At 45.3% G+C, this 143,727-nt stretch overlaps 3 protein-coding genes across 8 annotated transcripts in view; 1 reads left to right on the forward strand and 2 right to left on the reverse strand.

Moving 5' to 3' along the window:
• Window positions 1–23,405, reverse strand: part of Lrrc28 (leucine rich repeat containing 28) — a 78,434-nt gene extending 55,029 nt beyond the window's left edge. The window contains exons 1-5 of one of the 2 annotated variants that reach the window (XM_070043160.1): window positions 23,320–23,405; window positions 20,734–20,961; window positions 9,783–9,823; window positions 6,083–6,120; window positions 5,165–5,302 (exon numbers count right to left, since the gene is read on the reverse strand). In XM_070043160.1, coding sequence (XP_069899261.1) covers window positions 5,165–5,302; window positions 6,083–6,120; window positions 9,783–9,823; window positions 20,734–20,901 — 385 coding nt within the window. In that variant the 5' untranslated portion in view covers window positions 20,902–20,961; window positions 23,320–23,405. Of the gene's footprint in view, window positions 1–5,164; window positions 5,303–6,082; window positions 6,121–9,782; window positions 9,824–20,733; window positions 20,962–23,068; window positions 23,139–23,319 lie in introns of those variants that run through there. The other variant, XM_070043161.1, reaches the window with a different exon arrangement.
• A 2,009-nt stretch (window positions 23,406–25,414) lies between these two features.
• Ttc23 (tetratricopeptide repeat domain 23) lies at window positions 25,415–73,174 on the forward strand. 4 transcript variants are annotated; one of them, XM_070043163.1, is made up of 13 exons: window positions 25,415–25,872; window positions 31,664–31,863; window positions 32,813–32,936; window positions 34,090–34,240; window positions 34,433–34,558; window positions 41,850–42,027; window positions 50,394–50,499; window positions 54,305–54,432; window positions 57,158–57,307; window positions 61,446–61,529; window positions 64,748–64,870; window positions 71,536–71,618; window positions 72,354–73,174. In XM_070043163.1, exons 1-13 carry the CDS (start codon window positions 25,857–25,859, stop codon window positions 72,466–72,468), a joined length of 1,584 nt encoding a protein of 527 aa, XP_069899264.1. In that variant the 5' UTR covers window positions 25,415–25,856; the 3' UTR covers window positions 72,469–73,174. The 4 variants fall into 4 exon arrangements, with proteins under 4 accessions (XP_069899264.1, XP_069899263.1, XP_069899265.1 ...); XM_070043162.1 differs by lacking the exon at window positions 25,415–25,872 and adding an exon at window positions 27,944–28,175; XM_070043164.1 differs by lacking the exons at window positions 25,415–25,872; window positions 64,748–64,870 and adding an exon at window positions 27,944–28,175.
• A 4,782-nt stretch (window positions 73,175–77,956) lies between these two features.
• Window positions 77,957–95,723, reverse strand: Synm (synemin). Of its 2 annotated transcripts, XM_070043167.1 has the most exons (5): window positions 94,803–95,723; window positions 89,926–90,050; window positions 82,794–82,864; window positions 79,634–82,062; window positions 77,957–78,787 (listed from the first exon to the last, which is right to left on the reverse strand). In XM_070043167.1, exons 1-5 carry the CDS (start codon window positions 95,613–95,615, stop codon window positions 78,482–78,484), a joined length of 3,744 nt encoding a protein of 1,247 aa, XP_069899268.1. In that variant the 5' UTR covers window positions 95,616–95,723; the 3' UTR covers window positions 77,957–78,481. The 2 variants fall into 2 exon arrangements, with proteins under 2 accessions (XP_069899268.1, XP_069899267.1); XM_070043166.1 differs by having other exon boundaries at window positions 77,957–82,062.
• Between the last annotated feature and the right edge of the window lie 48,004 nt (window positions 95,724–143,727).

Consider the following 143,727-nt stretch of genomic DNA (forward strand, 5'->3'; position numbering starts at 1 on the left):
AAGGAGAGGAGATGGAAGTGTACTACTGTCAGGTTCTTATTTATATGAAGCGGTACAGGTTTTGAAGTGTAATGTATTACAGGTGCATATTGTGAGCCCTGGAACAAAGCCAACAAAGGAAATGAAACGGAACACTAAGACAAATTCAACCCAGGAGGAGACAGAAAGGAGGCACGGGAGAACCACAAGCTAACTGTGGCAGGCAGTTGGGGGAAGCGGAAATTAATGCCAATTTAAAGTTAGAAAATCCAAAAGAGATCTCACTGCAACACAGGCTGGATAAACTACACACTCACAGTCCTTAAAACCTGTCATAGAGATGAGGACACATACAGGAGAGCTAAACCAAGTCCAAAGAGTGATAGGCCCATTTTAAAAGGCAAGAGACCTACGCTGTTGACTGAAATAGAGGACAAGGAATCTGCCACAGCAAGGTTTAAAGAGAAGCCAATGCAACCTGAAAGAGCTCAATGAGGACAGGCAGAGCAGGGTAGAACTCAGAGGACCCGCAGATGCAGGTAATCCTCTCTAACACACACACACACACACACACACACACACACACACACACACACACACACACACACACACACACACACACACACACACACACACACACACACACACACACACACACACACACACACACACACCTTCCAAAATGAGAGCAAGACAACAAGACACTGAGATGTCTTCACTGTACTACAGGCTTTCAGCTTGGGAAGGCTTAGGGGACAAAGGCCACACAGTGGGAGCTGTATAGAGGAGCAGCATGGTGGGAGAAAGCAAGGGGCAGAACTGTAAAAGGCAATGTGAATTCCTCAGCCACCAAAAAGTGGCAGCTGGTCCGTATAACAGGGAGGTTCCTCTGAGGATTCAAGACTATTTGCAATATCCTGTAAACATATGAGAAGCTACTGATGGCCACTAGTCAACACAAATTAAATTAAATGCTAATTAAAAGATCATTGCAAGGGCCAAAGGTATGACTTAGCAGTGTCACATCAGCCTAGTGAGTGCAAGGCCCTGAGTTCTAAAAACTCCAGTAGTTCCCTCTCCCCAAAGAGCAATACTCATTAAGATTGCTAAATACAAAAAATATATATGAACAGAAAGTAACAAATGCTGGAAAGGATCTCTTACATATGGTTTAGAGGAGTGTAACTAGTACAACCATGCTAAAAACTGCTGGACAATTTCTTCTAAAGGATTAAGTACATACCTACTCTATGAAGCAATATTCCTCACTGGGATATTTATTCAAAAGAAATAACATATGTCCACCAAAAGCCTTGCACAAGAATGTTATATTAGCTTTACTCATATGAACACAAGTCTAGAAAAAATCTCAACAGGAAAATACACATTGCAAATTCATTGTTGAATAGTATACTGCAACAAAAAAGAATTAACTATGTTATGAGCAACAGCATGGCTGCACCTCAGATCAGTAATTTTCAGTGAAAGAAAGTAGACACAGAGAAGATACTAAGTGACTCCATTTATATTCAGTTCAACAAGTCATGTGAATCCCCAATGGTAGAAGTGTCTTGCCAATGTTCTTCACGTTTCTCCTTGTCTCTGTGCCTCATTCAGGATAGCACTAGCACTCAAAAGGGAAAATGCACATCTAATGGACAGGCAGCAAGCATATTACAAAAAGGCCAAAAACTGGTGACAAAGTAAAATGAATCCAGAGACATCCTGCCATTCCTGGCAGTACTCGTGAACTCAGGACCTAACAGTTACAGTAGAGTTTACTGTGCCATACATACAACAGTCAAGAAAATAGCGAAGTTCAGTACACAACCGATGCTACACCGTAACCCAGTTGTTTCAAGCTTTGGAGGTGGCTGGCATTTTCAGTTCCTGGAAGCCAAGTAGTATAGCTTAAGCACAGGGACCTTAAGATCAGCACTGAACTGGCATGTAAGGAAAGTTTCAAAGTCCTCTTCCCCTTCTCCCTGCTTCATCTTTCTTTCTTTTTCCATTTCTTAATCCACATAGCTATTTATCAGCCCTTTGCACAGTACTGCGCAGTAGTCCAGAGAGAAAGACAAATTCATTTTGCCCCTTTTTTCCCCCTGCTTTCCTGCTCCTTCCCTTCTCTCCCATGGGTGTTTGCTTGGGTCAGGCATTTACCTATGCCTGGGCAGTCAGATGAGCAGAAAAAGCAATGGTACATAGCACACAATGGTAGTGCCGGACAAGGCAACAGGACAGGGGAGAGGGAACGTCTGAGAAAAGCTAGAACTAGATAGCAGCCCACATATCAGGACCTCATTCTGTGATCGTGTGTGTGTGTGTGTGTGTGTTTGTGTGTGTGTGTGCAGATTCTAGGGCTTGAATATGGGATCTGGATGCTGTCCCTGAGCTTTTTTGCTCAAGGATGGCACTCTACCACTTAAGCCACAGCCCCACTTCTGGCTTTTTTAGGTGTTTAATTGGAGATAAGGGTTTCCTGGACTTTTCTGCCTGGGCTGGCTTTGAACCACACTCCTCATATCCCAGCCTCCTGAGTAATAGACAGTTATAGACATGAACCACTGGCATGCAGCCCTGTGATCTATGCTTTTATCTGATTTTAAAACTCTGTATCTATCTAGACTTTTCAATTTTTTAGTAGTTGATATCAAATTAAAGGTTTAAATAAACATGCTAAATGGTACCTTTTTCAGGGAATGTAGGAAGAAGTATACGTAACAGTACAAACTGTGGAGAAGGGGCTGTCAGTTGGGTATCAGCTGGTGTCTCCAGCATGACAATTCCTCAGATTTCTTTTCTACAGTTACAATACTTCTCCAGGGCATGTCTCCAAACACAGGCAATCATCTGGGAACTGTACTCTGTCCTTTGCCCATTCAAACTAAAGCAGTTCTAATTACAGCACAAGGAGAAGAGGTAAGCAGGAGGCTCACCAGGCCATTCATAAAGCCTACTTAGTTCAGCTCAAAGCTCCTATTCCATAGAGTTGTTCCAGAATTAGTCTCAAAACAAGCAAACAGAAGCACAGACAGCAGTAAAACTAGAAAAACAAAATTTTGAGTAAGCCCCAACTCTACTGGGTAACAGGTCAGATATAAACAAAAAATGATGTGAAAATAATCAGGAAATACATAACCTGTCCTCAGTTATTGGGAAGCAGTGTTACTAGAAGTACATCACTAACCTCAGAGAATAGTGGAAGGAAATGACCAAACTCTACAACACATTGTTCTTTTTTTTTTTTTTTTTGTCAGTCATGGGGTTTGAACTCTGGGCCTGGTCGTTGTCCCTCAGCTCTTCAGCTGAAGGATAGCACTCTACCACTTGAGCCACAGCACCACTTCTAGTTTTCTGAGTGGTTTATTGGAGGTAAGAGTCTCATGGACTTTCCTGCCTGGGCTGGCTTTGAACCGTGATCCTCAGATCTCAGCCTCCTGAGTAGCTAGGATTACTGGCATGAGCCACTGGCACCCGGCAACACATTGTTCTTATATAGAATGATAAAACACATGGGACAGAATTCTAGGTTTACATCTTATTTTATGTATATAAAAAGAGCTCACAAATAAAGTATTATATCCATGTACTTTGGCTCTCTAGCCTGTTTACGTGTCATATACAAAAACTTACGAGCATTATGTTTGTTGATACATTTCCTAGGTAACCCTCAAAAGGGAACCTAACTTTCTGGTATCTGAGGATATAAACTTGCAGAAGGCTAGAATGAGTACACACTGCTGAGCCTGCTCAGATACAATAAGCCCTAAAGCAATGATTTGATTCTAATCTGACTAAAAATTTTCACAGTAAACATAGTTAGAAATGAGACATTTGCAATGTAAGGTTAAAATCTTATTTTTAAAGTGAAGTCACTGCTAGATGGATGTAAGTTGTATAAATGGCATCGAATCTATTAAGGCAAATGTATAAAGTCTAAAAATTAGTTACTACACTTTCTCTTGGAAATATCTATGTTTGGAAGAAATTCTGGAGAAAGTTTTTCATTTACTTATTTTCCCATGGTACTGAAAACTGGACCTAGGGCCTCATGCATGCTAGGTAAGTACTTTACCACTTGAGCTACACCCTTGGCCCCAAAGAAAGGAAGTTTTTCATTTATGGATTTCACAGGCATAGATTTAACATTCTCATGCCCTGCCCCCCCAAATTCTTTTTTGTTAAATTTTATTTTATTTTATTTGTGAACATACTGTACAGAGGGGTTACAATTACATGGGCATGATAATGCGTACATTTCTTACCAAGCATTGCAGCCTCCTCCTTTGTTTACCCTTCTCATCCCTTCCCAGCCTCCCCCCTGATGTTTTCTTTTTAACTGTTTTTTTTTTTTTTTTTTGGTCTTTTCTTTTTTGGTACTGGGGATCGAACCCAGGACGTTGCACTTGCTAGGCAAACACTTTGCCACTAGGCTACATCCCAGACCGCCCCCCCCCCCAAATTCTATGACAGGTAGGAAACTGTAATTTTGAGTCACACACTTCACTTCAATATAATGAAAGACATTGATATCCCTAAAAGAATTTGAGTAAACAACAAACCCAGCCTTTGTGATACCTGTATCTGTCTCTGCTCCCTCCATAATTACCTAGTAACATTCCCATGATACCCAACATATACTACGTTTATTCACACGCTCTCTATATTTACATAGGGAATGCTATCTGACTGTGGAGATCATAAATGTGTGGAGTCACAGCAGAGGGTACCTGATACCCTCTCAAAAATGCAAAATGTTTAATGGTGGGTAAAGCATGTGTAGAACTCACAGTTATATGACTCAATTCAAATTGTACTACTAAATTCTAGCATGATTCCTTAGTAAAGTAAATTTGATGGACACCAGTTACTTACCGAGATGTGGGTACTAGGACAATTCTATCACAAAGTTCACCTTAGTCTCTTATGCGAATTGAGAACTGAAGTAGTTCTTTATAGAGGTATCAATAGCCCCATTTAAGATATAAATGTGCCCCTTATGCTGACATCAGAAGAAAACTCTAAGTCCTATTTTACCTACATTCCTTTCTCTCATCTTCAAACAATCAAATACTTGCAAGTTACTTATGTCCACAACCCACTCCCTAAGCATACAGTGAGCAAGCAACAGGGGTAATTTAGGATAGACAACAAACTACTGTATGCTGTAGACTAAGATTACCTGGAGGTAGGAATTGCAGCTGGTTATTAGCTAATCGAAGATGACGTAAAGCTTTCAGACGACCAATTTCTGGGCAAACAATTTCTAAGGCATTGTCACTAAGATCCAGACACTGGAGTTTTACAAGAGACCCAATAGCTTCAAAGAGAAGAGAAGGGGGAAAGGTGAAATTAGTCTGACTTGAGAGTGACATCGAGTTCAAGTTGAAACATTTTAATTCTTTACATTCCCATATTGGTTGTTCTCAAAACACTAAAAACACAGGTCACACCGAGTTCTACAAATCTGACAACTATTTCTTACCTTGAAATAAGATAAACTAACTTTTAAAAAGAAACAAAGACAATGTAAAAGTTGTTTGACTAAATAAGAAATTCGAGAAGTAGCCATGTGGTACATGAACGTAATCACAGGGCTAAGGAGGATAAGGCAGGGAGGACTCAAGTTGGAGGCCACCCTGGGAGGCCACTTAAATTGGAGGCTATCCTTGTATAGGAGACCCTACCCCAAACAAACAAAAACAGATACACAAAAAATGTTCTGGATTTATTAAATGAAAAACTTGCTTTGTTATTTACCTAATATTAATTTACCTAATAAATTACCTGACCATTAGAGCCAATTTAGATTTAGTCAAAATGCTTGTGTGTGTGTAACACATTGTGTGGTTACTTGATATTTATAAATTAGTTCTAACTTCCACATGAGAGAAAACATGTGTCCTTTGTCTCTCCAGGACTGTATTGAGTCAAAATTCTTAACAGAACTTAGTGAAAGTAGTTTTGAAGCATGTACATTTGCTTTATAATTAAAATTCCCTAATACACCAACTAAAATAGGGTTAAGGAGATGAGCTGTTCTATTCAGAAAGCAAAGCTTTACTTATGTTGTCTTCTAAAAAAATGTAAGTATGCTTACCTTCTGGAACCACAACTATGTTATTTGAATGGAGGTACCTGCAGGGAAAGGGAAGATAAAAGTGATTATCTAGTATCTCTGCCAGATAATCAGTTACAAATGCGGAGTGCGAATTTCATCAAGAATAAATGAGACAAAACTTGCTTGCACACCCTGCTTTTAAACATCAACACAAAGTAAGTCATCACAGCTAACTCATGGTCCTTTGCAAGAAATGTTTTATGCTAAGATCATAAATATTTAATCTATTGATATTGTTGTATTTTCCAACACCATAAAAAATTATTAGTTTTTTCAGTCATGTAAGTTATTCAGATTTTTGTAAATTCCCCCATTGTATATTAAAAAAAACCAATACCAGTTGTATAAAACCAGATACAACTTTTCATTTCTAAAGGATAAATTCGGATAATAAAGGTATTGTTGGCTGGCTTACTGAGAACCAGGAAATAAAAGATTAAACATTCACCACATAAGTAAGAATAGAGACCTGGGGTATGGCTCAGTGACAGTGTTTCCTCCCAGCACGGCACTAAATAAGTACTAAATATGTACTTATGTATGAACATTCATATATACATACATACATTCCTAATCTGCAGTAATATACAGTTGTCAAGGCACAGAATTTATTTCACAGCAAAAGAACTTCACAAACAAGCTATTAAATTGTTCCCTTTTAAAAAATGAAACACACACACACACACACACACACACACACACACACACACACACACACACACACACACACACACACACACACACACACACTCACTCACTCACTCACTCACTCACTCACTGCCAAGGCTGGCAAGTCTAGGCAAGTCTGCAGTCGCTGTTTCCAGAAGTGTCTTTAGCACACTCTGGTGGACGTCCACTTCATCGGTAACCAGCCTTTCAGAGAAAACTACATAGTGACTGTCAGAGATCATATGGAAAGTTGAGAAAATAAGTTTGTATCACTCATTTTTGGACAAAAGAACTAGGTTTTAATAAATTTTACTTTCAACCCTATCAGTAAGGCCTCATGAAGTATTTTTTATGTCTAAAACCTGATGCTATTGTCAATGAACAGAATGAAAGAAAATTTCATGAAGTCTAGGACAGATTAAATCAATATTGTAGATGATTTTAATGTCATGGGCACTGAAATCAGCCAAGCTTAGATATAGCTGGACAGTAATACCTGAAGTGTTTCCCCAGGAAAAGCCTCCAGGTCTTTTACTGATAATTTTTATGGTTTGCACAAGCTTTTCAAGAGTGGACATGCTTATTATCCCCACACAGCACTCCCCAGGGAAGAAAAGCAATCATCCCTTCGTGCCACTAAACCAGGAGCTTTTTGCTTCTGGAGGAAGAAGCAGGTTTAAGCTATGGCTCCTGGCCTCCTTGCAAGTTGGCTCTGCAATAATGCCTTTTTTTTTTTTTTTTTTTTTTTTTTTTTTTTGCTAAAGCCCAAATCCACAGTTATGGATTGCATGCATATTGGCAGTGAGCCCTTACTGGCAACAGCTGAACAAAACAGAGTCAAGTACCTGATTCTCTGATAGAGGCTATTCCTTGCTTTGTGTACATAAATTGACTGATTTAAAATACTGACATTTAAAAATCAATATTTTGTTTTTGTTTTTGTCAGTCATAGGGCCTGAACTCTGGGCCTGGGTGCTTTCCCTCAGCTCTCCAGCTCAAGTGGTAGAGCACTAGCTCCACTTCTGGCCTTTTCAGCTTATGTGGTGTGGAGGAATCGAACCCAGGGCCTCATGCATGCAAGGCAAGCACTCTACCACTGAGCCACCTTCCCAGCAAAAATCAATATTTTTGAAGATTTAATTGTACAAAGGAATAGCTAATTACCAGGTGATCTTATAATTCTTTGAGCTAAAAGACTATAAATGACTATATGTTAGGCACACACCATAAAAATGGCAAATCTGTATTTGTTACACAAAAGCTAGAGTGCCACCACATAAAAACTAAACAGAATTGACTTAAAACATTATTTTGTCCAGGCACACTGGTTTCTACCCAGCTACTTGTGCAGCAAAGATAAGAAGGATCACAGTTCAAAGCCAGCCTGGATAAAATGTTAGTGAGACCCCACTGAAACAATATAAGCCAGGTCTGGTGAACACAAAGCAAGGTTAAAAAACAAAAACCCACAAAAAAAAACTAAAGCAAGAAGGGCTGGAGGCATAGCTCAAGTGGCCAGCACTGGCCTAGCAAGTGTTAAACCATGAATCCAAACCCCAGTACTGAAAATAAATAAAATTATTTGCCTCAGCTCAAGTTCTACATATAGAAAGAACTTCAAAACACCCAAATAAGAATAATTCACTAAAGTACTCCCTATTATGGTTGAAATTTAAAAGGGACTTTTTAACATACTAAATTTAAGTTACACTGACAATGCAGAGACTGAATGAGGTAAGGGGCTTCAAGACCTTGGTGCCCAAAGCCATCATAAACTAAGGAAAAGTCCACTGTGCAGATGACTGAGGATCATGCTGGCACTTGGCTGAGCCCTGCACCAGGCTGCTGTATCTGCACAACCATGTGGCCACAGGAAATTACTGCTCTCTCTCGCCCTCATTAAGGAGAGCCCTGCACCAGCATGGGAGGATGGGGGAGAAAAGGAAGACTATCAGAAGGAGCCAGGGGAGGGAACCCAATTCTATGTACAGACTCTGTTTAAATCAGTGACCAGACTCAGAATCATGCATACCATGATACTACAGCTAAGGATGAAAGAACTAGACCAAGACTTCAGTCGCTTTTGTTTCAGTCATACAAGGTGAAGTACTTGCGAAAACAAAAAGTATTAGTTTGACAGAATAGATTCCAGTTTCTAAAATGCAACATTCCCAACTTCTAGGACATAATCTAAAATTAAAATTACTCAACATGTGAAAACTCAAGAGAATGTGATCTATTATCAACACCAACAAAGATAAACAGCATATTAACCTAGCATAACTCAGATGTTGGAACTGGAAAAGATGTAAAGACACAGTTACTATAATCTAATTTAGATCATTGAAGTGATCTAAAATAAAATACCCTAATATTTTAATTTAGGATCTTTACAAGAGAATACTTTTCAAGATTGGGAGAGACAGGTGGAAATAAGGATTGTGTTATTTACAGGTCGGGGGGAGCAGCACCTAGTTCAGCTGGAGGTCATATATGAAGACCAGGGAGTGCAAGCAGGAAGAGATGGGGGCCTGTGGGAACGTCTTTATTGCGCTCCTTGACATTACCCCACAGATTTCTCACAAGGAGCTTCACTGATGCAAATATTAGCGTTATAGAGGTGACCAACAGAAGAACTAAAACCAGTGAATTAAAACCTGGTTTTAATGCAGGGAAACCTCCACATGTATCTGAAACACTGTATGCCACTTAACTGTTTATATCAATATCTCACATAGAAATAAGAGAAACAGATTTTCCAATATACAGATTATCAAGAAGGATTCTGACAAAGCAATGGACCTATAACATCCTTGTTATATGAACTGAGGCATTTAAAACAAACTTGAAAGTACTTTGAAATACTAAGGAGTTTGACACAGCCACAGGTTGACCTGATGCCCCAAAGTAACAAATCAAACACATTAAAATGATATATTCTATTATTTCAAATAACCTTTAAGTCATTCCGGAACATTCTTGTTTAAAAAAAAAGAATAAACAGACTCACAGTTCCACAAGGTTTGGAAGCTTCTGAGCAAGGTTTTCTGGCTGAAAATTAAAAACTCAGAATTAAATTTTATCTTTGGGGGGAAAAAACATATAAACATTTCTAATTAGCTTAAACTCAGAGTACTATCTTCCTGAGGGGTGGAAAATGTTAGGAAAGTATGAGAGGTTTGGGGTTTATGCTTACATAGACCATAATACAATTTACTAACTCGAACAGTTAATATCATTGTCCCTTAGAGCAATCTGAGGCTTATATTGCATGGTCATGGAAGAAATGAAAATGTGTTTAAGAGACACAGACAGAAGACAAACACCATGAGACAACCGGGCCAGAGATCGAAGCCACACAGCTGTGCAGAGGGGTGCCCAAGAATGCTAGTGAGAAAGCCATGAAAGAGATTCTCCCCAAGGGCCCCCCAAAAGAACCAATTCTGGTGACGCACTAACTGCGGGCTGTGGCCTCCAAAACTGTGAGAAAATAAACGTCTGTTATTTAAGCCACTCATTTCATGGTGTTTAGTTATGGAGGCTCAAGAAAGTAACAAACCGGGCTGGGAAGGTGGCTCAGTGGTATAGCGCTTGCCTTGCAAGCCTGAGGCCCTGGGTTCGATTCCTCAGCACCACATAAGCAAAAAGAAAAAAGCAAAGTGGTGCTGTGGCTCAAATGGTAGAGCGCTAGCCTTGAGCTGAAGAGCTGAGGGACAGTGCCCAGGCCCAGAGTTCAGGCCCCACGACTGGACCCCCCCCCCCAAAAAAATGAAAGTAACAAACTTCTGATACCCAAGTGATGTGCCAGAAGGGAAAAGTCCAGAAAATCCTGAGGGCTTCCAGGCACTAAGAATGAACAGAGATGGGGCTCAAATGATCCAAGGGAGGGTCAGACCTGACCAAAGGTCCTGAGGTCAGTGAATCGAGGTGACAGAGAGGGAAATGATTAAGAGAAGTGACTTTCCTGGCAAAGAATCCTAGAACAATTCTACTCACAGGCTGAAAGCTACAAGAGGCCCTGTAGACAGTTGAAAACAACCTGCACATACAAATAATCACACACACACACATGCTCACACACACACACACAAACACACACACATACATACACAGATAAAGAGTACAAATTTACAGTCACAGTTAAAGTAGAACAGAGTGAGGAAATATTTCTCATTGTATATTCGTATATACTATCAGGTGAGCTAGTTATCAGTGACAAAGAATCGCAAATGGCTTTTTAGAAAACACTGGGTCTGACTTGAGTTCTGAAAATCAAATGTAAGTTCTAAGAGGTAGGCAAGAGGTGGAGAAAAAGAGTCTGGCCAGCCTCCCAAGTATAGGAGGTACCTGAAGGCCAAAGAGAAGGTATGCTTAGGAAGATGAAAAGTGTACCTTTCTAGATGTAATGGCTTAATGAAGTCTAGTGTTGGAGATTAGAAATCTTTAATTGCAATAACAAAGTAAGTTTTATATACAGAGAGAAAATTTTTAGTGATTACCATCAGGGAAAGTACCAGGAATGCCACTCTTTACCTTCTTGTGTCATTTCGATTTTTAGCAATAAAATGTCTTTTGTAATTGGAAAATGAAGAACTTTAAATTTGGTAGCATAGTAGAAACTGCCACATTACTGATTGACCAATCAATCAATCAATCAATCATTTTGAGAAACAAACACTGAACAGGACCAAGGCTCTTATTTTGTTATGTCTAGGCCTTCATATTTAAAAGATAGACAGTGACTCTGAAGGGTGTTAAAAAGGACATCATTACAGTCATATCTTATGCTATGGAATTACTTTCTTAAAAATCCTTTACAGGGTGCTGGGCTGGTGAAAAGATAGACTGTGGTTAAAATTGGTTACTTGCAACTATGAAAACAAAAACTATGAAAAAACAAAAATCTGTGAAAACAAAACAGGGAATCTTTTGGGGGATGATATTTTGTGGGGGGAAAAGGAGAGTGATGGGGGTGATATACTGATTTGGAATGGAGTGTAAACCATGTGTGGAAATATAACAATGAAATTCTCTCCATATAACTAAGCTAATGAAAGTATTTTTTTTAATTCTACATGTAATAGAAATCCAGTGAACCTAGAACAAATCATGGTAAGTGAGGTAAGCCAAGCAAAGAGTGACAAATGGTGCACGTTTTCTCTCATATGTGGAAGCTGATCTAGAATATAACTGGACATGATTACTTACAGAGGACTCTAAGCATTCACATGGACTGAAGGAAGATTCTCTTAGGGGAGGAACACAAAAATGTAAATTCTCTGTACATTTAAAATACTATCTATTGAAACAAACTCCAGGAAATGAAAATATGTTGTTGTTATTGTTATTATTGGTTGTGGTGGTGTTTGTTTTTGCTTTGAGAGGCTACAGAAAGGGAGGGAGGAAGGGTGAACAATTATAATCATGATATTTAGTATATACTATGTAGAAAATGACCTATGTAACTTGTGGACAAGGATGGAAGGGGGAGAAAATGGGGGGAAGTAAAGGGAGACACTGTCCAAAAAAAGAAATGTACTCATTACCTGACAGCTTAATAATAACAATAAAATTATTTTTTAATCCTATAAACAGTAGAAATTCAGTGGTTTTAGACAAATGACACTGTAAATTTCATATTGACATACTTAAATATTTAGCATCACTATCCCAAGCTGGCCTATTATGTGTGTTCTTGCTTTTTTAAATAACCAAATATCACTGAATATGGTTATTATTTGGGGATGAGTAAGGCATTTATTGAGTACCTACATTTAACAGAACTACTTGCATTTAGTTTTAAGATGACGGAAGCAATGATTCTTTTTCTCCATGTTCTGATTATTATATATGTGATGAAGTCCTTTAAAAGTCCCTCACAAGGGCTGAGAAGGTGGCTCAGTGGTAGAGTGCTTGCCTTGCATGCATGAGGCCCTGGGTTTGATTCTTCAGCATGACATAAGCAGAAAAAAAAGCCAAAGTGTCACTGTGGCTCAAGTGGTAGAACTCTAACCTTGAGCTGAAGAGCTGAGGAATAGCGCCCAGGGGCAGAGTTCAAACCCCACAACTGACAAAAACAAAACAAAACAAAGCAAAACAAAACAAAACAAAACAAAACTCCCTCATAAGCCAAGTCCAATGGTTCATGCCCGTAATCTTAGCTACTCAGGAGGTTGAGATCTTAGAATCACAGTTCAAAGCCAGCAGGACAGTCCTTGAGACTCTTATTTCCAACTAACTACCAAAAAGCCAGAAGTAGAGCACTAGCCTTGAGCACAAAAGCTCTGGGATAGCACCCGGGTCCTGGGTTCAAGCCCAAGATCAATACCCACACACACACACAAAAAATAGTCCTCACAAGGAGGTCTATCCAAATCTTTGCCATGTTTCTTGTAGCACTGGTATTTTTCCTACTGAGAAGATCATGGACTTCCACTTATGGATATACATACCAAGCACTCTGGGAAAACCAGAGAACTATAAGGCACAAGTACAAAAAGGAAAGCTGTGAGCAGGAAGGATGCTGTAGATGCTTACCTCCATCTGCTACAGTATCAGGACTATACCTGGCTAGTGCACATGACCTCCCTTTTGCATACTTACTAGGCCCCATTGGATGGAGTTCTACTATTTCAATGGCAGACTAATTCCTTTGAGTTATAGCTTCAGATATAATTTGGCTCATAAAAAAAAAAAACTCCTGCTGGCAATACAGAAAATCACTATGCCTTTATTAATAGGTAAGTACACTGTGTTTTTATTTTTAAATCGGCACAATGACCTTGAGAAAACTGTAGTTCATTGGAATACTGTCTTTTAAATTCACAAATTAAGCTACTTATGAAGAATGCTCAGGCAGCCTTATGATAGGCAGTGTGATGGAGAGGCCGTGGCTGACACCTACTGGTGTTCTGTAGTATCTTTTTCTGCTTCCCACCATCACGTTTTCAGCAATATAGTTCTGTCATGTATGGGAACCACTGTACATCTTCATTTTCACACATCTGTGATTCAGGTGTAGTGCTATGAGACTGCAGCTAAAAGTTAATGTCAGATGGTGGAAGCTTTGCTAAGTGCATCCTTGATAAGGACACCACAAACATAAATCCCTGTGCAACTTGAGACCGCAGTGCAGGTGCACTAGAAGCGGCCAGCGCCCAGGGTTCAGCACTGCTCTGCCCCGACCTCTAAAAACACTTTTCAAAGAGGTCACATAGTAAATGCATTTTGGTTCTTATAGCAGTTATGAAACAGAATCAACTAGAATGAATTTGGACCCTTACTGCTTCACACCATATAAAGAAATATAATGGGTCAAGCAAGACCTTAACATTTATGAGCTAAAATCATAAGTCATAGAAATAAATCTCCTTAACCTTTGAACTGACGATGGATTCATAGATACTACACCAAAAGTATGAGTGACAATAGAAAAAAAATAGGTAAGTTGGACCTTACCAAAATTTATACATTAAAGGACATAACAAGTAAAAAGACAACCTGTAGAATGGGAGAAACCCTTACAAATGATTTATCTGGATAAGAGTCTAATATCCAAAAAATAAAAAGAACTTTTACAACTCAACAACAAAAAAAAGGCAAATAACTAAAAATGAAGGGCAAAGAAGACCTGTTATAGCATGGTTCTTGACTGTCCCCCAAGGCACATGGGTTAAGGAGAACAAGTACCTGAAAAGATATCAATATCTGCTGGAATTGCGATCCTAGCCACCTAGCAAAGACTGGAGGAAGACCAGGCCAAATAAAAAAAGAGTTCCCAAGACTCCACCCTGTGTAGTACGATAGTACTGAGTACAATAGTAGATACCTGTCATCCCACCAACACAGGAAGCACAAACCAGGGATCACAGACCAGGATGGCCTAGGCATAAAGTGAGACCATATCTCAAAAATAACCAATACAGGGGCTGGGAAGATAGCCCAGTGGTAGAGTGCTTGCCTTGTATGCATGAGTCCCTGGGTACGATTCCTTAGCACCACATAAGCAGAAAAAGCTGGACATGGCGTTGTGGCTCAAGTGGTAGAGCACTTGCTTTGAGCTGAAGAGCTGAGGGACAGCACCCAGGCCCAGAGTTCAGGCCCCATGACTGGCAAAAAAAATAAAATAAACAATACAAAAAAGGGCTTGAAGATTGGCTTAATTAGCAAGTATGAGGCCTTGAGTTCAAATCCCAATACTGCCTCCAAAAAGATGCTCGGCATCAGTTTTAATTTAATACAAATAGAAATGAATTACCTATTTTAATAGGTACCTATTAGGATAGCTATAACAATAAAGAAAAAAGAAAGAAACTATCAAGTGTTGGTAGGAACTGGAGAAACTAGAATGCTTGTTTATTATTAACGGTAATATAAAATGGCTCAGCCACAATAGAAACCATTCAGCAGTTCCTCAGGAAGCTAAACATAGAATTGCCATACAGTCTTCAAATCCTCCCTACATATATTACAAAAGAATTACAAATGGGTCTTCAAACATGTGCATGAACATTCCTGTTGAGAGCAAGACTATCTGCAATAGCCAAAGGATAGAAACAGCCCAACTGTCCATCAATGGATGAATGGATATACAAATGGATGGCACAGCCATACAATGGAATCTTAGAAAAATAAAAATAAAAATGTATTAAGTACAAAGTGTAATTTGGATGAACCTTGAAAACACTCTGATACATGAAGGAAGCCAGATACAAAAGGTCGCATGGTGTTGACCCCACTTATATAAACTATCTGGAATAGATAAATCCCTAGCAAGACACTGGTGGTTGCCAGAACTTGGAGTGGGGGCTGGGGAGAAGAGAATCTGGAGACAATGATGAATAGGCCAATGTCCTGCTTCAGATTAATGAAGTAGCCAGAGGTCCTGCCACGTCAACTGTGAATGTACAAAATGTTGCTCAACTCTTGACCAAAAAAATGATTAACTTTTCTGTTATACCAGTTTCACCCCAATAAATTAATTTTTTTCAATTAAAAAGAAGTTGATGAAGTTTGAGTACTGAAGGAAAAAGTACCTCACCACAACTCCCTCCACAAGCTTCCTAGTTGAGTCAGTGATCTGAAGTCATTGCTTCTAGGCCAGCGGACATCATGAGCTAATACCACATGTCTATATGAAAACAACTGAAGCTGGACACTGGTGACTCACACTTGGAATCCTGGCTACTCAGGAGGCTGAGATCTGAGGATCACAGTTTGAAGCCAGCTGGGGCAGGAAAATCCGAGAAATTTCAATCTCCAATTAACCACCAGAAAACTGGAAGTGGAGCTGTGGCTCAAATTGGTTGAGTGCTATCCTTGAGCAAAAAAGCTTAGGGACAGTACCCAGGCCCCGAGTTCAAGGCCCATGACTGACAGAACAAACAAACAAACAAAACAAACAAACAAAAAACCACATGCTGGACTTCTTTCCTACCAACACCGATTGTCCCTTTCCCTCTGTAATACCCTCCATTTTTACATAGTTTACAGAGGAACCTGAACCCCTAGTAGGCTGGAGCCAGTAGAGGGATAATGAGCACAACCTTTCTTCTACTGTAGCTTAAATATTCTCCAGTCTCCTCACTATTTGTAATCCTTTGACATTTTATGCCTTTGCTCATGATCCGCTTCCTCAAAATACCTCCTTTTTGGGGCTGGGAAGATGGCTCAGTGGTAGAGCACTTGCCTTGCATGCATGAGGCCCTGGGTTCGACTCCTCAGCACCACATAAGCAAAAAGAAAAAAGCCAGAAGTGGCGCTGTGGCTCAAGTGGCAGAGTGCTAGCCCTGAGCTGAAGAGCTGAAGGGACAGCACCCAGGCCCAGAGTTCAGGCCCCACGACTGGACCCCCCCCAAACACACACACACACAAAAAAAAAAAAAAAAAAAACCACCTCGTTTTCTTTTCCTCCATTTCTCTCTACCATGATGCAGACATTGTCCCTCCTATCCAACACAGCAGCTACCAGCTATGTGTAGCTACTAAGTAATTAAAATCTGGTTCTGTGGAGCCAGGCATGTGTCACATGCCTATATTTATTAAGGACTGGAGGCATGGCTCAGCAGTAGAGAACCTGCCTAGCAAGTACCATCAATTTTAGAAAAAAGATAGAAATTTAAGAATTTGGAGCTAGCCTGAGCTGGTGGCTCAGGAGTCTGAGACCTAAGTGCCACAGTTTGAAGCCAGTCTGGGCAGAAATATCTGAGAGACTCTTATCTCTAACCAGCAAAAAGCAGGGCTGGAGGTGTGGCTCAAATGGTAGAGCACCAGCTATGAGTAAGCTAGCTGAGTAAACAAGAGGTCTGGAGTGCAAGCTCCAGTACTGGCAAAACAAAATCTACCCCAAAAGCATCAAAAGAATATAAATGATATAACAATTCAGTCCCATTTGTACTACATATACTTAATGCTCTGTATCCTCAGGATCCTCCCTCTGCCCTCACACCTTCCACTCCTCCACAGTTATAATCACAATTAAATTTGCTGTAAACTTTTTGTTTGTTGCCTTACTTTATCCATACAACAGGGACAATACGAGTACCTTCCTCAAAAAGGTTGTCTTGAGAATTTAGTAACACATGTAAACTGCTCAAAACAACATCTGGCAGCTGTCTACAGGTAAATATCTTGGTAAAGACTCAAATGATGTTCACCATTACCAGACTTTAATTCATCCACACTGATGGAGACTGAGGCTGCAGCAATGATGAACATCTGTTCTCCTTTTTTGCCCTTTTTGCAAGCATTCTCAGTAAAAAGTTCCTAGGTAAGGTCCAGTCAACTAGCACAGTCAATTTCCACTCCGAGAATATGTGACATAATCATCTTAAAGTCTCCCAACACTGAGTAGTAATAATTCCTATAACCAAGCATTAATCTTCATCTTCGACTATCTGACAGGCAAAAATGAGCAGTGGGGTTTTTTTAAAATCACTTGTCCCGTGCTTTTGTCATCTGTATTCTTACATTATTTGCCTGTTCAATTCCATGTACAAAGTCAGGGACGTTTTCTCCTCTGCCAATGGAAAAGAAAACACCTGTGTCTCACTCCCCGGCCCAATTCACAAACGTGATTGAGCGATCTCCAATTCCCTCTGATCTCAGCAGAAAATAATTTTTAATTTAAATTCTCCCTTGATGCAAAGATTAACTGCTTAATCAGAAGCCAAGCTCCCTTGTAACATTAAAATGTAGGTGCCTCTTCTGTTTTAATCCACTCATAAGTATAAATAAAGTGAGAGCTCTATAGCAAGTCACTCATTCCCAAGAAAACCAGCAGCACCCATTAAAGATCCAACAGACTTGTGATTCAGCTTCCCGCTGGTGGACTTTCATTCTGCAATGAGGGAAATGAGGTGTAACAGGCTAAGCACACAAAATCCAGGTCTATTACCTCAGTCCTAACAAACCCCTTCCTGGTACTTCAGTCTTCTGTTTCTTCCATGGCTAATTCCTTCCCTCAGTGAGCTTCAGAGCTAAGACCACATGGACAGTGACTATAATCCCAAGATGTGCTGCTCCTCCTGCTCACAAACACCCAGCTGGGAGCAATAAAAAATATGAAGGTAACAACCTTCATACCTTGGACAGTTGCATGCAGCAGAGAATGTTCTAGGGACAAGCAAATCTTTCTATCTGAGCTTAGCTACCAAATGCCCACTCAACAATGAATGCCTAGCAGCTCTACCACCTTTCTCTAGCCTAACTGCCACTGAAAGTGGTCCCCTGAAACCTGCGCTCTGCACAGATCAAGTGAGATCTAGAAAGCAGTTAGAAAAAATGTCGTTGATGATATAGTCATTGCTGGTGCCCTGAAAAAGGCTGGGTTACTGATTTACAGTAAGCAATCAATGAATCCATGTTGAAGGGCTTCACGATTCTTATCCTCTAAGTCAGTCTTTAGCGTCATGTAGATGGGATCTATTTTAAAAGTCTTCCATAATCCTGCTCCACAAAATTAAATTACGTGCCCCAACACATTAGAGGATAGGCCAAATAGGGACACATACATACTCAAGACAACTTCTGTCCATGAGCACTCTCAGTCTTTGCGCAACTCTACTTGACATCACTTATTTACTTGTTCCACAACTGCAAATACCTGTCACCTCTATCACATGATTGTGAATACCTAGCTTCCTATTTGTACTTCCCTTCATTACTGAGATGACAGGCATGTGCACCATGCCTAACCATGGTGCTTCCCCCATACCTTGGAATGACAGGCATGCAACACAGTGCTCAGCCACTGATTTGAATTAGGGTCTCTCCAACTCTTACACTTGGGATTGAGATCCCCTTATCACCACCTCCCAAAGAGCTAGGATTTCAGGCTTAAGCCACTACACCTGGCTCCAAAAGTTTACTTTAACTTTTGAAAAAAAAAATAATTTCTTTAAATAAAACCCATTTCATTGGGCTATGATTACTACTCACCATTTTTGGAGACATAAATAAGAAGTATGGAAATCAGTTATTTGCCTTGACAAAAATATTTCTTACACTACTTTTTCCCTAAAAGGACTAAAAGAAACTCTAGGTAAACATACAATTTCATATTATGCAATGATGATTTTGCAAAAAGGGCATATGTATAACTATACAGACTTTTCAAGCATAAGAACTGAAAAGTCTAACTTTAAAAAAAAAATCTAAATAAAGCCAGGCACCAGTGGCTCATCCCTGTAATCATAGCTACTCATCTGAGGATCTCAGTTCAAAGCCAGCACAGGCAGACAAGTTTATGAGACACTTATCTTCAATGAATCACAGAAAAAGCTGGAAGTGGTGCTGTAGCTCAAATGGTAGAGTGCTAACCTTGAGCAAAAGGAGCTTAGGGACAGTACCCAGGCCCTGAGCTTAAGGCCTACGACTAGAAAAAAGTAGATATAAATTGGCATTCGGCATAATATATACACCAATATGCCAAACACTATAAAGATTTGTCCAGGTACAACAAAGATTAACTTTATAGTGCTCTCTGCTATGACATGTATATAAAACCAACATGAGATACTTTTCAGATACTTGGGAAAGTCTGATACAGAAAAATGAATTGAAAAATGGAAGATTTTACAATGAAAAAAACAAAATGTCCTAAATCATTAAAACTGAGTAAAAACTAGAAGTCAAGTACCACATTCACACCAGGCTAAGTGAGAACCAGAAAAAGCAAACTCATTTCAAATGCAGACAAAATTTTATAAGCACAAAAATCTCAACTAGGACATTCTCTTGAAAAAACATTTTAAAGTTTATCTTGTATGAAAAAAAATCTAGGTTATAATGAATACAATGTATTTATTCTTAAACTATAAAAAGGTGAATCAACTGTTGCTTCTGTGGCAAAAATATGATACCCCAATTCAAAGTCATTTTGATTTTTGCAAAGCAATCATAAAGAAGGTTTTATTACCACCCAGAGGTTTCATGATGCTTGTCAGATGCCTCTCTATATACTGTCGACTTTAAATCATTTTCCTTTTAGTGTTAATGACTTAAAGTAATCCTTGTTAGAATTGTTCTTGTCTACTTATTTATATTTTTTGGTAGTACTAGGGTTTAAACTTAGTAGAGCCTTGCATTTGCTATTGGAGCCAGGCCACCAGCTCTTCTTGTTTACTTTTTAACTAGTCTGTTGGGAGCTATGACATTTCAAAATTCACCCATGAAGCTTAACAAAAAAAGCACAAGCTAGGATAGACACACAGGCTAAGTAGAGTGAGGAGAAATCTTTTAAGCAGTACACTGAAGAACACTTTGCTTTTCCTACACAACTCCCCATGTAACATCACCTAACTTCAAGAACTTGGATCACGCAGTGAGAGCCCTTTACAAACATTCCCTGTACATATATAACAAGAGAGTATACATGTTTTAGTCTGAATGTCTGGGGACAAGTACGATATCTGGGTCACAACTACATTTGTAAATTATTGTAAGGCAATGTAATACTGTACCAAGGTTGTAAGGGAGTTTCTTTTCATATAGAGTCTCTCCAAGTACTGCAGTCCTTCATCTTTCAACAACTCCAGTGGGAAATGGTGGAGATTCCTGTAATTTAAGAACAAGTTCTTGTGCTTTTCAAGCCTTGCCACAGAGATCGTCTTACAAAGTTCGGATGCCATGACGGTACATATCCCATGAGGCGAACTGCAGCACTACATCTTGTCAAAATTGGTCCATTTCTACAAAGACAACAATTATAATCATTATGAAACTTCCCACACACATTACTATACCATCATATTAGCACATAAACACAGACATTAGAAGGATAATGATACATCCACCCTGTGCCCTTTTGACAGATGAAATTGTCAGACATACTCAGGAAATTAAAATGAATAACAAACTGATAAAAATATTCAGATTGAGCAATATTTACCACTTATTAGAAATAGGTCTAATAATGACAAGAAAGTAAAACAGTTTGGATGATGGGTAGGTGCCACTGTGAGGGGGGGAGGGCTAATGAAGAGGATGAATGCAGATGAATACGGTTGAGACAGTTTATCTGCATGTGTGAAAACAGAACAATGAAATCTGCTGAGATTGTTTTACAAAGGGGCAGTGGGAATGGGGAAAGTGATGAGGTTCAAATCCTAGTAGGGCCAAGAAAAGAGAAAAAGGAAAATGTACATACAATTACCCTCACTCCTATGTACATATCTTACTAAATACACACTAAATAAAACATTCAGAAAAAAAACAATTTAAAAAACAAACTCCTATCAAGCTTCAGAGTTCTTCACATCAGGCCAACCCATGTCACCAGCCTCCTCTCAAAACGGCCTGGCTTCTCACCAAGTTCCTGAGCTTTTCTCGTCTTTGGAACTACCCAATTCTTCATAGCACCTGCTGTTGCCCTCCTAGCCTGGAAACTAAAATCTCCAGGTTTCAATATAAAAATCACTTTCCTATCTCAAACTAATGTACTCCTGGAGTAGTCTTTCTGAGTGACCCAACTGTTGCAAATGAAGTAGAAATGCTGTTAATAATCAATAAAGCTCCTGGTTTTCCAGGAGGCCCTGAAGCCTTCCACAGGATTTCATAGGACTCTTCACAATTTGTAATCTACGTACTTATTGGTGTACTTGTAGAATCCTGAGGGCAGAGATCAGTTGTTTTCTTCTACCTTGCAAACCTTCACTTAGCATAGGATCTAAACCTGTCTTCAAATAGCTATAAGATAGATAAAACTAGAATGTGTGGAATAATGGTGGCACTTCATCTACTCACCTCAAGACCACTTACTGATTCTACAGGATTGGTAGCTGCCATAAGATAGCTAATCCTCACAACACTGCAACAGACATTACTTAGCCAGCCTACTTTATGGATGAGAACAGAGTTTCTCAGAAGGTACCTTGCCAAAATTGCAATGAAGGTGGTCTGTGCACAACCGTACCATGCCACTTTTTATGTGTTATCATCATTTATATGTTGGACAAAGCTCACACAAATGGGAAGCAAATGGACAGCTAAAATCCACATTCAAGGACATCAGACAGAATTCACTAAAACCTGATGGCTTTCCATCAGGTGCTTGGGTGCTTGGGCTGTAACTGGGTGCTTCAAAAACACTACATCCTTTTAAAATGCATCTTCCTAGGAAAGCAGATTGGGAGATGAAACCAAATATATATTCATATACAAAAATATATTCATATACAAATGAAACCAGAAAGCTGTCAATAATCAGCAATGCTCCCGGCTTTCTAAGAGGAAAGCCACTAGACCTTTTCACAGGCTCGTTTTCTTACTTCTTTCTCTTAACCACTTCCTGTCCATATCGCTAAAGAAAATGTTTAGTATTAACTGCATACAGTTGCACCTCCAACATGAGCTTTCTGACAAAGCACTACTCTTATTAAAACAAAGCAAATAGAAAAAAATGCACCCATTCGATAATGTCTACCCATTTTAAGCAGGCGTATCATAAGAGTCCTTAAGATGGATTGAATCATACTGGATCTGATAGAATATCCCTCCCACCTTTCAAACCCTGGAGATCAGAGGATTACAAACTCAGTATTTACAAACTATTTGTAAACCGGGCGCCGGGTGGCTCACGCCTGTCATCCTAGCTACTCTAGAGGCTGAGATCTGAGGACTGAGCTTCGAAGTCAGCCTATGCAGATCAATCTAGGCGACTTCAATTAACCCCCCAACAGCCACAAGTGGAGCTGTGGCTCCAGGGGTCAGAGCACTACTCTGGGGGGGGGGGGCGGATGGCGGGGAGAGGTGGACAGCGTCCAGGCCCCGAGTTCAAGCCTCAGGACCGGCACCTACCAAACAAGCATTTGTAAAATGATTTCCCAGCTCTAGCAGAAGTCTTAGCCATAACTCGCCAGCTCCTAGCCGAAGTCGTTACGACTGGGCAGCAGGGAGTCAGGGCCACGGTGACCCGAGGCCCGAACCCGCGGTGCCTCCGGCCGAGGCCCAGATGCTCGCGCGGCGCCCGAGTATGGCGCATCCCCTGCCGGGCCCCGGGCAAAGAGGAGGCGCGGAGGAGTCCGGACCCTCCGGACGGCAGCACTCACCCGGGTACCAGGAGAACCGGCGCTGGGCGCGCAGGCGGCGCTGGAAGGCCGGCCGGGCCTGTGAGCGGGGCGGGACGGGGCGGGTAGGGGCGGGGAGGTGGGGCGGGGCCGGGGGGCGGGACGGAACCTGCACTACCGGGAGTCCTGCCGCAGAGAACCTGTGGAGAGCAGAAGCCTCGCGGTAATTCACCCCAGTTCTCGCGGTGAGACGAGAGGCCCGTGTGTCCCCAGCAAGCTGCCTGTTTATTGGCCGAGAGCGCTGTTTCCTCTGGATGGCCCCACCCACTGTTCCGATATTACTTCCGGCTCCGGCTGTGGACTTCCTGTGGACGGAGAGGCCTTTGACTTAGAGACCTATGGCGGGTGGTTTAGGAAGCGTCCGCCCCTGGGATCGATCTGTTATTGACTGTAGTTCACTGAGCGCCTTGACCTGTGCTGGGGTGATCTATATGGGTCTCTGTAGCTCAGGTGTTAGCTCACCTGTCTGAAGGGATTCTGACCACCACCCCTTCTCCCCCCTTAAGGCCGACAAGGTTAGCAAATGGGGCTCACACCCTGGATTTAGGGGCTCACAGCACCGATTAAACCCCGGCCACGTCCCGCAGGTGCCCCTGGCACTTGTGAGGCTCAGAACCGTTTCGTTAAGATATTGTGGTAGTTCCTATCACGACTGGGTAGGCAGAAAATGTTTCTTCAAGACGAAAATTGCATCAAAAAGAAAGAGAGGCAAGGAAGAGTGTTTTAAAAAAAATCTGCCAGGCACCGTGGCTCATTCCTGTAATCCTGGCTACTCAGGAGGCTAAGATCTCGAGGCAAACCAGGCAAGAAAGTTCTTGAGACTCCTACCTCCAATTAACCACCAAAAAGAGCTGGAAGTGGAGCTGTGGCTCAAGTGGTAGAGCACCAACCTTGAGCAAAAAAAAAAAAAAAAAACCTGAAGGGACAGTGCCCAGGTCCTATGTTTAAGCCTCAGACCCGGTGCACGTGGGCGCCAAGCACGTGTGAACACCCTACCAAAAACAACAACAAAAATTACATATATTAATTTGCTAGGGCTTCATTATCAAGCAACCTTAACTTTAAAATGAAGCAGTTGTATTTGGCTTACTCTTTGGAATAATCTAGAGAAAACAATGAAATAGCCTAGAAAACACAATCATAAAATACAGGCTATGACGTAATAAGAATATATAAAATATTGTGGTTACTTATTAAAACTAGTCTTCAGGAGTTACTGAAGTATATGGCAAAGATTTGTCCTGTGATTTTAAGACTTTTTATAGAATTTCCTAGTACCTCAGAATTTTTCCCCTTGGGCTTAAAATAAGGGAAACAGTTTGTGCACAAAGGAAAAAAAATAGGGTATTTAGGATCAACCCAAATGAGATTTGCTGCTAGTACTGGAAGTCACAAAATAGGCTAGCAATAAATTATTGTAGCTTCTTAGTTTTCATCTTTTAAAAAAATAGAAATTGGCATTTTTCATATATTAAACTCTGATACTTGATCATGAAAAACATTAAAATATGATCATAAATATGATCACAAAATAACATATTAATTTTTTTCTGGTCCTGGGGCTTGAACTCAGGAACTGGTCACTGTTCCTGAGCCTCTTGGTGCCCATGGCTAGCACTCTTACTACTTGAGCCACAGCACCACTTCTGGCTTTTTCTGAGTAGTTTGTTGGAGATAAGCGGCTCACGGACTTTCCTGCCTGGGCTGGCTTCGAACTGCAATCCTCAGATGTCAGCCTCCTGCAGAGACCCCACACCGGTGCCCAGCCTAAAATAACTCTTAACCCTTGTCAAGTTGGCACAAAAGTTGCCAGGTAATTATATATGATCATACATATCACCACTTTTAATATTACTATTAAAGTTTTATCAAGTTTTAGAGGGTCAATTTACATATTTTTGCTTCACTTAGAAGAGGGAATTCTCTCATTTAAATTAGTTTTACTGACGTTGACTGACTTTGCAAATCAACAGGCAGTGCATATCACTTTAAGTAAATTCCAAGGAAAAGACAACCCCATTTAAAATTCCCACCTCTAGCTCCCAAGGATTGGGTTACAAAGTTTGACAAAATCCTGTTTCTGCACTTGCGATTGGTGGATGGGATGCTCCATCATTCAGTCTGTCTGGAGTTTTGTGAGGTACCCTCAGCACTTTACAGGAAGATTGTTCTGAAAGCTACTGTACCTTAGACAAATTTATGGTTATCAATCTGTACGAAGAATCACCATACAGATACAGCAGGAACCAAACTGGTACACTCGACTGTCAGGACCACTGTGATTCGCTCGAAAAAGGAATGGCGATGTTCTCAACCAGACCGGGTGAACTGACAAAGGATTCTACCACATTGTTGGACATTTGAGAGACTTTTTTCTGGTGTTCGTTAGTTGGCAAGGAGTGCCAAAAGAAAATCCAGAGAAAACACAGGCACAATTTAAGGATAGCAGGAGGAAGAATTTTCAAGAAGGCATTTTGTTTTTCTCTTTTGAAGTTGGATACCTTTTCCCCAGATTATCAATGGAGTTTTTGAAAGGTAATGCAAACAAGTTAGGATTCATTATAGATTATTCTCTGTTGTAAGAAGCTATGTTTTGTGGTATTGTTGCTTAAATATGTGTTTATATACTTAATAATACTGTAATCTTTAAATGGAATGAGTTTTTGTAGATTATTATACTTGGCATAATAGGTAGTCCATCTGTTATATGAGAAATTGAACATAGCAGTACATGCCTGTAATTCTAGCTACCAAGGAGGCAGATGCAGGAGATTTCAGAAAGTCTTCAAGGCAAGACTGGACAAAGTTAGCAGGACCCTATTTCAACAGCAAAATAAAACCAAAATGTTCAACAGCAAAATAAAACCAAAATGTCTCGAGTCATAGCTCAAGTGACAGAACACTTGGTGAGAATCTGGGTTCAATCCCCATATAGAGAAGAAAAGATAACAGTAGAAATGGCTTTGGGCATTTTATCCAAACACCTATAAATAACATAAACCTTGTTGCATTTCTTTGCATCTTTCAAAAACACTGAGATTTTTTTTTTTTAGTTTAGCACTGCAGTATTAGGTAGGTATGGTGGTGTTGGTAGTGTTGGTAATAATTAGAACACACATGGTAAAAAAACATTTGTCTTTGTGAGTTTGGCTTACTTCATTTAACAATATGCAGTTTATTGCAAATTCTTCTTTGTGGATGAATAAGAATACTCCAACGTGGATAGCTACCTTATTTCCTTAATCCAGCCATTCATTGATGGATATCTAGACTGATCTAGTAAGGTGGCTACTGCGAAGAGTGCAGCAATAAACATGGGTGTGCAGGCGTCTTTGTAACCCACCAGTGGTTCTTAATTAGGTAGAGAAAGAAGGAGGAATCTCTAGGTATGGAAAACAGGAGACAAGTTCTCCTGCCACCATTGGCTGATGTTGTACGTGGCCAGGCTCATCAGATAATATCCTTTTTAGCTCTTTTTGGTAGCCCAGCCCTCTTGATGAGAAAGTAAAGGAAATATGGTCTCATTAAACTGACTTGTCATACTTCTCAGCAATGGCAGTAAAATGCCCATTCACCATTTCTGATCTTTCACTAATTCTGCTCTGAGACCTGTTGGTGTGCAGTTAAGCCTTCATAGCATGGGTTTCTAGGGAATGGGCCTTTCCACCACTCCATATCCCTAAACCTTGCAGACCTGCAACTTGAAGAAGTTAATATTTTCTTTATATAAAGCCCACCCACCCGGTACTACCTACCCCAGACCTGACTACCTTCAACTGTTCACAGGGTTTTCCCTGCAGATTGTTGACATTTCATTTGGGGGCAAAGTCAAGAAACATTCTTTATACTTTAAGGACTCTTAAAAAAAAAAAAACAATAAAATTACCCTTAAAGGTAATAATAACTGTCAGTGTTTCTCCAACTGGATTTTTCTATCAAAATGTATAAATAGTATTTTTAGTGACTGGACAATTTATATGTTTCTAAGAGCAAAGAACTCCAGTGGGAATGAGATGGTGGTAATATCCGAGAGCAGAGATTTCACGTGGAGGACTTGAGGTTACCTTTGTGGCTGTTAATTCCTTGGGACTGGGGGACCTTCTGTGTGGATATCTGTAACATCATTTGTATTGGTGGACCATACAAATTTATCAAACAGGCAGAGAGAGCCCATTCCATTGATATCCCTTCTGGCTCCAGTGTTGGAGCCCTGTAAGGAAACACCTGTAGTATTGCAGCTCAGCCTGCTGGTATTATAACTTTACTGCTGGCTGCTGCCGCTGTCACTCTCAAGTTCTTGTCTGACAAATTCCAGAAATGAAGCGTCTGCATTGAAGGCTGTTGCCACTCTGCTCCTGTGTTCCAGTGGCTGGGTCTAGGCACTTTTTATATCCTGATCTGTGCTCGGATTGGTTGGCCCTATGCAAATAAGGCACAGGACAACCAACCAATCAGTTCAGACTTGTGATGTCATAGTTTGAGTGTGACTTTCCCCCTATTATAATTAGATGCTTAGAAGGTGACATTTTATTGGTTGAGCCTTGTGACATTCTGATTGGTTACTAATTCCAAATCAGCTATGTTCTATGGGTGGGAAGGTATTCAGAACTTGAGGAACCAGAAGGAACTAGAGAAGGGTGCTGGCAAGATGCTTTGTTTCCTGATGGTACTTTTTTTGAAACAGTTTTTAATCTTTTCCCATCTGGTCTCCATTGGCCAAGCGAAGATACTCTCAAGGAACCCTGAGCCCTAATTAGTCTACCCTTTCACAAGTTTTTATGTGAACATGAGTTTTCAGCTCTCCAAGATAGCCGCTCCGAGTCCTAGGAGTGGAAGTGGTAAGTCATACAGTATTCTGCATTTAACATTTGAAGACTATCAAATATTTTCCAAGACAAGCAAAACCACCAGTGTTTTATGATAGTCCCAGTTTCTGTACATTCTCATCTACATTTCTATGGTCTGTCATTATTATTATTATTATTATTATTATTATTATTATTATTATTGTCATTCTGGTAGATGTGAGGTAGTATCTTGTTGCAATTTTGATTTGCATTTTTAATGACTAATAATATTAAGCATTTTTGGCCACACATATATCTTTGTAAAATGTCTATTCAAATATTTTCCCTACTTTTAATTGGGTTTTTGTCATCTTATTATCGAGTTGTAAACATTATGTATTCTGGATAGGAGTACTTCATCAGATATGTGACTTGTACATATTTTATTCTATTCTGTGGGTTGTCATTTAACCTTAGTATTGATAAACTTTGAAAGAACATATTTCTTTTTAATGAAATTCAGTTAATATACCTTTTTCTTTTATTTTTTATCCCTTAGTTCAGTACTTGGGAAATCTTCTCCTAACTCAGGCTCATGAAGATTTTCTCTGACGTATGCTAGTTTTATGCCTTTAATTACTTTACATCTTCATTTGGAGTTAAATTTTATTTATGGTTTGAGGTAGAGGTCCAGCTTTCTTTATTTGAATGTGAAAGGCCCATTTGAGGACTATTTTCTTAGAAGACTAGTCTTCCTCCATTGAATTATCTTGGCACCTTATCCAAAGCATAAGTGATATAAAATGCCTTGGATTTTTATCCCCCACACTGGAAAAAATGGGAAAAAATATTGACTGTATATGTAAGGGTTTTTTCTTGGAGTCTCACCTCTTTCCTGTTGTTCTATATGTTTATTTCCATAATTGTGTCTGAGACCAGCACTGCACTATTTTTTTGTCCTTTGCTCTGTGGACTAATAAATATACACTACTAATAAATATATACTGTCAAATTTATATTCAAGAAATAAAAATGTGCATAGATTGAAGGCACGCAAGATGATATTTTGATGTAACTGTACTTTATGTAATGATTCCCACGATCTGGCTCAGATAATCACCTGACATGATTACCATTGATTACCTGATGAGAACACTTAGGATGTCTTCTATACCAAAGCCAATCACCACAAAGTTTCACTCTTAGTTTTTATAATTTCTAACATTGGGAAGTTTGAGTTCACCAACTTTCTTTTTCCTTTTTTAAAAAATGTTCTATTTTGAGTCTCTTGCACTTTCTATATAAACTTAAGGCTCAGTTTGTCAATTTCTACCTTCCTCCCCTCTCCCCTGAAAAAGCAGTTAGGAGTTGGATAAGGATTGTATTATGCTTATAGATAATTTGAGAAATATTGTTATCTTAGTCGTTTTGAGGCTTCAAATTCATGAATAGAAGATGTCTCTTCATGTATTTAGATGTTTCACTTCTTTGATTTTCAGCATTTATGTCATATATTTCTTTCATTATATTTATACCTAAGTATTTTACTGTTTTTATGCCATTATGAATGGAAATATTTTCTTAATTTTATTTTTAGGTTATATATTTTTAGTGTATAGATACATAAAATTCCAAGCCAGATATGTCAAGTCATGTCTATAATTCTAGCACTCAAGAGTCTGAGAAAGGAGGATTATGAGTGTGATGTTGACCTGTGGTATACAGCAAAGCCTTAATTTGGAAAAGAAGGGAAGAGATTTTTGTTGACTTATTCTGTATCCTATAACCCTCCTGAACTTGTTTAGTAGCTCTAGAAGGACCTTCTTTTATTCACTTTTCCTGGATTCCACCTACACGATCATGTCATCTGATAATGAAGTTTTCTTTCTTCCTTTCTGTTCTGCATGCCTTTCTTTCTTTTTCTTCCCCTGTTACCCTGGCTAGAATATTCTTTATGCTCTTGAATATAGTTTGGTGGGAGAAACTATCCTTGCCTTATTTCCTATCCAGAGACAAGGGCATTCCCACGTTCACAACTTAGTATGATGTTAGCTTTAGGTCTTCTCATGAGATTTTCATCAGGTTGGGAAAGTTTTTCTCATCAGTAGGCATTTAAGTGTCTCAGATATCGTTTCTATACATATCATGATGAACACGTGTTCATTAATCCAGTAGACCCTTGGTATCTGAAGGTAAGTGGTTCCAAAGAGACTAAATGTTTTTAACAACACCTCTTAGACCTGCAAGACTCAAACCCCGTATTCTTCCTCTTCCTCTGATCTGGGGCCTATCATGTGTTTCAACATTCTACTAGGTAGGTCTGGCAGAAGGAACATTAATTGATTGGATAAGTCTGACTGGCAGTTGTGGGTGCAAATTAAGAGAGGCCTGGGAAGCCAACCCAGGGCAGGCAGGAAGAGGATGATGTAGGGAGCCACCCACACTGATTTCTAATGAGATTTTAAACTCTAGCTATGCCTGTTACAAAAAAAAAAAAAGGAAAGTGGTTGATGATAGGCATGTACCTCAAAGTAAATGAACTGAAGAGTAGGCTTTTGTGCTGCATGATGCAACACACATTGATTATTTTTATATCACAAAATTCTTTTTATTAATACATTAACATATGTGTGTTTGTTATATCCTTTGATCATCATCCCTCAGTACTCCCTCTTTCTCCCTATGCTGCTGATCCCTTCCTACACAGTCTGCCTTGATTTTGCTTTTTTTAAAAGCTTGTCTCAATCAATAGAATTATGCATAATTTAAAGAGGAAAAAGTTATTATCTTTAGAAAGATGTTATTCTGAAGTAGTGGAGGCATAACTGAGCTATAGAGTGCCTTCCTAGTTTGCTGTTGTGTGTGTGTGTGTGTGTGTGTGTGTGTGTGTGTGTGTGTGTGTGTGTGTGCGCGCACGCACATGCGTGCATGGTGAGTTTTACTCCATACATCACTCCAACTATTCCATTTAGCCAGAAGTAAAGGGTTAACATTTATTTTCTGACTCTAGATTAGTTGAGGAATTCCGATAGGAATTCATTAGGCTTACTTGGGCTCAGCAAATATAAGTGAGAGATAGATAGATAGATAGATAGATAGATAGATAGATAGATAGATAGATAGATAGATAGATGTTCATTCTTTTAACCAAGACTGTTTGGTTTAGCTAAAACTGAAAATAAGCCAAAACTCTTTTAAAGAAGTCATAGGTACAGCGTTGAAATTTTCCTAGATTCTAACCTCAATTCTAAAGGGAAAAAAAAGTGAATCCTGAAAAGTAGCAGTTGAAACATTTATTTATTGCCAATTCTGGGGCTTGAACTCAGAGAGCCTGGGCACTGTCCCTGAGCTTCTTTTGCTCAAGGCTAGTGGTCTACCACTTGAGCCACAGGGCCCCTTCTGGCTTTTTCTGTTTATGCGGTACTGAGCTATTGAACTCAGGACTTCATGCGTGCTACGTAAGCACTCTACCACTAAGCCACATTCCCAGCCCCAGAAACAATCTTTTAATACCTTTCCCTTCTGTGTTTAACAATCAGAGGACAATGCAAGTGAGAATATGCAGGAATCGCAAGACACCCACGTTTCCAGCCATCTAGATGAAGTAGTGGCTGCTGTCAGCATCACCTCTAGAAAAAAGTCTCCTAACAAGCTGCCCCAGACCGCGCTGTTCCAGCCTCCGAGAGAGAAACTCCACCTGTGTGAGGAGAGGGTGAGGTCCTACTTCAGCAATCACCAGGTAAGGAGTCTTCCCCTTCTAGACCTGTGCCCTGGGAGGCAGGCTCTCAGGTGCAGCCAAGAGAAGGATGGTTTTGAGATTACACTCCTAATCTCAGGAGTGACATAGGAAGAAACATGTGAGTGAAAGAACTTACTATAACCCAAATAAGTGTGGCCCAACCAAGCCATGCCCAGCAGTGGACACACCCACTGTAAGTACAAGTTTGCTGAGGACTAAGGAGGAAAAGGACCAGCATGGAGGAGCTGAGGGAAGGGTCCTCGAGAGAGGGAAGGGTACATGTAATTATAATCTACAAGGTAGGTATGCAGGAGGTGCTATGCTTGAAGTGAAAGAGGGAGCTGTGGGTTAAAATGAAATGTAGTCCGCAAAATGATCAGTTCATTGAGGCCTTGCATGTTGCATGTGAAGTATCCGAGGGCTCTTGAAACTTTCACGTGGTGAAAAGTAGATGTTTTTTAAATATCCACTTTTTTTGCAAGTTTTTATTTTAAAATAGTTTCAGCCTTACAGGAAACTTATTCACCAGTTGGCAACATTTATTTTTATTGCGTGTGTGTGTGTGTGTGTGTGTGTGTGTGTGTGTGTGTGTGTGTGTGTGTGTGTGTGTGTGTGTGTGTGATAGTACTGGGGCTTGAACTCAGGACCTAGCTTTTTTGCTCAAGGCTAGCACTCTACCACTTGAGCCACAGCTCCACTTCTAACTCTTTGCTGGTTCACTGGCGGCAAGAGTCTCATGGACTTCCCTGCTTGGACTGTCTTTAAACTGGGATCCTCAGATCTCAGCCTTCTGAGTAGCTAGGATTCCAAGTGTGAGCCACAATCACCTGGCTAGGACCCTGCATTTAAGAGAATGGACAGATATACAGTTAGATTTTGTTTCATGCTTTGTGATTCTTAAATGTTTTGGCTGTCGGATCATAGGTAACTTCACTTTCTCCTCTGACAGTACAAACAGGCGATCCAGGAGCTTGTACGTTGCCTCGCATTGACCAGAATTTGCTATGGTGACTCACATTGGAAACTAGCAGACGCACACGTTAATCTGGCTGAGGGTTACCTCCAGCTGAAAGGTGAGCTCATCTCAGATCCTGCAAGATCAGCGGGTTGGCTTCGGTTGTTCATCCCCCAAATTTGCTTCACACTCAGCTAGAAGGGTCAGGATGTAGGGTAGTCTTCTTTCCAAATGGTGATAAGCCAGCAAGACACATCACAGAGGAGAGGGAGAAAGAAGAAAGATTGTAGCCTTCTAAGTGTTTGTTTATTGTCTTTTTTAGTTTTTGATTTTTGCCAGTCCTGGGGCTTGAACTCAGGGCCTGGGCTCTGTCCCTGAGCTTCTTTGGCTCAAGGCTAGCACTCTATCACTTGAATCATAGTGCCACTTCTGGCTTTTTCTGTTTATGTGGTACTGAGGAATGGAACCATGGATTCATGCATGCTAGGCAAGCACTCTACCACTAAGCCATGTTCCCAGCCCTGTTTATTACCTTAAAATTAAGATCCTTAGGAGATAGTTCATCTGTGAGCTTATGAAAGGTATTATAAAAGAACCCAAGACAAGGGAGAGCAGCTTAGAATAGAATATCATTCTTGATGAAGAAGAGTTGTTTGACTATAAGTAACAAACAGTCAAGTAAAAAGACTAACACAAGTTAGAAGAACTAAAAACACGTTGGCTCATATTTAAATGTCCAAGGGTTAAACTTGCTTATTCCTTAGCTATGGCTGATATTTCAACAATATGACCAGGTTTCAGTTGCTCGCTTTTCTCATCACTTGGATCTGTTTTCTTGGCTCCATCCTTAGTCAGGCTTTGTACACCTGGCAGCAACAGTGATGCCAGCCGCTCCAGAAATTCCCAGGAGACAAAGAATGCCCTGCTAAACATCCCAGAATTTCAGTACATTCTAAGCAGGCTAACTTGGGTCTAATCCAAATCACCTGGATTAGATGTGCGGTGGGCAAGGATCCCCTGTTTTCCTCAAGAGAAACAAGAAGAGAGATGGTTTCAGGAGGGAGAAAACAGTATCATTTCCTCTCTGGCTAGGCAAACTGGGATGACTGCATTTTGTTGGTTGGTACAATCATGATGCTCTTTCCTGCTGCCCAGATATATCGTGTGTCACCGGACAATAGGTGGGGAGCTTGTCAGATTCCCTGGCCATGAAGAAGATGTTTCTGTCATGCTGAGGTTGGAGAGAAATTGAGACTTCTCTTTCTTTGTAGGATTCTCACTGCAAGCAAAACAACATGCAGAAAAAGCCAAGGAAATCCTGGTCAGCTCCATTGTGTCTCCCTATAAAGACAACACGGACATTTTCAAGTGTTCTGTAGAACTCTTCTGCACCCTGGGGAAAGCCTTACTCTCTCTTCAAAAGTATCCTTTGCCTCTAAACTGCACTATTAGATATACTGCTCACATAATACTTAATATCTAATCTGTAAGGCCAACTAAAAAGTTGCTAGATGACTGGGAGAATGATAGGAAGCGTAAGAGCCAGATGAATTCCATAGTCTCCAAGTCCTAGAAATCTAGAACCGAGTGAAAAGTTTCCTGAACACAATCCAGATATAAGGAAGCCTCAGAGAATCTGACAAAAGCAGACAACATTTCCAAGGAGCTCCTCCAGTGTGGAAAGATTATAAAGGAAGAGTGGACAGAAATCCAAGCACGCATCAAATTTTCATTTGCACAGTAAGTTTCAAGAACTTGGTGTGTGTGTGGTGACTGACTGAGGGTTCTTAGCCAGGGGAATCTGTCTTCAGATAGATGGTTTGTCTTCATGGGGCACTGTCCACAGTTTCTAGTCCAGGAAGGAGAGGAACACAGTTATATCAAAGCAGCACTAGCACCGAGATGAACCCCAGTGGCAAAGGTTGTCCAGAGCCCTCCTATCCAACCTGGGCCCTTTATTTACATTATCCCCTTGACTTTTCTTTTCTACCTGATCTCCCTCCCACCTGCCTTCCCACCATCCTGTCCTTTGTCTCCTCCTCCCTCCCCTCCCTTCACTGCTCCTGTAGAAGATGGAGCTTGAGTAGATAGATTTTTCTGAGGAGGGCCACAAAGAAAAGTCACATCCTGGTCTAGATAAGAAGATTGGCCTTTCTTCCTCATTCGCCACACAGACCCGGCTGAGGGTGATAGCACGTTTCATCATCAGGTGACACCCCGAGGAGGCAACTAGGCCCTGTGACCTGGTCATGACACCTGTCACCCCGTTGCTCCTGGGGGCTGACTCCACTGATCTGCCTGTTCCCCACTCCTGAAGCTGCCTCCCCCTTATAGGAGGACTGTCCTCCAGCCAAGGGCACAGAAGTAGCCGTGCTCCCCGCTGGGACCTCTCCACAGGCTCTTAAGGGAAAGCAACGAGTACCCAGTAGTGTCTACCCTTATCCCACCCAGAGGCCGGTCCTTCCCTGATTCTCCAGAACACTGGGTGGCAGAGTGAGCTCCTTTGAAGGAAAGAAAGTGGGGGAAAGAGGATGGAGAAAGTCTCGTTCTGGAAGAGACCGAGAATCCCATATGACCTCACTTGGCTGTCCCTAGCCAAGCCAGAAGAATCCAGTTTACCTTTGTTAACACACTTTGCCTCCCTCCCGGTACCACCTTGTCCTGTTTTATAAATCACCATGTGTTTTGTACCATAAGAAAGTACAGAGATGAAGAAGACATTTAATATATATTTACATATATAAATATATAATATAAATACTATATAGATGTATAATATATAGATACATAATTATGCATAATTGTATTTATATTACATATATTATATTTATGTATTATATATAACTATTATAATTGTGTATATATCCCAGCTACTTGGGAAATAGAGTCAGGAGGTTTGTGAGTCCACAGACAACCCAGGTAAAATTGCTGAGACTCTTATCTCAAGAATGAATACACTCCACTTATGGGACACACACTTATGGTACATTATTTGCAATAGCCAGGAATTCAAACCAGCTCAAAGGTTCATCCAAAGCAGAATAGATAAGATTGTGGTCCATACATGAAAAGAAAATGGTCAAACCACTTCTTGCTTAAAATCCTTGGGTCGGTGGGTGCTTCTCACAAACCGTGTGTTCAGTGAAAGAAACCAGGCCCCAAAGAATCCAGGGATCCATTCCACTCATATGACTGGGAGAGCAAGAGGGTTGTCGATGATCTGGAGAGTCACACACCTTCCCCATCCAGATCTTCTTACTGCTCAGAAGTAGGCAGGAAACACACAGGTCAGAGGCCCAAAATCTGGTATTTGTTGCATCTGGTAGAGACTTGACAAATGCCTTCATTCTTCATGTTCAGCTATAAAACAGGGATCTGACTTTCCAAACGAGCAGTACTGAATCTCGCCTGCAGATGGCAGCCCTTGAACATGTCTGTACTGAAAACCCAGCTGGCGTTGAAGTCCATCTTAGGAGCTTGTTGTACAAAGTTACTTTTGTGTCTCACAAAGTTGTTTCAGACATTGCCAGTTCTTTTTTTTTTTTTTCCTCCCCATTCTGATTGTTCACCCTGACATCCCAGTGGGACATTCACATTTAAACTAAATGATTTTCATCTGATTACTTTGCCCACTGAAATCTGCCCAAGCTGATCTCCTTTAGAAAGAAGCAAAGCTTAGGTTTTGTACATTACTGTAGTGACACTTTTCTCCAGCCAGGTCTTGGCAGTAGAAGGCCAGGGAAATTTCTCAGACAGCGCTGGTAGGATTTATGTCCTTTTTAGAAGGATGGCTTTTTGTGTACCCACTTTCACCTCCATCAGCTTCTCCTTTTATGGTGCCTATCAAGGCCGGCTGGTGCCTTTCCTCCTGTCCCTCAGACAAGGCTGCAGGGGTGACTCATACTCAGGGATGGGGGGGGAGGGACGGTGCTTCCATCCCCGTGTTAGGCATCTTCCCTCCACATCCTCCCGTCCACCCCAGTGCTCCTGCACTGGCAGGATTTGCTACCTTTGGACTGTGGATTCAAATCATGAGTGCTGGTGTTACATTTTTGTCTATACATCTTTAAATCTGTTAAAAGTTAACCTCAAAAACAGGCAGATGTCCCTCCCCCCGCCCCCCGCCCTCAGTGGCCATAGGTAGATTCTGTTCCAGTTACTGATAGAGATCTCCAGGGACAGAGTTGCCTTAATACATATAGGCATACGCCGTTGCACACGTACACACCACACACACACACACACACACACACACACACACACACACACACACACACACACGACCTTTCTATATGTCATCATGGTGACAGGGTATTGGGAATTGCTGCTCCAGAGCACGTGACTTGTCCCCCAGCTTTCTCTGTGCCTTTGAAGTCTTCCACAACTTCTCCCAGTGAGTACTGGACTGGCACCGCTGTGCTAGACTAGCCCAGAACGAAACAAACACCATTTCCCAGACCATCAACAGACCACCTGGGGAACTTTTCTCACCACTGTGCCGTGGTACAGCCTTGTGGTCTTTGGAATCTAGAAGCCAGGGTTCCAGTCACTATTTCTTCAGACTCACCCAGTGGGACTTGGGCGGGTTCCCTGCTTTCAGTCAGCTTCGCTGTCTTTCCCTGCTAATGTCCAAATAACAGGACCTCAGAGGACTTTTGGGAAGATTAAAGAGACACCAGATAGAACCCTCAGAACAACAGAAAGAGAAGGGAAAGAGAGGGAGAGAATGAGGAATGTGTGGAAAAAATGAGAGAGAGTTGGAGGGAGGGATGTGAAAAGGAAGAAAAGGAAAGGAGGGAGGGAGAAAAGGAAGGAGGGACGGAGGAAGAAAGGGAAGGAAGGAAGAAAAGGAGGGAGGGAGAAAAGGAAGGAGGAAGGGAGGAAGAAAGGGAAGGAAGGAAAGAAGGAGGGAGAGAGGGGAGGTGGGAGGACGGTGGAAGGGAGAAGCTGCCAACTGTTGAACCCCCTCTATGCAGGTTCTTGTCCAGTGCTTTGCCTCCTTTATCCATTTCAGCCCCATTGTCCCTGTGAGGTGGAGAAACCCCTTCCCATTTTCAAATGAAAGAACTGAGGCTGGGAAGAAGGGGCACACGACAGGGAAGTGCAGAGCAGAGCCTTATCTAGCAGTCTCTAGTGTCCGGGCAGCTGCCAACCACCACTGCAGAATGGAATTCTCACAATGCACTCCGCAGCAGAACCTTGCCTTGTATGTAGAGAAACGCACACATACATCTGTTCTCACGTTGACTCTAGAAAGCTCTAAAGCCTCCACGTGTCCTCTTTGGGGATGGGTTTCTCATCAGATTCCAATCCCCAGTGGCCTGCCCGCAGACCCTGGTTCACCAGTGCACCACATTGTTGCCAAATTCTAGCATGTTTAAAGAGGAAACACTCTGGTCCCATAGTAATACTAGAAGTATGGTGAGACCTCAGGAATTCGTCTGAGATGAGATGTCCACATAGACTCCCTGCAATTGCTGTGGATATATTTTCATTCAATAGAACATGGCCATCACTGAAATGTGCACAGCTGTCAAATGACCAGACTGCCACATTTTGCCATTCAAATGCCCCTGTTTTTGCTTCTGTCTAGTGTGTGTCCTAAAGCTACTGGACATATTATTATGGGCACCCTAGAGAAGAAATCCTCAAAGAATCCTCCCCCTGCCCCACAGGTAGATAGAAACAGAAAGGAGAGAGTAGTACTCTCCCAAACGTTATATATGAGAAAATGGAAACAGACAGGATTACTGGAAATTGACTTGATGCTTTAAGTGAGCGGGAGATGGAGGTAAGACTGTAATTTAGTTATTTCTCAATGTAGTACTCTCGGTCTCTCTATTCCTTTTTGATTAAATATATTGTGAAATGAAGGTAAATTGTGTTTTCTGTTTTGCCCTTTTATGCGAGCAGAGTGTTCTCAGTGAGTTCCTGAAGGCCCATTGTGGAGCACATTAGCTGGATAGCCTTCCTTTCTGGCTGAGTTAGTGTCCAGATCCTGTATTCACAGACAGTAGTGTGTATGTGTGTTGGGGGGGGGGCAGGGCATGTAGAGTGGGCTTCATTCTAAACAACAGCTTGGTGTACTCATCCAGCTTTTTAATAAGATACTAGAGGCATATGAAAAGACATGGATACTGTTCCAGGCATGTTGTCACAGGTGTATCATCCCAGCTACTTAAGAGCTGGAGAAGATTATAGTTCAGAGTCAGTCCCCCCCAAAAAAAAAAAGTGTGGCAAGACCCCATCTCAACAAACAAGTCAAGAGTGGCAGTGTGTGACGCAAGTCCCACTACATATGAGGAATAGGTGGAAGGAACATGGCCTAAGACTACCCCCCGGGAGGAAAAAAAAAGCAAGGCCCGCTCTGAAAAATAACTGAAGCCAAAAAGATCTGGGTCTTTGGATCAAAGGGTAGAGGCCCTGAGTTCAAACCCCAGTAACACCCCCACCCACATATACAGATCCTGCTGTGCAATTTCGCATGTACACATCACCAAACTAACTCACAAAACAGATTTCATACCAGTGGGAATCTGAAGTGGCACTCTCCCCAGTCCTGTTTGTTTTCCTCCCATTGTGGAAATTGTTACACTGATTCAGTGTTTGCAATTGAGTGTTTTTGTGCAATTGTACCTTTCCAATGGGTACATGTCATTGTATTCTTTATTGCTGTGTATCAGCCTGGACACTAGTTTTTTATTTTTGGCTTCCTTCCCAAACAGTTTCCCAAAAGAAATCATCTTGGTCTTTCTATTTGCTTTATTCTTCATCTGTGACTTTTGCAGGCAGCCTTGGAGACAAAGGATATATTCTTGCTCTTCTGGCGTTGCGTCATTTATGAGCATTAAAAGGAAAAATGATGAAGACTTTTTTCCTTTGCTCAAATATTGGTGGTATTGTCTAAATTCACCAAGCTCAATTCAGTGGGAAAATGTCTAAAGTCATTTGGAAATGATGTGACTTTCCCTAGATTCTAAACAAGAGATCAACAACTTTTTTTTCTGCACATAACCAAATAAAGCAGAGATCAGAAGGATCATAATTCAGGGGCAGCTCAGGCAGAAAGTTAAGGAGGCCCCCATATCAACTAGAAGGCTGGCCAAGGGGGTACACATCAGTTATCCCAGCTACATGGGATGTATCAGTAGGAATTGCACTTCAGGATGGCCTGGGGTAAACCACAAGATCCTACCTGAAAAATAGCTACGGAGGAAACATAGGAGGGATTAAAATTGCATTTGGTATTTTGAACAGGAAAGTTTTCCACACAGAAGTTTCTAATAGTCCTCACAAATATTTTGGAGATTTTTTTTTTAGAGGCTTGTTGTTCTGTTACAGAGCAACATTGTTCACATGAGAGACTAACGAAGCCACAAGAACATTTTCCCGCTGCTACCTTATTACGCTTAAATTAGTATATTTTTTTCTGACATAATAATAATATAGTTTCATAGAAACAGGAAAACTTAGAAAAGCATAAGCAAGGAAAGTTCAGATGCCAATCCACCTGCTTATTAGATGACTACTGCTAACATGTAAGAGATCTTTTTTTTTAACATGTCTGAGTGCAGGTGTCTGTGAAAATTGGTTATAAAATATCAACATGCATGAGATGACACACAAGATATCTTTATAACTCACCCTTTTACTAAAGAACAGAAGAAATAGATACATTGTTGGTTGATATAGGAAGAGCCACTGTGATGTATAACTTCACAGGAAATTGTGACAGGCGCTTTTCCATTATTGTAAAGAGTGCTAAGCTAGACATTCTCTTATGTTTCCAATTTCCCTGCCTGAGTATGTTATCAAGATAAATCCCTAGAAGCGACATGAGCAGAATTGTATGCGTGTATATGTATGATTTTGATTTTGAGAAGTTTATGCCCAGATGATAGTTTCTCCAGCAGTTAGTTGATGAGAGTACTTCAACCTCCTTAATATTACTGGAAATTGGGCTGGGCAGGTGGCTCAGTGGTAGAGTGCTCGCCTAGCATGCAGGAAACCCTGGGTTCGATTCCTCAGCACCATATAAGTAGAAAAAGCCAGAAGTGGCGCTGTGGCTCAAGTGGTAGAGTGCTATAGCCTTGAGTAGAAGAAGCTCAGGGACAGTGGCTAGGCCCAAGTTCAAGCCCCAGGACTGGCAAAAAAAGTAAATAAATAAAATATTACTGGAAATTTCTGTGATTTCTCACTACATCCAAGGTTAGCATCTCAAACATTCCTTGTGGTTTTGCAAAACATTTTATATATTTATAAACCATCCCCTACCTAGCACTTGCTTTGTGTCAGATACTGTATTGGATGTTTTTGTGAATGTCAACAATCTTGTTCTTTCTAATAGTCCCAGCAAAGCGGGCACTGTTAGCATCCTCGACATTTAGGTGAGATCACTATTGCTTGAGCGGTCGCTACACTGAGCAAGTGCAGAAGCCAGCACTGGAACTTTCCTGTGGTTCCCAAGTTCATCCTCCTGAGCAGTGCCCTGCTACCACCTGGAGGAACGGCTTAGCTGTCAAGCAAATGAATCAGGGAGTCCCACCCTCACTACCAGGCTGCCTATATTTTCAGACCGTCCTATGTTAATGATTTTTAAATGATCCTTTTGCTAGAATTAGAGCTAATGAGATAGATTCTTGTTGTTGTTGTTGTTGTTGTACCAGTTCTGGGGCTTGAACACAGAGCACAGGCATTGTCCCTGAGCCGCTTTTACTCAAGGCTAGTGCTCTACCACTTGAGCCACAGCATCACTTTTTCTGAGTAGTTTATTGGAGATAAGAGTCTCATGGACTTTTCTGCCTGGGCTGGCTTTGAACTGCGATCCTTAGACCTCAGTCCCCTGAGTAGCTTGGATTGCAAGTATGAGCCACCAGTGCCCAGACGGTTTTAAGAAGGTTTTAAGAGGGGGGATGGGGGCAAGGGAGTGTGATGAAGAAGGGTTGCTCAGTGATGTACACTGGGTGTTCCTTGTACAACTCATGTGTGTGTTAATAAAAAATCATTTAAAAATCACTTGATTTTTTTTTAGGGTATATCAATGTCAGAAGAAATTAAAAGAAGCTTTGCCCCACTACAAAGAGGCTCTGGAATATACTGTGAGCAACAAAGGAGACAAGAGTATCGAGTGTGTACCCATACTGAGGGAACTGGCAGGCACCGAGCAGGCCCTGGGGTTCCACGACGAAGCCATCACACGTCTCTTACAGGTAAGGGGTGGCACATGGGACTCTAGACCTGATGCTTTTCATCAGTGCAAGGGCGCAGAAGCATGGGAAGTGGCTATGTGATTGGCTCCAGATTACTACAATACTTGGCCTAGAATAGATGCTCAGTCAATAGCTAGGCAGTAAGTACAGGGCCCTCAGCCTTGGCTAGTGACTGTACATTCTGCAGAGCCTGAGGCTCCCTAAGAATGGCTTTGCTCATTATAGACATGGCTTAAGCAGTATTTCCCAGATGAGGTTTCTTTGTCCTGTACTATTTTCTATAATTGTAAGATTTCTTGGTGAGTCATTCAAGCATCTCCAGGGATGATAACTAATAGATAGATAACGAATAGATAGATACTCTCTCTCTCTCTCTCTCTCTCTCTCTCTCTCTCTCTCTCTCAATCTCTCTCTCAGAGGAGAGAAGAGGACAAGAGAAGAGAAAGGAGGAGAGAGGAAAGGGGGGAGGGAGAGAGGAGAGGAGCAGAGAAGAGCAGAGAGGAGGAGAAATGGGTTCATGTGCGGTGGGGATTGACAAGCCTGGAGTCCATGGATAGACTAGCCTAGCAGTCTCGAAACTGGGCCAATATCAGCGGTTTTGTGCCTTAGGTCATTGATTGACTAGGTGAGTGGACTTATTGGATGGAAAGTGGATGCCTTCACTTAGAGTCATAGCATTACCTACACACCTACACACACACATAGGCACACACACACACACACACACACACATGAGCTATCTGGTATTGAACCAGACAACTGGGCACCAAAGTTGAGCAAGTTGACACATAAAATTAACAGTCACAATGAGTTTGATTGATGTCTTTGTATCATGTCATCCACTAAAAGCACTTTAATGTTTCCTTGAGAATTTAAAGGATCGATTAGCCCATTCCTGTTATTTCAAGATATGATGATATGTCACTAAGAATACACTTTTGCCATGTCGCTTTTAATTACTCCAATCGTTTATACTGCCACACACAGAGTGTTAGAGAGCCCTGTTGGCTCACTCTATCTGGATCATCTCTTGTAATCACTATTAACACTCTCTATCACATTATTTCCAGCTTATAGATAAGGAAGGCAAGAATTAGAAAGGTTGGGCGATATGCCCAGGAGGACATAGCTAATAAACGACACAACCTGGATTCAAAACTAGTATTCCTTTAATTAAGATTCTTTAGTGTGATAGGTAGAGGATGGGGGTGGTTGTGGCAAGAGAAGAAGAGGGAGGGACCAGTCCAGGCTGTGGAGAAAAAGCAGAGTGGCTCTGAGCAGTATGGATAACTGGCTGAAGACATGAGATACATTGAAGAGAAATATTGGAGGCAGAATTGATTAAGATGTGGAGATTGGCAAGGACCTGAGGGAAGGGACTCATAATTAGCAAGGAAAGTTGTTTTGTGGTTTTATATTATTATCAAACTCACTGAGGTGTGTGTGTGTGTGTGTGTGTGTGTGTGTGTGTGTGTGTGTGTGTGTGTGTGTGTGTGTGTGTGTGTGTGTATGCCAGTCCTGAGACTTGAACTCAGGGCCTAAGCTCTGTCCCTGAGCTTTTTTTTGCCCAAGGCTAACACTCTACCTCTTGAGCCAAGTTCTACTTAAGGCTTTTGGAGATAAAAGTCTCATGAAGGATCATAATAGCTCAATAGCTATGTACATATGACCCTATAAGATGATGTTAAGTGAAATAAACTCCAAGATATGGAAACAAGAAAAAAAAAAGTCTCATGAAGTTTCCTGCCCTAGCTTGCTTTGGACCACAATCCTCAGATCTCAGCCCTCTGAGTAGATAAAATGACAAGCACAAAACACCAGTGTCTAGCTACACTAGTATTTTTAATTTTTTTTTGGTAGGTTGTGGGGCTTGAATTTGGCCTGGGTGCTGTCCCTGAGCTTTTGTGCTCGTGGCTAGCACTCTACCACTTTGAGTCATAACACCACTTCCAGTTTTCTGGTGGTTAATAGGAGATCAGAGTCTGACGGACTTTTCTTCTTGGGCTGGCCTTGAACCAGGATCCTCAGGTCTCAGCCTCCTGAGAAGCTAGGATTAGAGGCATGAGCCACCGGGGCCCAGCTACACTATTTTTTCTTGTTGCTAATTGTTCTGATTCCACACCTTTCCACTGGGCACGTGCCTCTTGACTGCACGAGTAGTGCGTGGGTGAGCCACCTGCCCACAGCCTTGTAAAGCTTTTCAGTTAGTTTCATTCTGAAGGGTGGGAAATGACATCTCTGTATGAGTCTAATTTGTGTTTCTATTTTTTTTTAATGGAGTTGAATTTCTTTTCACATGCTTAAGTCACTTTAATATTTTTGCTGAATTATCTTTTGTGCATTATTCGTATCAATGGCCGATTTTAAAACAGAACTTTGGTCTAGTTTTCCTTAACCGATAAAAAGTTTTCTTTTTAAAATTCCTACACATACTGCCCTTTATCTGTGATGTACTTTGCAAATATTTTGCACTCCAGTTTCTATTTGTTATTTTTTTTCATTTTTCTGAGTTTTAATTGAGACCATATATACCATAAAATTTATTCTTTTAAAGGAGTAGTTAAGTAGTCTTATATTTGTTTTGTTTAAAACTTTACAGCCATTGCCTTTAACCACCTTTGCCAAAAAAAAAAAAAAAAAAAAATCAACTGACCAGGAATGTAAGAGCTCTCAGTACCATTTTGTTGATCTGTACGTCAGCCCCTCTGTGAGTGTCCATTATCTCAACTATGGTTTTGAAATCAGTCGCTGTGAATCCTCTCACTTGGTTCTCTTTTTCAAGATCATTTTGATTATTCAGAATCCCTTACATTGTCATTCACATCAAGGCTCAACTTGTCAATTTCTACCTCCTCCACCCACCCCCTACACCAAACAAACAAACAGAAAACAGCTGAGATTCTGATAGGCATTGCATTGAATTTGTATTTCAAATTGGGAGAAGTTGTAACAATTTCCACTCTTTCAATCCATGAACATGGGATACTTAAGTTTATTGAAATCTTCTATTGTTTCTGTCAACTATGTTTTTCAGCTTTTAGGTTTTAAGTTTTGCACTGGTTTGGTAAAAATCATTCTTAAGTATTTCTTCTTTTGATGCTATTATAAGTGGAAGTGTTTTCCTAACTTCCTTTTTCTGATATTTTTCATTGCTAGTATTTAGGAAACAAATGATTTTTTTTATGTTCATTTCATACCCTGCAACCTTGCTGAGCTTGTTTACTAGTGCTATTTTTTTTTGCAATGCGATTTTCTTAATGTGTTCAAATTTTCAATCTTCTATTGTGTTTGAATTTTGAGTCTGAATTAGAAGGATTTCCCTGTACTTAGGTTACAAAGGAATTCACTCATTTTTGTAGTTGTAAAATTTGACAAGAGCTCTTTTATTAAAATTTATTCATGAAGTTAATAAAGACTAGAGAGTGTTTGAAACAAATAGTTGCAGACCATTATTAAGGAGATGGATTAACAATGTGAAAAACAACATTGGATTAGAAGTCAGCCCTTCGTTTGATTCCAGGCAAGTCATTTAGTGCCCCCTCCAAAAAAAAGAAGAAAAAAAAAATTACACTCTAGGCACTTATCAGAACTTCTCAAAGCTTCAAAATGGTAAGTGCTTTGTGAACTACAAAGCCCACTGCCAGTGTAAACTGCTTTTGTTAACAATGGTGATTAAACATTTATCAATGCTTTCCCCTTATGATTATCTTTTTGAGGAGATTGACTCACCTAGGATGCAGAGAGGTACAGAGCGGCCACAGCTCTCCAAAGGAGCCCATGTCTAAAAGCCATTTATTTAGCACACACACAAAGGTTTTGTTGTGCTCCCGGTTCTTTCTCATTCTTCATTCCTTTAGAGTGAGAGAAACCCCCAGAGAGAAAAAGACCTTTCATTTCCCATAACATGTAAAAAGTTCCACAGTACTTCAGAAGCTAACCCATTAAAATGGAGAAAAGGAAACCAAGTCCCGCAGGGCCACTGCAGGAGGAAGGCCACCGGCCCAGGATGTAATGAAAGAGCCATCATCAGCCCAGCCAACCAGCCATCCATTCCTCTGCAGCAGGGGACCGCAAGAACGCTCAGCAAATGGCATTGTTCCTGCAACTTCTCCGTGGCAGACTTTGGCAATAAGGCCTTATTCTCCCATCCAAAAGAAAAAAAAAATCACAAGATCTCATTTGTGTGAGTGAGGCTGTGTTTAGGGTGTGTGTTTCTAAGGGGTATAAATTAACTCAGAACTAGCTTGGATTGCTGTTCTAACATCCAGACACCTAAAGTGTATGTCTCTCTTTAAAATTTTTTTAAGGCAGCTCTGTCTCTCAGTAGCGCCCTCACTTAGGAAATTTTCATTTGCAAAGTGTCACAGAATCATTCAATTGATCAGTTTCTCTGCCTAGGACTCTAGGGTCAGCAAAGCTAAATTTGGGTCCCAGCTCTGGGCACGTTGCTGGCCTCGGTCAGCACATGCTTGGTGCTCACTTGTGGCTCTTGGCAAATAGTAGTGCTTCTGACTGGCAGTGCATTTTCTACAACATGTAATTCCTCTCCGTGAACAACCAGACTTATGCTATTTTAATTGTAAAAAAACAAAAAACAAAAAACACCAGTCCCTTTTGTTTAAAATTTTAAAAGCTGCAACTATGATTTTATTCATTATACAGTTTTTCTAAGAAGGACATAAATCTAGGTGTCACAGATAAAGAAGACTTTTAAAAAATACCAACTACTTTTTATAAAAATGATTTTTCTTTAAAAAAGAAAATCAAGCCCAGCACCAGTGGCTCATACCTGTAATTCTGGCTTTTCAGTAGGCCAAGATCTGAGGATCATGGTTGGAAGCAGGAAAGTCTATGAACTCTTATTCCAATAAACCACCACCACCACCAACAACAACAATAACAACAAAACCTGGAATGCTAGCCTTTAGACACACACACACCATCAAGACTTAAAAAAAAAAAAACAAACAGAGGAAAATGAGCCACAAGTCACCTAGTCCTCACTGTACAGAGGAAGTTAGAGCAGAAGACAGGATGAAGAGGAGAAAGAAGTAGATCAGTGAGCGTGAGAATGAAAGACTGTTCTGCAACACCAAACATGAGGGAAATCTAGAAAGAGTCCTTTCAAAGCTAGACAGAAAAGAAAATCCACTAATAAGTTACCCTAGAGACAAGAACAAACACTGTACAGGAGAGGAGAGGAAAGGAATATCTAATAACCATGTAGAACAATCCTCAACCTCCATCATTACTAAAGAAATGCAACATAACTGTGCACCCATTGTCCTGGAGGCCAGAGCAGGTCATGCAAAATAGAGCTGAGAAGGAGATAGGGCCTGTGTGTGTGTGTGTGTGTGTGTGTGTGTGTGTGTGTGTGTGTGTGTGTGTGTGTGTGTGTGTGTGTGTGTGTGTGTGTGTGTGTGTGTGTGTTAGAGACAGAGAGACAGAGACAGAGAGAAACAGATACAGAGTGATAAACAGACACAAAGATAGCGACGGGGAAAGGGTGATGGAGACAAAAGATAGGGATAACAGAAAGAGTCTCACATAACCAGAGACAGAGACTGAACTGCTCATCCCAATTAGCTCTAAGGAATCAGACCAGGAACAGGGGACAAGAGGGTAAAACATACAATTCCAGTGTTTCTTCTTTCCCATCAAAAGATAATTTTTTTAAAGTATATGCATTTTAAAATCCAGCTCAGCTTTAAGAAAACTCATACGTGCCGTGACAAGAGGAAAAAAGAAATAGAAGTCCCTGACGCATGTGTTTTGATGGTAGGCCTTATAAAGAACATGGCTTTCTCTGCCCAGCTAGAATTGACATCTGGAGAAGTTGTCACCGCGGACTTTGCTCTATTAAAAGAAATGAAGCCCCATCCAGGACCACGGTGCCCTCTGCCCGAAGTGACTTCCCAGTCATCTAATCCCTCAGGGATTCCCAGCTCTACCTCTCTCCTAGCCAAGGCCCTCAGCTGCCCCCACCCCCAGGAAAGCACTTCCTACTGGGCAGATGGAGAGAAAAGGAAGTGCCCACGTTGGACTGTAACAGGATCCTGTCTTGCATAAGAGTTATCAGCCCAAAGCTGGTGATGGTGGCATGGCCAGGAGGGAACACTCTGCAGCCCATCAAGTCAGTTGTAAAACAAACCCAGCAAGCTCACGCGTCACATGACACATGGGCTGGAGCTTCTGTTGGCTAAAGGCAGGAACTTGAACCCAAACTCCATCTACTTGAACTTAAACTTGAACTCTACCCGCTGGCTCCCTTCCCCCCCCCCCCCCCGCCTCTCTGGCCCACACTTCTCCTCTCTCCCCTCTGCGGGGTCGCTCTGAAGCTCTCAGAAATTATTTGGTATCCATTGCTCTCAACTCTCCTCCGAGTCAGTCTACCCCATGGGCAGAAAGTTTTGGGGTTTTGTTTTTATGCCAGTCCTAGGGCTTGAACTCAAGGCCTGGGTGTTGTCCTTTAGCTTTTTCATTCAAGGCTGGCTCTCTACCACTTGAGCCACTTCCAGCTTTTTGGTGTTCAACTAGAGATAGGAGTATCCTGCCTTCAAAACATAATCCCCAGATGTCAACCTTCTGAGGAGCTAGGATTACAAGTGTGAGCACTAGCATCCACCAGAATAGTGGGACATATGTATATATGTACACATACACACATATAGAGGAAAAGAGAGAGAGAGACAGTGCTCATTCATTGTCTGAGTGATCCACATATATTCTTTTCTGCTGATGGGTACTTAGAAGGTTTCCCATTCCCACCATTCTCAAATAACACTTTGATGGAGTTTCTTGATTGTGTGTGTGTGTGTGTGTGTGTGTGTGTGTGTGTGTGTGTGTGTGTGTGTGTGAATTCCTAGTGTTCGGACAGTATCTTGCATGTAGAAAACACTTAAAATGAAAACATATTGAATCAAATAGGAATGAATGAACAAGCTGAATGGAATGGAATTTTACTGAATAAATGAGATGCTAATTCGGCACATTTCAGACATGTCCCTCCCCACCCTGCCCTCCGACAAACAGTTTTTAAAAGTTACATGGACATCAAATAATAAACCAGATCAGGCATCGAATTTCTGAAGTGGATAATGAATAATAAATGTTTGCTTCTACAATATTAGCGTCTCACACAGGAAAATGCTGAGGTCACGGAAATTCTGTGATAAATTCGGATTTGCCTCAAGCCTCCGGGACACACTTCCTTTGTATCACGAGCTTTTCTGGTTATTGGAAAACCTTGCTTTCTGTCTCCAAGACAGAAACAAAGCAACTTATATATTCTCAAAGTGAAAAGTATTCACTTGAAAATAATTTTGGTAGACACGTACCTATTGACTTTCTTAGAATTCTAAAATTGTGTAGAAACAATTGAATATAAAATCAGGAAAAGGGAGGGGGGAGGTTGATGGCACTGAGGGTTGAACTCAGGGCCCCCCACTTCCCAGCCAGGGGCTCTGCTGCTTGAGCCAGGCCTCCAGTTCCTTTTCCTGCGCGTTATTTTCTAGGTAGGAACTCTCTCCATGCCCTGGCCAGCTTGGGTTGTGATCCTCCCATCTGTGCTTCCTCCATTGCTAGGGATGACTGACAGGCATGCGCCACTATGGCCAGCCACTGAGTGAGATGAACTCTCTAAAACTTCAGCTGACCGCAAAGCTTTCAATAACTGATATGTTTTCCATGCCAAGACAGCTCCGTTGGCCAGGCAAAGGGCCTGTAGATGTGAGGTATGATTACCTGCACCTGTGTGTAGGACCTTTCTGTGCCAATAGACAGTGTTGGGTTGCCCATTTTCTCTGTACAATATTGTCCCATTTTTGTTTATGTGCCAGCAATCGGACTTGAACCCAGAGCCTTTTGCTCTCACTTGACTTCTTCCACTCATGGCTGGTGCTCTACCACTTGAGCCACACCTCCACTTCCAGCTTTTTGGGGTGGTTAAGGTGGTGCTAAGTCTTGGATTTATCTACCCAGGCTGGCTTCCAACTGTGAGCCTTAGATCTCAGCTTCCCAAGTGGCTGGGATTATAGGAGTGAGCCACTGTGCCTCGCTACTACTTTTTTACTTCTTGAAGCATCAAGGTCCTCAGGTTGACTCAGATGATCCTGACCTTAGACGTTGTCCTTAGCAGTAGGTCCGGCCACCAGCAAGCCAGGTGGGTTGGGTGTCCAGCATTCTCTCATCACTCAATGCTTTTAAGATCCACTCATCCACCAGAGCCCGCTGTACTTCCCCCGTCGATCAATTCTTCCATTTCCGGACAGTTCCTTGGCTCTCTGCAGATCACTGAGAGGACGATGGGTTCCTGGCAGCGGCTGCCAAGCATGTAAACAAATAGTTTCTTCTTTCTGCGGCGACAGGCGCATGTCATCATCCAGAGTAAAACACCTTCCCAAGAGCAAGCCTCAGAATCTGCACACTTTGTGGCCCGGGCTGCGGTCGCTTCTGGGAAGCCTGAGTACCATGGTAAGAACCCAGTCTTTTTCCCCTCCCGGGTGGGGGACGGTGAATGGGCTGGGTCAGGCCCTTGGCGGCCTCCTTTGCTCCTTCCAGCGGAGGCTGTGCTGCTCTGCTGCCTCCCAGAGTCCTTTGCGTTCCACCCTCTGACTCCTCTTCAGTTCCACAGGTCATCCAGCGCCTGCCAACCCCAGCTGGCTCCCAGGCTGAGCTCCACTTTCAAAGGCAACTATTTTTAAAGATTGTTGTAGAGCGATGGACGGCCCTGACTCCAGCTTGCTCTCTTTCTCAGGGCAGAGATTTTTCTTTTTTCTTTACCAGGGTGAACTGCCATGGCTCCAGGGTTCCCAAAGAAAGTTGCCACTCCTGACTCACAGGTTGTTTTTGTTGCTGTTGTTGGTGATGGTGTTGGTGGTCACAGGGATTGAACTCAGGGCCTGGGCGCTCTTTTGTTCAAGGCTAGCACTCTACCGCGTTGAGCCACAGCACCACTTCTGTTTTTCCGGTGGTTCATTGGAAACAAGAATCTCATGGACTTTCCTGCCTGGGCTGGCTTTGAACCACCATCCTCAGATTGTAGCCTCCTGAATAGCTGGGAGGAGAGGGGTGAGCCATCAGCACCTGGTGGATTCTTCTCCTCACCCCTGAGTACTAGGAAGAACTTTGGGAGTTCTGTGTTCCATCACTCCAGGGTCAGAACATTCCACAAGCCTCTGCTGTCAGAAAACACACATGCCAGTGACGTGGTTGGGAGGGTTGTAACATTCAGAAGCCGAGGGCAGCTCACAAAGAAGACCAAGGGTGTACGCTAAGATGGCCAATAAAATAGTTCTTTTCACAGTAAAAGCAGTAAATCAGTGTACCAGTAATCAGTGTCTGGAAGTGGCTCAAGAAGCAGGAGTCAGGCTAGCACGATGAGCCCCAGTATCTGCCCCAGCTCCTACCTCTGAGAGGCTGGGCAGCGCCTTGAGAGACGAATGGCTCCCCTCTGAAGTAGGGGGTAAGGGTTGCTACCTTCCCCTACCTCTCTGTGCTGAGCCCAAGGATGCTGAGATTTGCTTTTGGGGCGGGAGGACTTTCATGAAAACAGCACAGGTGGGCAAGGCCCTAATGCACACAGAGCACTGCTGGGCCGAAGCGGGTGCTGAGGCTCAGAGCTGGGGCGCACCCCCGGTGTCCTGGGCCGCCCCTGCATTCTTCCTGCAGGCAAAACTGCCCTAGAAGTCTCCGGATCCCAGGAGGCCCGTGAGCGCTCCAGCTTCTCCACTCAGACTCCTGGAATGTCACTAACCTGAGCCTGGCCAGACTCCCAGAGCAGCACAAACTTGGTATTCGCAGCTCTCCTGACCCTGCGAAGTGTCCAGGGCCTTGGCTTTGTGTTTATAATGCTTGTCCTAAAGGATATTAAGATGAAACGGTCTGTGTAAGGCTCTGGGGCAGCAGAGCCTTGCTGAGTGCAGGCGGCCTTGTTTGGAAGTGGCCCACGGGCAGCCAGGTCCCCAGCAGGCTGGGGAGTTCTGCCCTGTCCAGGGAGAGCAGGTAGAGCTGGAGGGTAGGGGGCAGGGGTCCCTGACCAACTTCATTCCCGCCCCCCCGCCATGTAAGTCTCAGTGCTCAGATCTATGGCTCTCCCCAGTGCCCACCCCACGTTATGGATCGGTGTGAAAAGTGGAGGTATGGAAAGTTGGCATCTCCTTCTGTCTTCCACAATCCTGTCTCAGCTCTTCCTCTGTGACCTGTCTTGTCAGCGGGTCCTGTGTGGGCCACACCCTCGCCCTAACCCCTCATCCCCCTCACCAGGGCTCCTTGGTACCTGGGTGTCCTGGCACAGGTACCCAATCCAGCAGGCTCCTGGCAGGCAACATGGTACCTGGGGAGGAGGGGGGGGCGACCTTCCCACCTGGACGTCCACCTCGCTGCCTTCCTCCCCTTCCCCTCTGAGGCTGTGTGGAGGGGGAGGGGGAGTGAATGCCAGGGCCAGGATTCCAGACTCCATTTTCAATTTCCTAAGGCCTTCAAGCCTTCGCCGTTATTAGTATAAAGACGATCTTCTGTCACAAAAAGATCATTGTCACCTGGCAGCTGAGGCCTCTCTCTTAATGAAAGCTGTCCCTGGCCTGTTCTGCCCACTACCTCAGGAAAGTGAGCAGAGTTCATTTTAATGAAAAGTCTTCAGACCCCCTGTGGGTGGTCCTGCGCCCTTCATTCCTCTATGCTTTGTAGGAAGCTTTGTTTTCTTTAGCATGGGCATCTCCGTGCACAGTCTGTCTGGGAAGATCCCAGACACAGCCGTCTGCAGAGACAGTGAACTTCCCCGACCCACGGATCCACCCATCCTCCCACCCCCACTGGAACTCAAAAGCAACCTGAACGCCCTGTTGGGAAGATACATGGTCTTGGAACACCTCTGCCCCCAGGGTTCAGATTTACAAGCTAAGTCATGTTCCTATGTTTTAGAAAATGACTTCATCTTTTGCCCGGGCCTCTGGGGCGTCAGGTTGCAGAGGATTCTAGAAGTGCTTTTTAAAGCTAGGGATGGCTGTGTACAAGAACACCAAAACTGCTAGCTCTTCGTGACCGCCACACCCAGCTACAGGATGCAGAGACATGGTGGGAGGTGGTTTCCTGTCCTGGAGGGTTATGGCTTCCTGTCCTTCCGGAAATGCTGATTCCAAGATGGACCTCAGGTCCCCTACTCCCCCAGGAGAATAAACTTCCCTACTGAGCTGGGCGCAGGTGGCTCATGCTAATCCTAGCTACTCAGGAGATCTGAGAATCATGGTTTGAAGCCAGCCCAGGTAGGAAAATCCATGAGATTCTTATCTCCAATTAACCACCAGCAAACCAGAAGTGGTGCGGTGGTTAAGATGGTAGAATGATAGCCTTGAGTGGAAAAAGCTCAGGGACAGAGCCCCAGCCCTGAGTTCAAGCCCCACAACTGACAAAACACACCTGTTTATTGGAAAATGACTCCTTACAAGGCTTAAAGATGACCTGTGTGGATTGTCAGAGTTAACTTGGGGGCTAGGTTGGGAGAAATAAGTAGGGGTCTTTCCATAAAGAAGCTGTTCTGGATTCTTGATAAAATAAAAAAATTGATTTTGAATTTATAGGCAGGGAAATGACCAGGTTGGGTGCTGGGAGTGGAGGTATAGCTCAGATAGTAGAGCACCAGACTTGAACAATAAAAGCTAACAGATAGCACCCAGGTCCTGAGTTCAAGCCCTAATGCTGCCACACATAGAAAAAAGGGTTCCTAGTGTCCCAATGTCAGTGAGGAGGGATGGAGGTTATAGGAAGAATTAGGATGGATCATTATAAAAAGTTTGGTGAGTACTTTTCCTTCCTTCCTTCCTTCCTTCCTTCCTTCCTTCCTTCCTTCCTTCCTTCTTCCCTTCTTTCCTCCCTCTCCCTCTCCCTCTCCCTCCTCTCTCTCTCTTTCTTTTTTTGTGGGTCAAGGGGCTTGAACTCAGAGCCTGGGCACTATCCCTGAGCTCTTTGGCTCAAAGCTAATGCTCTAACACTGAGCCACTTCCTACTTTTTCCTTTTTGCATTGACTTTGCTTTCTACATCAGCAGGAAAGCTACAGTGGCTGAAAGTTAAAAGAAGTAGTTTGCTGTATCATTCTGAGACATAAATCTTTTCTGATAAAACAGGTGGATTAATGGACGAAAGGCAGTCTCTTTAACTGTTTTCCTCTTGTGCAGTACTTATTATTTTCAAATGGTTTATCGCTGCTAAGAAGCCTATTTATTCCATTTCCCTTTCAAGTCTGTGAGCAGTTTTCAAAATTGTTTTGATGCTTTTCTACAGAGGTGGCTGAGAAGTATTTTCAAGAGAGTATGGGTCATCTTAAGGACTGCGAAGGGAAAGGGAGAGCCAAGTTCCTTTCCATTCAAGATGAATTTTGCCATTTTCTACAAAGTATTGGACAAGAAGAGGTAAATGATTTCGATCACAACTGCCTGGTTTATTCACAAGTTAGCCCAGCAGATACCCAAAGGGCTACCTCTTCACGCTGCAAGCATCCATTATGCACACTCTATCCACAGGACATGTCTTGGCCTCTAGGGACACAGATAAACCATTCCTAGATGCCCTAGATAAGAATGTAGATGTTGTATCTGGAAACCTCGAGAAGCTAGTGCACCGAAGCTTGTTTCTCTAAGCCTGTGGTTTGGGGCTGGAATAAGAGCGTGGCAGTGAGTTTTCTCATTCTCTCGGCTCCTTTTGAGTAATCAGTGGAATTTGCATAGCTAATGAAAGCGACACAGTACAGCGCCACTCACTGTCTTTCAGTGATCTAGACAGGCCTGCCTGACATGGTAGGGTTCATGGTCATTGGCAATTAAACCCTTGGGAACTTGTTCCCTACAAAGTCCATTGGCTGCCGGCATGCTTCAAAGTGTAGTTCAACGGCTACTCTTTCAGTCTAGTATGGCAAATCTTGGACATGACAAGAGTTTTCCTTTGCTGTCTGCCGACCTCCTCCCCAGAGCTCATTCTTCACCCTTTACCCCCTCACTCCTGTTAGTGTACAGGCTTTTAGTGTATCTATGGTCCTCAGGCCGAAGAAGAACCACAGTCACAATAGGAGAGAGGGGCCTTGTAGAGGTCTTTTGTTCCCAGCCCAAGTCCAATGTCTGGAAGTCTTGTGAGGACTCAGGTCAGAAGAGGCTCCTCAGTCATTTTTTCCCCTCTAAAGTTTATCCAGAATCCATCTCCCCTCCCATCAGACATCCTCTCTCACCTGGGCTACTTTAGCAGTTCCTGTCTCTTAGTGGCTTCTTCCAGGGTTGACCTTGCCTAATCATAAAGCACATCTGCCCAGCTGTGCAGGAGGCAGAGGTGGATGGGAGGATTGCAGCTCCAGGCCAGCTGGGATCAAAACAAGTTAATGAGACCTTATCTCAAAGAACAAGCCCTTCCTTCCTTCTTTCCTTCCTTCCTTCCTTCTTTCCTTCCTTCCTTCCTTCTTTCCTTCCTTCCTTTCTTCTTTTCTTTCTTTCTTTCTTTCTTTCTTTCTTTCTTTCTTTCTTTCTTTTCTTTCTCTCTTTCTTTCTCTTTCTCTCTCTTTCTCTCTCTCTCTCTCTCTCTCTCTCTCTCTCTCTCTCTCTCTCTCTCTCTCTCTCTCTCTCTCTCTCTCTTTCTCTTTTCTTACTAAACACTGCAGCTTAAGCTTCTGAGGGAGTATAAGGCCTAAAGAAAATAGTACTTGTGTGCTTTTGATGCAGCTATTCATTAATACAGTTATTTGTCTGCTGTTTCCCAGGCCTCATTTTCTCTGATCCACCCTGCCTCTGTCCCCTCCTCCACCCCCCAATATGCAGCTCTTGCCCCTAAGTCTTGCTAGCAAAGCCCATCCCAGCACTCCCTGTCTGTGGGCCACCCTTAGGGTTGTGCTGTCTGGCTTTATTTGGCTGTTGGAAATCAGCCTTCACATTATGCAACTTGAATTGCGCTTTTATGTGGAAAACTCTGGAAGGATTTCAGAACATGTAGGAAATGGACATGCTTTAACAGGGCTCCCCCAGGGTCTCCCAGTGACTGAAGAAATCAATACTACAGGAAATACTGTTTTCTGACCAACTCATATTGAAATTCCAAGTTGGTATAAATAAGCTGGTTAAAAACCAAACAAAATGTCACATCATGTCAGAATGTTTACTTTTGGTTTCCTACACTACTTTCTGTGAGAAGAGAAAATCCCGGAGCATAGAAGGTTGTTTCTGTTTCTGTTTATTCTTTGCTATGTAAGAACATCAGCCTGCACAGAGAGAGAAAGACAGCAATGTGGACCTGCAAGGTGTTACAATGACTGGGTAAACAGACCCTCACCCCACAGTGACCCGCGCTGTCTACCTCCTCCCGCACCCTGCCTCTGTTTCCTCCTCTATCCCGCCAGGATTAAAACTGTGCTCATCTAAAGACTAATTGAATGTGATTACACACATTCAATAGAACCTATCTGATACATGAACTTCACATACACTCCCCCCCACCCCCAGGAACTGAGGTTTGAACAGCAGACCTCATGCTCACTAGGCAGGTGTTCTTACCATTTTGAGTAGTGCCCCATTCCTGTTTTTGTGGTGGTTTTTGCTTTACTTGTTTTTCAGGTAAAGTTGTTGGGCTGTTGTTGTTTTTGCTGTTGCTTTGTTTTTGTTTGTTTGGCAGGGCTTGCCTAGACTGCAATCTTCCTACCTATGGCCTTTCATGTTGCTGGCACTGCAGATATGAACTACCATACCCTGTTTACTAATTGAGATGAAGTCTTGCTAACTTTTTTACCTTTTTAATCCTCCTGATTCTGCATCTCCTGAGTAGCTAGGGTTATGAATGTGAGCCATCATGCCTGGCCAAAACATGTTAGCTTTTGTTCCTACTGCCCAACTGAATTGGATTTCTGCAACAGCCAAGGTGGGATTTTCTTTTTTTTGGTCCTTAACGTCATTCTCTTTTCATACTTTACACCTTCTCTCCAAAACACATTGCTTCTTGTCTCTTGTTTAACCGAAGGAGAGTATCCCCAGCTCACGAGACCTGCCAGGCCCCAAACGTGAGAATGAACATCACTTACCTGATTTCCTTAGAAGATACTGATCTTAATTAAACTTTGGGCTTTTTTTTTTTTTTTAACCCATCAGCCTCTTTTCTCTTTCTCAGAGAGCAACCTTGGTCCAGAAAGAATCCCTGGAAGCCAAGGTGGGAGCGTTTGGTGATTTCAGTCCCAAGGTGGCAGAGACATACCGGCTTCTGGGCAGAGCAGACCTGGCACAGGGAAACCCCAGTGGAGCCCACAAGAAGCTGAAGAAGGTAAACGGGGAGCCAACATTGACCCAGGGCGGAGCCCCTGCCCTCTCAGACAGGGTCTCTCAACCATGCTCCTTTTCTATGAAACTTCAGAGTGCCTTGTTTAAGTGAGGTAATATCCCTTTTGCAGTCAATCTAAGCTAATGCTTCCAGGGTAAAGGACTTTTTTCTCTTAGACACATACATTTTAAAAATTAATTATCACTTGTTTTTTGGCCACGCATTTAATTTTAGCTTTGACGTGGTATAGAGTATCAAGCCTCCGTTTCTACTGTATAGCCAGCATGGAGAAGAATGCTTTTATGTTTTCTTTTGTTCTTTTCCTTTAAAATTGGTGTTTATTTTGTGAAGGGAGTATGAGGAAAGGATCTAATGCTATCTTTTTGCCAAAAGGCCTACCCAGTGTCCAACACCATTGCATTAATTAAGAGCCCATTTAGATGCCAGTGATTAAAGATAACACCTTCACCATATAGTAAATTTCCATCTGTTTGTAAATAATTTGTGGATCTCCATTCCATTATCCTTGTCTTTGTTTATTAGGTGACAGTGTCTCACATTTTCTAACTGTAGAAATTTTATAAAAATGGTTTAATGAGGTAAGACTAGCCCTCCTGGCTTTGATAGCTCAATAAAAGTTTCCTGGTATTTTACTCAGTCATTTATAAATTAGTTTTGGGAGACGCCACATCCCTACTCAAGAACAAAGGCTGACTTTCCCTTTTCATAAATCTACTTTTGTATCTTTCAGGCACATTTGAAACTGATTGTCCTATAGGCTATATATATTTCTTCTTCTTCCTCCTCCTCCCCCTCTTCCACCTTCTTCTTCCTCTTCCTCCTGCTCCTCCATCCTCCTCCTCCTCCTTCTTCTTCCTGTTCTCCTTTTGTGCCAGTCCTAATGCTTGAACTCAGGATTTGCGCAGTAGCCTTAGCTCCTTTTGCTCAAGACCAGCACTCTACCACTTGAGCCACAGATCTACTTCCAGCTTTATTTTTTTGGTAGTTTAGTGGAGATATATGTCTCACAGAGTTTGTTGCCCAGGCTGGCTTCAAACTGCATTCCTTAGATCTCAGCCTCCTAAGTAGCTAGGATTACAGGCATGAACCACCAGCACCCAGCTCTACATATACACTTCTTATTAAGTGTATGTCTGTGCATTTTCATCACTACTGTTGTAAGTGGAACTTCATTCATTATTACGACTTTTCTTTTACTTGTGCATACAAAAAGGAATATGGGTTTCTCTATGTTCATTTCATATCCAGCTAGCTTCCTTAGTTCTTTTGTTACTTGTGTTAATTTAATCATTATTGCTCTCCAATATTCAGTTTGTGTTATTGTGCCATCTTCAAATCCATGTAATTTTACCTCATGTTTTCAAATTCTATGCACCACCCTTTTCTTTTTGGCTCATGCCTCCAATGCGATCATGAGTAATAATCCTTGTCTTGCTTCTGATTGTAGAGCAATTGTCTCTAACAGATATTAGATATTGTCTAACAGATGTTGACTTCATAGCTAAGATATTATGTTAGGGATGGATCCGCAATTTCTAGTTTCATGAGTGTTTTGAAAATTAGAAATAAACATTGGATTTTATTAAAGGTTTCTTCAGCATCAGCAGAGGTAAACAGATGTATGAGTCTTAGGTTCATTTAATATGGTATGTTTTATTTTAGCATTGAACCAACCTTGCATTCCAGGAGCGAATCTTCTGTCATGCTGGGTTATTTTCCTAGCATGATAATGTCTTAATTGATTATGTGCTGCTATAACAAAATACCAGTGACTAAGTAATTTATGAAGACTAGAAATTTATTTATCATTATGCTGAAGGCTGAAAAGCCCAAAAATGAAGGGGCTAGCATCTGGTGGGTTCCTGTTACAGCAGAAAGATGAAGTGGGATGGGGGGAAGGGGAAAGGAAAGAAAAATGGATCTGAACTCAGGCCCCTCCTATGACAATGAATCACTTTCATTGAGGAGGGCAGAGCCTTTATGGCCTGATACTTCTCATTAGGCCTCATTTCCCAACACTGTTGCATTGGGAACTAACATTCTAAACCATGCTTTATTAGGTTCAGATTTAAATCATACCAGATGTTTAATCTATTTGTTAACATTTGTTTTAGGATTTCCGAATCAATATTTATATGTGATAATTAATATCAAAGTTGTATTTGTTTCAGGATAATCAGTTGGAGTTTATGTAGCATTAAAACTACCTGATGTTTGAAGGATTACACCTTTTGTGAAACCCTTTAAACCTGCTGCTTTTGTTGTAGGGAAATTCCTTTAATTTAAGCAGGGCCTGTGCTCTGAGCTCTTTTGTTCAAGGCTAGTGCCCTACCATTTGGAGCCACAGCACTACTTCTGGTGGGTAATTGGACATAAGAGTCTCATGGACTTTCCTGGGCTGACTTTGAACTGTGATCCTCAGATCTCTGCTTTCTGAGTAGCTAAGATTACAGGCATGAATCACCAGTGCCTGGCTCTTTTAAATTTATCTCTGCTTATTTTTCTATAGAAAGTGGTCCATTGAAGCTTTCTGTCTCTAATGGGATCATTCTGGTAAATTATATTTTTCTAAATACATGTCCATTTCATTTACATTTTCATATTTGTATAAAAGTTTGCAAAGCACTGTCATAAATCTCAAATTCTACTTTTTAATAGTTATTAGTCAATTGTTATCTTTTGGTTTTTATAATTGGATTTTCTCCTTCTTTCCTTGACTGAGCTACTTAGTGGTTTGTCTGTTTTGTCAATTTATTATATCTGTCCTTGTGTCTTATTTTGTTTTTCTTTGTTGAATTTTTTCTTATGTTTATAATTAGGAATTTAGTTTATTTTCATTCTTATTTATCTAAAAGTGTTTATGAATTTTCTTGTTCCTCTTAAGTTTTGTCATATTGTATTTTCATTACGTTAATTAGTCTTAGAATGAGGAAGCCCTGGGTCTGAGTAGCATAACTAGCCAAACCCAAAGACTCAGTTCTAAGTGGATTGTCTTGTAGGATAACCCATTTCCTCTTCTATGACTTTTCTGATTCTGTTTCAAAAGCTGCCAGTTTTGGTAACAAGTGTGGTACTAATTTTTAATGAGTTGACACTATTATTTAATCAATAGTTATTGGGCACTTTTTATGGACCAGTTCCTGTGCTAGCTAGATTGGCAGGAAACTGAGGATGAAGACAAATATAGTTTTGTCTTTGTTAGTTTCTAATCAGGCTAGGATGACACTTGCTAAACTGGTGATTTCCAATAGCTTAGTCCCAACCCAGGTTCCAAGATGCTAGGGTGTGGTGAGAATGAAGCTGAGGGTGGCAGTTGCTGTGTCTCCCCAGCCTGCACCCCATGTGCTAACAACCAGCACTTGCAGTTTGTTGAGAGATTCGTGGACATTGACACATTTAAACCCCGTGACGATCCTCATAGTTGGGCATCTCCACACTCCATGGGGTGGAAACAGGCTGTGAACTTCAGCAAGAGCCTTGGCCTTCATCCCATCACTAAAGGGGTATGACCAGGCTGTCTACACTCTATACCATACTCCCAGCTCGTGCTCATGCGCTCTCTCCCTCTCTTTCTCTCTCCCCCCTCCTCTCTCTCTCTCTCTCACTTTGTGACTTTCCAAGTGAGCTTTGTGTTTTAGGACAAGGAATTCCTAAGCTTAAAACAAGCTTAGCAACCACTGGCACTATGGAGAAGATGCCAAGATCAATACAGTGGGAACCTTTGTGTTACCACTGACAGGACACAACTGGAACTAGCTCAGGTATGCAGGGACCTTGATTATCTATGGTTTCCAAAGAAGGCAGAACAGCCAGATGCCCATAGGCAAGGATGTGGCCCAGCATCAGGAAGAGCTACAGGGCCAGGCTCTAATGCAAGGAGGGCACTCTGCCCAGGTTTCCTCCCTGCCTCTCTCCACACCACACTACACCACACCACACCACACCATCACCACCACCTCCTCCTCCTCCTTCTCCTCCTCCTCCTCCTCCTCCTCCTCCTCCTCCTCCTCCTCCTCCTCCTCCTCCTCCATCATGCCACACTGTCTTATCCCAAGATGGAGATCATGGCTGACATACCCATGAGGTTTACCCCTATCCCTGTGTCTTTTCTTTGTTTCAGCTTGAAAGACCTCAGGGAAAGATTGCCAGGCCCGGCTGGAATCCAGTGCCCACCCCTGGACCAGTAATCGAGGCCACAAGAGTGGTAGGCTGTGAGAACAGGGCATTTCCAAGGTAGCTGGGTGGCCAGGGGGAGAGGGCGGGGCCCAAGGAACATGGCTCCCTAGTGAGAAGGCAGGGACAGCATCCCTAGAATCTCTCCTTGGTTTTAGCACATGAACAATGAACTCAGCTCTCCATTAAGAATGCTCCAGATGGGTGAGCATTGTAAAGATACAAACCTCCCAAACACTATTGGGATCTAAGGGAGGGAAGGGGTTATGGGTTCCTGCAAAGGCAATTTAATCAGGAAGACTTAAGAAATCCCCAGGTGGGAAAGGTGGTGGAAGAAGGAGGCACCAGAACAGGAGCTCAAAATACACTGAAGGAACTACAAGCAGTTGGGCGACAACTGTAAGGGGCAGCAGCTGGCAAAGCTCTGAGGGCAGGTCTCTGATGCCACAGATGTGCAGAGAAACCTGAGCTACACAGGGCCCCTGCTGGCTCCTACTGGGACCAGGCTGGTACCTTGCACGCAACCCCACCACAGGCTCAGGGCCAGCTTGCTGTTGTCCAGGCACCTGTCTGCCATTCCCACATCCTCCCGGTTGCCCTGTAGGTCACACTTGGTCTACAGAGAAGGGGCGTGAGGCTCCCAGAAGTTAAGCTGATTGTCTCTGGGCAGGTACTCTAGGCAAAGACCAGCTACTTCCCCTTGTGCTAGTGTTTGGCCAAGTGTGGGTCTTGGTGCTCCCACATGGGGGTCACCTGAATCACCTCTGAGGTGGAGATTGAGAGCCTTACCAGCTTCTGGGGTAGCTCTGGCCCTCACCATCACGCAAGGAGCTGACACCCAGCTTTGCTTCAAGAAACTCTCAGTTTATATCCCCTAATTACTACAGCTGCAGGTTGTTTTATTTTCTCCCTTTAGTTTGGCCTCGTTAACCACCAGTCCTAAAACAATGGCTCTGACATTTTAAAACCATCTGGCCTTTAGCCAGCATGGAGAGTGAAGTCTGCAACTCGTATGTCTATAGGCTGTGCAGTCTATGGGAGGGGCAAGTTCTGTTTTTTGTTTTGTTTTTTTCCTATGTGTACCCATCTGCCCCCAGAACGCCAAGCCACTGACGAGGATATCAGACCTGCCTTTCATATCTGCTGTTTGACTAGGGTGTTTATCAATGGCCATATTTAGCATGGGCTTTGTGCAGTCAGCAGCTTTCTAAAGTGATTGGCTAGCTGAGTAGAGCAGCCAAAGCGTGCTAGGCCCATAAAGCAATTGGCTGAGTATGTTTCTCTTGTTTTTATCCTAGTAGCTGCACCCCTGGTTTTCAAATCAGTAGCAGGAATTCACTGTGTACTGACTTTTTCCAAATGCACACACACACACACACACACACACACACACACACACACACACACACACACACACACACACACACACACACACACACACACACACACACACACACACACACACACACACACACACCACGCTGATTGGTCCAGGCATGGGCCTGCGGGCATGAAAACAGGAAGGCCCCAGAAACAAAGCAGACAGCAGGATTCAATTACTGGAAAGGAAACCATATTATTGATCTGTCTTTGAAAGGCATCTGCCTGCAGGGGAAAAGCGGGAGAACTCGATTGGCTCTGGCTGGAAATTTCCACAGTGAAAGTTCATATCCTGTCACATAAAATCCTGGTTTATTCTAGGATGGGCATCCTTGCCAGTGAACGGCTTCAAAACGAATTCCTGATGACTTCTCCTAGTTTGGTATTACGGTGGGCCTCTACGGGAAGTGAAGTGGGGTCGGGGTCCAGCTTTAATCTGACCTTCATATTTGGTCTTGTCCTTGGCAGGGTTCAGACCATTGCTTCAGTACGTTCCACCTATATAGGCATGGAAAATTTCCTTAAGAGCAAAACAGCATTATGTGCCCCCTGTCCTCCCCTAACATTCAAAGACCCCCTATAATGAATCTTCTAAAGAAAGGAGCTGGAACATAGGTTTTATTCATAGATTGCAGGCAAGAGAGGCATTGCGTGGGCCTGGGTCAGGGCTGGAGAACAAGCCATCCCACCTTTCCCTACCTGTGTCCAGTTGTTCTTTGAAGCAGCTGAATACACAACCATCCTAGAGACAGCCACATTTTTTGTTCATTTTGAGGTCTCCAGTGCCCTGCATGGCTCCTGTCACGTGCTGCTCCTCCTGTAGCACACCTGGAATTTTCCTTGTTACTCTGCCAGATGCCAGGAAACCCAGAGACACAGTTAAGAGTCCCCAAGGAGCCACTACGTGGCTCAGCCACGTTGCTTTTGTGTGCAGAGCAACCCTCCCCACCCCCATTCTCCTTGCCTTGACTGATCCTTATTGGACCACAGCAGACCCACGTTCCTTAATTGAGCGAGGTTATATGATACTCATTCCATATAAAAGCCCGGTTCCAGAGTGGAGGGGAATTCAAGCCCTTTATCCCTAGAAGCTGTGCATCAACTGGCTGGTGGGAAAAGGAGAGTGGATCCTGACAGGAGTCAAAAGGCATGCATTCCTGATCTCCTGCAGGACACAGGGACCTTGCTGTAGACTAGTGGGGGGATGAGAATCCCAGGCCCCCTGGCCACAGGCTGCTGCATAAAGGAGGTACCCCCCCAGGTCACACCCTGCTACTACCTGTGCCTTTACTGTCCCTTAGAAAACACAGATGAGCAGTGGACACACCCTGCCCACAGGACCACCAGCACTCACTCCTCAGGCCTCCCAGTGCTTTTACAGCTTAGCAGGGGCATAATGCCCCGAGATCTGCCTCAATTGTTGCCAGGTCTGGAGCAGCCCAGGGCTGTCTGTACAGGTCTGGACAGACTGGTTTGGCCTGAGGTTACCTGGCAGCGAACCAGGCTGGATAAGGTAGAACAGTGAACCGAGGGGTGGATGGCCAGGCACAAGGGTGAGGCCAAATCTTCCCACCCCATGTATCGGGCAGCGTTAAGTTAAGAGAACCATCAGGTTCAGGAGCGGCCTGGGAGGGTGGCGCAACCCTCCAGGAGACCCTACTGAGACCACCACGCCCCGTCCCCAGGGAAGGGTGCCCTGGAAAGGCTCAGCTTCAGGAGGCTGCGGCCTCTAGCTTGCTGGCTTGCAGGGATAGTCCAATCCAACCTTTATGCGAGAGACTGGCTCTTCCATTTCCAACCAATCCCTGTGGGCTCCTCCTTGGTAGCCAGCCCCGCTGATGCCCTGTTTTCTAAATACTTGTGTTACAGTTGCCCTGGAGAACGATGGTGGTAGCTTATTCCAACACATTGGTCAAGGGATGGAGCCAAGTCACGGGGGAGTCGAGGGATGCCGATAAGGACTTAGAGCCCCCGGCATTTGGCAACGTGGAGGTGAGGAGAGAGGAGTCAGCAAAGATGGCGTCCACCCCCCTAGGGCTGGCCCCCAGATACACACAGGGACAGTTTTCTGAAAAGAGTCAGCTTCAACGCTGCTGTGTGGGTGGCTGTGCCAGGTCTCCCTCGAATCCTCCCTCATCTCCCATTTTCCCCCCATCAGAAGGAAGTCTCTCTTCCTGTCTTATCTGTGTTTCTCCCACAGGAGGCCCCCTACCCACCCACCAGCCCATCGGTCTCAGGGCTTAGGATTATGGCCCTTCTAGGAAGGGAGCTGCAAGGGACGGGGGTGTTGGTGTGGGTATGAGTGTGTGTAAGAGAGAGAAAAATAGAGAAACACAGGCAGACAGACACAGAGACAGAGAGGAGGATATATGGGGTCTGTTTCCCCAAACACTTGGACTCCCTTCTCCCTGGGACCCCGCCCCCCCCAGTCACCACTTCCTCCTTCCTCCATGGTGGTCTTCACCTGTCTTACCACTGTCCTGCAGTCCTCAGATCCAAGTCACGTCCTGACAAGGGCCTCCGTGTGCCCAGCTGCCTGCTACCACCTGCTACTTCCTTGGTGTCCTTTCTCATGGCTCCTGTGTGTGTGTGTGTGTGTGTGTGTGTGTGTGTGTGTGTGTGTGTGTGTGTGTGTGTGTGTGTGTGTGTGTGTGTGTGTGTGTGTGTGTGTGTGTGTGTGTGTGTGTGTGTGTGTGTGGTGGTGGTGTTATTTTTCTTCTTCTTCTTTATCTCCTCCTGTTCCTCCTTCTCCACCTCTTCCTCTTCCTCCTCTTCCTTTTCTTTCTCTTTCCCTCTCTTCTTCTTTCTCCCCATCCTCGCTTTTTGGTAGCTTTATCCTCAGGTGTTAGGATACATTTAATTGTGCACATGTGGTTGCTGGTGTTATTGTTCTGATAGGTTGAGACAAAAGTCTCTAGGTAGCTGAAACTGGCCTGGACTTCACAATGTGGCCCAGAGTGTCTTTGAACCCCCTGCTTCTCCTGCCTCAGCCTCTCAAGTGCAGAGGTTACAGGAGTGAGTCACCACACTTGGCCCTTCCTTGCATGTTTTAAGTGTCTTTCTCTCCAGTGACATTAGAAAGCCAGAGAGCAAGGCACACATCTGCCCATTCTCTGCCCATCACTCACATGGGCCCAGGGTTGGCATATTGCCACTGCTCAATGCACAGTGGCTTCAGGAAGGTCTGGGTGTGGAAGCAAAGGCAGGTCTGGTAAGGACAGAGCTGGCTTCTGATTGGCTAGGGAAAACCAATCCCCACCCCCTGACTTGACAACTTGTGGAATGATCTTTTCTATTCTATGGAGATAACCATTTCTACAGTGACAAGTGATTGTATACATCGTTTCTTTATTGCATATAATATTGTAAGCAATTAGATACAGTTCCTTTAAGCATTTCAGGTGTTTCACACAAGTGTTGCCAATTCTCACATCATATATATATCTGAATTCACAGTTTGTGAGTTTCTAGGGCTCATCCATAGACTTAATATTCTGGTGTTGGAAAATGAAAGAGTATTGATTTCAGATCCTCAACATTAGAGTCATCTCAAATACTTACCTTTCCCCGACTTTACTGTCCCTTCCCATGAAGAAAACACAAGGAATAGTGTGATCGACTTGCGGAGACCCCTTACCAGGAATGAACATTCTGACTTTCTCCACTGCCTATTGCAGAGTCATGTAGCCTTGCCACTGGAATGGCCGTGGCTGTCGCCCCTGCTGTACACTCTCTGTTCACAGAGGCTGTGGTCCAGCAGCGCATTCCTCCATCTGGAATTCCTTGATAGAAATTAAGCTGTGCTCCAGGACCTTAGGCAGAGGACAAGATAGAAGGGGAGGTGTCACCTACCCACCTCTGCAGAGGTGTTGCTGGGAAAAATAGCCGCTTTTTCAGAGATCCCTACAAACTATGTAGGAATCAGCCTCTTACGGGGTCTTTATTAAATACAAAGCAGTGTGGAGTAACTCAGCTAACATCCACAGTCTAGCTGCCCCTGCGCCTTTCCTCTGTCCATCCTGGGAAGGGCGTGAGCTCTTGTGAGCTCTTCTAAGCTCTCAGAGAGGTTGGAGACAGAAAAACCAATTCCAACCCAACATCCTAGATTCCTGAGCTCCTTAGACACGTGGCTTTCAAACCTCAAAGTCATGTCAAGGTAACATGGAAAGCTTACATCCAACACTTGAGACTGTTTCTTACCTACCCTGGCTTTAGGGTTGCTTTCCAAGAGAAAGCAGCCGAATGGCCTCTGTTTGCCTGCTTGACCACTTACTTGATCACTCAATCATTTAGTAAATGTCACATCTCCATGCATGCAGTGCCAGGCTTGAGCCCTGACACCTGGCTTACACATGCTTTTTTAAAAAAAAACATTGAAAAGGTATCTGTTGAAGGGTAGTTCTGTTACTAGACAGGCCAGTGCTTCCTGTCTTGGTCCCTGCCCTGACCTCTGGGAGCTGGAATCATAAAGATATGGAAGTAGCACTGTGGCTCAAGTGGTAGAGCACTAGCCTCGAGCAAAAGCAGCTTAGGGACAAGTGCCCAGGCCCTGAGTTCAAGCCTCAGAACTGGAGCAAAAATTGAAAATAAAAACCCTCCTCAAAATAACAAAAATAAGACCAGTCAGGGGCTGAGGGAGCCGCCTCCCTCTTTTCTGTTTGGCATCCCTTAGCAACTCTTCTCATTTGAGATGGAATTTTAAGCAATTTTCCAGCCACAGTGGGGATAGTAGCCTTAGGGGGAAAAATCTATTCCTACCAGAAAGAGAAGTCTTGATAAGGTCTGGATGTAGGAAGGGGGCCTCCTCTCTCGGGCTGGCTTGTAGCTTGACCTCTTCTCCTGCACTGCTCCCTCCACTAACATATGGCTTCAGGAGATGACCAGCACACGAGGTCCAGAAGGAATGGAAGGGGCCGGTAGGGCCAGAGAGAGATAATGCAGTCTTATCCATTTGCCTTCTCTCATTCTTCCCGGGAATCCAGGACTATTCACCAACTTGATTCCTCCCTAGGGAATTAAGGGACCCAGAGAAGGTGCGTCTGTCACCCAACATGTAGGATGATGGACATTCCTCTCATGTTGCAGATTTTGGATGCCACTTGTTAAGGCAGAGTGAGCCGAGACCTCTGACAGTCTCAAAGAATCATTACCTTGTCAGGAAAATTCTGATGCCGCCGGGAATGAATTAGCACCAAGCCACGTTGACTTCAGCGCCTCGAAACTTGAACCTCACCAGAGGCGCTCATAAATATGCACACAGGAGAGTCTGGGTGGGCTCAAAATTCGAGCTGGTCTCTCACATGGAGGAAAGGCATTTCCAGTCATAGAGGAGAAAACAAAGTCTGTTCTGGCAGGAAGAGGAAGCTGACTAGCAGGAGACCAGGGAAGCTCGCTGGCTTTTCCTGCCCTCCATCCAGTGCATGCTTCCCCTGACAGGCCTGTGTGGAATAGGCTTTGCCTCTTTAAGGGTGGGACACACCCAGGCTTCCTCTTAGGCCAAGGTCTGGAATAGTTGTCTTGGACTATTATGGACTATCAAGAATATATCCCACCCTCCCTCCCCTCAAAGCAACAGAACTTCCTCCAAGTCTGAGGCCTGTTGGACAGAAAGGGCTGGAATCTTTTGCCTTTGCAGAGTTTGAATTATGTCCCCATGAAATAGTACAGAGTCTCCTGCTTTATGGTGCTCACTGTCAAATCCAAATGAGGCAGAGTGAATATTCTGTTACTGAGACTATCATCAGATTCTCGTCTGATGTTTCCTTTTCTCCGAAGATAAACACATTCTCTGATTCTGGAGCCACAGTCTCAGTTCCTCAGATTGAAATAAGCATTCAGACGGTTTTGGTATTTCCTATCATTTAGAAAGACAGAGTATGTCGGCAGCTGGCATTCAGTGTTCTTGAAGCTCAACTGTGGCTGGGAGATCTGAAGGAATGAAACACTCTCCAGTGCTTCCACCCACAGGCCTTCACCCTTTTGTTTTGACTCTAGCTGTTAACCATGTAGGAAACTTCAGTCTTTGAAAGAACATATTAAGAAATACTTCAGACCTTCAGGAGAAAGCATGTGTAATACAAATAGCCATAATACGAATGATGCAACATTGTCCCTATTGTTGAAGGTTAAGTTTGACATCATCCCATGCTTATTTTTACTCTGCTCTTGTTTTACATGTCTTAAAACTTTGTATATTTCCGGATGCCAGTAGCTCATACCTATAATCCTAGCTCCTTAGGCGGCAGAGATTTGAGAATCGCAGTTCAAAGCCATCCTTGGCAGAATAATCAGATTCTTTTTTGGGGGGCGGGGGGTTGTCCGGTTGTGGGGCCTGAACTCTGGGCCTGGGCACTGTCCCTCAGCTCTTTAGCTCAAGGCTAGCGCTCTACCACTTGAGCCATAGCACCACTTCCGGCTTTTTTTTTTCTGCTTATGTGGTGCTGAGAAATTGAACCCAGAGTCTCATGCATGCAAGACAAGCACTCTACCACTGAGCCACCTTCCCAGCCCCCAGAGAGATTCTTATCTCCAAGTAACTATATTTAGAAAAAATCCAGAAGTAGAGCTATGACTCCAGTGATAGAGTGCCTGCCTAGAAGGAAAAAGCTAAGGGACAGCACATGCCCTGAGTTCAAGCCCTACTACTGGCAAAAAAAAAAAAAGAGCACATCTTTAATTAATTCAAATAGAAATAAACTTTGTCTAAAGTTTCATATTGTATTTATTCCCTTGAAATTTGCATTTTCCTCTTCACTTTATAATAATGGCATCTCTGTGTTTGGATATATATATATATATATATATATGCATATGCATGTCAAACATTTATATATACATATTATCCATATAATGCCATCTATGCACATCACTGTTTACTTATCCATTATGAAATATCACCATAGTGTCCTACAAAGGGCTAAGACCAACGGAAACACTCACTGTCCGTCTGTAAAGTAGGTCTTACTCTTCCTGTCTTTGATGAAGCATGTTCTCCTCAGAGTATATTTTTACAATCAGATGGGTGAATGAGCAGTCTTTAGGTTCCTGTTTGCATTTCTGGTTATTTGTGAGGCTGAATATGTTTTCTGGTCACTTTTCAACTTCCTGAATAATATGTTTATTTTCTCCTTTCCAAGTTCTAACCAAGCCCCACCCTGCTTGGCTTTCTACAAATTAGATTAACATCAGCAACAGATTAGGTAAGATCTTGGGTGATGTGGCCAGAGATATTGGCCAGTTTTTATTGGAAGGTGGTGGTTGCCATTTATTACCTTCTAGGAGTTCTTTACGTGTTCTGAATGCTGGCCTTTCTCAGTGACGTGGATCTTGTGTCTGGTTTGTCTCTGGATCTGGTTTATGGTGAATTCCAGTGCAAAGAGGTTTGGCACGTTCATTTTCTTAATCTTTTAATTTTGGCCTATCCAGAGCTTGGTCCCTACCTTGGGATCAAGAGGTTTCTCCCAATAGCTTGGAATAGCTCTATGTCTTGCATTTTACATTTGAGTTTTCAGATATTTCTGGGGTTACATTTTGTATGTGGTATGGTGTGAGGCTCCATTGTATTTTTCTGGAACAACCAAAAAAAATTTTTTTTTGTACAAACAGGTCAATAAAGCTAATTCTTCCATTCTTTTTCTGCAAAATTATTTTGCCATTTTGGGCACATTTTTAATCTTTAATCCTTTCTTTTGACCTAATGCAATCCACTGCTAAGATTTAAGCAAAAGGAGGGGCTGGGAAGTTGGCTCAGTGATAGAGCGCTTGCCTTGCATGCCTGAGGCCCTGGGTTCCACTCCTCAGCACCACATAAACAAAAAGAAAAAAGCTGGAAGTGGGGCTGTGGCTCAAGTGGTAGAGTGCTAGCCTTGAGCTGAAGAGCTGAGGGACAGCACTCAGGCCCAGAGTTCAGGCCCCACGACTGGACCCCCCCCCCAAAAAAAAAAAGATTTAAGCAAAAGGAGGCCAGGCACGATGGCGCATGCCTATAATCCCAACTACTCGGGAGGCAGAAGTAGGAGGATCATGGTTCAATGTCAGCCTGGGTCAAAAAGCACACAAAAAATCATATCTGAAAAATAAGCAAGCAGAAAGTGCTGAGGCTGTGGCTCAAGTGGTTTGGGGGGTGTGGGGGATGTGGCGGGGGAGACTTGAGGCAAAGGGTGACATCAAGCTAACAAATAATCAAAGATACCCAGATATAATTAGTAAGATATTTAACTCCTAAAACTAAGGTAGTTAACTCTTAAAACTCACTGTGAAACAATGAGCACAGATAACTCATATGCAATAAAGCATTTGTTGACCAAAAAAAAAAAAACTTTGCTGGACTGTAGTGAGGGCCATTAAAAAACAGCCAAAGCTATCCTCCGGTCAGTACCAGTGTTCTTGCCTCTACTTTAAAAATACCTCTCTGAAACCTATTTTTTGCATGCAGTTTTAGGAAACAGAGCTAAAACTGAGCATGTTGTTTCCCAGTCATTCCTCAAATATTCAAACCCCAGGTCAGGCCACCCCGAGGAGAGAAAGCTCCAGAAGGGACTAAAATTCCATCAGGTCTAAGAGTGAAGAAGGCTTTCTTATAGTTCAAGACTTCATGTCCCAGCCACACACTCTCAGGCCCTTTCCCTAACCTGGCAGTGACTCGTGGCTTTCTGCAGTGTCTTCAGATCCAGTCCCTCTTGTATGGACCGCAGGACAAGAGGACCTTGGCCACCCAGCAGACCGTGGACATACTATCTAAGTGAGTCCTGGCTTCTCGCCACTCTTTTCTTCTGACTGTCACATTCCTTTGCCATTCAGAATCTCAGTGGAGGTTGGTTCTAGAAAGCTCTGTGGACAGTTTAGCTGGATTTCTGTAACTTGCATAATGACACGAGAAAGCCAGCTGGAAAGTATCTTCCTTGCCCGGCTACGAAAAAGGAAGTTGCTCTTGAATTAGGTCAGAAACACATCCTGGGCCTTATCTTCCCACACATCAGCTCCCTGTGAGGTAGCGCTCCTGGGAAGCAGGCATTGCTGTGGCTTCCTTTAGCTTCTGGGGTCAGCTAGGACCCCAGCTGGAAAGTTCCTGCCCTGAAGGCTGGTCCCACTTCCTTTCCCAGTCCGGTACTCTGGTGGGGAGAGACCCCCCCCCCCACTTCACAGAGCCTGTGTCCTCCTCTCCCCCAGAGCTCATGGGCTCACAGTCAAGGCCAGAGCAAGCTCTCAGCAGCCCCCCCGGAGCAGAGCTTGGGACACCTTGAGTCAGCAGGGAAGGTGACCTTGACAATCTGGTGCTCAAGTCCTTTTCACTGACTTAACCAGCCCAGCGAGGATGGCTGCAAAGGATGAAAAGAGGAGACACACGCCTCATGAGTGGTCCTGTGGGGTGGTTCCCTTCTCCTTTACCTGCCTTCCTGAGGCTTCTCCACAGCAGGGAGAGAGCGAGCACAGAGGTCGGTGGGGCCCCACTCACCCGCCCTCTGCTTGTTTGCAGGAACCCCGAGGTTTCCATGAAGCCGAGGCAGTCTCTGAAAACCAAACTCGACATCTGCATCAACATCCCTCAGAACACCGCGCTGGGGAAGGCTAGGCCTCACGTGGTAGACTGAGGCCTCCAGAACATCCCAGGGCGAGCTGCGGGCAGGCCTGGACACTCTGCTTAGCGCACACATCTCTCTGAACAGAAGACAGAAGCTAGCCGTTCTGTGGATTTTCAAGGCTATTTGTCCCCAGCGTGCACCAGGAGTGCTGTAGAATCCCCATGGGCCACATTTCCCCCCAGAGGATGTGAATCTGTGAAATCTGTGGGGGTGATCTGGCACTTCGATATTTTTTGTTATGTAACCACAATGGATTTTCATGCCAAGAATGTTTACACATCACGCAGGCTTGATCCTGTCACTGTAAAAGCCTTCTCTTCCAAAAATGCAGAACTTCTCGTGCTGGGAAGGTGATTCCACACCTAATTCTATATGTACATAGAGCCCCTTGCAAAGATCCAGAATCAGATTTGGAAAAAGCCCTTTTTTGAAATAGGAAGATAATAGCAGATTGAATAAAATGCCAATAAAGAGAAACTTGAGTGCTATTGTTGGGTTATGTTTTTAAAAGAAAGGCTGAAAAAGGAAAGAAATGTACGTATCACCCAATGTGGAAGAAAAAACTGTATCATCAAAGCTCATAGAACTCATAAACTTTATAGACTATGATAAAGACAATTTGCCCCATGAAGGTTAGAATGTGTTTGTGACCTTAACTAAGTATCACTATCCCACAATACTGTGAAATTTGTGAAATTTATGTAATCACTTAATCACAATTAAAAAAAGGCCAAAACAGGGGAGTCAATGATTGAGCTGCACAAGGCCCTAGGCTCCATCCCTCACATCCCAAATCAATTAAATAGATGATGATAGATGACAGATAGATGATAGAAGACAATAGAAGTGATCGATGACCAATAGATGACAGCTGATGACAGACAAATGACATAGATGACAGATGGATAAAATGAAGACTGCCCTGGTGTTCCTGGGAGCTTGGGTAGGCCCCTGGGACAGTCAGCCCCTTCGTTCTGGTGCTCAGTCATCCATCCAGTTTTCCTGAGTGTCTGCAACCTACCAGGCCTGCGTTAAGAACTGGGGGAATCAACCATACACAAAACACAGGCAGCCCATCCTCCCACAGCTGGTGACCCAATCTGGCATGGGTACCAAACCCAGGATGGTGGAATTCGTAAACAGCAGTGTAACCATTGTAACTGAGGACAACCTGGTAGGTGGTAAGTGGCGTACACATGGCCCTGGGGAGACGGGGCGGGGGGGGGGGGGGAGCAGGACTGAGACACCTGTGGGGCTGTGGAGGAGGGGCAGTGACTCCCGACTGCCCTGCTTGCTTGTTTGGCGCCTACCCCAAACAGGACAAGCAGCTGCTTGTGGAACTGGCCCAGGCTCCTAGTGTGCGTTGTCTGCCGTGGCCATCCTCCTCCTCCTCTTCCTCCGGGGATGCCACAGCTGTGTGAGGATGTGAAAGACAAGCAGGAAGTGCATGCGCCTCCTTCCTGTCCATCAATGAGATCAGGGCTGGAACATGATAGAGAACCTGGGGGGGGCAAGGGGTGCAGGACTGGGCAGTGCCATCCCTTCCCCCGCTTCCCCTCTCCCAACACCCAGGCCGATGACCCTGCAGGTGTGCACTAAGATGGCAGCAGGACGGCAATATACAACCCCTCCTCCCAGCAATGGAAGCCACAACCAGGGCTGGTCCGTGTGTGCAGGCCAAACACCATGAGAACTAAATGGGGGCAAATGAAAGGAGTCCTGGTATGGTGGAGAGGCAGGGCCCTTCATCTTCCTCAGAAGTGTGACAGCCGAGCAGGCTGGCTGCCCCCTGCCTACTCCAAGTCACAGAGGGTGCTTCAGAGCACTGCTCCAGGTCCATTCGCTGAAGATGTGTATTTCAAGGTCGAGGGCAGAATGTGCATTTTAAATGTGGACCATACGGGAGGCTGCTATGCACGTATGTCTCCCTCAAGATGCATACTTAGAAGTCCTAACCTCCAAGGTGATCGTCTTTGGCAGTGAGGTCTCTGGGAGGTAAGGAGGTCCTGAGGGTGGAGCCTTGGTCAATGGGGTTGGTGTCCTTATAGAGACATGAGATGTATCTTTGCCACCCTGGCCTCCAGAATAAGGAAATACATGTTATTGAAGCCACCCAGGTTATCATAATATGCTTTTGATTGGTTTGTTGTTGTTGTATGCCAGAACTGGGGCTTGAACTTAAGGGGTCCCAAATTCTCATTACATGTTTTCATTTATGGCTGGTGTTCTACAACTTGAACCATACTTCCAGTCCAGTTTTTCTGCTGGTTAATTGTAGATGGGGGGGGGGGTCTCTTAGACTTTCCTGCCTGGGATGGCTTTGAACTGTGATCCTCAGATTTCAGCCTCCTGAGTAGCTAGGATAATAGGCGTGAGCCAGGGACACCTGGTTTATCAGTATTTGTTAAGAAAAATTTGAGTTCTGACTTGTTGCTTCATTTCTGTATTTCTTAGGAGATAGATCAGAAACACTTTCAAAAAATTAGATTTTAACGCCCACCTGGGGAAGTGAATTTAGGAATATCTTACCAAATGTCTTCCATCAAACTAAACTGAACTTATACAAGAGGAAGGAGGCTGCCATTTGTGTTTTCTATTTGGTGGTGGTGGTGGTAAACAGCTAAAAGGTTACAAGCAGGCAAAGACATCAACAGCTCTGTCTCAAGCTAACACATTTTTTTTCCAAAAGCCTAAGAAACAGTCATGATTAACCTTCCAATTGTCCCCATCTTTCCCAGGATACTTTGGGAAAAATTCTCCATCCTGGGCAAGTTGGGATGCCCAGGCCCATCCTGTAAACACCCACCCATCTTTGGGCTGTGATGACATTTTACCATCAACTGGTCTATGGTGAAACAAGCTAGTTGGTTTCTAACCTGTCACTTTCTAGTTCTGACTGGGGTGAGGAATTGAACCAGAACTTTTCACACATCATCTCCCCAGTAATTCGGTATTACTACAAAACAAACACACAACCAAACAAAAAAAAAAACCCGGGCATCTAAAATAATAAGCACTTTCATTAGAGTTTATTACATAAAACTCAACTGGAAAACATTCATTCTCTTTAGCAAAAAATGTGGGGGGGGGAGGGTCCCCTTTGCTTTTTAAATTTTTATATCCATATTCTTGTGACATTTCCCTTTGTAGAGAACAGGAGGTGAACAAAATCAGCTGCTTAGATGTTTCCATTGACAAGAGACATCTTAAACCATCAAAACAAACCGGTGGGGAGTGATGAAACATTCAATCATACTGTTGTGTCTAAACAATCATAAATAACAAAAGACGGGCTGTATTTCCACCCTGCCCAATCCACAGTGCTGCTTTCTCTCTTCTCCAGGGTGATTGGCTGGTTTAAAGAACACAGAGCTTTGGGGGTGACCTGCCAAAAGCCCTGCTCCTGGGTGACCCAGCACTTAGAAACTGAAGACCACAGCTCATACTGGTTAAAACCCCTTGGGGTATTTCCTCGAATGCTTGCATTCCTACTTGGAGCTGGAAATTGAGATTTACACCATTTATTTTCAAAAAGAAACAGAAGAGGACCTGACATTAATAACTTGCTCACATCATGAGCGTAAGTTCACCAGCTAAGGAAGGACTGGCCACACCTATGTAGGCCCACTTAGACTCCTAACAGACCCCTTAACATCTGGTCATTACACAAGCCGTGGAAATCAGTTAGTCAAACACCACTGCCAGTTATAGCTAAAGAAATCAGCATGTCTTTGACCATATTAAAAATGGCACCTCTGAAATCCACTCACCTGTATATCAGGGTGATAATCACTAGCTCCAATCAAAGATGGGAAAGAAAGGTCAAGGTTTGGACTTAAATCATCTTCCTTTCTACACCTTGAGTTGTGGTCCTCCCCCACCTCCCATAGACTGCCTTAGAATGCATTCTATACTCCCCTCCACAACCGGCTCTCTCTAACCTGCCTGCCTCCCTCCCTAACGGAGAGCTGATAATGGGACCCAGGGGATGTCACCTGCGCCAGGATGCAGAGGGGGCCTCCCATGCCACAGGCCTACCACCATCCTCATAACGTACCTGAAAGTTGTGTCAGTTCGGATCCTTCCTTCCCAGCACATGGCGGTCAGGCCCACCATCCCGGGAGAAAGCTGCTGCTCTAGACTAAAACGATGCTGTGCTGCTAGAGAGGCTATTTTTAATGCGATGCTACACCCTTTAAAGATGGGAGCTAGGAAACTGCACTCCCCGTGTGTGACGAGAAATGAATCCAAACCAACCTGCCTATCCTAATTTCATCTGCACAGTGACACACATCGGGAGGCTCACATCTGTGGCCCATGAGGGGGGTGGGGAGAGGGCCTTTGTCATCCTTCAGGGCCCATCCTGGGGGCTCTTTACCCCCCCCACACACACACACTGCATGATTTGTGTGGAAAGTGCAGAACATGCCCATGAAGTTGGTGTGAAGTAATTGTTTCCCCTTTGTTCTTCAGGCTCAGAAAGACTTTCATCCCATGGAGGGGGGATGTTCAGATAGCTTCTTTGAAGGTCACCATCCACTTCTTTTCTTCTACTGGTACATGCATGTTCCAGTACTGGGTCTTGAACTCAGAGCCTGACACTCTTGCTTTTTAGTTCTTTGTTGTTGTTGTTGTTGTTCAAGACTGGCACTGTACCATTTGAGCCACACCTCTACTTCTGGCATTTTGTTAGTTAATTGGAGATAAAAGTCTCTTAGATTTGTTTACCCAGGCTAGCTTTGAATGGGAATCCTCAGATCTCAGCTTGCTGAGTGGCTAGGATTACAAGCATGAGTTGCCATTTGGGTAGCAGCTCTACACTCTCACTGCTGAATGGGGGTTCCTGTTCTACTGCTGAAAGCTAAGGCTGGGAGAAGCTCAAGTTCAAAGACCTTGACAGTCGTTGGCTACTCTAGAGCTTAGGTAAGAGCAGGAACGGAGTGTTCAGATAGCAGTACTTCATATGACCCAACATCATGACAAAGAAGCTACACTATCAACCGTTCCCACCCTTCCCCACCCTGAGAAGAAGCTCTATGAACACAGCAGGAAGGTAGATTCAAAAGGCCACATTAGACTACAGCAGTCCGCTCCACAAACTTTTTTTACACATAGAAAGCAATTCACTCCAGCCTTTAAAATGAATTTAAATCTCTGAAAAGCTGTCTCCCAAAGAAATCATTTGGTAGATACTTGTAACATACAGTCTTGCTTATTTTACATGATTTCCTTTTTGAAAAGACATAGAAAAAGAGAAAAATGTATTTTCCCTTAAATGTTAGTTTATGATTATTTATGACTATTATTTCACATTTAGCACATGCAAACAAAAATCTACTCTTGAATATATATTATTTCAATCTGGTTAAGGTTAATGTGGTAGGCATCTTGTTTATAGCTTCAAACAGTTGCAAACTGTTTCTGTGACTGGGTGAGAAACTCCACACAAATGGGGAGAAAAACTCAGAGAAAGGTGGATTTGTTGTTGTTGTTGCTGTTTGTATTTGTTTTTTTTTTGTTTTTTTTTTTTTGCCAGTACCAAGGTTTGAACTCAGGACATTTTACTTGTTTGCCACACCTTGAAACACACCTCCATCCTAGCCTTTTGCTGATTATCTTGGAGATGTAATCCCTCAGGACTTTTCTGCTCAGGCTGGCTTCTAATCATGATCCTCCAGATCTCAGCCTCCCTGAGTAGCTAGGTTTATGGGCATTAACTATACGTCACCAAGTTCGAAAAGGCAACGATTTTTTAAAAAATTAAAAAGACTAAGAAATATTTTGTAAAAGTTCCAATAGGAAAATGAAATTCCAAAGCCATTAAGGGCACAAATTACCCTTGGAACCCTTACAGATTAAATCTGAAGTGAACCTGACATTGCCTGGAGTTCTCCAAAGAAAATGTACAGAGAGGAAGTTTTGATCATGAGCCTTTTCCCATGCCATAGATTAAGGAAAGCCTTTTAGCCGTGTTGGCACGCCTCCAAACAAGATGCCAGGTAGATCAGAACATGTCAGTTTGTCAGAACCAATGTCCATCACTCTCCTCCTCCTCCTCCTCATTGTCTAGATAGAGGAGGGCCACTTTCTTTTCATCCGAAACCACTGACCTTTGGTCTACGATTCTTTGTAGCTGCACCATCTTGTCAAACCCAGCCTGCTCTGCCCCCTGCTCTGCACGGGCCTGGCGCTCATCCCCAACAGAAGGCTGAAAGCTCCTGCCCGCTTCTTGATCATCCCTATTGTCTGTGGCTCTCCAGCTACCAGAGTCAGAAGCGTCTGCCCCTGGGGTTCGGCTGGGGCTCGCCCTTGCGTTATTCAGGTCCACCTGAAAGGTAAATGAAGTTTCTTTGGGCCCCAGTGCAATGGGACTTAGTGGGCTATGACTGTCATCTCCCCTGCCTAGCTCTGAGGAGGCCACTGCACCACCAAATGTGGATGTCTTGGACATGGACCCGTGGCTGACGATGTGTTCAGAGGTTTTAGTTTCTGCGGGACCTAGCTGAATGTGCCTGGAGGACCGACTCCAGTTCGACGACACTGCCGTGCCTGCGTCCCCTGCTCTCTGCCCCCCTGGAGATTCAGAAATGAGCCTCTGGAATGTTCTCTGTTCAGTCAGGAGCACTTTCCTACCAATGTCATGACCCTGAGTGGCCGGGATGGCGTCTGCTGAGCCATCTCCCTGGAAGGTGCACCCAGAGTCACTAAATTCCACCGGCTGGGAAACTATCTCCTCCGTGGTAACGTGCGTCACGGGTGTGCTGTTCCCTGGTGACTCCTCTCTGGTCCCCCATCCCACTTGGTTGGGGAGGGGGGCTATGAACTGGATTTCCCCCCTGAACCCTTCTTTGGGGCCTAACTGGAGGTGGCTGACAGAAGCGTGAGTACCCACGGACTCTTCCACTTCCAAGTTACCCCCAACATTGGCTGACCCAGAAATGGAACCTTGAAAGTGAATTTCCTTTTCAGCGTGGAACTGCTGGAAACCATAGGGGCTGCGTCTTCCAGATGTATCAACATCTGTAGACTGCCCGGCCAGGCCAGGCTCTTCCGGGTCAGGACCTGGGAAGATGACTTCCGGCGGTAACTGACTTTGACCGGAAGCTGAGGGAAAGAACCTCATAGAGCTGCTGGCACCCACTGAGCTGCCTGCTGGCCTCAGGTCCCCACTTACCTCCAACACCTCTGCACCAGCTGCTCCATGGGAGACCCGCTCGGTCCTCCAGACGGCAGTGGGGCCTAGCTTAACATGCCTCCCAGACTGGCTGATATCCTCTACCACGTGAGATTGCATAAAACCCCGTGGGCTGCTGACTTCCACAGTGGCTGACACTGGGCCCTGGACGGTGGGCCGGTCAGTGCCGCGAGAGGCCTGGATGGTGTCATCCCACTCACCGGATGGGCTGTACAGTTCCCTGGTGGCCCAGCGCTTGAAGCGAATGCCCGCCGCTGGCACCTCTGTCCCGTCCTCGCTGTCCGGGCTGCCAGCTGTCCGGCTGGGTCGCTTGATCAAGCTCTCTCTGACCACTGCCTCGACTGTCTTTTCTATTTCCCCAGCGTCATCTCGGCTCAGCTCCTCCAGGTCCAACTCGTCGGCATCCACGGTCTGTGACAGGTTGACCTCCGCGACTAAGGTCACGGCCCCGCCCCCGGAGGTGTGGACTTTCTTCACGTCCACCGACATGCTCCCTGGCTCGCCCTGGCCCTCCTTGGTGAGGGCGGACAGCTCCTCCTTCATGCGCTCGGGAAGGGTTTCCTCCAGCTGCCCGATCACCTCCACCAGCTCGTGGCGGGGCTCCTTGGAGAAGACACGCTTAATGGAGGTGTGGAGTTCGTGGGGTATTTTGATTTCTTTCTCGATGACTGTGGGCTCTGCGTGTACTTCACCACTAGCTTCTTCCTTCCAGTGGGCGGAACCCAGGCCACCCCCTAAGGGGGGAGCCAGGATATCCACAGCTTCCACATCCCTGTCCTTCTCACCTGTCACGTGGCCCCTCTTTCTCCGACAAGTGCCCTGCACGATCTCGTCTTGCCAGGAGTACCTGATGGTAGACTCTTCTTCAATGTGGATCTGTCCGTATACCGAGCCTTCGTCCTTGTCTCTGCCAAGCCCCCCAGGGTGCTCCTCGGGGGTCGACACAAAATAACTCTGCTCTCCCTCTGAGTCACCTGCCTCTGTCACTTCTTCCACGAGAGGTCTGTTTTTCCAGGCCTGCTTGGTCTTTTCAGGTTGGCGATCGGAGAATGGGACATCCGTCGTCTCTCCTTCCTCCTCCTCTTCCTCGACAATCCCCATGGAGCTGGGAGTCATGTCATCAGCCTCTTCCACTTGAAAGGGGGTGGGGGATTCCGCACCACCTATGTAGCTCATGGGCTCTTCCACAATCTCCACATTGACCACCTTTGCCTTCCCCTCCCTTCCTTGCAACCCCAGATTGATTATGTCTCCTATCATCTGTTCGGTTGATTTCCCCTTCAGGCCCACGTCCTTGACATTCTGGCTCAGAAGGTAATCTAGGCCGGCTTCTTGAGAAACATCTACGTCTTCCCTCAGTTTGGATTCCACGACTATTTCCGTCTTGGTTTTCTTGCCACCAGGAAGCTCCTGCCTGCCCACAAAAGTGACTTTTGTGTCTGGGAAAGAATCGGCAGATACTTCTGCATCGGGAGACTGGGTGAACTGCTGGAGGATACTGGTGACAATGTTTTCAGCGATCGTTTCGGTCATGGGATCACCTGGCAGAGAGCTGGTGGTGTGCCTGGTGTCCAGCCTGAACCTAGTCTCTCTTTTTACCGCTTCCGTGTCCTGGCTGTCACCTGCATCCTTCTTCCTGAGTGTCTGGAGACCTTTCACGGACACTTCCGGTCGGGTGCCCTGGGATGTTTCTAGAGTTATTGGGATCTCTCTTCCTTTGACATCTTTCTCCTTCAATGCTTCCTTCCCTTTGGCTTTTTCTCTCGACTGCTGGCTTTCTCTCTTTCTCGCTTCTTTATCCAACTTTGTTAGTTCTTCCCACCTTAAATTTCTCTCCTCAGATGCCTTCTCTTTCGAATCGAACATTTTCCTTTCTGGTTTTATCTGGACAATTCCTGGTCTCTCTCGTTCCTGTTCCTTGGTGGTTTCCACTTCTATTTTCTTTCCCAGAATGACACTCCTCTCGTGTGACCGAGCACGCTCCCCGGCTCCCGTCCTGCTGTCTCGGCCCTCACGGAGTGACTCGTGGGCCGAATGAGCAAGGATGTCTCTGGTACCTTCTGATTTCGGTCTACTAGGGAATGTTTTCACGTAAGCATCTGTATCTCTTCCAAGACCAAGGGTTGGAGAGACAGTTCTGAAACTGGTCTGACTCTTGATGGTTTTTTCATAAGTGTTTTCCTGCAGGGTGGTAGCGGAGGAAGAATAGCCTGGGGTCAGGACTCCTCGTGTGGCTGCACTTCTGACAGGTGTGGCTGTCTGGGACCCCAGGTACCTGACTCCATTGGAATATAGAGCCGAGCTGTGATTTACAGATGCCAGGGGTGCTTTCTGTCTTAGAAGCAGATTTCTTTCATTTTTCCTCTGTAATAGTGAGTCAGTGTAGTGGTAGGATGTGTTTCTGAAATCTGCAGGAATGGAATGGAAGAGTTCATTACAAGGATAGGTATCATTATCTTTTATTCATCATAAAAGTCTACTGGGTGTGGTGGATCATACCTGTAATCCCAGCTACTCAGAAGCTGGAGATTAGGAAGAATGCAGTTTGATGCTAGTCCAAGCAAAAAGCAAGGGAGACACACCCCCTCCCCTACAGAAGTATGTGAAAACTTAAGGCCTGATAGCAAAGTTCACAACTAGAAATCTTGATTCATAGCTTCTTTCTTGGGCATAGTATGAAGCTGTGAAAGTAGATTTAGTTTGCAAATATAAGGTCTTTACAACCCTTTAAGAAGCTTGGAGACTGCCAGCACCAGTGGCTCACGCCTATAATCCTAGCTACTCAGGAGGCTGAGATCTGAGGATTACAGTTTGAAGCCAGCCCAGGAAGAAAAGTCTGTGAGTCTCGTATCCAATCTACCAGCAAAAAGTTGGAAGTAGAGCTCTGGCTCAAGTGGCAGAGCACCAGCCTTGAGCACAAAAAGCTCAAGGACAGGACAGCACACAAGCCCTGGGTTCAGGAGAGAGGGAGAGAGAGAGAGAGAGAGAGAGGAGAGAGAGAGAGAGAGGAGAGAGAGAGAGAGAGAGAGAGAGAGAGAGAGAGAGAGAGAGAGAGAGAGAGAGAGATCACATCTATACTGAACATGAGCAGCCTGTCTTCTCGCCGTGAAGTTAGTCAGCTTTTCTTACATTTATTTACCTTGTGGCATGTTGGCAACTTCCTCTGTCCAGACGATTATCTCCGGATTGCTTTCTCCTTCCAACAAGGCTCTGCAAAAATATTTCTGAAGTCATTAAAAAAGCCATTGAAAATGGAAGATTGCACCTCGATTATAAAATATCCTAGACAGTATTGGCCAGTGAGGACACTGTCACGATGCCATGAACTGTAGGGAGAGGTGGCTGGGCCCGGGGCCGCACCTCAGGGCTGCAGCTGCCCCCCACCCCTGCCCCGCTCCACTGCTCTGCTCCCTGCCAGGTCTCTGGAACCCACACAGAGGTGCTTGCCTGGCAGATGCCCAACAGATACGAGCCAAGTGAGGAAAATGTGTGGGCCGGGGATGTAAGTACAGAGAACCCCGCCCACCCCAGGAAGGGCAGGCACAAGGTGGCATTGATGAGATGGGCTGAGGAGGGGAGATCTTGCTTCTCTGGGAATCAGTGCCCAGGTCAGCACTCTACCTGGGCTACAGCATCCCGATACAGCTAGCCCTCCACCAGAAATCACGGGGGAATCTGGGACAGGCAGCCTGCAGAGCTGATGGAGCAGAGTGGGGAGTGGCATTATTGCTCCAAGTTGGGCAGTTGAGCTGCATCTGTGGTTTTCAAACTGGAGTCTATAGGAATATAGTGTGTGTGTGTGTGTGTGTGTGTGCACGTGTGTGTGTGTGTGTGTGTGTGTGTTGCTAGAGATGGAATCCAGAGACCTGCACAAGCCAGGCAAGTGCTGTACCACCAAGTCATAGTCCCAGACCTATGAAGATATTGTGGAGATGAAAAAGAAAAGAAAAGAAAAGAGACAAAGGCAAGCAGGTTAAAAAGGAAAAGGAAGAACTAGAGACCCTCAGGTACACACACACACACACACACACACACCCCTCCAGGACCAGCATACACATAAATACACACACACACACACACACACACACACACACACACACACACACACACACACACACACACACACACACACACACACACACACACACACACACACACACACACACACACACACACACACTCCAAGGCCTTTCTGCCTCCAGGGTAGCACTGTTGTCCTGGTTTTCTTTTTTTAATAACGGATTAAAAATGAATTTTAAAAAAATGTTGGGAAGTACCCGACTGGGTGGCTTCTTCAGCTATGCCTAACTCCAACATTTTGAAAGTATCATCATTCTCCAGACTTTGGCATTGAACAAGGAGTGGCCTGAAGGCCACAGCGTGGTGCTGGAGTCGGAGCCCTGGGGTGTCCATCAACAGGGTCTCTCCAGAGACCTCAAGGCCGCCAGAGGCTGTGAGCTCTGTGGTTTCGTTGCTAGAGTAACAAGGGTGTCTGTTAAGTCCAGCTCTGAGAAATATACAGTGAATGGCAAAGGGTATCCAGAAGCACAGCCCGCTGGGAAATGCTGGTTATTACCAGCGAGAGCCAGGCAGGAAAACAGAAGAGGAAGCCTAGATCCCCGCCGGGCTTGGTGACTCAGGCAAACCATACAAAGGCTTATTTCCACTGAGATGATGATTCCCAGATGATGCCCACAGAGGCGGACCCTCCTTCAGACAGCTAGAAGAAAGGCAAAAAGCCCACAGGAGCTGGGCATGGGAGACTCACGCCTGTAATCCCAGCTACTCAGGAGGCTGAGATCTGAGGATCACTGTTCTAGGCCAGCCTGAGCAGGAAAGCCCATGAGACTCATCTCCAGCTAACCACCACAAAAGCCAGAAGTGGAGCTGTGACTCAAGTGGTAGGGCACTAGCTTTGAGCACAAAAACTCAGGAACAGTGCCTAGGCCTCAGGACTAGCACACACAGACCACACACACACACATACATACACACTCTGTATCTGTGTGTCTGTCTCTCTCACACACACAATGCTCAAGGGGGTGCATTTAGAGGGCTGGCCACATCAGCAGTGACTAAAATGCACCCATGTGGAAAGACCAGAGGCGAAGGCCAGGGCCTCAGTCCTTCCAGTCAGGATGGAGGCCAGGAAACACAACACCCGTCCATTAATCCCACACCCTCATGACCAAGCAGTTTGGGTGCCAGGAGCACAAATAGCTTCCATCGCCAAGAAACCTCTGAGGCCTGTGGAGTAAGTGCAATGCTCTGAGCTCCACAGATATGCACCCAGGATCGCTGAGGTAGCATCCTACAGCCAGAGGCCGGAACACAGCAAGGACAGAGGGCCAGTCTCCACTCAGATCCTGCTCAAAGCAAGCCTCAGGTGCCATAAGCCATGTGGAGCAGGCTCCCTGAGTCAGGACAGAAGACCTTCGGCGGGGAAAGACCCCAGGGACTCAATGATATCTGTCTGCCCACCATCCCACAGGGAATCGTTCTGCTCCTGTCTCCCTAAATCAAAGCAGCTCCAAGCTTCTACAGAGCCAGGCTCCTGAGTGGGGAGCCAGCTGGGGTGTGTGGTCTGGAGGAAGAATGAAACCCAGCCCTAGCCTTTCCCTCCAGCAGGGCTGGCCCCGCTCAGCTCCTCCTGTCTACCTCATATCCATGTGCTTACAAGAGCCAGGCTGCTCCCAAAGGGCCTGGCCTCCACCAGCAATGCAGGGGGGAGCCTGGAGAGAGTTCTTCACCAAAGGCCCTGGGCTTGCTGGAATCCTCACAGCCTGCCCTCCCACGCTCTCCCCTGCCAGGTCCCAGGACTACCGTAAGGCCAGGGATGGTGGACATTGCATCCGAACGTCACAGCACGAATCCTGCAGGCAAGGCCTTCATGCCAGATTCAGGAAGAAAAATGCCATCTGCTGGATGTCACCCTAAACGTCCCTAACCACTCCCAGTCCCTACCAAGAGCTAGACCCCACAAGGCAGAGCGCATCTCACCGGAACACCCAGCACCAGGTTTGAAAGGCGTCCCCGGAGTGCCTGTGTGCCTGGAACCAAAGGAACAGATGCACCCAACATTTTTGGTTTTGGTTTTGTGCTGATTCTGGGGCTTGAACTCTGGGGCGTGGCTCAGCTTTTTCCACTCAGAGCTGGGAGCTCTACCACCTGAGCCTCGCCTCTCGTTGGGGCTTTTGCGCTGGTGAATTGCAAAGAAAAGTCGTGTAGAATTTTTCCGCCGGGGCTGGCTTTGAACTGTGATTCCCCAGATCTCAGCCTCCTGAAACAGTAGAGGATTGAGAAACGGGAGCCTGCTTTAGATGCGGCCAACTTTCAAGAAATACAGGGAGCGTGCTCAGAGGCTCCCACCAAATCTGGCTATTTTGAGAGCAATGGAGGAAAACTGCCCCGAGGCCACAGAGAGAGAAATGCCAAGCTCCTGAATCACAGGCTATTAGTGAGCATTTCACGCTGTTCCACAGGCTGGCAGATTGTCTAGCAGGCAAACCAGAGAAGTTATGGGAAAACCCAGTCCCTGGTTTGGACTCCCACACAAATCCACAGAACAGAACTGAGCAGTAATGTGGCCTCTGGCCAGGTCCCAGGCTTTAATGGCCCACCCGGCGTCCGAACCAGCCCCACACTGGGGGCTGTCTGTCTAGGATAGATGATCCTAATGGAACTTCGTGGTATATCCGCTGTTGCTTGGCACGGTGGGATGCCAGGCCACCACACAGACTACCTCCCAGAAATGAGGGCAAGAGGGAGGGGAGAGGCAGGCAGAGGATGCTTCCAGAACGGACACCTGTGTGGAGCTTGCTGTGGTTCCAGGGGCCAGGGCTGGTTCCCATGGCATTTGCCTGCAGGTGTGGAGCTATGAGTAAAAGAAGGGAGGCTACAGGATGCATCTGCCTCTCTGCGCCTCTGCATGGAACACAGTGGAAGGTGTGTCCACAGACGGAGCCTGGCTTACCCCAGACTTTTTTTTTTATTCTACAGCTGGTTGGTCACATGAGGGACATCACAGGATGGGGAGGTAGGGGAGGAGAAACAAGCCAGGCCTCTCCTTCCCACAGGCAACATCAGGACCTGAACCTTGAAGGGTCAGAAGGGCCACCGATTCAGATAAAGAAGAATCCAGTGACGCTGCTGATCTCCCTCAGCTGCTGATCTGTTCATTTGGAACTCACATCCCCAATGCCATCTCTAGGTCAATACTAGAAACTGGGGACCGAGGGGCGGGGACGGGCAAAAAATTATGATCAACAGAGAGACAAAGGCTGTTCTGCTATTCCTCAGAACATGAACAACGAAGATTTGCCAGGGGCCAGAGACACTGGAAGGTCTCATTCCCATGTTCACCTGCCAGCCAGGGCGATCCTGGCATCCACAATGTTGGATGGAAAGCTTCATTCTTGAACTCTTTGATGTTTTCCTGGTTTTCATTCTATAATATCTTACTTACTCTATCAAATTCTCTGTTCATTTGTAAGTTAGAAGCCTGTATTTAGAAATCATGTTTCAATATTCTGTAATGATTTATGTTTCTCCTGTGAAGGTTGTAGGAAAAGCAACCTATCCAGGCTGGGAAAGAGTTCAGACCCATTGAGAACTGGCCTTGCTCAGCAGATGATATGCTGCAGCACAAAAATCCAGTGCTGCAATTGATGCTATTCAGGGGATGGAAGTAGCAGGATCTTGATCCAAGGCTGGGCACAGACACAGACACAGACACAGACACACAGACACACACACACACAGTGAGACTTGATTTGCAGAATAATGAAAGCGCAAAGGACTGGATGTGTGGCTCACGCAAGGCCCTGAGTTCTGTTAATACTAAAACAAACCCATAAACAAAGCCAAACAAAAATCTGCAGCAAATATGCCTTACAATTTCAACAGCCATCGTCCTTTTCCTTTCTTCTATAAAAGATATTCAATCTAATGAGTCCCAGGGCAATGACTGTCAACAAAGCAGTTTGTGTGGTCATGGCCACCACAGGGAAAGCCAGGTGGCAAATCAGCATGAAGCCACTAGGGGGAACAAGTCTAGCCTCGTGGAGCTGATTGTCCTCGGTAAGACAAGGGTAAGAAGGAGGCCGACTTGCTTAAAGATGGTGGGTCATAGTTTGCAAAGACTACGCGTCATCAGATCATACACTGACATAAACACGAGTTTCCACCCCTGCCCTTAGAACCTGAGCCACAGCACAGACTGGGGGGGGGGGGAAGGGGAGGGAGGGAATCAAACAAAACACATTTATACAAGGAAATGAGTTAGGCTATTTAACCATCTATATACATCTTGGGTGGCAGGAGGTCTGGGGCGATGCTAGCCTTCCGACCCAGCCACCTGTACCAAGACTGGGCCAAGAATCATCTCAGGTTCCTGGCATAGCTCATTCCCCACCCCCACGCCCCCCCCTGAGAAGCACAGAGACTTCTAAGTCCACAGGACATGGCCGGGTCAATCCATCACCGAAGCAGACAGGAACAATTTGCTCTGTCCCTGCCCACAGTCTGGCTTCTGGCCTCCAGCAAAAATGGCTCCCAGTCAATGTGAGCTCCTGGGAAAAGCTAAGCGGCTTCGGTAGGCTGTGAGCGCCCCGCAGCAAACGCAGGTCCTGACCTCGCACATAAGTGCCTGCTGAGCACTCCTGGCTTTTTTAGGATTGAGAACTAGAGGCCAGGCCCAGTGATGGAAGGAAAGGTCTGGACATTCCAGAGAGACAGAGAACAGAATGAGTTTTTTCCAAGCCAGAGAACCATTACTGTAAGGTCTAGCCTGGGCAGGGGGGGAGGCAGACTCCTCCCTCCTCTTGGCTAAGTCTCCACCCAGCACTTGTGTTACCTAGGTAACTGGCACACCTGGGCTGCCCCCATCACCCCCAACAGACTGTGGGAGGGTCCCAGGCCCTGAGGTCACATCTGTATCCAGTTGTGACTACACCTTCCCTCACCTGACCACACCTTCTCCCCGCCCCTTCCCTACCTAAACCCAGGTCGGACCTCAGCCCGAATACCAAGTGGTGTTCTCTTTATTGGCTACCTGATTAGACTTGGTATATTTAATTAACCTTACAATTACAAAAAGGAAAAGGAAAGAAAAATCCAACTCCCTCTGTGGGGACTAGATGTTCTAACTTGAGGTGTTACTAACACAGGCCCATCCCACCCACCTTGGAGAAATCTTCTCTCGAATGAGAGCTTCCAGAAGGAGATCACCTCCAGTCAAAAATCAATGGCCATGCAGGAAAAGCAAGGGCCACCCCAACAGGGGACAGCCGGCTGTGGAGAACTGACCGCCTCTGTGCCCTGCTCAGCGCCCAGCCCCTTCAAAGGCCCTTAGGACCTTCCCACCATCAGAAATGGTGTGGATAATCCAATACGTAAAGCCAGATGCCCAAGACTTCCATGGTGATCTCGTGACACAGAGTAATAAGGAGAGTCTGTGCGCAGCCATTTGAAGCAATGGCTTAACAGGTAGATGGATGTCCTGAGTCCTGATCCTCCCTTCCTTCCTTCCTTCCTTCCTCCCTCTCTTCCTTCCTTCCCTCCTTCCTTCCTTCTTTTCCTCTCTTCCTCCCTCCCTCTCTCTTCCTTTCTTACTTCCCTCCCTATCACCCTCCCTTCCTCCCTTTCTCCCTCCCTCCCTCCCTTCCTTCCCTCTTTCTTTCTTCCTTCCTCCCTCCCTCTCTCTTCCTTTCTTACTTTCCTCCCTCCTACCCTTTCTCTGGGGCTTGAACTCAGAACCTGGGCACTGTCTCTGAGTTTTTATACTCAAGGCTAGTGCTCTACCACTTGAGTCACAGCTCTACTTCTGCCTTTTTGGTGCTTACCCGGAGATAAGAATCTCATGGACTTTCTTTCCCCTGAACCTCAAACCTCAGAACTCAGCCTCCTGAGTAGCTAGGATTCTTATTCTACTTTCTAGACCTCCACTTTCTAGTTCTGAAACATCCCTTGGCTATATTTGTTCACCTGTAAACACAGCTTCTAACTCCCAGGATCCAATGAGTTGGCACATACAAAGCCCTTGAACTGTAATCCAGGACATAAAATCAGTAGAGGAGGATGCACGGCTCAGTGCTGTGGCTGGGAGGTGGGGGGTTGGGGGGTTGGGGATCCTCCAATGGGATCTGAGCACACCCCAGCTCTTCCTCCCTTTGGCCCTGAACACTGTTATCTGGCCACACGGGGGAGGGTGGGGGGGTTGCTCTCTGCTTTTCACAAAGCCTCAGAAGTCTCTGAGGGGGCAGCATCCTTACCTGTAGGTCGCCACCTCCAGGCTGAGGCTGGTCTTCACCTGCAGAAGTTCTTGATAATCCCTTAATCGATCAGCCATGGCCAAGGTGAGGGCTTCCTTCTCCTCCTCCAGACAGTCAATCACCCTCTAGAGAGAACAGAAGGGCTTTTATATCTGAGACCTGGATGGAAGATATCAAGAGCGGTCATCATGTGAAAATGATCTCAAAGACACAATCTCTTCCATCTGGAAGGTGGGTTGCATTACGCATGGAGGATTTTGGTAGGACCCTGGCTTCTTCGTTGGGCCGTTCTGATCATAACAGAGGCTGAGTTTATTCAGATTCACCTCTGTTTCAGACACTGGTTTGCTCAGAAAGCCAATACACCTAACCAGGCTATTAAAATACATCCAACTAGATGTGATGGGGAAAAAAATAAGCCATGAGTCACAACAATGCCTGTCATCCCAGCTATTCAGGAGGAGGAGATAGGAAGACCCAAGTCCAAGATGGTGAAAAAACAACCTGGCAGGGAAAGGGCGGGGGAAGCTGAAGAGTGCTTGCTGGTCAGTGCATGCACTCTAACATGGCCCCTCCCACCTGGTTCAGGCCCCTCATCTGGCTTGTTGCTCTCCGGTCCAATGATCTGCATAGCCAAGCAAATATGTCAACACTGCAGAAGTCCACAGGCTCTTTTGGGGGCGGTGGGGGGGGGTTGCCAGTCCTGGGGCTTGAACTCAGGGCCTAGGCACTGTCCCTGGCCTTCTTTTGCTCAAGGCTAGCACTCTACCACTTGAGCCACAGAGCCTCTTCTGGCCTTTTCTGTTTATGTGGAACTGAGAAATCGAACCCAGGGCTTCATGTATGCTAGGCAAGCACTGTACCACTAAGACATATTCCCAACCTTCCAGATGCTTTTTGTTTCTACGCCCATGTTGGGGCTTCAACTCAGGGCCTGGGAGGTATGCCTTAAATTTTTCTGCTCAAGACTGGTGCTTTACTACATGAGTCACAGCTCCACTTGTGGCTTTTGTTAGTTAATTGGAGATAAGAATCTCACAGGCTTTTCTATTCAGGCTGGCTTCAAACTTCAATTCTGGTGTAAGCCACCAGTGCTCCTCTCTAGTCCATATACTTTTTCTTGGGGCCTGAACTCTGGGCCTGGGCGCTGTCCTTCAGCTCGTCAGCTCAAGGCTAGCACTCTACCACTTGAGCCACAGCGCCACTTCCGACTTTTTTCTTTTTGCTTATGTGGTGCTGAGGAATCGAACCCAGGGCCTCAGGCATGCAAGTCAAGCACTCTACCACTGAGCCACCTTCCCAGCCCCTCCATATACTTTTGTAAGGGGAACATAATTAACTAAACTAAGCCACACTTATAAATGCTTACCTTTGTAGAATTTTAAAACTATAGGTCTAAGAGAAAAGGAATATATTTTTCAATGCTGCTGGAACTCCATCACTACTATTGGGCTCCCAGTAAGATACAAAGAGACTACAATAAATACAGAATGCCAGAAATCAATGGACGAACTCACGCTAGATATTACAACTGGGTTGATTGGTCATTTTTAAAAAACTGTACGACAAATGCAAATAGTTTGCATTCAAGGACACTTCCATCTCTAAGCCAACAATTATTCAAAGTTCTCATTAAACATAGAGTGCTAAGAATAAGCCAGACACTGGTGATTCACACCTGTAATCCTAGCTTCTCAGGAGGCTGAGATTTGAGGATTGCTGTTCAAAGCCAGCCCGGGTAGGGAAGTATGTGAGACTCTCATCTCTAAGTAACCACCAGAAAACTGGAAGTAGCGTTGTGGCTCAAAGTAGTAGAGTGCTACCTTTGAGTGGAAAAGGCTCCAGGGACAGAGCTCATGACTGATGGGAAAAAAAAGAGTGCTAAAAATAAATGAATAAACAAATATAAGCAAAACTCACTTAACTTTTAAGACCAAGGCATAAATTTACAGATGACTGGCTAATGTCCCAGGTCCCTTTACGTAAAACAAACCCCAAACACTGACCGAATCTGCAGATAAGTGGTTGGCCGAAGCCAGCCTTTTGCCAGCCCTTACTTTCAGCAAGAAGCCATGTCACATTTAATCAGGACAGTCACATCTTTTCTATAGTTAAGCATCACTATTAAAACTGTTTCCCTGTTTCAGAGAAAAATACATACTCAAATACAAGGTTAGAATATGAAATGTGCTATAAATGAGTGTGTGTCCTTTCTAATATAGGAAGTTTAATGCCTAAGCACTAATATTTGAGAATCTGTCATCTCTTCCCCTTCCCCCCATGGTCAGATGAACTCAGTTCCTCACCCGCAAATCTTCCCAGCCAGTCCACGGGGGTTGCTCCAGTGGGGCCTCTCTCCTCCCAGGGACATACAATAGGTCTGGATTGTCACTAAATATGAAGGGGGGATGTAGGCCTTAAAAATAATTACAGTTCAAGTCCTATCAACATGGGAGTCCGAGCTCCCCACACTTGGCGGGAAATCTGTTGGCTTTGGGAGGCGGGAACATAGGAACTGGGAGCTTCTTGGCTCCCAAGGGCTTCCCCAGGAATCACAACAATCCCCCTGAGGGAAGGAAGCCTTGAACTTGGGCTCCGCTTTGCCAGAAGTTTGTAAACTGTGGGCCAAGCCAGAAGTGTTGCAGCCTCAGACACCGGGTGCTAATCCCAACCAAAAGGTTGTACCTAATGCTGTCAAAACCTGGGAAAGAAGGAGAACTCTGGGGGCAGGGATGAGATCCAACTCTTCCAGGAAAAGTGTGCTGCTGTTAGTGGCAAAGGAATGAACTTTCTCCTCACCCCACTTCAGCTTCCCCTTGTAAAGCTCACGCCTATAATCCTAGCTACTCAGGAGGCTGAGATCTGAGGATCACACTGCCCAAGCCAGCATGGGCAGCAAAGCCCATGAGACTCCAACCAAGCAGCAAAAAGCCCAAAGTGGAGCTGTCGCTAAAGGGTCAGAGCATCTGTCTTATGTGAAAAAGCTAAGGGAAAGCACCCAGGCCCTGAGTTCAAACCCCAGTAGGGATCCCCCCAAAACCAAACAACAACAACAAAACACCCAGAATAAATGTAGACTCTTATGAGTACCTTGTTTCAGAGTCACAAAAGTGATTAAGAGCTTAACCTGCCTGGTGACAGAGTCAAGAGTTCAGGCCCCAGTAGGAAACTTAACCACGTGGCTAGTCCCATACCCCTTCCAATCAAAAGGAAGTTTTCCTTTACACAAATAATCATCCTAGTGGCTAAGTCCTCACTCCCACGAGAAAAACCTCCATATTACCCCAGAAAGGCTGGCATAAATTACAAATGTCATCGAGGATTCTGTGTACAGTTCCCAGCATGCTCCTCAGGCTTCGCCTGACCCAAGCCATATTAAGTACTGCGAACTTGTGAGTCTGTTCAGCAAACTCTGCTCTGGCAAACCTGGGGCACAGGCCAGGCCAGCAAACGACACTGCCTACAGACTAGGCACACAGGACATGCAAAGGACCTCTCTTCCCAGGGTTCCTGGGGAAATTCTTTCCCTCACAAACTATGCAGGGGACCGACGGACCAGGAGAAACTGTAATTGTGTGCTGCTGCCTCTGCTGCACTGCTCCTGTGCCAGGAGTGGAGGTGTAGGGGTGTGTGTGTGTAAGTTAATGTCCCATTAAACCACATGGAACAGCCAGGTGCTGGTGACTCACACCTGTAATTCTAGCTACTTTTCAGGAGGCTGAAATCTGAGGATCACAGTTTGAAGCCAGCCTGGGCTTGAAAGTCTGAGAGACGCGTATCTCCAATTAACCACCAAAAGCCAGATGAAGAGCTCAAGTGGTAGAGTGCCAGCCTTGAGAGGAAAAAGCTAAGGGACAGCATCCAGGCCATAAGTTCAAGCCCCTATACTGGTCCAAAAAAGACAAAACAAAAACACTTTCTGAAATTGTGTTCCTGTTATTTGAAACGATGTTCCTGAGAAACAGTGATAGTGTGACTTGGGAATATTTCCAAACCCAGCTGAGGCAGGCCAGGGCAGGAGCCAGACACTTGGACTATACGGGTGTGCAGACAATAAATCAGCTACAGGTGTCCCAGGGGATATCAGAGGGTTAGGGCTGGGCCATTTTGGAATGACAACTGTGTATATTCCTCTGCACTTGTAATAACATCCCACAGGGACCTGCTTTCCCATCCTTTTAACATTGCCCAGAGAGCTGACGTCAGCTCATGCTGTGAGCAAAACAGCTAGGCCCTGGTTGCTCCCCTCCCCCCCCCAACACAAACCAATAAAAAAACAAACAGCCACACCGGGAGCAGCAGCCAGCTGTCTGCAGCGGGGAAATGAGTCTGGCAAAACAAAAACAAAGAAAAAAAAACCCACACAAGAAACAAGCAAACAAACAAAAACCCACACTGCTTGCCTAGCAAGCACCAGACCCTAAATTCAATCCCAAGTACTGCATGGAAATAAATTTAATAAAATACCGTATGGGGAAATCTATTTAAGATCGGGCACCATCTAGGTAAGAAATGTCTTTGCCACTTTGGGAAGTCAGAGAACTTTCTTATTTCACTTTGGGGAGCAAATCTATGGAACACAGGAAGCCGAAGGAACCCAGAACTAACAAGATCGTGTGCCAGGATGTGCCCAGTCCCGCCAAGATCTAACAAGATGTTGAGGACTGTCCCCATGCATGTCACTGGGAGCGGAGGACCACACTTTTCTTCAGGGAGATGCCAGGGCCCTGTGGTCCCGAGATAAAGCAGCTCTCTGCACCCAGGGCTCTAAGTCATTCCAGAACCCTTCAGGCCTGAGTCTCCCCACCACCCCGATCGTGCGCAGCGGGGGCTGGGCCTGGGTGACCCGGGAGGGCTCGAGGTTCCCAGACACCCACCTGCCGCTCCTCGGCCTGCAGCCCGCACTCCTCGCTCATGCGCAGGAGCTCGTCCTCCAACTGCGCGCGCAGCCGCTCCAGCTCCAGCGCCTCAGCCCGCAGCGCGTCCGCCTCCTGCGCGCACAGCCGCGCCTCGGCCTCGGCCTCGCGCCGGCTCTCCTGGCCGCGCCGCAGCGCCTCCTCCAGCCCGCGCACCTCGTCCTCGTACAGCTGCGCCGTCTCCCGCCACGACTCGGCCACCAGCAGCGCGTAGCTGTCGTGCACCGCCCGCAGGCGCGGCGGGGCCGCGGCGGGGCCGGGGCCGCGGGCGGCTCGGTAGTGCATGGTCAGGCCGGAGGACAGAGCGCGCAGCTCCCGCACTTGGCGCTCGTGGGCCTCGTCCAGGCTGTGGCGCTCGGCTTGCAACCGGCCCAGCATGGCTTCGAGGGCGGCACGTGCGCCCAGCGCCTCCTGCAGCTCCCGCCGCTGGGCGCCCAGCTCGGATTCCAGGCGGCCCCGGTCGGCCGTGGCCTCCGCGTCCAGACGCCGCAGCTCCAGCAGCTCGCGCCACAGCGCGTCGCGCTCGCCCGCGGCCACCGCCGTGGCCCGGCTCAGCTCGTCCAGCTGCAGCCGCAGGACGCGCGCCTCCTCGGCGCAGCGGGCCCGATCCTCGGCCCGCAGCCCTTCCGCCCCGCGCCGGCCGCGCAGCGCCGCCTCCAGCTGCAGGTTTTCCCGCTCCAGTTCGCGCACCCGGCACACGTAGTCGTAGAGCCGGGCGTTGAGCTCCTGCAGCTCGGCCTTCTCAGCCCGGGTCTGCAGCCGCCAGGTCAGCATCTTGCTGGGTGTGCGGGGCTCTGGCCGGCTGATCGGTGTCTGCCCTCCCGCCCTGATCTTGTCCCCTCCGGCCCCGCCGCTCCGGCCCCGCCGCTGCCTCCGAGTCCCGCAGACTGGGACCGTGGCGGGCGAGACCCGGCACTTAGCGGACTGGGTGGGAAGCAGCGGACACAGACTCCAGCCAATCAGAGCGCGGCCCGCGGCCTCCAGCCAATCAGAACGCTGCCCGCGACCTCCAGCCAATCAGAAAGCGGCCCGCGCGGCCACTGCGGTTCGACAGCGCCCCCTGCCAGTCAGACCGCAGGGTCGACGCTGACCCCTTCTTGGGTCGCAGGTACATGGGTGCAGGACGAAGGTGGGATTGTTTGCTGGCTGTGACTCCATCGCCCTGCAAGGCCTCGAGAAGGGACAAGGGCCAGGGCTCTCACGCAGACCCGCGGCACCCCCAAAAGCGCTAGGGTTCATGAATGAAAAAGTGAGATATACTGGGACATCATCCATGGCTCTATTATATGTGTGTGTGTGTGTGTGTGTGTGTATTTTATACATATTATATCTATAAAAGGCCTGGCGGGAAAGTGCGTGAGACTCTTATCTCCAATTAATTAACCAAAGGTCAGAAATAGAGCAGTGGCTTCAGTGGTAGAGCTCTAGCTTAGAGTTGAAAAGCTGAGAGTCCGAGGGCCTGAGTTCAAGTCCCACTAATGGGCACCAAAATACAGTCTGCAGGCGGTAGGGGTTTCTCTCTCAGGTCTGAATCCCCTGACACTCTGTCGTGGCTAAATTGCACCAAGGTGTGGGACAGAGGGCTTGGTCGTGGCCAGGTGCTCGTGGCACCCAGTTCCTGCTCGTTAAGCCCAGAGAGGACCCAGCAGTGACATTCCCCAAACCTGCCTGGCCAGGGGGAGGGACAGAGAGGGTACTCAGGGCATCCTTCCGGAGTGCCACTGGACCACAAACTCCTGGACTGAGCCGCACTCGTCAGGTTAATATCCGGAAACCTGCCCGGCTTTGCCTGGCTGGGCAGGCAAAGGTGAGCCAGCTCCTCCCGCATCTGCGGCTCTTCCTAGGAGGATGCTTTGCTCTGATTCATGAGGTTTTCTTTGCTCTGTGCCCTTCGAGGTATTGGATTTTGAACGTCACAACCTTCTGTCTCACTTCTGCTTGAAATCCTGCCGCAGTGTAGAGCTACCCAGATAGAGAAGAGAAGAGCCCACCAGGAAACAGGAGGAGGAAACACAAGTACTGTTTGTTCATTTTCCAAAATCACATCCTACTTAATCCTCGAAAAACTGAGGCTCAAGGAGTTGAGTAATTTGCCTGAGAACGCACAGTTTTGCCAGGCACCTGTAATTCACATCTGCAGTCCTAGCTACTCAGTAGGCTGAGAGCTGAGGATCTGTTAGAAGCCAGCCTGGGCAGAAAAGCCCATGAGACTCTGATCTCCAACTAACAGGAAAGAAAGAAAGGGAAGGAGGGAGGGAGGGAGGGAGAGAGGGAAGGAAGGAGGGAGGGAGGGAGGGAGGGAGGGAATGAGGAGGGGGAGGGAGGCAGGAATGGAAGAAGGGAGGGAAGGAAGGAGGGAGGAAAGGAAGGGAGGGAGGAAAGGAAGGGAGGGAAGGAAGGGAGAGCTGTAAGTGGAGCAGTAGCTCAAATGGTAGAATGCTAGCCTTGAGCACAAAAGCTAAGAGATAGCACTCAGCTCTGAGTTCAAGCCCTAGGAATGGCATGCACATGTGCACGTGTGTGTGTGCACGCGCACACACACACACACACACACACACAGAAAAACACAGTTCCTAAATTGGAGGATGGAAGTATTGTTAGAGGTTGCAAGCATGGAACAGACTTGATCTCCCAAAGGGAAGGGAGTAAGGGGCTGGATGGAGAGAGAGGGCTATTTATATCAGGAAACAGCAAGAATGGGAAGCAAGGCATCCTTAGCACCCTAGGGTGCTGGCTGAGCCTGGAGGATCCTGGAGCTCTCAGCCCAGGTTGGAAGGAGCTGCATCTCCAGCCAGCGTCTTGTGCGTTGACCAACCTCCCTGCAGGGGGCGCTGGAGGCTGTGCAGCCTTAGCTGTGATGGTTAAATTACCCATCACTGGAAATAGAGGCTCAAAGTAGAAATTAGATACAGAAAACACAAACGTGTTATTTCCTGTACATCTTAAGTTCATGATGGAGTGGTACACTTGCTCCTGGCATCTGGCCAGACAGGAAAAGAAGCCTGTGCCAGTCTAACTTGAAGGATTGAGCTGAGCACAATATGGCGGCGGGTGGGGTGGGGGGAGACTGAGTTTGGCATCCTGGTGCGTGACCTTGAGAGGACAGCCTCTCTGATCCTGTTCCCTTATTCAGGTAAAATGGCTTCCTCCCAAGTCGCTGATACAGACTTGGATTACAGGCGTGAGTCCCCAGTCCCTCTCCCCCGCCCCTCTCTTTGGGTTCTTGAACCTCCCAGGCTCAGTTTACTCATCTGTCAAGTGAGGCTAACTCTTCCTAAGACTGCTCCAAGAATAAAAGCAGACAGGAGGGAGAGGGCCTCGGGACACAGTGTCTTTCATTATACCTACTTGGTGTGGAAAAGTTGTTTGTAGGAACACAGCCTCTCTTTCTCAGAGCCCCCCCTTCAGCCCTCCATGGCTCTTCCGGCTATTTCTAGTGAGCAAGTGCTTGTTTATCACAGCAGGTGTTTAGAGTTGGTTTGGAGGCTGCCTTTTCCAAAGGTGTGAAAATAGCATTTGTCAGATGAAGAAAATGTACAGTAACTTCATCTGCATAACTTCCTTCTCTTCATTAGTAGAGCCATGTCCTGTGCATTTGCATGTGGCCTGGGGAGTAGGCCCCAAGGGGTGATCAAGTGGAGGAGGGGACTTAATTACAGTGTATAGAATTGAGTTCTTCGAGAAGTGATTCGAATTAGATCAGGTCATCAAGGTGACGGTCCTCAGGGTTAAAGACTGGTGGCTTGAAGAGGAAAGAGAAAAGGCCAGGCACCGTAGTTCACACCTGTAGTCCCAGTTACTCGGGAGGCAGAGATGGAAGGATTGACGTTTGAGACCAGCCTGTTGGCGGCGGTGGGGGAGGGGGGTAGTCAGAAATGAAGTAACAATGAAGTAGGAGGATTGTAATCTATAGCTGGCATGACAGAAGGTCTGAGAGCCTATGGGAAAAATAAAGCCAAAAGGACTGGTGGTATTGGTCCAAATGGCAAAGAGCCCTACCTGCTAAGCATGAGGTCCTGAGTTCAAACCCTAATACCACCAGAGAGAGAGACAAAGATGGAGGGACAGGCAGGCCACAACATTGGTGACACCCTGCACTACCATGGGAACTTGCCAACCAAAGGCTGTCACCAAATAGAGCCACTCAACCTTGGATTCGTGCCATGAGGTTCTAGCCCCGTTTCTTTATAACTTCCCCAGTATTGTGTTATCAGCAACAGGACTGAGATTGCACTCAACCCCTCTAAAAAGCCACGGGCATTCCAGCTTCTGGGGAACGTGGCTGCCATCCAGTTGGGGAAGGGCTGCAAATGGAAACAGCACTCACTGCCCGGGAGGCAGCGGGGCTCTCGTTTGGTGGGTGGGTCTACGTGACTCAGGGCCATAAATTGAGTAATGACTTTCCATAAGGAAAATTGAATCATGAGTTTTCGTGGCAGTGGTTTTGATTATATATATCTAGTGATGTGTTTGTGGGCAGCCCATGTATCTCCCTCCTAGGAACACCGTGTTCTGTGAGTCATCTCTGCAGACTCCCCCCAACCTTCAACACACACACACACACACACACACACACACACACACACACACACACACACCTTGTTTCTGGTACTTTCTGACAGCCATCTGCTCTCTGCTAGCCCAGTGGTTTTCAAAAGTCTATTTCCCCAACCAGCAACAGAAAGAAGCCTTGCTTGAAAACCTATTAGAAATGAACATTTACTAAGCCAGGCACCAGAGGCTCACCCCTATAATCCTAGCTACTCCGGAGGCTGAGCTATGAGGATCACGGTTTGAGGTCAGGCTGGTTAGAAAAGTCCACGAGACTCTTAAGTCTAGTGAACAAGCAAAAAGCTAGAAGCAGAGCTGTGGCTTAAGGGGTAGTGCACCACCTTTTAGTGGAATTAAACTGGGAGACAGGGCTCCGGCCCTGAGTTCAAGCTCCAGGAGAAGCACAAAAATAAATCAAATAAATAAAGTCTCTGTTCTGTTGCTCTATCTACTGACAGTTTATTTCATTGACTCAATTATCCAACATTGAAGAGGTAGGGGGAAAAAAGTGTTCATTTCCCCACAAGTGAAAATAGGGAATAATGAACTTATATTAACATGGTAGCATTTCTCATCAAGCACACTGGCATGATTTAAATGACTTTCACATTCAGTGTCCTACGAAGTATCTCATATACAGTCAGTAGGAATTGCAACCTTTTGGATGAAGGAACCTTCTGGAAGCTTTGGGTAGAAGACCAAATACAAATACCATATAACCCAGGCAACTCACTGATGGTCGATCAACTCAAATGATGTATATTCACTGGTGGGACTTGGAAAAGCAAGTTGAAATGGTATAGCATACATATGGTATTTATTGTGTAGCCAGACCAGCTCTAAATCATTTTCAAGACTCACTTTAGGAAAGCTTTCAAGCTAACCCAATGAATCCTGGTTTCTAGGCAGAAAGTGTGACCCAACAGGTCACATGACAGGTATGGGCATGCCAGGATCAGACTGCAGCATTCTTACTGCAAGTCTGCCTTGGTAACCCTCTAAGATTTTATATGTTGGGCTCGTGTGTTTTTATGTGTGTCATTTTTTGAGTTCTAACTTTAAGAAAGAAGAAAAAAAGAAACTTCTGTGCGCAAGATTTTTCTTATTATACGTGTGATATGTTTTATATGGGATCTATATTTTCTACTTTCTAATCCATTGCTTTGGTTGCAAAAATCATATAACTCCTATTCTCCCAGCCATGATTGCCTTTTTTGTTATTTGGAGAGGTTTTTGTTTGTGCCAGTATTTTGTGCCAGTCTTGGGAGTTAAACTCAAGGCCTAGGCACTGTCCCTGAGCTTTTTTTGCTCAAGATTAGCATTCTACCCCGTGAGCCACAGCTCTACTTTTGGCTTTTTGGTAGTTAATTGGAGATAAGAGTCTCACAAACTTTCCTGCCTAGGCTGGAAATTGTGAGCCTTAGATCCTCAGATCTCAGACTCCTGAGATACCATGCCCGGCTTACCTGGAGTTTTTGAAATGCTACAATCCCCTTTTCTCCCTCCTCCTGTATCCAGAGATTATGATTTAGTTGGCACAGTGTATAGCCTGGGCATCGACTTTTTACAAGCACCCTCAGATTCTAGTGTGAGACAAAGTCCAAGAACTATTGGCACAGATCACTTAGGTCTAAAGCCCAGTTTCTGGAATAGTTTGTACTGGGACCCGTGAAAGTTATTTTTGTAACTCCCCTGTCAGCCACTAGATGGAGCAGGGCCTACATCACAGTACTTCAACAACGCTTGTTTTCAGAAGCTCTTGGTCAGTAGGCCAAGTACACGGGTGAGAAGCATTGCAGGTAGCACAGAGTTCTGCCACCCTTGGCCTCAAATGCAGACTTAGCAGACATCTTCATTGTTGTTGTTAATTTAAAATCTGGCAGTTCTCCATCTTACTCTGGTCCCTTTTTAGGTATGAATTACAGAAAGTCATTCTTTGTGAAAGATGGCATCTTTGGTTGGTTGGTGGTAAAGGTAGAATAGAATGTGTTCTTTGGATATTTATTAATTAAAAGTGCATGACTGACTACATTTGTAATAACCAGAAAGGGTAATTTCTCCCTCCCTCCCTCCCTCCCTTCCTTCCTTCCTTCCTTCCTTCCTTCCTTCCTTCCTTCCTTCCTTCCTTCCTTCCTTCCTTCCTTCCTTCCTTCCTTCCTTTTGCAGTCTTAGAGCTTGATCTCAGAGCCTGGGAACTGTTCGTGAGCTGTTTTGCTCAAAGCTATCAGTCTACTACTTGACCCTTGAGCCACAACTCTACTTCTGGCTTTTTGGTGGTTAATTGGATGTAAGAGTCTCACAGGTTTTATTTTTTCTGCCCAGGCTGGCTTTGAACCATGATATTCAGATCTCAGCCTCCTGAGTAGCTAGGATTATAAGCGTGAGCCACTGGTACCCAGCAATATCTTCAATTTTTATTTATTTTTGCAGTGCTAGGTATCAAACTGTAGGCCCCTGGATGCCAGGCAAATTATTTGTTAAGACCCTATTTATAGACTCAGATTAATGGTGGGAGTGAAAAGATAGGAGAAAACTGTAAAATTAAGAAGATTCCTCTCATCCTAACAGACAAGAGTGTGAATTTTTCCCTCCCCAAAAACCAAGTACCTCTGGGCTTAATTTTCTCCCTCTGGTCTCAAAATAAACCCCAGGCTCCACACTTCTTGGTCATGCACTGTTGGTTCATCAAAGAACCGTATGCTGATTTTGTGTAAGACCTTCTCTTGTCATGATAATGGACAAAGTCAAGAAAGGATTGAAGGACAATTTTTGCAATAAAATTAACTTCAAAATCAAGCAGAACTATGCCTCAGTGTTCCCACTATTTGGATTTTTCCACTGAAATTTATAAATAATATTTCTAATGAATGTACATCTCCAAATACCAGAAAATACTGCTTGTTTTGTTTTGTGGGTTTTGTTGCAGAGCTGGGACTTGAACCCAGGGCCTGGGCGTTTTCCCTTAGATTTTTCACTCTACTACTTGAGCCACACCTCCACTTCTGGCTTTTTTTTTCAGAGGCGGGGGGGGGGGGGGGAGGGGAGGGGGAGGGGGATTCATTGGAGCTAAGACTCTCATTGACTTTCCTGCTCAGGGTGGCTTCGAACCTCCAGCCTCAGATCTCAGCCTCTTGAGTAGCCAACATCTCTCAGATGTGCTCCCTGAGTTTCCCGAAGCCCTGAGCCAAAACCCCACCCAAACTGTCCTGTAGGACCCCAAACAGGTCAGCTTGCTCCCTGAGACTCACAAATGTCTCTTTCACAGCTCAGCTCCCTGTCATTTCTTCCACCAAGTCCTTTTTCCATGGCAGCATTGAGCCAGCCCCCAGGCCTTTTGTAGTTGGGCATGGTCACATGACTTGTCTGGGCCAATGTCATCTGAGCAGAAGTGATAGGCTGCCTTTACCTAGGGGAAGCGTTGAAATTCCTGATATGCAATGCCTGAGCTCCGGTTCCCTCCGCCACTGCAGTGGCTTCAGCTGGGAGCAGTTCTGTAGGTCAGAGTTCAAGCCACATGTCTGTGACCCTCAGCAGTCATGTGGCTTAAGCTACAAACTGGCCCCTGTTGTTTGAAACTACTGAGATTTGAGGGGCTAATGCTGTAGCCCATCCTGACAGATGAACCTGTGAGCACCCCTCAGCAACAGGATGTGAGGGTGCTCCCTGCACCAGCTCTGGGGCTCCATTAGCTTGTGCTGGAATCCTGCTTCCATTGGAGAAGTTCCAGATGAGCTGTTTGTTTAATCACTATCTTCCCTGCATATCGTGAGAATTACATAAGTTAATTCGTGTAAAGAGCTTGGAAGGTGGCCAAGCACAGAGTAAGTGCTCAATAAATATTAGCTTTATTATTGCTGTTTCTTCAAAAACAAACAACAGTTGGATGTCACAGGTGACCCACATCCCTCCTCAGGGAAGATGTTATCCAAAGGAAACTTCCCTGACACCTGTGTCCGGGAGAGACGTTCTAGTTCATCAAGGGATGCCATCTTGAATCCCCCAAGGAGCCCAAGAGCAACACAAACGGTGCTTAGCTGTCCTTTTCAGCCAGGGCTGGTAGAGGCCTCAGGATAAAGTGAACAGGCTCACTGGCCATGAGCCCAATCAATGCATTGAGGATAGACCACAGCTGTTGCTGAGGGTGCAGGCGGGGGGGGGGGTGGTCTCTGTGCAGAACACAGGACCTGTCCAAAGGGGCCGCTGAGGACCAGGCCCAAGGGCTGGTGTTATGGTGTTGGATTTCCGTGTGTGTGTGTGTGTGTGTGTGTGTGTGTGTGTGTGAGAGAGAGAGAGAGAGAGAGAGAGAGAGAGAGGGGGGGGGGACTTCCCATGAGGCAGGATCCTCTATCAGGTAGGACCGCCTACTAGGAAGGAACCTAGAAGATGTAGGACCCTTGATGATTACAGGCCCATCTCTGATGCAGAGTCCTCTATGATGCAGATACCTCTGAGGTAGAATTTTCTAGGATGCCAGGCCATCTATGATGTAGAGTCCTCTGTGATTCAGGCAAGATTGTAGAGTCCTCTGTGATGCAGGCAACTCTATGATGCATGGCCTTCTATGATGAAGAGCCTCTATGGAGGAACTTCTATGATGCAAGGCCTCTATGATGCAGTCCCTCTATGATGCAGTCCCTCTATGATGTAGGATCTCTATGATGCAAGCACTTCTATGATTCAGGCATCTCTACAATGCAGGGCCTCTATGATGCAGGGTCTCTATGATGCAGGCACCTCTGTGATGCAGGGCCTCTATGATATAGGGCCCTCTATGATGTAGTGTCTCTATGATGCAGGTACCTCTATGAGGCAGGCATCTCTATGATGCAGGGCCTCTATGATGTAGGACCTCTATGATGCAGGCACCTCTGTGATGCAAGGCCTCTATGATGTAGGGCCCTCTATGATGTAGGGTCTCTATGATGCAGGCACCTCTATGATGTAGGGCCCTTTATGATGCAGGGCCTCTATGATGCAGTCCCTCTATGATGTAGGATCGCTATGATGCAAGCACCTCTATGATTCAGGCATCTCTACAATGCAGGGCCTCTATGATGCAGGGCCTCTATGATATAGGGCCTCTATGATGTAGGGCCTCTATGATGTAGGACCTCTATGATGCAGGCACCTCTGTGATGCAAGGCCTCTATGATGTAGGGCCCTCTATGATGTAGGGTCTCTATGATGCAGGTACCTCTATGATGCAGGCACCTCTATGATGCAGGGTCTCTATGATGTAGGGCCCTCTATGATGTAGGGTCTCTATGATGCAGGCACCTCTATGATGTAGGGCCCTCTATGATGTAGGGTCTCTATGATGTAGGCATCTCTACTATACAGGCCCTCTATGATGCAAGCACCTCTGTGATGCAGGGCCTCTATGATGTAGGGCCCTCTATGATGTAGGGTCTCTATGATGCAGGCACCTCTATGATGTAGGGCCCTCTATGATGTAGGGTCTCTATGATGCAGGCACCTCTATGATGTAGGCATCTCTACTATACAGGCCCTCTATGATGCAGGCACCTCTGTGATGCAGGGCCTCTATGATGTATGGCCATCTATGATGTAGGGTCTTTATGATACAGGCACCTCTATGATGCAGGTACCTCTATGATGCAGGCATCTGTATGATGAAGGCCTCTATGATGAAGGGCCTATCTGGTGCAGGCACCTCTGTAATGCAAGTACCTCTACAATCCAGGCAACTCTATGATGAAGGTAGCTCTCTGATGCAGGGCCTCTATGATTCAGGATCTGCTGTGATGCAGGTAACTATGATTCAGGTACCTCTATTATTAAGGCCCTCTATGATGCAGGGTATTTATGATGTAGGACCCTCTATTATGCAGGCACCTCTGTGATCCAGGTAGCTTTATGATGGACACCTCTATAATGCAGATAGCTCTAAGATGTAGGGCCTCTATGATGTAGGGCCCTCTATGAAGTAGGGACCTCTATGATGCAGGTACCTCTATGAAGCAGGGTCTTTACCATGGAGGGCCTCTCTGATATAGGTACCTCTATGATGCAGAGACCCTATGATGCAGGGCCTTTGTGATGTAGGGCCCTCTATGATGCACACACCTTGATGATGCACGGTCCTCTATGATGCAGGCACTTCTATGGTGCAGGAAGCTCTATGATGCTGGGCCTCTATGATTCAGGGCTATGATGTAGGGCTCTCTATGATGCAGGAACCTCTTTGATGCAGGCACCTCTATGATGCAGGTACCTTTATGAAGCAGGGCCTCTGTAATGCAGGTATCTCTATGATGTAGGGCCTCTATGATGCAAAACCCTTTAAGATGTAGGGCCCTCTATGATGCAGGTATCTCTAGGATGCAGGGTCCTCTGTGATACAGGCACTTATATGATGCAGTTCCCTCTATGATGCAGGGCCTTCTATGATGCAGTCACCTCTGTGATGCAAGCACTTCTATGATGCAGATACCTCTATGATGGAGAGCCTTTACCATACAGGGCCACTATGATGCAGGGCCTCTATGATGCAGGGCTTCTATTAAGCAGGGACTCTATGGTGCAGGGCCTCTATGATGCAAGTACTTCTTTGATGCAGGTAGATCTATGATGCAGAGCCTTTACCATGCAGGGCTTCTATGATGCAGGCACCTCCCTGATGCAGGACCTCTATGATACAGGATCTCTATGATGCAGTGTCCTCTATGATTCAGGGCCTCTATGATGCAGAGCCTGTGTTATGTATGTACCTCCACGATGAAGGACCTCTATGATGCAGGCACCTCTGTGATGCAGGCACCTCGATGGTGCAGATACCTCTATGCTGCAAGGCCTCTATGACGCAGGTAACTCTATGATGCAGGGCCTCAATGATGTAGGGCCATCTATGACATAAGACCCTATATGATGTACACTCCTCTATGATGCAAGTACCTCCATGATACAGGGACTCTATGAGGCAGGGCCTCTATGATGCAGGGCTCTGTGATTCAGGACCCTCTATGATGCACCTCTTTGATGCATGAGCTCTATTTTACAAGGCCTTTACAATGCAGGGCCTCTATGATACATGGCCCTCTATGATGCAGGCACCTCTATTATGCAGGTACCTTTATGATGCAGGGCCTCCATAATACAGATATGTTTATGAAGCAGGGCTTCTATGATGCAGGGTCCTCTGTGAGGCAGTTACCTCTATGATGCAGGGACTCTATGATGCAGGGACTCTGTGATGTAGGGCCCTCTATGACGCAGGTAGCTCTATGATGTAGGGCCTCTATGATGTACAGCCTCTGATGTAGAGCCCTCTATGATGCAGGTACCTCTGTGAGCCAGGTACTTCTAGATAATGCAGGGCTTCTATGATGCAGAGTCTCTATGATGCAGACACCTCTATGATGCAGGGTCCTCTGTGATGCAGGTACCTCTACGATGCAGGGCCTTAATCATGGAGGGCCTCTCTGATGTAGGTACCTCTTTGATTCAGGGACTCTATGATGCAGGGACTCGGTGATGTAGGGCCCTTTATGACACAGGTAGCTTTATGATGCAGGGCCTCTATGATGCATTGCTTCCATGGTCCAGGGTCTGTATAATGTAGGGCTTTCTATGATGTAGGGCCCTCCATGATGCCTTGACTTCTGTGATGCAGGTACCACTTTGATGCCTGCACCTCTATGATGCAGGGCCTTTACCATGGAGGGCCTCTCTGATATAGGTACCTCTATGATTCAGGGACTCTATGATGCAGAACCTTTATGATGCAGGTACCTCTATGAAGCAGGGCCTCTATGAAACAGGGCCTCTATGTTGCAAGGTCCTCTGTGATGCAGGCACCTCTATTATGCAGGAGCTTTATGATGTAGGGCCTCTATGACGCAGGACCTCTCTGCTGCAGGTTCCTCTGCGATGCAGGCACTTATATGATGCAGGTCCTCTATGATGCAGGGTCCTCTATGATGCAGAGTCCTCTAAGATGCAGGGTCTTCTATGATGTTGGGCCTTTGCCTTGCAGGGCCTTTATGATGTAAATACTTCTATGATGCAGGGCCTTTATGATGCAGGGCATCTGTGATGCAGGGCATCTATGATGTAAGGCTCTCTGTGAAGTAGGGCCCTTTATGATGCAGGTACCTCTATGTTGCAGAGCCTTTACCATTCATGGCCTCTTTGATATAGGTACCTCTAAGATGCAGGGCCTCTATGATGCAGTGCCTCTTTGAAGTAGGGCCCTCTTTGATGTAGGACCCTCTATGATGCAAGTACCTCTATGATGTAAGACCCTCTATGATGCAGGGCCTCTATGATGCAGGGACCTCTGTGATGCGGTGCTTCTATGATGCAAGGCCTCTATGATGCAGGGTTCTCTATTATGTAGGGGCCTCTATAATGCAAGCACTTCTATGAGGCAGGCACCTCTATGATGTAGGTACCTCTATGATGCAGGATCCTCTGTGATGCAGGAACCTCTATGATGCAAAACCCTCTATGATGTAGGGCCCTCTGTGATGTAGACACCTCTATGATAAAGGCACCTTTCTGATGCAGTCCTCTATGATACAGGACCTCTACTATGCAGGGGCTCTATCATGCAGTTATCTCTATGATGCAGGCACCTCTATGATGCAGGTACCTCTATCATGCAGGGCTATGATGCAGGCCCCTCTATGATTCAGGGTCTCTATGATGCATGGCCTCAATGATACAGAGCCCTCTATGATGCAGGGTCCTCTGTGATGTAGGTACCTCTTTTATGCAGGGCCTCTATATGATGCAGGGCCCTCTATGATGCAGGGTACTATGTAATGCAGCCACTTCTATGCTGCAGGTACCTCTATGAAGCAAGGCCTTTATCATGAAGGGCCTTTATGATATAGGTACTCTATGATACAGGACCTCCATAATGCATGACCTCTATGATGTAGGACCCTCTATAAAGTAGGGCCCTCCATGATACAGGCACCTCTGTGATGCAGGTAGTTATCTCTTTGATGCAGGCCTCTCTATGATGCAGAGCCTTTACCATGCAGGGCCTCTATGATGTAAGTACCTCTATAATGCAGGGCCTCTATGATGTAGGGTTCTCTATGATGTAGGGAACTCTAAGATGCAAGCACCTCCCTGATACAAGGTCCTCCATGATGCAGGGCCTCTCTGATTCAGGGCCTTTTTATGTATGTACCTCTATAATGCAAGGCCTCTATGATGCATGTTCAACTATGATGCAGGCACCTCTATGTTGCAGAGCCTCTATGATGCAGGGCCTCTATGATGTAGGTATCACTATGATGCAGGTACCTCTATGGTACAGATACCTCTATGATGAAGGACCTCTATGATGCAGGGCCTCTATGATACAGGCACCTCTGCGATGCAGATATCTCTATGCTGCAAGTACATCTATTATGCAGGGCCTCTATGATGCAGGCACCTGTGTGATTCAAATACCTCTATATTCAGGTCTCCCTATGATGCAAGGCCTCTATGATGCAGGTAATTCTATAATACAGGGCCTCTATGATGCAGGTCCATCTATGATGCAGGTAACTCTATCAGGCAGGCCCTCTATGATGCAGGGTCCTCTGTGATGAGGGGGTCTTCTGTGATGCAGGCATCCCTTTGATTCATGGGTGAATCAAAGTGAAGAGTGAATAGCTCTATGATAGATAGCTCTATGATGCAGGGCCTCTATGATGTAGGGCCATCTATATTGTACCACCCTCTATAATTCAGGAACTTCTGTAAGGCAGGTACCTTTATGATGCAGGTACCTCTATGATGCAGGGCCTCAATGAAGCAGGGCCTCTATGAGGCAAGGCTCTGTGATTCAGGGCCCTCTATGATGCAGGGTCCTCTAAGATGCAGGTACCTATATGATGCAGGTACCTCTATGATGCAGGCACCTTTATGATGCAGGTAACTCTATGATGTAGAGCCTTTATGATGCAGGCTCGCTATGATGTTGGGCCTTCTATGATGTTGGCCCTCTATGATGTAGGCACTTCTATGATGTAGAGTCCTCTGTGATGCAGACACCCCTTTGATGCAGGTAGCTCTATGATACAGGGCCTTTATGATGCAAGGCCTCTATGATGTAGAGCTCTCTATGATGCAGGCACCTCTGTGAGGTAGGGCCCTCTATGATATAGGTACCTCAATGATGCAGGGCCTCTATGATGCAGGGCCTTTATGATGCAGTGCCCTCTATGATGCAGGATCCTCTGTGATGCAGGGCCTCTATAATGCAGGGCCTCTATGATGCAAGTAACTCTGTAATGCAGGGCCTCTATAATGCAGGGCCTCTATGATGCAGGGCCTCTATAATGCAGGGTCCCCTGTGATGCAGTCACCTCTATCATGCAGGATCCTCTATGATGCCGGTACCTCTATGATGCATGGCCTCTATGATGTAGTGCCCTCTATATTCAGGCACCTCTGTGAGGTAGGTACCTCTATGATGCAGGGCTTCTTTGATACAGAGCCTTTATGATTCAGGCACCTCTATGATGCAGGGTCCATTGTGATTCAGGTATCTCTATGATGCAGGGCCTTTACCATGGAGGGCCTCTCTGATGTAGATACCTCTATGATGCAGGGACTCTATGATTTAGGGCCTTTATGATGTAGGGCCCTCTATGATGCAGATCCTCTATGAAACAGGCACATCTATGATGCAGGTACCTGTATGATGCAGGGTCCTCTGTCATGTAGGCATCTCTATGATACAGGACTTCTATGATGCAGGCACCTCTATGATTCAGGGGCTCTATGATGCAGGTAGGGCTCTCTATGATGTAGGACACTACGATGCAGGTACCTGTATGATGCAAGTACCTCTATGATGCAAGTACCTCTATGATGATAGAGGGCCTGCTTCATAGAGGCCCTCTATCATGAAGGGCCCTATACGATGCAGGTTCCTCTGTTATGCAAGCACCTCCATGATGGAGGTAGCTCTATGATTCAGGGCCTCTGTGATGTAGGGCCGTTAATGATGCAGGGCCCTCTATGATGCAGGCACCTCTATGATACAGGACCTCTAGGATGCAGGGCCCTCTATCATGCAGGATCCTCTGTGATGCAGGTTCATCTATGATGTAGGCCCTCTATGATGCAGACATTTCTATAGTGCAGGGCTTCATTGATGCAGGGTCTTATGTGATGCCGAAACCTCTATGATGCAGGGACCTCTGTGATGCAGGGCCTCAATGATGCAGGGTCCTCTGTGATGCAGGTACCTCTATGAAGCAGGATCTCTATGATGCAAGCACCTCTATGGTGCAGAGCCTCTATGATGTAGGGTCTCTATGTTGTAGTTATCTCTATGATGTAGAGCCTTCTATGATGCAGGGACCTCTGTGAGCCAAGTACCTCTATAATGCTGTGCTTCTATGATGCAGAGCCTCTATGATGCAGACACCTCTATGATGCAGGCCCTTTATGATGCAGGGCCTCTATGATGCAGGGTCCTCTATGATGCAGGATCCTCTGTGATGCAGGGCCTTTATGATGTAGGTACCTGTATGATGTAGGGTTCTCTATGATGCAAGTAGCTCTATGATGCAAGGCCTCTATGATGTAGGAGCCTCTATGATGTAGGGAATTTATGATTCAGGCAACTCTATGATTCAGGGCCTCTATGATGCAAGGAGTCTATAATATAAGTACCTCTATGATGCAGGGCCTCTATGCTGCAGGATCTTCTATAGTGAAAGTGCCCTTTGATTCCATGGTATGGTAGGCATCTCAGTCACCTGGCTGCACACAGATGGAGTCCCTGTAGGATGCAGTGTTCTGAGTGTGACTCACCAACCCAGTGGCATGGATGTTAATTTCTCAGGATATCTGCAGCTGTTTGCTGAATGGTTGGCACATAAAACTCGGTGGTGGTGGGAATGTTTTCCCAGTGGAAGCCAGCAAATACCACACCTTGGGAGAGGGTCTTTCTCCTAAGCAGCGTGAGTGTGAATCTGGGCCCTGCCACTATCCCGGGGGGGGGGGGGGCACTCCAGGGAGAAAATCCACCCTTCCTGAATCACAGATTCCTTCTCTGTAACAAGTCGATTACCTCTTGTAGGGATGTTGGGGGGGAGGGGGTGGTGTGTGGAGAAAAACACTGGGAGAATATTTAGAGTAGTAGCTAGCATGGAAGAAATATGGAACCTATGCAAAAGACCAGGCCTCTGTATCCTTCTCAGTACCTGCTACTCACTTTGAAAATAAATAAACAAACAAATACCAAGTAGAGCTGGCCCGGCGCCCCAGACACGGAAAACCCCGATGGGTGGAACCCAGTTGCTTCCCACAACTGTACCAGCCACACTCGGGGACCGGAGGACACGGCGTGTGCCACCACCCCACACAGTGCACCAGCACCACCGGGACCTGCACACGTCACCCGCAAACCACCCACGCACCGAAGTTTCCTGACCTGCCCAAGGCTTCGGGGTGGCATCCTGGGGTGGGGCGGGGGAGACAAGAAAGAAAGAGAAGAAGAAGAAAGAAGGAGAAGAAAGGAGGAGGAGGAGGAGGAGGAAGGAGAAAAGAGAAGCAGGAGGAGGAGAAGGAAGAAGGAGGAGGGAGAGAAGAGGAGGAAGGAGAAAGGAGGAGGAAGAAAGAGGAGGAGGAGGAAGGAGGAAGAAGGAGGAGGAGGAGGAAGGAAGAAGAAGGAGGAAGAAGAAGGAGGAGGAGGGAAGAGGAGGAAAGAGGAGGAGGAGGAGGAGGAGGAGGAGGAAGGAGGAGCAGGAAGAGGAGGAAGGATGGAGGAGGAAGGAGGAGCAGGAAGAGGAGGAGGAAGGAGGAGCAGGAGGAGGAGGAGGAGGAAAGAGGAGCAGGAGGAGGAGAAGGAAGAAGGAGGAGGGAGAGAAGAGGAGGAAGGAGAAAGGAGGAGGAAGAAAGAGGAGGAGGAAGAAGGAGGAGGAGGAGGAGGAAGGAAGAAGAAGGAGGAAGAAGAAGGAGGAGGAGGGAAGAGGAGGAAAGAGGAGGAAGAGGAGGAGGAGGAAGGAGGAGCAGGAAGAGGAGGAAGGATGGAGGAGGAAGAAGGAGGAGGAGGAAGAAAGAAGAAAGACCCAAAGTGACAAATGAGCAGCGGGTCCGACTCTTCTCCTTTGCATTTCTAGAAGTAAAGCTGGGGTTGAGGCCATGTTGGGAAATATAGGGCAGCTCTCCGTTGCTGTGGTTACCAGCGCTGTCAATCACCGTGGCCTCCCGGGAGGGGGAGGGGGGCGATGCCAGGGTCCCGGTCTGGCTGCCCAGCCCAGCTCCCCGGGGCTGACCCCAGCCCCCCCGGGGAGGGGGGCAGCGGGGTCCGGAGGGGGGCTCCTTCCCTTCCTGCAGGGGCGGGGGCGGGGGGGGGGTCCGGGCCGGCCGCGGTCCCCGCGCAGCCCGGCGCCCGGCGCTGCTGTCCGGCCAGGGAGGAGGAGGAGGAGGAGGCCGGGGAGGAACAATGCGGACGAGTTGTTTTGCACACTGTCAGCCGGGTTCCCGGATGGTCCTTTCCACGCCCCCTTGGCTCCCCCGCCCCGGGCACACGGCACGCCGAGGGAAGACCCCTTATTTGGTCTTGGAAAGAAAGGGGAAAGGCCGTCCCGGGATGCCTGCGGCATTGGGTCATCCGCCCCGCACCGCGGCGGCCCGAGTCGGGGGCGGCGCAGTTCCGCCTCCGGCCGCTGGGTGGCGCCGCCGGGGCAGCGCCTGGGGAGAGGGGCTCTGTGTGTGTGTGAGTGTGTGTGTGAGAGTGTGTGTGTGTGTGTGTGTGTGTGAGTGTGTGTGTGTGTGTGTGTGTGTGTGTGTGTGAGAGAGAGAGAGAGAGAGAGAGAGAGAGAGAGAGAGAGAGAGAGAGAGAGAGAGAGAGAGAGAGAATGAATTGGAGAGTTCTCAACCTTTGAGAATGCCCCTGGGGCAGACGTAGGGATCTAAGTCAGGGATGGGGCTGATAGAATAGGAGGCGAATGGATAAAGTACTTGGGAAGAGTCCCAGTGCTTGCCTGGAGGGTTGCTTTTCCCTCTCGCTTTCCCCTTCCCTTCCTTCCTCCCTTCTTCGCTCCTCTTCTTCTCCTTCTTCCTCCTCTCCCCACCCCCTCACACCCCGACCTTCTAGGCTGGGCTTTGCCAGCCTCTTAGGGGAGCCTAGCTACCTGCCTTCTAGTGGCCTGCGCTGGAAATGAAAAGTTTTTGAGATTCAGCACCGCCAGCTGATTCCTTGATGAAACCTTGTTGAAGACCGTCCTCCCTCCCTTCTTTCTCTCCTCCCTCCTTCCCTCCCTCCCTCCTTTCTCCCCTCCCTCCTTTCTCCCCTCCCTCCCTCCCTCTCTCTTTTCTCCCCTCCCTCCCTCCTTCCCTCCTTGCAGGAGAATTATTGCCAATTATTATTATTTTTTAAATCAGGACCACAGAAAGGCTCAAGCCATCCAGGCAGGAAGTAGCAATGCTGGGATTCAAACCCAGATTCCTTCCCCCAAAGCCATGTTCCATGACCCCGAGCTTTCCCATGAGGCTTCTGAATCAAGCTTCTGTAACAGGTACCAGTCTCCAAAGAGCTCTCAAAAACAAAAACAAAGCCCCCCACCAACCCAACCTCTGATTTGGATTCCTTAGAACAAAGCAGGAACTGCTGACAGGGTGGGTGGACAGGAGCCTCACTCGGAGTTAACCTCTTGCTCATGAAGATGCTCACGTGAGCATCAGTAGGGCAGCATCCTGATTGCGTAGCATCCTGCCAGGTATGTGTGGGTGCTAGGCGCTGGATTATGGAGTGGAAGCTGTTGTAACTTTTCTATTTTAGGCCCCCACACCCCTCCCCCATTCCATTACCCATCATGGGGGCACCCATTCTTTCACCTGCTTTGGGGTCCCTCATCTAGAAAGAAATGAACCTTCCAAGTGGTACCGTTCTAGATATTGGAAAGTTACTGAAGTGACAACTTTATGCTCACTTTAAAAAGTCTCTCTTTCTTGCTCTCTGTCTCTGTCTGTCTGTCTGTCTCTCTCTCTCTCACACACACATACACATACACACACACACTTTATGATCCAGTGTTCACAACTTAAGATTCCATTTAGAACCTGGAAGCAATTCTGTTATTTTGAAGCAAAGCATAAAAATTTTGGAAGGCTTCACTCTCACCCAGCTCCAGAATCTTAGGAAAGCCTCCCCCCACCCCACCCCCACCTCTGAGTGACCCCAGCCCCGGCTACAGCTGCCTGTGTCCCCTGGGGTAGGGGAGCTGCAGGTGCCTGGCGCTGGCTTCACACTCCAGCCTGTGGAAGTCCCAGGTGAGCCCCGCCCTTTTCACACCCAGCAGAATGGACTTCCGGTGGGGCTCAGCAGCACATTTCAGGCAGCTCTCCACCACACTGCCAGACCTCCCCTCCCCGCTTCTTCATGCCTCAGTGGGTAGACGGTGGGTTTCCAGGATTCCTGAGAAAGGTGTCAGCCACCATCTGTTCGACTGTTTTTTAACTGGGGAACATGAGATGTTGGCTTCACGCTGGTGCGAGCTGGTGGTGCGGGGCACAGAGAGTGGCTGTGTCTTCCTCTTCATGATCTGCTTCCAGCAGCCATGAAACACCAGACCAGGGCCTCGATCCCAGTGCCAGGCTCCTTCTGGGGGCTTCGAGGCAGTGGGGGAGGCTTGAAACCGCACTGGGTTCCCTGAAAGTAACAAAAGCCATTGCTTAGCTTCTTGTGATGGTTAATCACCTGTCCCAGGTCTCTCTCCCCCAACTCAAGTGTTCTGGGTTTGCATGGGTTTTTAGATCATTTTACAGGCATCATAGACATGGCTATTATGTGTGGTAGTAAAGAACAATGTGTTTGTGTGTGTGTGTGTGTGTGTGTGTGTGTGTGTGTGTGTGCGCGTGCGTGCGCGCGCAATCCTGGAGATTGAATTTAGGGCCTGAGTCCTTGATCTTTTCTGTTCAAGGCTAGCACCCTACCACTTGAGCCACAGCTCTATTTTTTGCTTTTTTTTTTGGGGGGGGGTGATTAATTGGAGTTTCATGGACTCTTTCTGCCCAAGCTGGCTTCAAGCCACAATCCTCAAATCTCAGTCTCCTGAGTAGCTCGAATGACAGGTTTGAGCTACTGACAGCATTATGAAGCAGGTATGCATTGGTTTACTAGAGTGAATCCTATTGGGCAATAGGTCCCTTTGACTGAAGAAAAGAGCTCCTGCATTCTCCTCTCTCAATTTGCATCTCTAGCATATTTGCTAATGTTGAACTGCCTGCAGACCTTCCCCTATCCCTAATCCCCTGGCTTGCAATTCTTGCTCAGCTTGCTTGCTCACACCTGGCACTCTACCATTTGAGCCACTCTTCCATCCCAGCTTTTTGCTGGTTAATTGGGAAGTGGAGTGTTGAGGACTTTCCTGACTAGAGCTGGTCTCAAATTACAATCTTCCAGATCTCAGCCTGCTAAATAGCTAGGATTACAGGCCTGAGCTACCAACACGGAGCCTTCAGATCTTTAACCACCAGAGATGACAGAGCTTTAAACACCCCGTCCACACACACACCCAGTGGGCCCAAGGAAGTCAGGAGGTCCCCAGCTCATGGTGGTATTGCTCTCCTATAGTTCTGACTTTGACATGACTTAATGGTGAGTCAGAGATCCCATAAGTTGATAAAATGTTTAAAACCTCTTTTTTAAAAAAAAAAAAAAAGCCTGCATGGTAATTTTCCTTTGTAATCCAAATATTTGCATTTCCATTACCATTCCTCAGAGGATGAAATTGTAGCCATTTAACCCTCTCCTTGACTGCTCAGATTAGAACCCTCCATCAGTTTTCCTGGCTGTGGTTTATTCCTGTTTTTTCTTCTCACCTTCTTAGTCTGGGACATTCTCTGACTGCACAACATCTAGCCATCAGCTCCCTCAAACCATACCAACTTTCTCTGAAAGAACTTTCCAGTGCAACACAAGCTGGTAGAATTTTTTTTTCTGTAAAATGACACAAAGTACTTTAGGTCTTTCAGACCCTACAATCTCCGGCAGAACTGTTCAGTATTCCATTGTTGAGTAGGCACAACAGGTGTGTCTTGTTTCCAATAAAACTTTATTTATAATCTGGGTGCCAGTGGCTTACGCTAGCTACTCAAGAGGCTGAGATCTGAGGATATCAGTTTGAAGCCAGCCCCCGTAGAAAAATCCTCGTGAGACTCTTATCTCCAATTAACCACTCAAAAACTGGAAGTGGTGCTGTGGTTAAAGTGGTAACACTCTAGCCTTGAACACAGAGAGGCTCAGGGATAGAGCCCAGGCTCTAAGTTCAAGCCCTACAACCGACAAACAAACAAACAAACACTTTATTTATAAAAGTAAATAGCGGGCTGGGAAGGTGGCTCAGTGGTAGAGCACTTGCCTTGCATGCATGAGGCCCTGGGTTCGATTCCTCAGCACCACATAAGCAAAAAGAAAAAAGCCAGAAGTGGCACTGTGGCTCAAGTGGTAGAGCGCTAGCCTTGAGCTGAAGAGCTGAGGGACAGCGCCCAGGCCTAGAGCTCAGGCCCCACGACAGGACCCAAAAAAAATAAAAAAATAAAAAATAAAAGTAAATAGCAAAAACTGGGCACTGGTGGCTCACACATGTAATCCTAGTTACTCAGGAGGCTGAGATCTGAGAATCATGGTTCAAAGCCAGCCCAGGAAGGAAAGTCTATGAGACTCTTGTCTCCAAATGACTACCAGAAAACTGGAAGTGGCACTGTGGCTCAAGTGGTAGAGCACTTGCTTTGTGCTGAAGAGCTGAGAGACAGCACACAGGCCCAGAGTTCAAGCCATACAATCTACCAAAAACAAAAAAGTAAACAGCAGGCTGTGTGTGTGTTCGTGTGTGTGCATACATGCGTGCATGCCTGCATGTGTGTGTGTGTGTGTGTGTGTGTGTGTGTGTGCGCGCGCGCGCATGCCAGTGCTGGGGCTTGAACTCAGAACTTCTCATTCTTGCTTGGCTTTTTGCTCAAGGCTCACACTCTACCACGTGAACCATGCCTCTACTTCTAGCATGTTGCTGGTTAATTGGAGATAAGAGTCTCATAGATTTTTTTTCTGCCCAGGATAACTTCAAACCCTGATCCTCAGATCTCAGCCTGCTGAGTACCTAGCATTATGGGTGTGAGCTGCTGGTGCCTGGCTGCCTTGTTTTCTTTTCTGGGATTTTTTTTGAGTTTCATGGACACATGAATTTCTATATTTACTTCTAAAGCTGCTTTGGGGTGTGGGAGGGTTGTACTGTAGTATTCTGGCTATGTTCAGTAGAGTTTGTCAATTGAAAGCAATAATTAGGACTTGTGTGTTCAGCCATTCATTTCATAAAAACCACATACTGACCATCAAGATTGCCTTTGCTGGCAGTATTCATCAACACGTCTTACTCTACCTACAGTATCATTCTGTTCACGGTATTAAATTGTTTTCCTCTGCCCTGGGCATAACATTGAAAAGAAATGAGTATTGACTGTAGCAGCTCTGGCCCAAAAGACATTGGGACAAAAACTTCAGGGCAGAAATACAGTTCCTCAGCCTCTCCACACACCTACCGCCTTCCTGTGTCGAGTCCAACTTCGAAGAGATTAGTTTGCATGGAGCAGTGATACAAGATTTCCTTACCATGGCCAATCGGATCCTGTCCACAAGTATATTTACACTTAAGCAGGCAGGGTTGGAAAACCAAAACAAAACAAAAACAACAAAGTCACAAAGAAAAGTTCATTGAGGCAAGTTTTAAACAAAATCACGAGCACTTCTGATAAACAAGCTACTATTTTCGGGGTGTCCAGCAGCTAAAAGATGAAAGCAACACTTATAATCAAGGCTGGTCGCATTTTTTAGTTAATGACATGTATCGAGTCTGTTTGTTGGGCTTCCCCCTCTCCTTCCCCCTACCCCACAGGGCCCCCAATTCCTCATTCCTTGGCTACCTCAGCTGATATTAAAGGAATAAACAAGGACGCTGTGGTGACATGTAATGGCCGGTTAGTGATCGGTGGAATTCTTGCTTTTTTTCCTTTGACTGGTAATTAGATATTAAGTAGTCCTCAAAGATGACAAAATACAGAAAGATATGGTTCCAAGTGCTTATCTGAGATTGGGAGGAAGAGAAAAATGAGTCATCACACTGAAAGAAAAAAAATACAGTGTTAAGGATGTCACTGTATGCCAGCCTTTAGAACCTGCTGGAATCCAGTTTCTTCCCAGATGGAAGGGCCTTCACCATGCACGAGACTGGCAGCCTTCATGCAAGCAAAGGCAGTGGAATTCAAGTTCCTGACCCCACAAGTGCTGGGTCAATCCATGGGGACAGAAGGCAGGTGAACACAGATTCCTCTGGCTTTGGCTTCTTTTTGCTCAAGACTGGTGCTCTATCACTTGAGCCACAGCTTCACTTCTGGCTGGAGATAAGAGGGGGGTGGGCTCATTTTGGACTGCTTCTCCTCAGATCTCAGCCTCCTGAGTAGCTAGGATTACAGGCGTGAGCCACTAGCGCCCGGCAGGGCTGAGATTCTTATGAGGATCGAGGGCTCCAGACAGGGAAAGCAAGAATGAAGACCAACTACATGTAAGATGTTCAGTAACTTCCCCAAACATCAATATTTAATATGTCTGGTCCCCAGGGGACCATGTCCCATTTTGCAGATGAAGGGCCTGGGCTTCAAGGGAAGAATATAACTCCGAAAAACCCACGTGTCAAGTATCTTGAGGTTCAAAATTAGGTCTCTTTCAGCTTACTCTGTTTCCACTATTCAATTGGCTGTCTCTTGAACCCACCCAGAGTTCCGTGATGTTTGATTGGTGGACCATGAGTATTTATACCCATCTATGGGCAAGGCAAGATTTCTTAAAGAGTTGCAGCCACTTGTCACCATCTCTTGCCATTGGTGGGGCCAACTTTTTGACTCTATAGAGAATGTGAGAGTTGGTCAAAGAAGCATTCAGCGGTTACCTTGGTTCCACACGTACCGAATGGAGCTCCAAGTCTTTACAGAGAGCAAATATTTGACTTGTTGACTAGCAAGAAGATCACAACCTGAAAGACCTCTGTAATAAATGCCGGGTGCAAGTCGCCACCCATGAATTGAGTCATCTGTCAGGTTAGTGTGGATTTTTTCATATGAGGGTGCCCAGCCCTTTTGAGGCTGTTGATCTGAAGGAACCTGGGTCCAGGCATCAAACAGCATTCTTGAAGTGAATGGTGTTTTGGAGGCTCCCAGGGTCAACACTGACAACATCAAATTCTTTAGAAACTCAATGTTGAAGATGAGAGGCACACAGAAACACAACAGGAGCCCAAAGGAAAATTAGAGAAGCATCAAGAGAGACTAAAGGCAATTGTCACTTTGTCTTTTAAGATTGGATATGTGTGCGGGGGGTGGGGAGGGAGGTGTATACACACACACACACACACACACACACACAGGGAATGATAGAAGTTATAGAAATAACAAATTATAAGCAAGCAGCATGATTTATTTCTTTCTCATTTAGAAGGTTCAGAGTGTGCTCTTTGAGATTCATATGGCTACCTTCTTTCACAATGGTCTTAGGGTTTCTTTGAGTTCAGGTCAATGCTATCTGTGGTTGTAGACAAGCCCGTAAACTTTAGTATCTTAACACAATAAAAGCTGTTTCCAGCTGAGCATTAGGGGCTCATGCCTGTCATCCTAGCTACTCAGCAGGCTGAGATCTGAGGATCATAGTTTGAAGCCAGCCCAAGCAGGAAAGTCCATGAGACTCTTATCTCTAATTAACTACCAAAAAGCTGGGAGTGGAGCGATGGCTCAAGTGGTAGAGCACTAGCCTTGAGTGAAAAAGCTAAGGACAGAGCCCAAGCCCTAAGTTCTAGCTTCAGAACTGGTATTAAAAATAAATAAATAAGTCAGGTGCTGTGGCTTATGTCTGTAGTCCTAGCTACTCAGGAGGCTGAGGTTTGAAGATCATGGTTTGAAGCTAGCCTGGGTAAGAAAGTCTGTGAGACTCTTATCTCCAATAAATTACCAGAAAAGCTGGAAGTGGATCTATGGCTCAAGTAATATAGCATTAGTCTTGAGCAAAAGAAGCTCAGGAACAGCACCCAGGCCCCAGGACCAGCAAAGTTAGATAGATAGATAGATAGATAGATAGATAGATAGATAGATAGATAGATAGATAGATAGATAGATAGATAGATAGATAGATAGATAGATAGAAAAACAAAAAAACACCAAAAATAAAATCAGTTGTTTTCCCCAGTTATGTACATATCTGTGTTCTTCCTCAGTGGGCATGATTCCTCTAGGAAGGGCCGGTCCATTTTAGGCTTTCATAAATATTTGTTAAACAAATCACTTAAAGAATATATTCAAGAAATCAAATACAGATTTCTTCCCTCGTGTGGTTCTGTGGTGCTCTGAAGTTTAAAAATCCTCCGTGCACAGCCAGAGGATGGGGGGTGACAGCGGACCCTCAAGGCACACCCACCAGGTAGAACCCTTCAATCCTCTACAAACTGTATTTAAATTCCACTGGCTGGGAATTAGAAACTCCAAAGCAGGCCTGGAAATATAGTGTGGCTAGGTACCCAAGAAGAGAGGTTCAGAGCTTTGGGAAATAATTCCAGCTTCCTGGACCCACAATCTGCTTCTTGTCATGATCAAAAATGGCCCTTGGACTGGGAATATGGCTTAGTGGTAGAGTGCTTGCCTAGCATGCATGAAACCCTGGGTTCGATTCCCTCAGTACCACATACACAGAAAAAGCTGGAAGTGGTGCTATGGCTCAAGTGGTAGAGCGCTAGCCTTGAGCAAAAGAAGCTTAAGGATGGTGGCCAGGCCTTGAGTTTTGGCCTCAGGACTGGCAAAAAATAAAAATGGCCCTTTAGGGGTGCCCAGGGCTGGGCCCCCAGGCCCTCAGTGAGTTCTGTTAGTCATGGGTTCGCAGTACCATGGGTTGTTGGTGTTTGGACTTCTCCAGGAAGAGGACAAGAGGGACCATGTGCTCCTGGGCACTGGCCCCGGGCGAGGAACCAGCCAAAGGGCAAACAGCAAAAGCACCGCGTCTGCATTGTATCCGTTGTATTTCGTTGTTTTTGTTTATAATTTTCAGATGAATAATTCAGTGGCTCTGCCAAGGTTGAAATTTATTTATTTATTTTTCAGTGTTCAGTCAGATGTGAGAAGAGGGAACAAATTTTTAGTGGAATGTTTTGGTTTCCTTTATCTGAGGTTTTCCAGTGTCGTGAGAATCCCATGCCCTTGAAAGATATCAGCTGTTCTATTCTTTTGCCTGAAAAAGAAAAAAAAGGAAGAAAGGAAAGAAGGAAGGAAGGAAGAAAGAAAGAAAGAAAGAAAGAAAGAAAGAAAGAAAGAAAGAAAGAAAGAAAGAAAGAAAGAGAAAAAAGAAAGGGGGCTGGGAAGGTGGCTCAGTGGTAGAACACTTGCCTTGCATGCCTGAGGCCCTGGGTTCAATTCCTCAGCACCACATAAGCAAAAAGAAAAAAAAGCCGGAAGTGGTGCTGTGGCTCAAGTGGTAGAGTGCTAGCCTTGAGATGAAGAGCTGAGGGACAACGCCCAGGCCCAGAGTTCAGGCCCCACAACCGGACCAAAGAAAGAAAGGAAGGAAGGAAGAAAGGAAAGAAAGAAAGAAAGAAAGAAGGCACAAGGTTGAATAGCATGGCCAGGGGTCTGTTGGTAGACCTTCCTTTCTTCCTTCCTTCCTTCCTTCCTTCCTACCAACAGACCCGTGGCCATGCTATTAGGATTATAGACATGAGCCACTGGAGCCCAGCTTTTTTTTTTTTCCCAGTCCAGAAGGCCAGCACTACCTTAGAGAACAGGACTGGGTGAACAGAAATCGAAGTGCATGACCACCTCTCTGAAAACAAAACAGGCCCATGCTTGACCATGGCCAACGGTGGCCATGGAGTTCTCTCCCCAGGCAGGCCAACAGGTAAAGCACCTGCCTGCCTGTCCCTGCCTGGTCATTCAGCTCAGACTTTGGCAGGTGGCCAAGCACTTAGAGCCAACCAGAAAGAACCAAAAACCTGTAAACAGGATTTAAGGGTGGTGAAGAAATGTGGTAAGATCTCAAAGGAGAAGACAGAGCTGTCAGGGAGAGATGATGTCACAGACACCTGAGAATGTGCCAGAACATGAGTTAATTTATACCTGCAGGCTCAGGACATGTTTTTGAGCAAAGGTTTCAGAACCAAGTCAGTAACTTGTGGACCACGAAGAATCCCCACGATGGGATTCTTCCTCATTCAAGAAAACACCTGCCTACGTACAAAGGAATGAGTTCTTAAGCCTTCCCAAATATCAACATGGAGCTGATGGGGGATGGGGAGCAGACAGACAGACAGACAGACAGACAGACAGACAGACAGACACACACACACACACACACACACACACACACACACACACACACACACACACACACACACACACACACACCAAGCCCTGCCTGCCAGAGCTTATGAAAACAATCTTGCTTAGGCAATGCCTAAGCATGGAAAAACCAAAGAAAATCTGCCACTGGGGCCTCCTTCCCTGGATTCTCAATTGCTACCACCTTTAGGTTAACCCTGTCTACAGGCCAAGGTGAGTGTCTCAAAAGAGAAAAGAAAGAGTTGTTGAAAGAGCTAGGTGCTAATGATTCACCCCTGTCATCCTGGCTACTCAGGAGCCTGAGATCTGAGGATCACCTTTCAAAGCCAGGTTGGGCAAGAAAGTCTGTGAGACTCTTACCTCCAATGAACCAGCAAAAAAGCTGGCAGTTGGAGGTATAGCTCAGGTTGTAAAGTACCAGGTTCGAGCAAAAAAGCCCATGGAGAGCACAAGGCCCTGAGTTCAAGTCCCTGTACAAAAAAAAAGTTGTAAGTATTGGCCATAAAAGATGTATGTCACCACAAGAAGCTCACAATAATTCTCTCTTTTGTTTGTTTTGCCATTGAAGGCTTACAACATATGTTCTAGGTCCTGGGTATGGTCATTGCCCTGGGAAGGAAAGGCTAGAAGTCCTTGTCCTGCTCTTACTGATGACTTAGAGAAGTCATTGAGTTCATAGACCCAGCTTCCACGAGGCACTCTGCCCTGCCTCTTCTGTCTCCAGCCCAGCAGGAAAACAAACCAGAGGCCGCTCTTCCTTTCTTTCATTATTTTTCTTCTTTCTTTCCCTCCCTCCCTCTCTCCCTTCCCCTCTCTTTCTGTCTCTCTTCTTCCTTCCTTCCTTCCTTCCTTCCTTCCTTCCTTCCTTCCTTCCTTCCTTCCTTCCTTCCTTCCTTCCTTCCTTTCTTCCCTTTCTTCCCTTTCTTTCCTTTATGGGCCTAGTGCAGTCCCTTAGATTTTTTTCACTCAAGATTGATGCTCTACCACTTGAGCCACAGCTCCACGTATGACATTTAGCTGGTTAATTGTGCTGGCTTCAAACCATAACCCTCAGATCCCAGCCTGCCAAGTAGCTACGATTAAGGTGCGAGTCACCAGCACCCAGCTTAAGATGTTTCTTCTGAATCGTGGTATGGAGGTTGGAAATGCTGAGTATGAGGCCAGCGGAGGCCTTGGGCCCTTGAGGAAGAAACAAAACCCAAGGAGCAGCCGCTTTGTTTCATGGCAGCCTGCTCTGTTGGTCATAAATCCAGTCCTGTGAAAGCAAGAACTCACTTAAGAAAGATTCTCATCCCTCCGAATGACTTCATTGCTTCTCGATTCCCCAATAACCACCAGGCAAATTTCAATACGTGCTCCATAAAGGAAAAACAGTGTTCAAAGTACAGCATCGGGCTCAAGTGTAAGGTTGCATGAGACCCAGAATTATACCAAATACCTGTGGAAAACCCAGACATAGACCCAAAGACATATGGGAATTTAGATGATCCCTCAATTCAGGGGTGGTAGGTACATGTTAATATTTTAAATAAATGGTGGCAGAAGAAATAGGGAAGCATGCAATAAAGATAGTGTCTTTTCTCAAGTACAATTGAATTGTATATGGAAATGAATCCCAAGGAAGAAGCTGGGTGGGGTGGTGCATATCTGTCACCTAAGCTGCCATAGAAAATATAAAATAGGAGGAGGATGGAGGCAAAAATGGAAATCCTATATGAAAATAGCTATGGTAAAAAAAAGGTCTGAGGGCTGACACAAGCAGTATAGTACCTGCCTAGCAAGCATGAGGCCCTACATTCAACATCCCAGTACCACCCAAACCAAAAAAATGTATAAACAAAAATGGATAGATTCCCTTGAATTCAAAATAACTTGCCTGTGGTTTAAAATTCAAGAAGCCATAAAAACAAATAAATTTCAAGCCATAAAAATAAAAAGCTTCTAGAGAAGAAAAAAATATCCCAGGGAAGTCTAAGGACAAATAGAAAAAATATATTTGCAGCTCATTTCTCCCTAATATACAAAGAGCTCCTAGAAATTGAGAATCTGAAAACCCAATAATCCAATAAAAAATGGTAAAAGATTGGAGAGTTCACATAAAAAAAGAGAAAGGAATACAAATGGATCTTAAATCACAAAGGCTGTTTAATGAAGGCAATGCAAATCAAAGCTAGCCTGAGATACTGCTCTTTACCCATCAAAAAACTCGCAACTGAGTCTGAGCATACACCGTGGGGTGGGAAGAAAAGCAACACATGACCCAGCTCTCTGGGAGGGCAAGCTGGTACTCAAATGTGCTCCAAAGTTGCAAGCTCCCTACCTATGCCCAGTGACAATACCTCTAGGCATGTAGCCCCAGCTGCCCATGGGCAAAATTATGCAGGAACAAAATTCATTACTGGATCATTAATGGGAAAGTATACAAATAAGTCATGCAATAGAAGAAAGGAAGGAAGGAAGGAAGGAAAGGAAAGGAGGGAGGGAAAGAAGGAAAAAAGGGAGGGAGGGAGGAAGGGAGGAAAGAAGGAAGGAAGGAAGGAAGGAAGGAAGGAAGGAAGGAAGGAAGGAAGGAAGGAAGGAAGGAAGGAAGGAAGGATCATGATACCTGGGTGAGGTGGCACATGTCTGTTACCCTAATTACACAGGAGGCTGAAATCAGGAGGACTGTGGTTCCAGTCTGCAAGACTCCATCTCAACCAAAGAAGCTGAGTGTGCTTCCTATTGCAACTGTGACAGGAAGCTTCAAATAGGTAGATCATGGTACATGCCCATGCAGAAGGTAAGATCTTATCTCAAAATTCAGCAGCACTGCCAGGTTCCAGTGACCCAAACCTGTATTCCTAGCTACTCAGGAGGCTGAGATCTGAAGACCTCAGATCAAAGCCAGCCTACCCCAGTAAAAGTCCATGAGACACTTATTTCCATTTCTCTCTCTGTCTGTCTCTCTGTCTCTCTCTCAGGGCTTGGGTACCTCAACTCTTTTGCTCAAGGCTAGTGCTCTACCACTTTGAGCCATAGCTCCGCTTCTGGTTTTTGAGTGGTTAATTGGAGATAAGAGTCTCCCAGGGACTTTTCTGCCTGGGCTGGCTTTGAAATCCTCACATCTCAGCCTCCTGAATAGCTAGGATTACAGGCATGAGCCACTGGCACCTGGCTTCATCTCTATATCTTTTGTATGTCAGAGCCATGCCTGGTCTATAATGGATTCCTAAGAAGCGTTTATTAAAATCCATTTATTCAGCCAAGAACAAAGATAAGAATGGGTTTGGTGATGGAGGGATAAGACAGATTCTGAGGTCATATCCAGGGTCAGGGGGTGGGGGAGGCAAACACTGTGACAAATGGCCCCCACTGCTACACACAGGGCACAGGGAAGGTGAGTACACCTGCTGTGTCAGAGCAGCCAAAATAGAGGGACAGGAAGTAGATGTGTGGCTCAAGGAGCAGAACACCAGCCTTGTGCAAAGGGGTGAGGGGGATGCTAAGTAAGAGCACCTGAGTCTGTCTCAGTACTGGCAGAAGTAAACAGGCAAAATGAAAGGACACTCAACCACACATGATCCAAGACCATCCACTTTTGGCAACCCTGAGCCCTCTTTCTGAGCCCCAGGAATGCACCTCAGTGCTGGGACTTGAGGAGAGGTAGGAGGGAGCTGACCACCGCTCAGTATAGATAAGCCTGACCTTGAGGCCCTCACCTTCTCTCCAGGTTAGAGATTTGACCAATGAGCAGAGGTCACTCAACAGGGTCTACGGATCCTTGAGCTGTAGATCAAGCCAAGTTCAGGGAAAGCAGGCAGACAAATAAAACCAGCTTTGGCCGTATGGAATTCTCCCCCTCCCCACCATCATTAACAAACACTGACACTGTAGTATTTATCAAAAAAAAAAAATCATGTTCCCTAAGTGGTGATACAGAATAATTATCTCAGCATGCAATCAGCACAGAGATCTTCTTCAAAGCAATTTGTGGCGAGGATATGCATTTTAAAGATAGATTACATTTTCAAGAGCTCGCCTCTTAAACCTGGTCGGAATGTATTTACCACTCACCTAGCGAGAGGCTGCCTACCTCCACGGTGGATTTCTCTTTCATTAGGTCTTAATCGAATCATGCAAAGTCACCTATGGATCTTCCCCCAAGCAAACTGTTTTATCTCAAGGTAAATGTGTCTTAACAAGACCCTAAAGTAAATACCTCTAGTTTTCCCACTTGCCAGAGCTCTCCTGCTTCTCTTCTTCTTTTTTTAATCGGTCATGGTGCCTGAACTCTGGGCCTGGGCACTGTCCCTCCGTTCTTCAGCTCAAGGCTAGCGCTCTAACACTTGAGCCACTTCTGGCTTTTTCTGCTTATGTGGCGATGAGGAATCGAACCCAGGGCCTCATGCATGCAAGGCAAGCACTACCACTGAGCCACCTTCCCAGCCCCCTGCTTCTCTTCTTAAAACCCTACTTCATCTGTTTGATTCCTAAGTCAGGAAATGGCTTGTGAAGTCAACTGCCTGCTACCCCAGGGAAAGCAACAAGTGGACATTTTGTTTGTTTGGTTAACTGTGAAGAGATACGTTGTCTCCCTTCCTTTCTGCTCCTAAATCTGGAGTTTTCAGTTATGCTGGACCATGCTGGGGAAATAGCTATCACTGTACCTCTTCCCTACTGTCTCTGAGCAAATGGCCTGACTGCTAAGGAATCTTTGAAATTTCAGCCTGGAGTTCACTGAAACCAGAACAGGTGATTTCTCTAACCTACTTCCCATGTGTCTTCTGCAAATAGGGGGCTTTGCACCCCCTTTTAATAAACCCTTGGAGAGGCCTCCGCGGCAGAAAGAGACTCAGGAGGGAAGGAAGGAGAGGTTGGGAAGAGAAGGGGAATTCAAATAATCACGTAGGTAAATTGGAAATACAGATTCCAGTGCCTCGGGAAACACCACTGTAGTACATACCTGAGTGTATTCTAGCACTCACCAGCCCCCCTGAAACGAGATGCTGACTTGCTAATAGCTTCCCTGGGGTTCAAGTTCACACCTCTCTCCTCTCCCTCTCTCCTCCTCTCCCCCTGCTTTCTGTAAGAAAGCCTTTCAGGATTTTCTCCTTGGGGTTAAGGTGCAATTAATTAAATGATCACCATTCAGGCTTACGCTCCTAACACTGATGCTGAAATTCTGCCAGGAGGAAAGATTGCATTCCCACGTAATCAAACCACGCATCGGTCTCCACAGACAGTGTACACACCGCCGTGACGTCTGTGGCTTTGAACGGTGGTGGTGACGCACAGGGCAAGTCCCAAGATGTGCCCTCTTCTCCTCAGAGGCTCTGTCTGCTACATGCGAGTTCTGTCATCTTTTCTCCTGTCTCCACCCAGACTGTGGTTCAGACTCACCTATCTGTCACAACTGCTCTTAGTTGTAATCCCTCTCCCCTTCCACTCATAGGGTCATTTGGCTTTTAAGATCTTGAATTTCCACTTTGGTTCCCATGGCTCATTGACTCAGGAAACCGCAATTGTGGTTTTCAAATCCAGCCACAGGTACTGTGTGTGCTGTTGAAGTTTGTGCGTCTGCAGTTAGTTAATATTTGAAACTAGATAGGAATCCATTTCAGATCAATATACTGAACTTCTCTCCATCTCTGCTCTGGATTTATTTTGGTTTATTGTCATAGAACAATACCTTATGTTATCTCTTCATCTCTGCCATGCTTTCCTCCTGGATGAGGAACTTATTAGTCCACCTGTAGGTGTCACAATTGAAAGGTTTTGAGGCAATCAACCTTGTGCCAATTCATGTTTCCTTCTTTTAAAATTTGTTTTTAAAAGTCATCTTTTAAGTCGTTGTACAAAGGAGTTTCAATTCAGCATTTCATTTATGAGGACAATGCATCCCCAATGGCACCTCCCATCATTCTCTCCTTCTCTCTTTCTTTCTTTCTTTCTCTTTCTTTCTTTCTTTCTTTCTTTCTTTCTTTCTTTCTTTCTTTCTTTCTTTCTTTCTTTCTTTCTTTCTTTCTCTCTCTCTCTCTCTCTCTCTTTCTTTCTTTCTTTCTTTCTTTCTTTCTTTCTTTCTTTCTTTCTTTCTTTTTTTGGTGTTGGTCCTAAGCCTTGAACTCAGGGCCTGAGCACTGTCCCTGAGATTTTTGTTAGCACTCTACCACTTGAGCCATAGATCTACTTCTGGCATATTTTTTGGTGGTTCATTAGAGATAAAAGACTAACAGACTTTCCTACCTAGGCTGGTGCTGAACTGCCATCCTCAGATCTCAGACTCGAGAGTAGCTAGTATTGCAGGAGTAAGCTACCAGCACCTGGCTTCCTCTAGCTTTCTTTTTCCCTCTCCTCTTTGCCTCATGCTCCTACATCACAATCATGTTCCGTGTGTGTGTGTATATACATATATGGTCATATAGGAATATATGCATATCCATGAATATGTATCTTTTAAATCTTGTTCAACACATGAGTGAAAACGTGAGGTATTTGCCTTTTTGAGTTTGGCTCATCTTGTTTAATCTAATGGGTTCTTTTCTTTTCTTTCTTTCTTTTTTTTCTAGGTCTGAGACCAGGACCTGAACTTGGTACTTATGACCACTTTTGCTCATTGGCAAGTGCTCTACCTCCAGTCCCTGACCTGGTACTTTCGCATTCTATCCATTTTCCTAAAAATGACATGATTTCACTTTTCTATCTGTGTAATATTCTATGGTATGTATGTATCTATTCATCTGTTGTTGAACAACTCAGCTGATACCGCTGTTTGGCTAGTAAGATCAACATTGCAATAAACAAAGGCATGTAGGTCTCTTTCTTGTACATTGACATATATTCCTTTGGAGACATCCAACCTGGCTGCAAAGAACTTTCTAGTCATGACCTCTTCATTCCAGACAGCATAAAAATGGAAGGGAAGGAAAGAAAGCATAAGCTTTTCTTTAAGAAGAAATGCTGATAGGCCATGGTTTTCTCATACATAGCTGCAAGAGAGCCTGGTAACAGCCATGACTATTCCTGAAGAAAAGGACTACTGAGAATCAACACCTATGTGGGCCATCAAGGTGACTGTGGGCGGAGAGAATGCTGTGTGTGCAGAGAGAGGAAAGCTTATCTTGTTTCAGGAAATAGATAATAGCTATGTAGGTCAATTTGGTTTAGAAGTTGGTTTGCCAAGAGATCAGCTGGGGAAAATAAACAAATGCTAGGTCAAGGGAGGTCTTATAAACTGGATCCTGCTGGAGTGTTGGAGCTTTTGAGGGGGAAATGGAAGAGTTTCCACTCTGGGGAAGAGGAGAAAAATCAATGGGGAAAAGAGGGCAGGGCTACCTCTTGGAGACTTTATCACAGCCTTTCAGGAGGACTATGACAGGCTCAACTAGTCAAGAGCTGCATCAGGGATAAGGAGAAGTAAATAGATTCCCAGATATCAGAAGAAGAACTAGTCAATCAATGTAAGAGAGACGTGGGAGCTGAGGAATCTGGGTGGAATGATGCCATCCAGTGAGGTGACAGGAAAACAGGGAGGACAGCCCACCAGGGCAGCTGGATTCACACGTTGTGCTGACATACACACAAATTGGGTTGATCCACTTTTTAGCAGCTTGGTGGGGCACAATTTAAATGCCATAAAATTCACTCATGCTAAGTGTGCAGCTGGGTGTCACTTCATAGGTAATTGTGCAACAGCCACTCTTATCCACTTTGGGGAGACTTCTATGGTCCCTGAAAGATTTCATCAGCCATTCCCAGCAAGTCCCTCCCATCCCCATGCTCCAGGAAATCCCTGACTGGGGATAAATCCCTGTTAGATCTACTTATTTAAAGTATAAATTAAAGAACATGGCAAGTGCATTTTGTCAGGAAAGGGATTCAGGGTCCTGGGACAGGGTTCAAGAATTACCTCACAGACAGGTGCCAGTGGCTCACACCTATAATCCTAGCTACTCAGGAGGCTGAGATCTGAGGATTGTGATTCAAAGCCAGCCCTGGCAGGAAAGTCCTTGAGACTTATCTCCAAGTAACCACCAGAAAACTGGAAATGTTGCTGTGGCTCAAAGTAGTAGAGTGCTAACCTTGAGCAGAAGAGCTCAGGGTTCAAGCCCCACAACCAACCAAAAAACAATTATCTCAGGGTCTTTCTCAGATTGCTCACCAATAGAACAACCTCTCAAGGGTGGGGCACCCTTTCCTCCCCCAGGAGAATGCTGAGCAAGAGTCCCAACAGAGAGTGTTCTGTATCTTTCTAGTCTGCAAGGGAGGGAGATGGCAAGGACCCCCGAGAAGCCTGATTAAAAACAAAACAAAAAAATCATTAGCTAACTAGATATTTTCTTTTCTTTTGTTGTCTTCAACCAGATGATGATGATTATCTAGACAAGCTCTGATTTGGGGTGTGTCGCCAATGCCCTGCAGAGATCGTGCACACTGGGGGACAGCTCTCTGTTTGGGAACATCCCTTAGGGTTCCCACAGAGAGTTTCTCAATACTATGCAGAGGCTGACCCTAAACCCCACCCTTCCAGTACAAGTTCAAGCCCAGGGCACTCTTGTCAAGTCCCCTTGACAAGATAACCTTTTTTTTAAAATATGAATAATTCTACTCAGAAACATAGATGTACAATTTTATGGGGGGGGGATGAGGCTGTATTGAGTGATGTGATGACAAATTGATTTGCATTTCTTCAGAAGGACAAGTCAATCAGACACCTCCTTTCCCTAGTTCTTGACTTGAAGCTTATAGAAGTACCTAAGGTCTCTCAAATTCCATTTCAATGATATCTGTCTCCAGTGATGTCAGGATTTCTTAATTAGTTGCAAGCACTGTGAAGTGTCAGACTGCTGTTTTGGAAATGAGAGCCATCCATCGGGGCGCGTGAGCCTCCCTCGCTCCTCATTGTCTCAAAGCATTAAGGATTCAAAGGAGCTTTTGGGTGGGAATTGTGGATCTGTCACATTTCCATTTCACCAAGGGACTTCTTCGCTTTTGAACCCTCCCCCAAGTGTCCTGCCACTTGCAAGGACAGGACAAATGAGATTAAACATAGGAAAAGACAAAAACTAAAAAACACAAAAGCCAACCTCAAAACCCATCATAGCAAACACTCTTCAAACTCAACTTCCCTTGAACACACAGCGCTGATCTTGGGACTCATTGAAAACAAGGCACAGTTTCCCAGGGGGAAAGTGGCAGGAAGGTTTCTAGGCTGTCCTTCATCTCACAATTACTGGTTGCACACCTATTAGGTGTCAGATCCAGCACTCAGCACACTTACAAAATGTCTGGCCAAGCTCTTACTATACCTACTATCTGCCAGGCTCAGCACTCAGCACCAGGGAGGCTATAAGTGAACATGACAAGAAAGAGCTGTGCATCCTAGCAAGGCAAGAAACAGATAGGCCATAGGCCATTTCAAAGTTGAAAAGGGGAGAAAGGATTCTGGGTAGCAATGGGTGGAATGATAGAAAGGTGTGTCTAGGTTTCATGTTTTCTAAGAGCCCTAGTCTGGTAGAGGAGGTAGACACACAGGGAAAGGGTTGCATTACGGGGTGGTTAGTGAGAAGATGGGTGTGTCGATGGACCAGCCATGCCCAACTGAAGGGTATCAATGATGCTTGGAAGACAGGAGTTCTGGATGCTGGTGGCAGGTGAATCTCCCCCCCCCCACACACACACCCAGCATGGAGGTGCATGGTGGGTGGTATGGATGGAACTGTGAAGCCCTTACCAGCCACTGTATCTCAGCCCAGCCTACCAATCTCAGTGGGGCTGGGTGGGAATAGAAGTGCTTTGAGGACTTGCTGGTGGCTTTCCTCACTCTCCCCTCCCCGCCCCACTGGGGGAGCTCCAGTGAGACCTGACCAGTGAGGAAGCAGGTGGGTTTTCCAGACATGCACATACTTTCCAGCAATCCTTGAAGTAAAAGAATTCAAAAAGCAACCAGGGTCCGGAAGCTCAGGCCATTAGTCCTAGCTACTCTGGAAGCTGAGATCTAAGGATCACAGTCCGAAGTCAGCCTAGAAAATTCATAAGATTCTTATTTCCACAGTTGAGCTGTGTGTAGCTCAAGTAGTAGAGCTCTAGCCTTGAGCAAAAAAACCTCAGGGGTAGTGCCCAGGCCCAAAGTTCAAGACCTAGGGCTGATACAAAGAAAGAAACAAAAGGAAGGAGAGAGAGAGAGAGAGAGAGAGAGAGAGAGAGAGAGAGAGAGAGAGAGACAGAGACAGAGACAGAGACAGAGACAGAGACAGAGACAGAGACAGAGACAGAGAGACAGAGAGACAGAGAGACAGAGACAGAGACAGAGACAGAGACAGAGACAGAGACAGAGACAGAGACAGAGACAGAGAGAAATTTAAAAGGCCCACCTTCTTGCTTGCAAACTGGGTGGAGGAAGGAAAAACACAGAGAAGGAAGCATACATGAGTATCTCAGAAATGTCTCAGGTCACTCATTGGCTCTGCTTTGTCTGGGGACCATTGCAACCCCGTAATCATGTCCTTCCAGCCCCTCCTGGGGCCAGGGGCCTGATCCTATTTCATTCCAGCTTTGGGCAGGAGGTAGAGCCCTTCTGCAGTGTTACAGAGGCCAGGCAAGCCTGGGCACCTCAGAGCATCCCTGGGAGCTTGTGGGCATCTCTTTGCCTGGCATGGAGACCACCTCGTTGTGAGACGCATCCTGTTCAGATTAGAAAGCCCAGATGGATTTACAGCTGGCTGGCTTTGGGAATAGAGCAGTCATTAAGAAGTAGCAGGCAGACGCTGGAAGTGGGAAGATTTAGTAATGACATGGGCACCAACATTGGTTGGTTAGGAAGGGCCTTTCTAGAAAGTTCCATTCACGTGGTGCTTTTCATCTCCGCATCGAGGTCTGCCCAGCGTCCAAGTCAATGAGCTCTAGTGCAACCACAGGCAGACAGCCACCTCCAATGCTAAAGCACAAACCCCACCTTTTTGCCAGAATATTCCACCCAGGGGATGAGCCGCCACCAAGGCTCTGTGAGCTGTGTTCTCTTGTTATTGACCTAGGCCCTTCAGTGCTCAGCAAAACGTGTTTGTCCTATCTGCCTTGAGTTGCTTGGTTTCCTGGGTCTTTTTAATTTTTTCTCTAGTCCTGGGGCTTGAACTTAGGGACTGAAAGCTATCCCTGAGGGGATTTTTTTTTGGTTGTTTGTTTTTGGCTAGTACTCTACCACATGAGCCACACTTCCACTTCTCACAGACATTCCTACCCAAGCTGACTTTGAACCACAATCCTCAGATCTCAGTTTCTGGAGTCGCTTGGATGACAGGTGTGAGCCACTGGCACCCTGCCTTGTGGTGTCTTTGTATCTTTGCCTCTACAGCCCGGCTGGAAGGTGGGGGGGGGAGGGGCTTCCAATGGCTCAGCTGTCCCAATCTGAACGAGTACCTCGATTATGTGTGCATGTGAAAATTGCAGCCTTACCATCTCTCTGGGCCTCAGTTTCCTCATCTATAAAAGACTTCTTTGTCCTTGGTGGTTAATTAATCACAATTAGCCATAGGTGCATGAAAATAAACTGGGAAGGCCTTCACAGATCTCTGCTTAGTACTGTCATCTGTACCCAGGTCTCCAGTAGGAACAGGAGAAATGCAGGCAGCACAAATAGAGTTCTCACTGTAACCCACTGGGCAAACTGAAGGATGAATGAAACTCTTTTTTTTTCTCCACCCTCCCCAGACTCAACGTAAGTCACACCTCTCCCTCTCAGGAATGACGGGCCAAAGCGGTGTCTAAGAGAACAGTACATTCACACAAACATTTGGGGACAGCTGGCTCCATCCAGTCTCAAACCAATATCCAATGACCCTGGCCCAACCAACTGCTTGGTATAGCAGCCAGCCATACCGTGGCCTGCACTGAGTCACAGACCTGCCAAGCTTTGTGGAGCAGAGTTACCATGATGTGGGACATCATAGGTTAGGTGTGAGCAAAATGCTGGCAGGAAATAGGACTTGCCATCCTGAGTGGTTGAAGTCCCCCACCCCCTTTTGTTTTGTTACTTAGTATATGTACTAAACTTACAAGGATCATTAACTTGCAATGCTTTTTATTTTGTAGTAGTTTATCAGCAACACGTTCCCCCAAAACAAAGTCCGTGCTTAATGACGTGTTAAGTGCTGCATTTTCATTCTGAAGAAATCTGATAAGGGATGGAAGTGTGCCTCAAGTGGTAGAGCTCCTAGCAAGGGCAAGGCTCCGATTTGCAAAAGGGAAAGGAAAGGAGGAAAGGAGAGGAGAGGAGAGGAGAGGAAGAAAGGAAAGAGGAGGAAGAATGGGAGAAGTTGAGGAGGAGCAGGAGAAGGAGGAGGGGACGTGGTGGTATTTGGCAGATGGAGATCAGGAAGCTCAGGGTTCAAGGTTAGCCCAAGCAAAAAGTTAGAGATCTCCAATTCAATCAACAAGCTAGGCATGGTGGTTCACATCTATAATCTCAGCTACATTAGAGGCACAGGCGGTTGGAGGATTGAATTCCAGGCTGGCCCAGGGCAGAAACACAAGATCCTATATGAAAAATATCCTAAAGCAAAAGGGATGGAGGCTCAAATGGTAGAGTACCAACCACAGGAAAGAAAAAAGAGTGAGAAAGAGAGAGAGAGAGAGAGGAAGAAGAAGAGAGGAGGGAGGGAGAAAGAGAGAGAGGGAGTTTGATGAATATATGAATTACAGATTCCTGGGAAGAAATCTATAACAAACTTACTGACCACAGGAAGGCCCAGTGAGACCAGTCTACTGACAATGCACTGACGCCTATTATATTTCACAGGTGTACCTGCAGACCGGGTTTGTGTTTCACTCTTCAAAAGGTGATGTTTCATGTAGACCAAGTTTTTCCTAAATTTCTACATTCTCTTGTGTAGGCAGGAAAAGGGGACCCTCAGCTGCCAGTGTGTTGGCTTTGTAATGATCACGTGGTACCTGATTATACCCAGGGCCTCACGCCCTTCAAACAGAAAACCCGTCATCATCTTCCAGTTCATGGAACTTCAAGCCCTCAGCACCAAAAACCTCTGGTGGTGTACGGACAATTTTGTCAATCCAAATAAGAATCTCTACATTAAACAGAGAATTGTTTTTACAGCGATAATAGAATTTCAAGAATTGGTGGAGCATGGTATAACAGTTCAAACATGGTTATTTCTAAGTTAAGAGCTTTACAAATGGGTCCAGAATTAGTTGTGTGCACAGCTGATTTGTAATTGCATCTAATAATTGGGGGAGCAGTTTTGCTTATTTTGCAATTATCTTTAAGTAGTTGTACCAAGGGGTTTTGATTCAACATGTCTGTTTATAAGTACAATTAGGTTAATAATTTTGTCACCAAATTATTACCTAGGTTTTCTGTTTACCACATCTCTCCTTACCTGTTAGTTATTGAATTAAGGATTTTTTTTTCTCATTGAGCTGGAACATTCTTTAGCATGATAGCACACACTTTGGCTTTTATTCCTTTCTTTTTCCCTTCCCTTTGCATTTTTTTCCTTTGCATTTAGCCATGACTAAGATTTTCGACATGTTTAAAGAAACATTTTATAAATCAACCAGAATGCCATGTGCTAGCAATAGAAAATGAGTCATTCAAATGTTGGATATATTTTTGGTTACGTTTGTTCCAAACAAATGATTCAAATGAATCAGTTGGAAATATTCAAAGTTCTCAAGGAATGGAGTAACCAAAACAAAACAATTTTTTAAAAAAACAGAGTTTTGGAGCTTCTTAGTGAATCACAATGATTGAAAACAAAGTTTGAAGCAGAAAGACATTAATTATTTTTCCACTAAAGCAAGAAAGGCACGATGAGACACCATTCCCACACTGGGATGTCTGTAGCAATATTTTACTATCATTTTTACTATTATCATTATGCTGTGCCAGTACTAGGACTTGAACTTGGGGCCTCTTGCTCTCCCAGCACTTTGCTCAAAATTGATGTTCTACCACTTGATCCATACCTCTACTCTGGCTTTTTTGCTATTAACTGGAGATAAGCATCTCTCAGATTTGTCTCTCTAAAGCTGGCTATGAACCTTGACTATCAGACCTCAGTTTCATGAGTAGTTAGAATTATAGGCATGAGACACCTGGACCAGGAATACATACATATATTTGTCTCTCTCTCTCTCTCTCTCTTTTTTTCTTTTGATTGTGGGGCTTGAACTCAGGGCCTGTGCTCTATTTCTGAGCTTTTCTGTTCAAGGCTAGTGCTTTACCATTTTGAGCCATAGTGCCACTTCCAGATTTTTAGTGGTTAATTGGAAATACAAGTCTTATGGGCTTTCCTGCCCAAGTCTGGCTTCGAACCACAATCCTCAGATCTCAGCCTCCTGAGTAGCTAGGATGACGGCTCTGGCCATCTTTGTCTTTAAAAGTCACTTCCCAGACAGAAATCTTTGCAGAATGGGCAATAATAGGACTGGGGCAGCAAAGGTATATGAAGAGGAAGAGGCTGGAGCTTGTGCTGGAGAACAGGGAAGTTCTTGAGTCTGTTAAACAGGCCCAAAGAAGCATAGGTCCCATGGTTTCCCTTATTTGCAATAACTAGTATATGTCTGGAACAAGCAGAAAAGATCAGATAAGAGCATGTTAAGCGAAATGAACCCCAAGATAGGGACACAAGTGGTTTTTTTCTTGCTTGCTATTGCTTCTAACGTATTTATAAGGTACCATGTGATTATTTTTGTTGCTTGGTATGTCCCTCCCCCATGGTATAACCCCTGTTTTCACTGCATTTGATGTTGGTATAATTTGGGGAGGGGAAGGGAAAAAAAAACCAAATTGTTTAAATAGGGATAGAGGTTGACCCATTGCAACAATGAGATGGACAAGATGCTATGTTGAAAAATGAACTTTACAATTTAGGTGGGGAGGGGGGAGTGTAGTTGAGGAGGTAGGAGGGAAGGGATGGTAGGGGAAAAACAAAGGAGGAGGCAACAATGCTTGGTAAGAAATATACTCATTTCCTTGCTCATGTAACTGTAACCCTCTGGACAGTATTTTCACAATAAAAAACTTATTTAAAAAAACTCAGGAGCCAAATTGAAGATGACCTGGGATAATCTAAATGGCAATAGAGTAAGTCTGAAAGCTAGGTCCCAGTGCTCATGCCTGTAATTCCAGCTATTCAGGAGGCTGAGATCTGAGGATTGTGGTTCAAAGCCATCTGGGACAGAAAAGTCCATAAGACTCTTATCTCCAATTAACCACCAAAAAGCCAGAAGTGGAGCTATGGCTCAAGAGTGCTAGCCTTGAGTAAAACAAGCTACAGGACAGTGTTCAAGCCTGAAATTCAAGCTTCAGTACTAGCACTAAACAAATGTACAAATAAAGCTGAAATAAATGGGACCATGTCCAGGGAGCTAAAGCAATCAATAAATTTATAAATTATGGATTACTATTAGATCCTGTTAGGCACCCACACATGACTCAAACTCCCAAAGGCAAAGAATCAGACTTTCTTTTTTGTCAGTCATGAGGCTTGAACGCAGGGCCTGAGCTCTGTCTCTGAGCATTTTCCCTTAAGGCAAGAGCACCCTACCACTTGAACCACAGCTCCACTTCCAGTTTTCTGGTGGTTAATTGGAGATAAGAGTCTTACGAACTTTCCTGCCCCAGCTGGCTTTGAACCTCCATCCTCAGATCTCAGCCTCCTGAGTAGCTAGGGTTATATGTGTTCTTGTTGGGTGTGTATGTGTGCCAGTCAGTACTGAGAGCTCTAACTTTTTTTTTTTTTTTTTTTGGGTCCGGTTGTGGGGCCTGAACTCTGGGCCTGGGCGCTGTCCCTCAGCTCTTCAGCTCAAGGCTAGCACTCTACCACTTGAGCCACAGTGCCACTTCCGGCTTTTTTCTTTTTGCTTATCTGGTGCTGAGGAATCGAACCCAGGGCCTCGAGCATGCAAGGCAAGCACTCTACCACTTGAGCCACCTTCCCAGCCCCGAACTTTTTTGTTCTCAAGACTGGCTTTCCACCACTTGAGCCATAGCTCCACTCTGGCCTTTTACTGCTTCATTGGAGATAAAAGTTTCATGACTTTTCTGCCCTGGCTGGCTTTAAATCGCAATTCTAAGATCTCAGCCTCCTGAATTGCTGTGATTACAAGTGTGAGTCACTGGTGACTGGCCTATATTCATATGTATATGTACATATATATGTATGTATATATATGACAAAAAGGGAAGTTGAATCTTACAATTTAAAGACAATGCATAAATAGAACAATGAATCATTCAGCTTCCAAAAAGTGACTACAATATATTTTCCATTGATATTTCTAGGAGTTGTTTCTATGTAATGCCTCACGATGATAGACTATTTTAACTCTTTTCAAATACCTACATTTAGAAAATAATTCCATATAGGCTTGATTTGTCTGTTATATAGACTTCGTTGCTATGACAGCAACATGATACAATTATTTATTGCCATGACAATCTCTGTAGGTTTTAAAAATACATTATCTATTTTTATTAGTGTTGTCAACTGGGCAGGAAGGGGTATCACCATTTGGCTAATCATTATAATTCAGGAAACAAATGGAGCTCATTTTGCTGGACAGGCAGAGCCCAGAACTAGCCAGATGCCTTGAAATCCTCAGAAGCCTAGAATGTGCCTATAAACCTACAAGTAAACATACTGAATGATTAAAATACACACACACACACACACACATACACACACACACATGCCTGCCTGCACACTGGCACTTGATGAATTATATAGGACTCTAGACACTCACACACTGAAGCCAAAGGAGGCTATATATAGGAGTAGCTGACAAAGGCTCAATAGCTATGTGCCGATGATCATATAAAATAGTATTTTATGAAACAAACTCCAAGAGAAGGAAACAAGAGACATTTTTAAGTTGCCATTGTTGCTGTTGTAGTTTTCTTTTCCTTTTGTCTTGTTTGTTAGTTTGGCTTTGGGAGGGTAAGGGGACACACAGGAAAGGTAGAACAAAGGGTGAACAAATACAGCAGTTGTCCTCACTAGACGCGGTGTGGAAAATGAACTGTACATCTTGTGGGTGGGGACAGGAGGGAAAAACTGGGGGAGAGGGAGGGAAGGGGAGACATGGTTCAAAAAGAAATGTACTCATTACCTGATTCATGTAACTGTACCCCTCTGTGTATCAACTCTACAATAACAATAAAAATAAAAATATTCTTAGAGGCCCACACATCCTTTGCGGATACCCACTGCACCGAGCCTGTGGCCCTGGTGTGGGCTGTTTATGTTTTTCCGTGTGACGTCTCTGCTTTGCCATGTTGGGTAGAAGTCAGGATCAGAGAGACCCAGAGCTCAGGAAGGAATCTGCAGCTCAGGAGAGAGGGCGCCCAGGGTCAGGCCCTTGCTACTTATCCTGCTCCAAGCGACAGAATGGGGTTGTTTGTACATGGATTTCAGGGTGTCACCCAACCTAACTGAAGGCTGAACTATTCTTGGGGTGCTCTTATCACCTGTGTTCTTCTTCCTTACTTCCTTCCTTCCCTCTTTCCTTCCTTCCTTCTTTCCTTCCTTCCTTCCTTCCTTCCTTCCTCCCTCTCTCCCTCTTTTCTCTTTCTTTCTTTCTTTCTTTCTTTCTTTCTTTCTTTCTTTCTTTCTTTCTTTCTTTCTTTCTTTCTTCCATCTTCTCTCTTTCTTTCTTAAATTTAATTTTATTGTCAAGGTGATGTACAAAGGGGTTACAGTTACCTACGTAAGGTAATTAGTACATTTCTTGTTGAACATTGTATCTCCTCCCTCGTTTGTTCTCCCATATTCCCTCACCCAACACCCCCACCAAGTGGTAAAGTTCATTTCCAACATATTGTCTCGTGTGTATCCCTGTTACATTGGTTCACCCTTTGTCCTTTGTCTCACCATTTTTTGGGTCCCCTTTCTTTCTTTTTGTGCTGGTATTCAGCTTGAATTCAGGGGCTGTCCCTTAGCAGGGTTGGTGCTCTACTACTTGAGCCACAGCTCTAATTTTGGCTTTTTGCTGGTTAATTGAAGATCAAAGTCTCATGGGCTTTCCTGCCTAGCCTGGCTTCAAACTGTGATCCTCAAATGTCAGCCTCCTAAGTAGCTAGGATTATAGGTATGAGCTACCAATGCCCAACTCTCTCTCTGTTTCTCTCTCTCCCTCCCTCCCTCCTTCTCCCTCTCTCCCTCCCTCTCCCTCTCTCCCTCCCTCCCTGTCTCTCTGTCTCTCTGTCTCTGTCTCTGTCTCCATCTCTGTCTCTTTCTCTCGCTCTCTCTCTCGCTCTCGGTCTCTCTCTCTCTCTCCAGACCTTTTATACCCAGTGGAGACTTGAAAGCATTCTTTCTCTCTCTTACACTTTCTCATTTTTTCACTGTCTTCAAAGGTAATTGACAAGGTAAAGCAGTGTAACTCTCGTACTTTCCCTTAGCAGAACATGCCACACTATTAATGGAGGAGCCAGTAACATTAGCTGAACGGCACCACAGCAGATGAAGAGCTCGTTTCCATACATTTTCTCCATGTCTTAAGAAAGCACTTATTACCGCACGAAAGCCAGTCTGTCATTAAGAGCTGCAGACGACCAGAGCAGACTCTTATTATGTTCTGACACAGTCAACTTCCCCTCCGGACTTCAAGGAAATGTGACCAAGCTGACAGATAAATGGCTTTGTCCAAAAGGAGAAAATGTTTTTCCCCCCACAGATATGTAATTACTGTGCCATTAGGAGAAATCTCCAAGTCCAGAATAATTGCATGAGAAAAACGCCATGGATCCCACAGGACAAAACAAGACTTGAGTCACTTTGTTTTTCTTCTCTCTCTCTCTCTCTCTCTTTTTTCTTTGCTGGTCCTAGGGCTTGAACTCAGGGCTTGGGCATTGTCCCTGAGCTTTTTTGCTACCACTCTACCACTTGAGACAAAGCTCCACTTCTGGCTTTTTGATGATTTATTTGAGATAAGAGTCTCACAGAATTTCCTGCCCAGGCTGGCTTCAAACCATGATCCTTGGATCTTAGCCTCCTGAGTTGCTAGGATTACAGGTGGATTGTTTGTCTGTCTGTCTTTCTGTTTTTGTCCCTTACTTATTTTCATGACTTATTTTTCTCAGGTGCTCTTAGTTTTTCTTTCACTGCTGGGAATGGAAGCGGGGCTGTGCATATATTGTGCTAGCCCCCTATCACTGAGCCACATCCCGTCATCCCATTCAAAGATGACTCCAAGTGTGAGCAGGTTGGGGTCCGTGGAGGAGAGACGGAAGATGGTCACCACCAGATGACATACATATGGATGAGAGCCACCGGCCTGCTGAGGCATGTGGGACATTGTAGAAGAGAAGACAATCACCTTGTTTCAGTGACACCCCCAAAACATGGAAATTTCAGAGGACATTGGAGAGGTTAAGACTTTCCCCCACATCCTGTAAGTGAACACATTGGTCAGGGACTGTGTACGTGCACCCAGAGAAGAAGGGTCTGCCTCCCCTTGGATTCTCCTCCTCCAGCTGATCCTTGAACCTGGCTGTGGGAGGGATTTTTCTCCTCAGCTGTGGTCAGCTACAGGAGAGACCTCGATGAATTCACAGAGTGAAATGCGCTTTGTGGTGTCTAGCTGCTGCTTCTTCCTTGAGGATTCCTTCTTGCCTTGACTCTCTTGTGTTTGTTTGATTTAGTTTGTTTTGTGTGTGTGGCAACACTGGGATTTGAACTCAGGGCCTCTCACTTGCGAGGCAAAGCACACTACCACTGAACTTTGCCTCTAGCTCCTTCCTGTGCTGGTTATTTCTGAGCTAGGATATTGTTTGCTGCCTGGGAACATGGTTGGACCACAATCCACCTATTTTAGGCTTTATGTAATGGCTGGAATGCCAAGCACAGTACACCACATCTAGCTTATTCTGTGGAGGTGGAGTCTTGTGGACTTTTCTGCATGAGCTGTCCTCCCCCCTTGCAGTCTCCCACAGAACGGGGATGACAGGCATGCCACACCATACCCAGAGAGGGGCTGGGAAGAAAGCGCCCTTCAAACCACAGTCCTCCTGATCTCATCTTTCCAAGTAGCAAGGATGACTGAACTAAGCTACTAGCACCTGATTTATTTTGTCTTTCAGAGGCCTTGAAATGCCACCAAAATACAGCCTTAACTTTTCAATCATATTTTACAAGCAAATCAGGTCATTATACACCCATAGGACACAGGTGCACATAGCACTTCAACAATACAGAGCCAGGTGCTAGTGGCTCATCCCTGTAATCCTAGCTTATTCAGGAGGCTGATCTGAGGATCGTGGTCTAAGCTAGACAGGGCACGAGAGCCTGTGACATTCTTATCTCTAATTAACCACCAAAAAGTCTGAAGTAGAGTTGTGGCTCAAGTGGCAGAGCATCAGCCTTAGTACAAACCCCAATACTGACGTGTGCATTATACTTATACAATGCATTATACTTATAAACTGATTTGTTGAATTGGCACTCCTTTGTACTATTACTTAAAGACTATTTTTTAATATTCTGATAAAATATTTCCTGGAGTAAAGAATGCAAACTTGCCTATAGCTTACAGTTACAATGACTTACAGACCAACTTGAGAAATAAGGCAAAAAATACAGACCCACATAACAGCAGTCAACCATGTCACACCCTTGTTAGCTTTCTTCTTTGCTTTTATCTTTTTCCAAGTAGTGATTGCAGGGAATTTTGTTTTTGTCTTTTCTTGCAGTACTGGGAATTGAACCCACAGCCTTAGTACATGGTAGGCAAGCTCTTCAACAGTAAGCCACAACCTAGCAACCCCTTTTTGTCTCTTTTACTTTCTATTTCTCTCATTCCTTTTTGTTTCTCCATGATTTAATGAATAAAAATAAAAGGCAACCTTGGACAATGCAAGTTAGGAAAGCCGAGTGTGTGTCTGTTATACTAGAAATACAACAAAAAGTAGACTGGTGGTCCCACTAGATTTAAGAATGCATAAATGCCATTCTAAAAACAACAGGAACTCCGCATAGTTTTCTATGGGAAGAGATGT

Source organism: Dipodomys merriami, unplaced genomic scaffold (genome assembly GCF_024711535.1).
Source record: "Dipodomys merriami isolate MVZ:Mamm:240054 unplaced genomic scaffold, mDipMer1.0.p SCAF_33, whole genome shotgun sequence".
NCBI lineage: Eukaryota > Metazoa > Chordata > Mammalia > Rodentia > Heteromyidae > Dipodomys > Dipodomys merriami.

What these genes read in the sequence shown, in the direction of transcription:
- Ttc23 (XM_070043162.1), top strand. Translation starts at nt 28,124, where the DNA reads ATGAGTTTTCAGCTCTCCAAGATAGCCGCTCCGAGTCCTAGGAGTGGA. An exon ending in CCTACTTCAGCAATCACCAG is followed by an intron (nt 31,864 to 32,812) that starts GTAAGGAGTCTT and finishes CTCCTCTGACAG; the next exon opens with TACAAACAGGCGATCCAGGA. An exon ending in TGGGAAGCCTGAGTACCATG is followed by an intron (nt 50,500 to 54,304) that starts GTAAGAACCCAG and finishes GCTTTTCTACAG; the next exon opens with AGGTGGCTGAGAAGTATTTT.
- Synm (XM_070043166.1), bottom strand. Translation starts at nt 95,615, where the DNA reads ATGCTGACCTGGCGGCTGCAGACCCGGGCTGAGAAGGCCGAGCTGCAG. An exon ending in TGCAGGCCGAGGAGCGGCAG is followed by an intron (nt 90,051 to 94,802) that starts GTGGGTGTCTGG and finishes TGTTCTCTCTAG; the next exon opens with AGGGTGATTGACTGTCTGGA. An exon ending in AGTTGCCAACATGCCACAAG is followed by an intron (nt 82,063 to 82,793) that starts GTAAATAAATGT and finishes CCATTCCTGCAG; the next exon opens with ATTTCAGAAACACATCCTAC.